The following is a 105,430-nucleotide window of genomic DNA, read 5'->3' on the forward strand; positions in this document are numbered from 1 at the left end:
CACCTTTGACTGTCTGACCTCAAAATCAATAGAATTCCTGGGATCTATCCTAGTATCATACACACCAAATTATATGAGCCTATAGGTTAAGTTAAGTTAAAGTTATCGTGTTAACAAGGACTTCAGAAGAATGAGATGAAAACATGTCACTGTGACCTTAACCTTTGACTTAAAAATCAATAGGCTTTCTGGGATCCATACTGGTATCATACACACCAAATTATATAAGCCTAGAGGTTATTAAACTAAAGTTATCGCATTTACAAGGACTTCAGAAAGGTAAGATAAAGAAGATGACATGTGTAGAAGGTACACTGAACAAGAAGATGATATGTGTAGAGGGTGCACTGAGTAAGAAGGTGACATGTGTAGAGGGTGCACTGAGTAAGAAGATGACATGTGTAGAAGGTACACTGAACAAGAAGATGATATGTGTAGAGGGTGCACTGAGTAAGAAGATGACATGTGTAGAAGGTACACTGAACAAGAAGATGACATGTGTAGAAGGTGCACTGAGTAAGAAGGTGACATGTGTAGAGGGTGCACTGAGTAAGAAGATGACATGTGTAGAAGGTACACTGAACAAGAAGATGATATGTGTAGAGGGTGCACTGAGTAAGAAGGTGACATGTGTAGAAGGTGCACTGAGCAAGAAGATGATATGTGTAGAAGGTGCACTGAACAAAAAGATGACATGTGTAGAAGGTGCACTGAACAAGAATATGACATGTGTAGAAGGTGCACTGAGTAAGAAGATGACCTGTGTAGAAGGTGCACTGAGCAAGAAGATGACATGTGTAGAAGGTACACTGAACAAGAATATGACATGTGTAGAAGGTGCACTGAGCAAGAAGATGATGTGTAGAGGGTGCACTGAGCAAAAAGATGGCATGTGTAGAGGGTGCACTGAGCAAGAAGGTGACATGTGTAGAGGGTGCACTGAACAAGAAGATGATATGTGTAGAGGGTGCACTGAACAAGAAGATGATATGTGTAGAAGGTGCACTGAACAAAAAGATGACATGTGTAGAGGGTGCACTGAGCAAGAAGGTGACACGTGCATGTAGAGGGTGCACTGAACAAGATGACATGTGTAGAAGGTACACTGAACAAGAAGATGACATGTGTAGAAGGAGCACTGAACAAGAAGATTATATGTGTAGAGATGGTGCACTGAGCAAGAAGATGACATGTGTAGAGAGGGTGCACTGAGCAAGAAGATGACATGTGTAGAAGGTACACTGAACAAGAAGATTATATGTGTAGAGATGGTGCACTGAGCAAGAAGATGACATGTGTAGAGGGTGCACTGAGCAAGAAGGTGACATGTGTAGAAGGTGCACTGAACAAGATGACATGTGTAGAAGGTACACTGAACAAGAAGATGATGTATGTAGAGGGTGCACTGAGCAAGAAGATGACATGTGTAGAAGGTGCACTGAGCAAGAAGGTGACATGTGTAGAAGGTGCACTGAGCAAGAACGTGACAGGTGTAGAAGGTACACTGAACAAGAAGATGATATGTGTAGAGGGTGCACTGAGCAAGAAGATGACATGTGTAGAAGGTACACTTAACAAGAAGATGACATGTGTAGAAGGTACACTTAACAAGAAGATGACATGTGTAGAGGGTGCACTGAACAAGAAGATGACATGTGTAGAGGGTGCACTGAACAAGAAGATGACATGTGTAGAAGGTGCACTGATATGGTGGGCCGTTCCCACCAAAACGCATGCCAAAACCATACGCGTGCAAGCCAGAACGTACGCATGGTTCTTTCATAATGTACGCGTGGATCTATCATAACGTACGTATGGTCTTGACAGAACGTACGTATGGACATTTTCTATTATACTTCTATGACATTCTTAACGTACGTATGGTTTTGGCATAACGTACGCGTGGTTCTGTCATTACGTACGCGTGGTTCCCGGTAAAATAATCAACTCATAGACCAAACCACGCGTACGTAATGACAGAACCACGTGTACGTTATGCCAAAACAACGCGTATGTAATGACGGAACCACGCGTACGTTATGCCATAACCATGCGTGCGTAATGACAGGACCACGCGTACGTAATTCATTACATTTCAGTACAACAGTCGTACAACCAATGAGAAAGCTTGTTGTATAATTGAACGTATGAAGCTGAATTCGATCCCGCAATTCTTTCAATTGCAACCTGCTGAGCATGCTTGCCCGTTTGGAACTGAGATTCAACGAAGCTGTTAGCAGGATGCCTTCGGATCCGCCCATGATTTTGACACGTGTCCTAGCCGTTTCCTTTCTATGTGCCCTTTTTCTTTTTGTAATAGCTTATATCTCATTTCTCAGCATAATACCCTTTTCACCTCTCATAAATACCCATATTAAAAGCTGATAGGTGACCCTTTTCCTTTGACAAGTGTCCCTTTCAGTTATTCGCAACAAGAGCCCCTTCTATTCCTTTGAAATGAGTGCCCCTTTTCCATTCTGATAAGTGTGCCTTTTCATTCTTGGGGAGGGCCCCTTTTCAAGTACAAACTACTTTTCCATCTTTGATAATAGTGCTTCATTAGCTCTTAAAATTGCCCCTTATCACAGTGGCGTAGCTACGGGGGGGGGGGGGGGGGGGGGGGGGCCTGGGGGCACGTGCCCCCCTGAGATTTGATGTGCCCCCCCAGGTGCCCCCTAAAAAAAATTGGCAGAGCAACAAAAAAGGGAGAAAGAAGAAAAGGGAAAAGGAGAAAGACAGAAGAGGAAAATAAGAGGAGGAAGACGAGTGAATAAAATAATGTGAGGGGAAGACTTGCAAAAAAATATATATTTCATGTTACTATATAAAATTTGATTGCGCTTTGCGCCAGAATTGCCTGGTCAATGAGATTCATATCTTGCTCAATAGGCTGATATGGAGTTTTTAAGTCAATATACAAAACATATTTTAGCTCGGACATCGAGCTTTCATTTTTTTCATTTACAAATTTAAGTGCTCTGTAAAATGTCTGTTTTATGGTCGACATATCAGCATTTTAAGCTCACGCTGCGTGGTCACATTGTTTGATTTGCCAAGTTCCTATTGTCTACGTGTATTCCATAATGTTCCATTAAACAAGTGTATTCAGAATGCCCAGATTCTAGGTCTAAATCTAAAATATGCGCGATAGCCGGCATGTTCTTTATTAAATTGTACTTAAATTATCCAGTTTCACATCAGAATATCAACAATTGTCTGCTCACGCTTCACGATCGCATTATTAATGATACCCAATTAACTATATCCTATCTATGATTTATAAAATATGAATAGAGTGTCCCGCTTTTAGGTCTAAAATCTAATTTTTCTTCCTTTCGCGCTCGCATCAATTGTTTGGTTACATACCTATCCCATTTATTGATACAAAAAGTGCTTAGAATGACCATTTTTAGGTCGGAATGTCAAAACAAAATTGCTCCTGCTTCGCGCTCCCATTATTGAAATATATACCGTCTTCGTGGGTAACTGTAAGCAGTCCTTTAAATAACAGGTCCCTTTTCGATAATGCTAGAACAGTTAATAGAAATGTCTGCTCGCGCTTGGCGTTCGCAGTAATCATCTAGTTACATACGTATCTTGTTCAGGATTATACATAACATTGCCCAGAATATTATATTTTCAGCACAAAATACATGAAAGTTATAAAAAAAATCGCCCGCGCTTCGCGCTCGCACTTTTTATAAGGCTTATGAGATTATTTCATGTTTATTCAATTCAATTCAATTCAATTTTATTCAACCATAAAAATGTGTATATACAAATCAAACAGTGTACATAGTTATGTAACAAATGGTAAAAAATATGGCTAGTACCATAAAAAAGCAAAATGCTTGTAGAGAATGGCCCTCAAAACAATAGCATTGACATAATTCACAATCAGAAACAGAAAACTAAGAAAAACACAAATTTTATCAGCAGATATATAAATGTATAAACATACACACATACACACACCCTCACACACACACACACACACACACAAACCCTAGTAATTTTATAGATTTTCCATTAAATACGTCCTACACATTTTTTTGAAACAGGATAGAGTTGAACAATTTTTTAGTGAAATTGGGAGTTGATTCCATTTTTTTATACCGACTAAAGCTAGTGAATTTAAAGAAGAAGTAAGTCTCACCTTTGGAACATGGAAATTATCTTTTTGTCTAGTAGCATAAGAATGCACATTTGAATTGAGTGAAAACATATTGCAATACTTCAATGGAAAAATATGATTTTTAACTGAGTACATAGAGATTAGAGTATTTAAAGTAATTAGTTCATGGAGAGGTAAAATATTCATCTTTTTGAAAAGGGGTTTACTAGCACTTTGCATATATGAGACTTTGCAATTAACCGGATTGATTTTTTTCTGTAGGATATATGGCTTTAGAAGACGTGACTTGTATGTATTACCCCAAATATAGTTACAATAATTCAGATGTGGCAAGATAAGGCTACTATAAAGAATATTTAAGACATTAGAAGGTAATATGAATTTCAATTTATATAAGATACCAACATATTTAGATAAAGATTAACAAATTTCTGATATGTGTATGCTCCAATCCATGAGCTCATTAAAAGTAACTCCAAGAAACTTTATATTCTTCAAATTAGAAATTACAAGATTATCAATTATAATATGTGGTAGGTCATGAGGCACTCTCTTGTTCCTTGATCTAAATATAATATAGTTTGTTTTGGCTATATTCAGAGCTAATTTATTTGCTTTGAACCATGTAGAGACTTTTGCTATTTCCCTGTTTACCGACAAGACAAGTGTTTTAATGTTACTGCTACTCATGAGTGCACAAGTATCGTCGGCAAACAGGGAAAACGTGAGAAGAGAAGAAGATTTGATAACATCATTGACATATATAAGGAACAAGAGAGGGCCCAAGACAGATCCTTGAGGGACACCACAGTTGAGATGCTGTATTGAGGATTTGACACCATTGACCATCACATATTGACTTCTGTTAGATAGATAATCTTCACACCATTTATGTTGTTTTATAAGAATAAAACCAAGAAGTGACTGATCGGGGAAAATATTGGTGAATATAATTTCGGGCCCCGTCCCCTATTGGCGAAAGTCGGATCCGCCCTTGTGACACACACCGGAAAAAATTGTGCCCCCCTGAAAAAGCAAGGACCCCCCAGTGCCCCCAAGGAAAAAAATCCTAGCTACGCCACTGCCTTGTCATCTCTTATGACTCGTGATGAGTGCCCCTTTTCACCTCTGATAAGTGACCTATTTTGACCTGTGCCCCTTTCCCCTTTCCCTCTCTAATTAATACCCTTATTCCTTCTGATAAATATATTACCTTTTCCTTTATCATGATACAATGTACTTGTAGTCGTGGCCACGCACACGGAGAGGGACAAACTACATGTAATACTCTGTACGCTGCTCTAGGTTTCACTCAAAATGAAATACTGTATTTCTTTGCAGCAAAGCATAGGGAGCTGTAACTCATAGCCCCTTCTCATAAGTGCAGGCGCGTAGCCAGGGGGGGGCGGTTGCCCCCAAAAAGAAAAAAAAAGAAGGGAAAAAGAGAGGAGAAAAGGAAAAGAGAAGGGAGGAAAGAGAAGAAAGGTAGCTTTGCAGGTTTTTCTTTTTCTTTTTTTTTCTCAAAAGAGAAACTCCTTCATTCTTGCTCTAAATTTATATATATATGAATTTTGCTTCCGCGATGCGCGCGGTTAAATGACAATATTGCAGTTCTCCTTTGTATCCCCTCACCCTTTCTCTAACCCTATGTTTCCACCTCAGCTATATGTGTTTCTTGCCAGTTAAAGTTCAAATGTATACATTAGGGCATGGAATTAGACATGTTTTATAGCTCCATGGAATTAGGGTAAGATTAGTCCGAAGTATATGAAGTTATCTTTTTTTTCAAATTGATCGCGCAACTTCTGGTCTGGTCGACTCCGGGCGGGTAAAATCTATATATCAATTTCTGCCGTCACCTCAATATAGGCAACTTCTCCCGCTTTACAGCTCATTACTAAACAACCATAATTTGGGGGCAAACAGGTACCTAATTAAAAAAGAGGTAGGTATAAAATTTGTGTCGTATTAAATAAAAAAAGTACAATAATTTTTTTTATCAAATTCTATTAAACTTCATTTATATAGTGAACTATTACAATTAGCCTCCCCCTCAAACAAAATTTATAAATGGAAGAGAGGAGCGCTAGCAAAAGTTTTTCGATGTACTGACCTGACAGCATGGCATTATAGGCCTACCTTCAAACAAAATTCATCAGTGCGAGTCAGTGGCGTAGCTAGGATTTTTTTCCTGGGGGGGCACTGGGGGGTCCTTGCTTTTTCAGGGGGGCACCTTTTCTTCCAGTGTGTGTGTATGTGTCACAAGGGCGGATCCGACCCCGGGGGGGGCACTCAGTATATAATGCATAGTGGGTATGTGCCGCGGAGGGGACCCCCATTTTTACACTCAAATTTCCGTTCCAAGGCATAGCATTTTTGTCTTTTTGAGAAAAAGAACAAAGAAAGCCGCTCCAAGGCATAGCATTTCCTTCTTATCGAGAAAAAAGAAGAAAGAAATCCGTTCCAAAGCTTCGCATATTTTTCGTTACGCCGTTCCGGTCGCATTGATCTGCTACAAGGAGCTGCAATTTTGGTGAAAAGCGGCCGTAGAGCGCTTTTCGACCATCGCCTAAGCGCGAGCGCACCCGGCGGAGGCCGCGCTAGCTGCGTCATGCACGATTGCCCGTTCCATAGGGATGCATACGCACTCACAGAGATACGGAGATCCATTCCGAGGACCCCCGTTTTCACAAACATTTGTAGTTCCGAAGCCCGTTCCGAGGACCCTCCTTTTTACAATAAGCCCGCTCCAAGGCCCCCGTTTTTTGCCTCGCCCGCGGCACACCCCTACCACTTTTTTGGTCGAGTGCCCCCCCCGGGGATCCGACTTTCGCATTTTTTTTCACATGGATCATCTACCATGAATGCTTTGAACTTGCTGAATATGATATCAGATAACGTGTACTTTAAAAAATATAAGATTGGATCTTAATGAGTTTTGGATTGGAAACGGATCCATTGTTCGGTTGGTCGCTGTTTGCGGCCCCTCAGTGCTGGAATTGTTTTTATCCTTGATACATTAGGTGTAGGCCCTACTTGATATATTTAATTCATCCATTATTATTTTGTATCATGCTCAATTTATTTTGCTTAATGTTTAAGCATGAAAATAACATTATTGATGTATTATCATATATAATATGTATATTCGTGTATTGATACGATTTAGACACCCGAAGTCCCACACACACAAAACAATACATTTTTGAGACCACATTGTAACTGTTATGTTCCCTTCAATATTAGAATTGTTCAAACATGTCTACATGCACTCTGCACAACACCCCGACACCTTCCCTCATGCTTGGTCCTTACAGGTGTCACCTACCCTTTTTTAAATGACCTCTAATTTAGATGAAATAGACCAAATAAATAACAGGAATGATATTCGAAATTGTAGTTATTATTCCTCCCAAGAATTTGTATCAGCTTTTGAATCAAATGATAAGTTATTTCAGCATGATGATATACTGTGCAATAATCTCAGTCTTGTACATTTTAATTCAAGAAGTATAAGGGCAATTCTCGCTACCCCAAATAGGAACAAAAATCTCATAATGCGCGAGACGAGATAATTTTCACTCCGTCGGGTCGTCATCACCACTTCCGGTTTAGAGTCATGCTCGCGCGAGGTTCGCGATATAGTCCAGGATAGGCCCCATAGACAAGGGGTCGAACCTTGTTTTTTTAGATATACAATGTTTTTTTATGGTTTCTTGTCAATTCGAGGGTGCTGATTCTGAATCTGAATGATGCCACTCTTGTAACCTTGAGCATTTTCCGCAAATAGGCAAAATCCAATATGGCCGCCAAAATATGCAAATTACCCATGAAAATCATAAAATTGCCAACACATTAGCTATAAAATGCATGTAGTTGTTGTGCAGAAGTGAAATACCAATTGGAAAAGCGATATTTGACAAAATATTTATTTTATTGATATTCAAAATGGCCGCCATAACCCCTGTATGCTTTATTATGTAGAATATGAATGGGGAAAATATTTTTTCAAACAAGAGCACTATTATTGCATGTGATTGTGACCTGCGAGTGGACTACTGTCTGAAAACATGACTATTAACAAAACTATGTCATTTGTATACTATCTAATGTGATAAATGCTGTATTATGATATTCAAAATGGCTGTCATAGACCCCTTATACTGTGTACAATATATAAAAGGGGACAAATAATTTTCACAACCTTTGAATTCGTTTGACTTTAAAATGCCAATAACTGCGAAATATTGGTGTAACACTGTCTGACAACAAGGATTTCTAACGAAACATATCATTTCCCTTGCAATTTCGGTAATTATGCTGCATGTTGACATTCAAAATGGCTGCCATAGGCCCTATCTGTATTATGAACAAAGCGAATGAAGAAACTAATTTTCACAAGAGTAAAAACAATAAAATGAATGTAATTGTAATCTATACGAGTGAAATATTGTCTAAACACATGATTTCTGGCGAAACATATCATTCCATTTTTCATGCATGAGATAAATGCTGTATTGTAAAATTCAAAATGGCCCCTATGGCAGTCAGTAGGCAGGTCCCCAAAAAGTGGCTTCTTTCATCCAAGTGATATTCATGACTTGAGAAGTTTTGCATATTTAATGAGCTTGATGCGAACCAAAACACCTCTTTTCATTCTGTCATTGCTGCTCTAATTGTGCATCGAATTTCATGATTCTGGTATCATTGTAAAGACGAAGAATCATTCTTTCAGGTCATGTGTTTGAATTCATTCAAAGATTTTGTAATATACGTTAAAATTGTGATCTAAAATATGCTACAAAATAATTATTTTCACCTGACAAAAACTGTTATTTTCACACTTTATTTTTGTTTGAGCCCAAATGATTTTTATATCATGATAAAGCTGAATATGTATGCTTTAAAATGGTATATGTTTCAAAATAAGAATTGGTTTAATCGGGTCAAGATCACACTTTTCATTGTCCAAGTACATAAAGCAGCTTGAAAACAAGAATACTGCACTCTGATTGGTCAAAGGGACCACACACTGGCAAATTCCAACGGTTCCACTGCCTGGGCTCATGGGAAGGTCAGACTTCCCATGTGGTAATCTCCTCAAACTACCCACGCCTGTTGCTCTGTGAACCTTATCCAGCCAATCAGAACTCTGGATTTCATGCAAGTACAAAATTTCAGAAATCTCGTCTTGTACCTTGGTGGGAAAAGTGTGATCTTGACCCGATTAAAAGGTGCCGCATATCAAGAGTGGCATTGTGAGAAAGTACAGAAGTTCAGCTTTATGGTGATATATATATCATTGAGGCTCAAAATAAAAAGTTTTGCACAATTTGCAGAAGAAAACAGAGGAAGAAACTTCAGTTTTGAGGCACATTTTCAGGCCAGAAATTCACTTTTTCTCAAACTATTGTATACAAAATAAATGACCAATGTGAAAGAATAACATTTACTCTATCTGATGGTGCAATGATATTTCATTTAACTAGAGGTTAAAACAGGTAAATTATTAGAGAAAGAAAATCTCACGAATCACGAGATTTTGCAAGGAGGAGGATTCAGCCACGAGATGATTTGGATGAATCTGGCCTTTTTGCTCATTAGCATAGGGACCTGCGGTCTGACTGATGGGCCCTTACAGTATTATCTACAATGTAAATGGGGACAAATACTTTTGAAAGAATTAGGATTTGCCTGACTATGAAATCCATATAATTTTGTTGTATAAGGAAAATATTGTTTGAAAACGTGATTTTTTTTTATGAAATATAACATTTCCTCTCCCATAGGTGATAAATACTGTATTTTGACTTTCAAAACGGCCGCACAAGCCCCTACAAATTCTGTAACATGCGTATAGGGAAACTAATCATCACCAGAATGAGAACCAAAAACGCACGTAACTATGTGATGTATAGGTAAAATTTGGTCTTGAACATGATTTCTGACTAAATACATCAGATAATGGTTGAGCAGGTAATAAAGGCCTTACTTTGAAATTCAAAATTGCTGCCATAGCCCAAAGTAGTATGTACATTGTAACTGGGGACAGATAATTTTGACAAAATTTTTACTATGAAAATGGCTTAATTTTGATGTAAGTGTTAAGTATTGTCTAAACCCAATGATTTCTAACGAAATATATCATAGCTTGTGTCATAAAGGTGATGAATGCAGCCTTTTAAAAATGAAAAATAGCCGCCATTGTCCCTTATCTTAAAATGTAAAATTTGAATGGGGAAAGATAATTTCCACAAAGAAACATATTGCAGCCATTTTGAAATTTAAATATAGCATTTATCACCTAAATAACATAAGAAATTATCTATTTGGTTACAAAATCATATTTTCAGATGATATTTCACTCATACATGCAACACCATTTAGTCAAGCAAAGCCAAATTCTGTTAAAATTATATGTTCCCATTCACAAAGTACATAATAGGCCTACCGTTAGGGCCTGTAGCGGCCATTTTGACTTTCAAAATACATTATTTATCACCTACCTGGCAGAATGAATGATATATCTTGTTAGGAATTATGTTTTCAGACAATATTTTACTCTTAAATCACAATTATATGCATGTTATGGTGCTGACTCATGTGAAAATTGGTTTCCCAGATCGATTGTACATAATACAGTCAATGTCTTTTGGCGACCATTTTGAAAGTCAAAATACAATATTTAACACAAATATGAAACCCGAATAATATATTTCGTTGCAAATTATATTTGAAGACAGTATTCCACTAATTTACCACCAAAAAATATGTTTTAGTGCTCACCTTGTGATTGTTTTTGTCCTCTCTCACATCGTAGATCATAATTATAGGGCCTTTGGCGGTCATATTAAATATCAAAATACAGGGTTTATCACATACATGGCATGTTAAATAATAAATTTCGTTAACAATAATGTTTTTAGTCAGTATTCCACTCGTTTATCTCAACAAAATGCATTTTAGTGCTCACTCTTGTGATTTTTTTGTGTCACCATTCACATTGTACATAATAGTGTTAGGGCTTTTGAAGGCCATTTTGAATATCAAAATACAGGATTTATCACATAACTGACATAACAAATGATATATATCGTTAGCAATCATGTTTACAGACATTGCTTCACTCATAGATCATAATTACTTGCATTTCAGTGCTCAATTTTGTAAAAATTAATTCTCCCCATTCATATTGTACAGGGGTCTATGATGGCGGCCATTTTGATATCAAGAAAATAAATATTTTGACAAAAATCATTTTTTCAGATATTATTTCACTCCGGCAGCACAATTGCATATACTTTAAAGCCAATGTGTGGACAATTTTATGATTTTCATGGGTAATTTGAATATTTTGGCGGCCATATTGGATTTTGCCAATTTGCAGAAAATGCTCAAGGTTACACGAGTGGCATCATTCAGATTCGGAATCAGCACCCTCGAATTGACAAGAAACCATAAAAAAACATTGTATATATAAAAAAACAAGGTTCGACCCCTTCTATCCTGGACTAATACTGAGTTTTCCACCACGCTGAAATCGATGCCAATCAGCGTAATATGTACAGAGTATAATACTTTTTATTACATTTGGTCAGTTTTGATTCCATTTGAATTATAAATAAAAATAAAAAATATATTTCACGTGAGAATAATTTTTATTCATGTTTTTATTTGGTTATAAAAAAATCAAACAAATAATGAATATCTTAAAATTTTGCATTTAGCGACCGGCCTGACATCACGATCGTATTCAACTAGACACTAAATATATTCAGCATTCATTTCGTTCAATTTTTCGTCGACCACAAAATGGATAAAAATCAGTTTCGGAACTTAAAAAAATCTTAACTGACAGATGAATACCATGCAATGGAAAGCGTCAGGCAGAATTAGTGACTTTAGCAGAAAAGGCTGTAAAACTGTTAGTGAAAGAGAGGGTTGTGATCACGAACTTTCCGAGCGAAAGCTATGTTGTGTTGTTGTGCATGACGGCACTGTTGATCTACATGTAAATGGCAAAACAGTGCGTTGGACTTCCGAACAGGAAGTTGTAATACCGAAAAAGCTATCCCATAATGCAATGCACGTTACAGGGATTTTCCCGGATCTCGGCGAAATCGCTATTTGGGGTAGCGAGAATTCCACAGGTTGATGGACATGAGCTTAAAAATTCAAATTCAATATTTTCTTGAATTTTTTAATACTTTAAGTCCTTCATGCTTGATAGTTTCAGGAACAAGAAATAAAAAGTTTATTTTCATATGTATACTTTGGAAAAAATGGTCAAAAGTTGTGTCTTCCATTCTGTACCAAAATACAAGAAAAATAGTGAAAAATGAAATATGCCTTATTACCATTTTGTTATTGCAACAACATACCACTTTATATATTTCTGAAGTTTAGAAGAGTCAAATTACCTAAAATACACAACAGCTTTTCAAGTAAATTTGTAGTACTCATTCAAAAGTGAATATTGCAACTTGCTCAGGTGATGTAACGTGAGTAACCGAAAAAAATGACTTTGTTTTCTGAGAGAAAAATTCTTCACAGTTAATTGGTGGGATTTTAAATTCTCTTCCTTTAAACAATCTTTGACACAGTGATGACTAACAAAATCATTAAAAAGTACAATTTTTTATAAAAATGATGAAGAAAAACTGTAACGTGAGTAACTTTGTAACGTGAGTAACCATCATGTAATGTGAGTAACCAGTAAAAATTATGCAGTTAGTTAACATTTTCTGTGGGATGTCAAGTTTTAAGTCTCATGGTGAGTTGTGAAGTTATTTTTGATTAATTAAAAGCAAAATGAGGGTACACCTCATTGATGTGACTCTTTGTTCATCAAAATATCAGTGGTCATACAATCACACAAAAAATTGAATATTAGTAGAAGTATTCACAATGCGAGAGTGCATTAGTAAGACTTGGTTTCAATTAACCAAACTTAAAAGAGTGTTCGAACAACACATTGAATGTCCTTACCTGTAACCCTATCTAGGCTGGGGTATTTTGGGAGTTAATATGGCCCAAGGGGGGGGGGGGCCTAGGCCCCCCTTGAGATCTCGGCCTTTGGCCGCCCGATCACGCCGAAAATTTGCACACAGGTTGTCTTGGACATAATCTACAATACTATCAGTAATTTATTTCATGCAAATTGGTATTAAGCAATTATGCTAATTTATGCATAATTAGTAAGCAAAATCATACTTTTCCCTCTTACTCCCTAATAAAGCTCCAATTGTTCCAATTTTTTGTATAAAATCTCTTTTTGATGTTCCTAGCAATGAATTTTACACACATTATTGAATTTTTAATGACATTTGTGTTGTTAACCATACATGGACAAAATGTAATGTGAGTAACCATAACGTGAGTAACCATATTATCTACACCCCAAGTAAAAACCATGTGTTCTTTATTTTTTTAATTATGTACAAAGTTTGTCTCCCTAACATACTTCTTTGAAATGGATATAATCAACTTTCATAAAAGCCTTGTATGAGGAGACTTTTCACTTATGTCGACTTTTCATTTTATGCATGTCCAAATCATGTAACGTGAGTAACCGACACATTCCAAAGATTTGCCAGGAGCATAATAAAATTTCCCAAGTTTTGTTTTTATACAAAGGATAGTCAGACTGTGTACTTTGTTGTGATAAAGAGATGTTTAGTTCCTATCAATAATAATGGAGTTACAGCTCCAAGTATGAGTCAAGGTGTCTCCAAATGTAACCACGTACGTGCATAGCGCCAACTTAATGTGTTCCGCCATCTTGCTTGTTGGTTGCCGATAAAATGCGCATTTTCAGATTTTTTTACGCTCAGTTATTATCCATGACTGAAACATTGACCAATCAAAAACTAAGATTCTACAAGAAATATGAATATTCATATACGAAAGTATAAACATAGATAATTCAGTTTTATGTGAAATTTGAACCCAATACTTCAAAATATGGTTAGTTTTATGTCTCTAAAATGACCCTTAAAACCAGAATTTTATTAGTAAAAAATAAAGGTTTTCCCAAGTTGCCATGGTAACGCGGTCTGAGATATAAAAGCTTAGCAAACACTTCATTTCAGTGATCGAGGATGTATTTGTTTACGGTATACGTCTACATAAATTATAACATTTTTTTCCAGACCATGGATGAACTTTCAAAAAGAGACATTTTAGGCAAGTTTTTACGATTTCCGGCAATTTTCTGACACAGGCACTTTGAAGAGGTAATTTTTACAGAATTAGAAGAAGACATCATGGATTTTCCTAATTATCAAGACGGATGTGCAACTTACTTGTAAACAAATCAAACAAAGTCTATGATACATTTTCGATAATGCAAAAAGAGACATTCAAGTCTCTGATTGAGAGCCGCAGATTGAACATTCGCACGGCGCAATGGTAGCGTTTTCGCCGAATTCGTCGGGGCGAAAACTCCAAGAGAGCCGTACCACTCACCAGTCCCGAACGCTGCGCTGTATGTTTGATGATTTATCTGGTGCCATTTCGTGCTTATAAATTTGTTTTTTCTACAATGCCACTATCTCATTAAAATTGTTTGTCATGATAACATTGGAAATATTATCGTTTAATGGCCCAAAGGATCGACTGTAATAAAGATACTTTGAAATATTGTCAGAGAGTGATTAGTTAGGTGATGTTTATGGTCAGAATTTAGTCATGGCTTCGGGTGAACTTACGCGAACGCGGTCACTTGCTCACGGGGCGAGTCGGCCTGGCCCTTTGGTGGAAGGCCGTTAGGCAACGTGCAGTGCAGCTAGAGCAGAGTTGGGGAGTTATAGGTATAAAAATACTTTGAAATAAGTAATCTGCAAATATTTTTGTCTTATCCCTTTGGATTACTTAGATAAGAAATTCAAATTCTCAAAGTTTAAATCAAATTTTAGACAGTGACAACAAAGAGTGGTGCTGTATGGGGGGGGGGGGGGGTGGGGTCTTGCATGCCCCCAATTCACGAACAAGAAAAAAAAGGAAAAGGTAAGAGAATCTTGCGAAATTGTTCAATTGGATTTTTGTAACCAAAAGTCAAAATTATGCTTATGTCGCTTGCTTGCAACTATATATTTTTATAAATTTTGCCTGATACGCCATATCGTAGTACCCTCAATTATTTTCACTTGTTACGCCACTGACATGACTGATATAACATCTACTAGTTTATGATAACATTATTTGGTTGCGGGATCAAAGCATCAGCTATATAGCTAAACATTTATACTTTATGCCTGTTCAACTTCCAATACAGGTTTAGGCCTGTATTTATGAGATGTTAAGATCTATGGGTGCCTTTATTATTTTCATTTTCAATTAAAACAATTATTAATTTAGTATTAACCTCGATGATACATTTTATTGTATTAAATCGTACAATTTCTGTTGTATTAAGCCCCTTATTAAGCCCTTTTAAAAACATGCTCAGTAGCAGACCCCCCCCCCATATATAAAGACAATAGAAGTGTATATAGAATTAATTGAACCCCCCCCCCTTATTGAGGACAAAATGAAAAAAAAAATACTCAAAATAATCGACCGCCCCCCCCCCCCCCCCTTTGACGAGGCAGCTGCCGGTGGCCTGATGTCTTCATTGACTTCTTTTTGCTTGTAAAAATAATATTAAAGAAATAGGGGCTACTCTAAGTGTCCCCTGTGAAAATTGATTTGGATCTGCAAGTGCATGAGGCTGCAGCCCCCTCCAACGTCATAGCTACCCCATATCTTTAGGTTCTAGCTCTCATATTTTTCAGCTCCCTGGTTTTTTGGAAGAAAAAAAAACGAGGCGAAAGAAAAGAGTGAAATAAATGAAATACGATTAATCAAAATTTGAGTTGTTTGAAAGAATTATACTTATCAGAGAAACTAAATTAAATTCTACAACCATGAAGAATAACAGCAATCTTGATAAATTCTGTTTTTTTTTCAAAATCAGAACCAATCAACCTTTTTCTGATTATTCTGTCACTTTCCATATTTTGGAGAAAAAAATAAAAGTGTTCATCGACGCCCTGTACTGCATGATGAAACTGTATCCCCACTCGGCCCTCGTAACCCCCCCCCCCTCTCTCCCTCTCCCCCACCCCCACCACAATGCCCCTTGCTCATTTCTCTTATCTCACCTTGACCTTAATTAATTAATCTTAACTATTTGGCGGTACAGTCAAACGTGACTGGTCGCCATCATAGTTTCATCCCCAACAAACAAGGAACAAACAATAACAATTCTGTTTTTCGACCCAACATCATTCCTTTCAATACGCGTAAGGCTATACGTGGGCATGCACAAACAACGTGGGTTAACAAAAACTGACCCGCGTTTGGACTAAAATTGTGATTAAAATAAAAATGTTATAAATATGAAAAAAATATGTGTATAATGAAGGATATCTGATAAACAGAAAAACATCAATCGCTAATTCATAACAAGTGGAATGCCTCTGGCCGTCTCACCTGCATCACGCGATTCAATATAGCAGCAGTGCTGATTTTGAAAACTACTATAACTCGCACAAGATGTTCAGTGATACTTGGTTACTCTTATTTCCACGTTTTATGAACTAGACCAATACACTTATAGAGATATGATGGCAATTCAACAAATACCCCCAACGTGGCCAAAGTTCTTTGACCTTACATGACCTTTGACCTTGATCATGTGACCTGAAACTCGCACAGGATGTTCAGTGATACTTGATTACTATTATGTCCAAGTTTTATGAACTAGACCAACACACTTTCAAATTTATGGCTGTAATTCAACAAAAAACCCAATTTGGCCAAAGTTCATTGACCCTAAATGACCTTTGACCTTGATCATGTGACCTGAAACTTGCACAGGATGTTCAGTAATACTTGATTACTATTATGTCCAAGTTTCATGAATCAGATCCATAAACTTTCAAAGTTATGATGGTAATTCAACAGATACCCCCAATTCGGCCAAAGTTCATTGACCCTAAATGACCTTTGACCTTGGTCATGTGACGTGAAACTCATGCAGGATGTTCAGTGATACTTGATTAACCTTATGTATAAGTTTCATGAACTAGGTCCATATATTTTCTAAGTTATGATGACATTTCAAAAACTTAACCTTAGGTTAAGATTTTGATGTTGATTCCCCCAACATGGTCTAAGTTCATTGACCCTAAATGACCTTTGACCTTGGTCATGTGACATGAAACTCAGGCAGGATGTTCAGTAATACTTGATTAACCTTATGGCCAAGTTTCATGAACTAGGTCCATATACTTTCTAAGTTATGCTGTCATTTCAAAAACTTAACCTCAGGTTAAGATTTGGTGTTGACGCCGCCGTCGCCGCCGCCGCCGCCGCCGCCGCCGCCGCCGCCGCCGCCGTCGCCGTCGGAAAAGCGGCGCCTATAGTCTCACTCTGCTATGCAGGTGAGACAAAAATGCTGGAAAAGATATGACATAGGTTTTTAACAACGGTAATCAAGGGGAATTAGTGTATGGGTGAATGGCGTTCGAGCTTTAGCCGAGCGTTAGCCGGAGAGGGCGCGGGCCAAATCTGCCTGAATCTGGCAATATGGCGTCGTCCATTAAGCTGACGTTAGCCAGCGGCGACTGCACGTACGTGTAACGTGAGTAACCGTGGAATAGCCCATAAGTAAAAATTTTGACTCTGTAGAAGCATTTTAAATTCCCTAAACACGTTTTCATTTTCAATTATTGGTGTTTCTGAAACTTGGCTGAGTTCACATTCCCCAGACATATACAATATACCTAATTATCGCATGTTACATGTTGATAGAAGAAGAGGCAGAGGAGGAGGTGTGGCAATGTATATCAACTCAAAACTAAAATACAAAGTAAGATCAGACATTTACATTAATGACATAGAAACTCTCTTTATTGAAGTAGAAAACAAATTTGGTAAAAATATGATAGTAGGAACATTATACAGACCCCCTAATAACAACATCGGCAATTTTATTGATAATTTTGATAAAGAACTTGAGAAGATATCACGTGAAAATAAACAAATCTATATAATGGGTGACTTCAATATTGATTTATCAGATATTTTATATAACAAACCATCTTATAATAACTCTAATAAAGTAAGGAATCATAATAGCAATAATAATGCAAACATATTTTTCAATATACTTTCCTAATATGCTTTTCATCCTTGCATCAACATACCTACTAGAATTACGTCCACGTCAGCAACATTGATCGATAATATATTTACAAATTCGTTTAACAATGATAACAATTGTGGAGTTTTTACTTATGATATTACGGATCATTTGCCAATATTTTTTATTTCTTCAGAATGTGAAGTTAGTGTAAACAAAAAAAAGAGTAGGAAAACATACAGGAAAGAAAATATAAATACTATTTCAGCTTTGATTGAAGATTTAACCAATGAGAATTGGGATGACGTTTTGGAAGAAAATGATGCAAATGTTGCTTATAAATTGTTTATTGATAAATTCACTCATTACTATGATAAAAATATACCACTTGTTCAAAGCAAGAAGCGTAAAAATGAAATCAGAAATCCATGGATTACTCGAGGAATTTTACAGTCTATCAAAAAACGTAATAAACTTTATAAATCATTCATTTCTAATAGATCTGAACATAATTTTATCAAGTATAAAAAGTATCGCAATACACTCACCGGCGTAACTCGATCTTCGAAAAAAATATATTATTCAAAAGAAATAAAAAACGCAGAAGGGAATTTGAATGCAACTTGGAATTTCATAAACAAATTAATAAACAAAAGTAAACCCCATGATAAAATTGAAAAACTTGAAGTTAAAAATGAATTATTTACTGAACCTTTTGAAATTGCTCAAGCGTTTAATCTTTTTTTCACGGGCATTGGTCCTGACCTGGCTTCAAAAATACAAAGTGATGGTAAGAATTTTACTGAGTATCCCTCCGAGCCCAACTCAAATACAATGTGTTTTATTCCAACAGATCAACATGAAATACTTAAGATAGTTGAAACCTTATCTAAAAAATCTAAAGGATATGACGGAATCAGCACAAAACTTTTAAAGCATGTAATATATAGCATTGTCTTTCCACTAGAACATATCTTTAACCTATCTCTCTCTACTGGCTGTTGTCCCAATTTATTAAAAATAGCAAAAGTAGTCCCGGTTTACAAAAAAGATGACCCGACTAAAGTTACAAATTATCGTCCTATATCACTTTTACCATGTTTGTCAAAAATATTGGAAAAAATTGTGTACAAACGATTGGATTCATTTTTGTCATTAAATTAAATTCTTACTCCCGCCCTATTCGGCTTTAGAAAAAAATTCTCAACCGATTTTGCAATAACTAAATTACTTGATAATGTTGTTAACTCTCTTTCAAAAAGAAGTCATATAATCGCTTTATTTATGGACCTGAGTAAAGCCTTCGACACCATTGGCCATCAAATTTTATTACATAAATTATATAATTACGGAATACGTGGAGTTGCCTGGTCATGGATTAAAAGTTATCTTTCAAATCGACAACAATTCGTCTCTATTAATGATATTAGATCTCCGTTGTCCTTTCTTAATTGTGGAGTGCCACAAGGTTCGATTTTGGGACCACTTCTGTTTTTAATATATATCAATGATATAGTAAATTCTTCTCAAATTCTTTCGTTTATTTTATATGCTGACGACACCAACATCTTATTATCTCACAGAAATGTAGATGAATTGATTTATATAATGAATCTGGAATTTAAAAAATTTTCTTCCTGGTTTAAATGTAACAAGTTATCGTTAAACATAAGTAAAACTCATTTTGTTCATTTTCAAACTACTCATAAGAATGACGATTTTCCCCAAGACATTATAATTGATAATGAGCCCATAGATAAGAAAGATTATGTTAAATTTCTTGGTATTACAATAGACAAACATTTATCATGGAACCAACACGTAAGCAATATATCCTCATCAATGGCTAAAGGAACTGGAATGTTATACAAATAAAAGTATTTTTTGCCAGAGCATTCCCTTTTAATGATATACAATGCATTGGTACTACCATATATTAATTATTGTAACATTATTTGGGGAAACTGTAGTAAAACTAACCTTGAACATTTACTTTTATTACAAAAGAAAAGTGTTAGGATCTGCACAAAATCAACATATCTTTCACACACTGATCCACTTTTTTATCGTCTAAAAACGTATTTGATATAGATACTATACAAATAGCTATTTTTATGTATAAATATCATTACAAACTGCTTCCTCCTGTGTTTACCGATTTCTTTTCATATAATAGCAACTTACATTCATACCCAACACGGACATGTCAGAATATTCACTTAGACAATCCTAGAACACTATTAGCACATAAAACACTAGACATCATGGGCCTGACATATGGAATACATTGCCAGATTCACTCAAACAGTTAAGATTCATTTCTCCCTTTAAAAAAGGTATTAAAACATTATTATTGAATAAATATTTACAGAGTTAATCTTAAAATTGCTCTTTCTCTTTATCTAATGAAACACATAATTTACAAAACAAGAAAATAAAAAACAACCAAGAATCAAAATAAAAAATACATTGTGAGGACCAAGCGCCCCCCTCCCCGTCATTTCGCACCTGCACCCTTACGTTAAGATATGTTGGATGAATAATAATTATTGTTTTCTGGGGTTGCCACGCAGTCAAGCTTAGCTTATAGTGGCAACCCCTGCAACCTTCTAAAAATCGATATGTATTAATAGAAAATACAATTATGTTCAATGTTTTGCTTGTCAGTTATACGTATATTATAATTGTATTTTCTTTGTTCATGTGTTTATGAAAAAGTGTTGCAGAAACCAATGAATGAAATGAAATGAAAAATTAGGGGACCGGGCCCGAAATAATCTTCACCTATATTTTCCCCGATCAGTCACTTCTTAGTTTTATTCTTATAAAACAACATAAACATGAAATAATCTCATAAGCCTCATGAAAAGCGCGAGCATTTTTTTTTTACTTTCATGTATTTTGTCCTGAAAATTTGATATTGTGGGAAATGTTATGTGTGATCCTGAACAAGATTCGTATGCAACTAGATGGTTACTGCGAACGCCAAGCGCGAGCAGAAATTTTTATTTACCGTTCTAGCATTATCGAAAAGGGACCTGTTAAGGACTGCTTACAGTTACCCACGAAGACGGTATATATGTCAATAATGCGAGCGCGAAGCGCGAGCAAATTTTTTTTAAATTCCAACCTAAAAAATGGTAATTCTAGGCACTTTTTGTATTAATAAATGGGATAGGTATGTAACTAAATGTGAGCGCGAAGCGCGAGAGGAAGAAAATTGAGATTTTAGACTTAAAAGCGGGACACTCTATTCATATTTTGTAAATCATAAATAGGATATAGTTAATTGGGTATCATTAATAATGCGATCGTGAAACGTGAGCAGACAATTATTGATATTCTGATGTGAAACTTGATAATTTAAGTACAATTTAAAAAAGAGCATGCTGGCTATCGCGCATGTTTTAGGTTTAGACCTAGAATCTGAGCATTCTGAATACATTTGTTTAATGGAACATTATGGAATACACGTAGAGAATAAGAACTTGGCAAATCAAACATTGTGACCACGCAGCATGAGCTTAAAATGCTGTAAACCATAAAACGGACATTTTACAGAGCACTTAAATTTGTAAATGAAAAAAAATTATGAAAGCACGATGTTCGAGCTAAAATATGTTTTGTATATTGACTTCAAAACTTGCACCATATCAGCCTATTGAGCAAGATATGAATCTCATCGAACAGGCAATTCTGGCGCCAAGCGCAAGCAAAAATTGTTTATAGTAACATTTTTTTTGGGAGTCTTCCCCTCACATAATTTCATTCACTCGTCTTCCTCCTCTTATTTTCCTCTTCTTTTTTTCTTCTGTCTTTCTTCTTCTTTTCCTTTATTTTTTGCTCTGCCAATTTTTTATCAGGGGGGGGCACACCAAATCTCAGGGGGGCATGTGCCCCCCAGGCCCCCCCCCCCCCCCGTAGCTACGCCACTGGTGCGAGTGCGAAGCGCGTGCGAAATATTTTTTGGACCTAAAACAAGCCCTTTATTTCAAGCTCTTTCAAGCTCTTTATTTCTTTAAATACCTTTAAAAAACATTTCTAAATAATCAATACCCCCTACATTAAAACATTCAACTAATTTGACTCTGTAGCGCGAAGTATTTGATATCTCATCAAATTTGAATCAAAAGAAGACGTCTCTTGCGTCTCTTATACCCTTATCAACTCGAATTAATTTGACTTGCTGTGATTAAAAACAAAACCTGGGGAGTGTTTCATCAACATTTTCATCCGACAAGTTGTCAGATCTGACATCTTTCTCTGATGTTGATTGGCTGAGAGGTACTGTTACTATGGTAACTGTCGGATAAAATGGGACTTGTCGGCTAAAACGTCCGACAAGTCCTTTCATGAAACGCCCCCCCGTTTTCAAAAGATGAGCGCCCTCAAAATGGGAAAAGATTGAGAAATTCAAAATCATTCCTCTTAACGCGCGAAGCGCGAAAGCTAAGACGTTTTATAAAAAGAAATTGAGAACAGAAGTGGTACATGTATAAAATGCCTACCTTAGTCACATCAGGTTTGATTGTAAAAAGCTTTAGCCACATTAATTTCTTTAACTCGCAAAACATAGTAGATGCGGGTATATGCAGGGAGGAAATATTTTTTCCCGCGAATGGCTTGAAGCTCTGAATTTTAGAAATTTCTTTGAAACTTTAACCTGCTCTAATTTTGATATTTCTATAAATAATACGAAGAAAAACGTAGCTCAAAATGTGAAAGGGATGATGCCCGGATGATCCAAGCTTGAAGAGGGACTTTTCCTTTCCCATGCAAGCGAAGCATGGAAACTTCTGTGAGTTATTTTGGAAGAAAAAAATTGTGTAATTTCGCTCATAAGATTAAGCGCTTCCTTTTGTATGATTGAGAAACTTCTGTGATATTCAAAATTTCAAATCAATGGCGCAAAACAGGACAGGAGATGGATGTGCAGCAATATAAATTTAGAATAAAATTTAATTGTACCAACGTTTGCATATAGCACGGCACGAATTCAATGCTCCCCCTTTGAGAAGATACTTTGCCAAAAAATTGCTTGCTGAAAAGCGGAAGAAATAGCATTTGGGGACTTCGGGATCGAGTGACGGTATAAAAGTTTACCCGCTCTGAACAGAAGAGCCGAAATTTTGTGTCAGTGCAATTTAAAAAATAGTTCTCATACTCTTTAGACCCATGTGTACTTTATAATTTCTGGCAAGAATGTGATTACCATGGCCGGGAAGGAGAAAAACGGAGTAGAAAAAAAGGTGTGAGAAACAAAGGGGAGAGGCAATTTTGATATTTTCACGCGCGGAGCACGGAAGCAAAATTTTGTATGAAGAGAGAGAAGAACATCTCGTTTAGGTCTTTATTCTTTTGACAAAAAGAAAGAAAAAAAAAACAATAAAGCTATACCCTTCTTCCCTTTTCTCCCTTCGCTTTTTCTTTTTCTCCCTTTTCCCCTTCTTATTTCTTTCTTTTTGGGGGCGTTTTTTATGGGGGGGGGGGGCGACCGCCCCCACCGCCCCCCTGGCTACGCGCCTAAATCCTCATATCAGTGATTTAAAAAAATGATATGATCGTGAGAGCGTGAAGCACGAGCTGATTTTTCCCTCTACAATGACAGGAAGCTCTTCAAAATTTCTGTCGGCAAATGCGTCACTCTTTTCCTCGATCCTTTCCTTTCTCTTCTTCTTTCCTTTTCCTTGGTTATAATATGGAATGGGCATGCATATATATGTATGCATGCATATATATATATATATATATATATATGTATGCATGCACATATGCAAGCGCACACTCGATCGGACAAATTGCTATACCCCGCATATAATTATATATAACGAGAAATTCGATTGGCCATTCCAATATCTGTGTTAAAAGATACGAACCGTTACGTACGTTATGACACAACCATACGTACGTTATGACACAACCACGCGTACGTTATGACAGAACCATACGTACGTTATGACAGAACCACGCGTACGTTATGACAGAACCACGCGTACGTTATGACAGAACCATACGTACGTTATGACAGAACCACGCGTACGTTATGACAGAACCATACGTACGTTATGACAGAACCACGCGTACGTTATGACAGAACCATACGTACGTTATGACAGAACCACGCGTACGTTATGACAGAACCATACGTACGTTATGACAGAACCACGCGTACGCAATGACAGAACCACGCGTACGTTATGACAGAACCACGCGTACGCAATGACAGAACCACGCGTACGTTATGACAGAACCACGCGTACGTTATGACAGAACCAAGCGTACGTTATGACAGAACCATACGTACGTTATGACAGAACCACGCGTTCGTTATGACAGAACCAAGCGTACGTTATGCCAAAACCATACGTACGTTAAGAATGTCATAGAAGTATAATAGAAAATGTCCATACGTACGTTCTGTCAAGACCATACGTACGTTGTGACAGATCCACGCGTACGTTATGAAAGAACCATGCGTACGTTCTGGCTTGCACGCGTATGGTTTTGGCATGCGTTTTGGCGGGAACGGCCCACCATACACTGAGCAAGAAGATGACATGTGTAGAGGGTGCACTGAAGAAGAAGATGACATGTGCATAGGGTGCACTGAACAAGAAGATGATATGTGCATAGGGTGCACTGAACAAGAAGATGATATGTGTAGAGGGTGCACTGAACAAGAAGATGACATGTGTAGAGGGTGCACTGAACAAGAAGATGATATGTGTAGAAGGTGCACTGAACAAGACGATGATATGTGTAGAAGGTGCACTGAGCAAGAAGATGACATGTGTAGAGGGTGCACTGAGCAAGAAGATGATATGTGTAGAGGGTGCACTGAACAAGAAGATGACATGTGTAGAAGGTACACTGAACAAGAAGATGACATGTGTAGAAGGTACACTGAACAAGAAGATGACATATGTAGAAGGAGCACTGAGCAAGATGAAATGTGTAGAAGGTGCACTGAGCAAGAAGATGACATACATGTATGTAGAGGGTGTACTGAGCAAGAAGATGACATGTGTAGAGACGTCAAATTCAAACCTTACATCTAATGAAATCAAACTACGGAACTGTGCTTGGCATCTCTTATTTTCTTGCCCCAGATCAATTGGTGCCATCTTTGGTGAATGGTACCAAATATTTGAGGCACACTTTGGTCGCAATGCATCAAGCACAGGCAGTCTGTGTAGCTGATACATAGTGAGACTATCCTGACTTGAATTTGCGATTACAAAAGCGCCCTCTGCACTAACAAATAGTACATGATATGAAAACCTCCTTTGCAAGAGATATCATACAGCACAATAATTTTGGATGGGAAAGTGATAAGGTGTGACACGTTAATCCTGGTTCTGGGGTGGTATTCTGAGATCCATTTTATCTAAGTTAAAATAAAGTATTTTATCTCCATTGAAATCAGTGAGATAAAATACCCTTAAAATCTCTCCGAATTGGTATTCTGAGAACAATTTTATTCTTCATTTTATCTCTGTAAGACACACCTATTTTTTAATCAATATCCAATTAGAAACGTGCTTTTATAGCTCTCTCATATCACTCAACCAATGGAAATCCTTTCCGCTAGGAGGTGTGGCAAAGAAGTGAGATTGCATCAATTTATTGACTTCAAATACACTTGCAATATACGCTTGCGCGTCTTTCAGAGATTTCTTTTTAACAAAAATGACAATACTCTCATCTTTTTTTCGAAGTCTATTTCACATCTTTTCAAGCATCATTTCAAAGACATATTAGTCAAGAAAAGTCTTATGAAATACTTCCTAATTGTACAGGAATAACTTTAAGGTGTTGTTCTCAATGAATATATAATTTTTCTTCATCTTCATGTCAACATTTGGAGTTAATTCATGTAGAAATATTAACGAAATCAACGTCGCGGAGATAAAATAGCCCCTACTCTCTTTTAAGTTTCTTTTATTTTTTCTTCAAAGTAACTTGGGCGCAAGCACATCATCCGCGTTGCAATGTCCAGATACGCGATGGGTATGTCTACGCACATTACGTCAAACCTCCGTTTGGAGAAAGACCGCAGTTCAGATTGCAAACTGCGGTTCTTTACCCCAATTTTCATTTGAAAATCTCAGTAACATTTCCAAGCCCCGATAAACCCTTCTTGGCCAGGTAATCCCCGTTGTCTCAATTTCACCTCCACAGGCCAGTAAATGAGCGTTGAGCCAAGGACGAAATGATAAACAACAGCTGTGCTATTACGTAAGACTTCTCTGCCTGTAGTAGGACCTTCCGAATGAAATTATTGTATTCGATATTTAATCACGTTTTAAAAGGCATATTGTATTCAGAAATCCAATGTTAGTCCATTTTCAATTTAGAACGAAGAAAATCGACCTCGAAATAAGGAAAGTAAGTAAAAAAAATGGCGGCATGCTTTGCGCTCAGGCTGTTGTGTTATCTTCGGACCGAGGTCAAGAAACAGGTGTTTTGATACTTGAACTTGGGGCAGTGGGTTTGTTGTACTTGGAGAAGAGAATTGATTGAGGGAAATTGGGGTATAGTGTTCTCAAATGGAGGTTTTCGTCATGCAGCCACTGCTCTGTTGCGTATTATCATAGATACGCAAGATAAAATTTATACGCAAGATAGAATTTTATCTGAAAGATAAAATGTCATCTCAGAATACCAATTTCATTTTAAGAGATAAAATAAAATATTTTAAAGATAAAATGACCTCAGAATACTGCCCCTGGTTTTTAAAATATAGTTCGGGAATCAATTCTATTACATCTTTATGATATATGCAAAGCATCTTAATTTCAAAGAACATAAAATTCCTTGCAGTTTTCATAGTTTCTGTGTGTTGTTCAAATTTCTAACATCCATAAGCTGTCAGAACAACAGATTCCATTAACACTGGTAGATTCAATAACAAAACTATTCTGACTCTGCCTACTTTGAACCAACTTACCTGGCATTATATGGGTTTGATTTTCCAATGGTAAAGCTGTATTCCAGAATAAGATTTCTGAAACAAAGATAAAAGTAAGACAATACTATTCACAAAATATGATTTCGGAAATATCAGATGGACTGAAAGAGATTGTAGCATGCGTTTACAGAGAATTTTTTATCACAAAACTGTCTCAGGTTTGCACCTACACTACATTTTACACCACTGACACTTGACAAGACTCACCATTTCTCTTGTATTTAACTTATATGAATTACAAGAAATTTAAATTCCTTTTCCTTGTTAAACTGCACAATACCTCAGTGCACCTATAATCATTCATTCCAAAGTTTCCTGGTGGTCAAAATGGGACTATGATATACATATGACTAAACACAACAGAAATAGTGAGTGTGAGTAATCACTGGCTCTCTCAATTGCATGTCATGTGTGTTGTACATATAACTATTATGTGAAAATAAGCAAACCTTTGAAATGTCCATCTTTCTTTAAAATTTACAGTATTATGCTTGGTTGATTTTTCTCTATTTATTCAAATCCAATTATTGCTGGGATGATCTTGATAATGCCATTACATACCTACACTTCAGAATTTTCCCCTCTGAATCAATGATGCCTCTGATACTGAAATAAAGAAAAGATAATCAAAGCGAATAACATTTTAAATAAAAACATACTTGATGAATCAATAGAATACACAAATATCTGCCTTTGACTCTGCAATGAAAAAGAGCGCAGAGTTGGTCAGATAAAAAGCAATCAGGCAATTTGACACCATGGTCACCAGCAGCTGGATATCATTACAGTTAACCCCAAATATACCTTGTAAATCTTATGACATGTTACACATGCTCATACACAATATTCATGTATTTTGTTCCTAAATGAGCTTACTTTACCCCCAATGACCTTGTCTTGACCCTCATGTCTCCTGGATAAGGACTGCTGAAGATGAACTTATCAAAGTCGGTAATAAAAAAAAATACACACATTAAAAAAAAAGAAAAAACACAAAAAATGAATTTTCTTTACATTTTTCATGTACATGTAATTTGCCATTTAATGAAAGTTTGTTGAACTTTTCGACTTTTCCGGTCACAACTTTTTAATGGGAGGTCAAAGGTATTTGTTCAGTACAATAAGACAAACAATTTGATGTCTCACTAGACATAAATGGGACATTTTCACAAATTGACCCCTCACATGGTCAAGATAACCATTTGAAATTTGATACTAAGTTGAAATTGTCCCTTGTGATGTCATCGAACTTTAACCCTTTGCGTGCGAGCCTGCGAAACCGGATACCTCTCCCTGCGGCGGAGCCATTTTTGTACATTGCTGGTATTTCGATCTGTGGCGGTGTTTTCCTAATTTATTGCTACTTGCGCCAAACTGAAGTATTTTCAGGATTTTTAGTAAGTGTAAAGATGAAAGATCAGACATTTTTCTTTCTAGAACTAAAGGTCTCGCTTCTCAAATCAACAGAATAGTTAATAAATTTACGAGGAAAAAGTCGTGTTATTTTGTCAAATCTTCGCTTTTTCCCAAGTCAATAGGCACTGTGTACAAAAATGCGTAAGGGCAATCAGCACGCGCGGACAAGTCGGGTTCGATCGATACCGCTTTGTTGTCTGCTCTGGTGCTTTTTTCATTGCCTATTGTCACGCTACTCATGAATGGTCTCTTTACCCCCTTGTATACAGATCATTTGCAAAGTGTATAATTACGACGATAATCCGTTTTTGGGTGAAATCACAGCATACCAAATACCTTTATTTTCCAGAATGAATAAAAAAAAGGGTGAATATTCCCTTGCAAGTACGATGATGATGCTGCGCAACCAGTGGCGTACCTAGGATTTTCCACAGGGGGGGGGGGGCAAAACCGTCCGCCAAAAAATTTAACAAGTAAAAAAAAAAAAAGTTATCAATCACAAATAAAGGATTTCGTACCAGAACAAAAATTGACAAGCAAAAAAAAGGTCTTCAAGCTCGTCAGGGGGGGGGGGGGAGGGGGGGGGGGCAATAGAGGTCTTCAAGCTCGTCGGGGGGGGGGGGGGGGGCAAAAAAAGGTCTTTCAAGCTCAACGAAAGTCCGAAACTATGCTTCTGGGCTTCAAGACGGTGGCCTCAATGTTTCACTAAAAATCGCCTTTGGTTTCTTCTTTTCATGAATTATAGTTTGTAATAAAAAAAAAATTGTTCCTGAAGATTGCATACCAGTCTTCGATTTGTTTTCCTGTTGCAATTTCAAGGAGCGAAGGGGGTAAATGTGACTCAAATAGTCTGAAATCATACCTCCCAACGCTCTCCTTGTCTCGTTCTACGTTTCATGTTTCTATCTCCCTTTTCCCTCCAAAATAACCATGCTACCGATTACTGTTCGTCACAATGAGAGAAAGTAAATTATTTTTATCTATTGAAATTGTAGCATCTAAATTTAATATAGATGCTTTGAATTTAAAAGTGTTTTATTTTGTTCTTTCATTTTATTCATTTTTTTAACCGTTCTGGATTTTTTCACAACCGAAAATAAAAGTAATAAATAAACCATGATAGATTTGTATCCCGTCTTGTCTCTATCTTTTTAATCGTTCAATTAAATACAGATGCGTTGGAGTCGGTAGGAGGCGTCAGTCCACCCCCCCCCCCCTCCCCCATATAGCAAATGTATACAAAAACGCGAAGTCCATAAATTTGTGATTTTTAGGGGCTGGATCACTCCCTCCCACATTCAGCTCAACCCCTCCATTATCAAAACGCTCAGCGGCCCCTGTTATTTATACATCTTTTTCAAATATTTGGGTGTTGATGCTCACCAGGGTAAGCGCCCAAAAAGTATGTTTGCCGTAAAAAAATAAAAGGTCAACCTGTCTTTTTTTCTTTATATGGATCCTTTTCTGCTACGCTATTCGCCAGAAAAACAAAAGACAAAAAAAGAAAAGAAACAGGCGAAAAAATTAAAATTTTTAAGGGGAGGGGGTAGGTGCAAGATTGAGAGGGGTTTGTCGGGACATGTCAAACAAACATGGTTTTTTTAGGTGGATGCCTCAACGTAAATTCTCATTCTATTTCCTCAATTTCCGGCGAGAAAACTTTTAGTTCATTGTTAGTTTTAGCATTTGAACTGATTATGCTTTTGTCGAATTTTCAGTGCAAAAATTTTCACATGGGAGAGAAAGAGAATGAGATAAAGAGCTTCCAAAACCTAACATGACAAATTCATTCTATAAAATGGCGCGAATTACAAATTGAGGTGGGGGACGTTATCTATATTGATAAAGTGGGTAGATATCTTTCGCAAAAGACAATACGATGATGATCATCATCGTATAAAAATGCACAACTAAACTATTTTTTGTGAACTTGGGGCTTAGGGTTATGGCAAGACAGAGGCCTCAATTTTTCACTAAAAGTAATATTCTTTTTTAGATTTTTTCATAAATTATATGTCTCATTTAGTTCGATTTTCCACGCAGCTATTATAATAATAAAATATTTCTGTTCCTGAGGTTTGCGCACCGGTATTCGATTTGTAATATCCTGAAATTATTTCAAAGAGTTAAACGAATAGAAGTGAGTAAAATTGTAAGTCTGAAATCATACCTCCCAGCTCTCTTCTTGTCACTTTCTACGTTTCTTTCTTTATCATACTATTCCCTCAAAAAGAGCCATGATAGCAATTACTGAAAGTAAGAGAAAGTATTTTTTCTTGAATAAATTATAGCATCCGTAATCACAAGTGATTTTTTTATTTCTTTCGTTTTGTTCGATTATCTCCTTCGTTTTGTTCTATTGTCTCCTTGATTTCACAACCGAAAACAAATTAATAGATAAATCATTTTAAAAAAAACATTCACAATAGTTAGAATTCATTTTTGTCTCTATCGTTTTGATTGTTCAATCTAATAGTACAGAGGCGGCGGAGTTGGTAGGAAGTTTCAGTCCTCACCCCTTTCAGCAAACATGTTTAAAAAATCCGAAGTCTATATAAATATGTGATTTTTTTGGCCGGTTCACTCCCTCCCACATTCAGCTCAACCCCTCCATTATCAAAAACGCTCAGTGGCCCCTGTTTTTTATTTTAAAAATCAGATATTTTGGTTTTGATGCTAACCAGGGTAAGCCCCCCAAATGTTTGTTTCCAGTAACGGAAACAATTTTTTTCCTCTATGAATCTTTTCTACCACGCTATTCGCTGGTAAAAAAAAAAAGAAATTGGCGAAAAAGTAGGAAAATCAATAAAATTTGGGTCGGTATCAATTTTTTTTTTTTTTTTTTTTTTTTTTTTTTGGGGGGGGGGGGTGTAGGCCACACATGAATAAAAGTTTGTAGGATTGAGAGGGTTCTATCGGGTGACACGCCAGACAAACGTGTTTTCTCTGTAGGGGTGGCTTAACGTAATTTCTCATCCTGTATCATTCCATTTCCTACATTTCGCGCGAGGAAACTTTTGGTTCATTATTGGTTTTATCATTTGAAGTGATTATGTTTCCGTCAACTTTTCAATGCAAAAGTTTTCATCTGTGAGAGAAAAGGAAATAAGATGAAGAGCTTCTAAAACCTAACCTATTATAAATACATTCTGTGAAATGACATTAATTAACAAATTGTGATTTTTTTTAGCCGCTTCACCCCCTGCACCATAAAAACATTGCTGTCCCTGATAACATCTTTTTCCAAATATTTTGGTTTATATGCTAACCATGGTAAGCGCCCCAAATGCGATGTGTTTTTTTGGTCGTAACGGGGAAATAAAGTGGCCAGGACGATCTTTATTTTCATCTTTTCTATCGCGTTACTCGCAATTAAAAACAGAAAATCGGAGAGAGGAGACAAACAAGCAATATTAGAGTGTAGGTCAGAACATTTCCATCGGGGGGGGGGGGGGGGGTGGCAAGGTCAAACAAGAATAATGATAAAAAGTCATCAGTTTGGCAAGGGTCTGAGGACCGAGTTGCGAATAACAAACGTTGTGGGATTTTTTAAAAGTAATCTAACCAAAAAATAAAGTCATGTTGTTATTCGTTTAAGTAGATATTCATGGAATTTTAGCAAAAGCGCACTTGTCTATTCCCCCTTTTATCTCTGTCTCTCATTCTCTCTCGTTCTCCGTGACATCTGAACATATTTTTAAAAATAATTTCCCTAAATGATTCTTCGTTCATCCTTATATGCATCATCACCCAGGGGAAGCGTTTTTATGCAATATTAATCACTGACGGATGTCATAAGCCCCTGTGTTATCGGTAAATGAGACATTTTTTGGGGGATAGGTATGTTGGTCGAAAAAAAAGGATTCATAAAAGCTTTTTGTATTGCTAAGTACGAAAAGATTCAATGGGTCATCCTGCCGATAAACACTAATCTTCCTTTTGTTCGGGGCGTTGACCATCTGTATCCTGCTCTTTTCGGAAGGAATTTGTTTGAGTGGCCGCCCAGACATTCTTTTGTTTGGGTAGTGCCGATATCATGAACTACATGGACGTTTCCCTTTTGAAAAGAGTAGAAGATGAATGGTGTGCTTAACTGCTTTCTTTTCTATTTTTTTTCAGAATAGTAGACAAAAATAATGAGAAGAGGGATGATAGGGAGGGAAAAAGTTCAAAAGTGCACCGAGATCAGCTTAAAGTAGACATTACAAGCTTTTTGTTTTTCTGAAAATACAATCGATCGATGAAACCAAGGAGATATCAATCTATCTAGAGTGATATCTTCTTGATTAAACAAATAAGACGAAAATGGAGAATAAACGCGTAGCTTATTACGTGATGATCTTGCAGAAAAGATGTTAGCGTATATCTATCAGAACAACGATATGGATCAAATCACGTGATCAGAACAAATCACGTGATCAGGCCTTGTACGCGCGTACGTGCTCGTCACAAAATTTATCCTCCCCGTCAGACTCCAACGAAAAACTCGGGTAAAGTTGAAATGATTTCCTATTTTTGGGATTTTTCCCCATGTAGCTGTATATTTTTTTCAATCTGTTATCGAAATAGGTTTATAAAGGATATAGTGGCGGAGGTTTTAGTACATAACAATTACGAAAAAGCTGAAAAACTTCATTGAATTAAACCACACATATCTCGGCTTCTGTAGAAGCCCGTCGTAGCTAAGTGAACGACTCGCTGGGCTTCTGTGGAAGCCCGTCGCTGGAAGCCCGTCGCACGCAAAGGGTTAAATACGGAAGTGAAAAATCAAACTTGGCCCAGATGGTCGAAGTAAATGACACATGCTGCCTGAGTAATATAAACTGAATGAAAAAGTACAGACGGATGGACAGATGAACAACTCAAATACATTATGTCCGTCATCAGTTTACATTGAGCAGATGCGAAAACAATATTTAAAACTTTAAACCCTAATGAGTGGGGGAGGGGCAAATTGACCCCCCTCCCTAACAAGTTACTTTCAAATCTTGCACATTTTTGAGACAGAATTTGTGATGTCCGGTTTCGCAGTTCCGATATCGTGAAATATTATGTAAAGACATTTATCAGACCCCAAAATAGGTTTAACTGCTACCTGTGTGTAAAGGCTTCAAAATATGTGTAATTCTGAGTCATTCCAATTACTTACTTATTTTCAGAATCTGTAACCATACTCCTGATGTGAGTCCTGAGAACATAAATACCACCAAAGACTGCACACATTCTAAAAGAAAATAAACAAAATAATAAATGTTCAGAACACAAATACCATTACCACCAAAGACTGCACACATTCTAAAAGAAAATTAAAAAAAAAGACAATTGTTCAGAACATAAATAAAACCGAAGAATGCACACATTCTAAAAGAAAATTTAAAAAAAAGATAATCGTTCAGAACGCAAATACCACCGAACACTGCACACATTCTAAATGAAAATTTGAAAAAAAAGATTTTTGTTCAGAACACAAATACCACCAAAGACTGCACACATTCTAAATGAGAATAAATAAAAAAGATAATTGATCAAGAATTTTGTTGCATTTTTTAAAGACTGGCATATTTTGAAATAAATAAGTCAGAGGGTGGAGGGAGTCTGAATAGAATCTTGGCTTAGTATTTAAAATAATCCCGCAAATTATTCATTTAGCTAAAAGTTAAATTTGTACTGATTTTCTACATTTTGGAGCAAACAACAAAGTGGTGTACATATATACCTTCTGATGCAAGTATGAACCAAGAGTCATTTTAGGATTAAGTTATCTTATTTTTTTTTCCTTTCTAATTTTTTTCCCAATATTTAAACAGATAATTGCTTTTAATTTGCATTAAAATAAAAATCAAAACAAAATTATCAGAAAAACAATCATATATCAATAATGTCTTTAAAACAGATTCAATATACTGTACAAATGATCTATGAGCATGAGTTCATTATACAATTTATCTGAACTCAAGTTTTTTGGGTTTTTTTGGTTTTCCTACTCTACGTATGCTCTCGATGCTCTCTTTGATGCTCATTTTTTTACCTTATACTATGATTATTGGATATACTATTACATAATAATGTTAAGGTAATAGACTGGATCAGTTTGTGATGGTATGTACATCTGGATACACCATGCATTTTTTGCGATATTATTGGTGGTGATTTTTTTACCTGATTGCTAAGAAAGCATGAATGCTTGTAAGCAAGCAACCAGAGGACCGACGGCTTAAGGTCCTCTCCGAAGGACCTGGTACTGAGGATTAATGCCTTACCAAAGGGCACTAGCGCACCAAGTGAGAATCGAACCCAGGTCACCGGAATACGAGTCCCCCGCTCTACCGACTGAGCTATCGCGCCTCCTTTTACGAACTTTTCTGAAGTTCATTCTGCCTGAAATATGTACTTGGATACTCTGGTCCCACTAGCTTACTTTTGAGTGAGTATATTCTCTCTACCAGCCCACTTGATTCTGTTCCACTACACTGTTCTACTATTCATGCCTGGATTATGATCTGGAGAAGAATCCTATTGTGATGAGATTGACTTGCCTATTGTACATGGATTAATCTTATTGCTGGTTCATTCATATACTGATTTGACTTGCTACAAGACTTGCTTCAAGAGATTTCACATGTATAACACTCGCTTAGCAAAGAAGATGGCTGCCCAATCTCAGGAAACCCATGATATATGTGAACAAATCAGTGATGAGGTTAGAGAATACTTCAAGAGCAAATAATTCAGGGACTTGTTTAAAGTATCGTTCGCTGAAGCTATGACAAGGGAGATACAAGCTCTTCGTGAACGACTGGAACATACAGAGAGCAAGGTAATGGATCTAGAAACTGAGCTGCAGACACAGGCTTCCATCTTGACTTCACTACAGAAAGAGAAAGTTTCTACAACAGATGCCATCAAGTCACTGAAAGCCAAGTTGAATGAAGAAGAACAATATTCAAGGAGAAACTGCCTCCGACTGTACGGAATCCCAGAAAGCGATCATGAAGACACCGACGCAGTGATGGTAAATCTCGCAAACAAAGATCTCGGTGTCAATGTGACTTTGGGTGATATTGACCGTTTCAGTTTCAGTTTAGTTTATTTCACTTCCATTTTCTGATAATAAACATAACAAACATATATATACATATGTATAAATGTACAAAACAGAATAAGTGTCATAAGAATACTTCAATAATCAATTAACAAATTCGTAGGAAATAGATGAAATGTATACAATTTTTTGTTCAAGATACATTTTGATGATTAGACAAATTATAGATTACAGTTAGCATGTGTTAATGAAAATGAGGGACTTATTAAAAAGCGAAGCTTGTAATTGTAAGCCCCTTAGGATAAATTTGTAGTAATCTTTATCGTATGTAATTAAAAGTAAAGTAAGACAATCTAGACCATATATGAAGAACGGCAAAATAGGTTTGAATAACAAGGAAAGAAAGGGGGGGGCAGTAACTACATAGGTTAGAGGGATAAGGGAATATTAAATAACTGGGGGGAAAAAACAAAACAAAAAGAAACGATATGTGCCCAGCAGAAAAGGAAAGGGGAGGAGAAAGAGAAATAGGGTCGAGAGGCAAGTATCGTGGAAAAGATAAAGCAGTTCATGTGTTTCATACATTGTACTCATTAAGAAATGAAAGTTTTAGGTGTTTTTTGAAGGTGTTTATATTTCTATATTGTTTAAGGCTTTGGTGAATACCATTCCAGTATTTGGGACCTGTGTAAATGATGTTTTTTTTTGTGCGAGTGTGGTTCTAGTCAGAGGGGGGTGATATTGATGTTGTATAGCTTGTCTTGTGGGGTATGTATGGATGTCAGTGTTTTTGGTAAAGAGTGAAGTAATTGCGGTGGGTAATTCGTTTTTTGATAGCGTTCACATCGTGTTGGTGCTCCTCGTCGTCCAGTGGATAAGGAGAAGCCTCCACGACCTACAGGTATCATCGTCAAGTTTTCATCTTACCGAGTTCGCAACTTAGTCATCAAGAATCGCAAACAACTTAAAGGAAAACACATAGGAATTGAGGAAGACTTGACAGCAACAAATAGAATCTTGCTTCAAAAAGCAAAGGATGAAATGAACAACAACAGTAATGTGACTGCTGCTTGGTCCACGGATGGCAAGATTACTGTTCTGGTGAAAGCAACGTATGGAAGATCTGTGAAGAAAAGAATAAACTCTGTCGATGATCTAAAGAAAATAGGATAATGTCATCATTTAGAACTGCACAGGCTGATGCAACATTATACAAGTATCTTTATGCTCACATTATAGAACAATGAACAATAAAAAATGTTATATGACGTATGAGCATGTACAATGTATTACATAAGTCTAGTTGTTATCCATTTGTACTACCAATTCATTTTATATTTTGCACACTATTTTTTTGCATTGTAATTACTAGAGTATTGTTGTATTATGTCATGTACTTGTCTTTTATGTAATAGGCAAATATCTACTACTTGTAATAATTGCTTTCTTTGTAATAGAAACTCAAGGCAATATGAATCTTTAGCTTCTTTAAATAATGAAGAATTTCTTCCTGATAACAAAATTTAAACTCCTGACGAATTTCAAGAATGTACAAAGCATTTTGATAATTGTTCTACTGTTACTTTATTTCATTTTAACTGCCGCAGTATAAAACGCAATTTCGATAATTTTGTTAACTGTATTCAAACGTTATATAGACCTATGTCAATTATCGGTGTCACTGAAACTTGGCTCAAGAGTGACGATGATGATACAATTTTTTCTCTTCCACAATATTCTTTCTTAAAAAATACTAGACATGGGAAAAGAGGTGGTGGAGTAGGAATATATATTCATAATAAAATAAAATTCAAAAGAAGAACAGACTTGGAAGTATTTACTGATGCTGTTGAGACAGTTTCAGTTGAAATATATAATAAAGTAAAAAATATTATAGTTCTTGTTATGTATAGACCACCTCACCATGGTGTACAATCTTTTATTAATGATATACAAGCACCTCTAAATAGTGTTATGGGTGAGAGGAAGGAAGCTATCATTATGGGTGACTTCAATGTTGATCTGTTGAAACTGGATGTTATATCCTATGTTAATGATTTCATTGATAACTTTATATCATTTTGTTATATACCACAAATATTTAATCCCACACGTATTACTTCACATTCTGCAACTACCTTAGATAATTTTTTTTGGTAATAATCCAGAAAAGGTAGAAATGAGTGGTATTATCACAACAGATGTGAGTGATCATCTCACTCCTTTTATTATAATTTCATCTCAAATGTATTATTCAACATGAGATTTCAGTGATGTCAACATAGATAATTTTTGTCTTAAATTGATGTCTGTTAAGTGAAATTTCTTAGATCATATTGATGATGTAAATCAAAAGTATGAAAGTTTTATTGAAATATACATTAAATAATATAATGATTGTTTCACAGAGAAAAGAATGAAAATAAAGAAACATAAAAATATTAAACCGTGGATTACTATAGATATTAAAAAAATGAGTAGACATGAACATATATTATACAAAAAATACCTTAAAAATCCCACAATCTATCGCAAAACCACTAACATTAATTTTAGAAATAGATTGAATAATACAATACGCGATACAAAACGTAATTATTATGACAATAAGTTATATCAATGATCTGCAATATGTTTTCTTACTCTAAAAAATTGCTCCCAAAATATTTTAATGAATACTTTGAATATAACATCAACATAAATAAATATTGCACAAGAAATGCCAATAAAATGTATGTACCTTTTTACCATTATAATTTTTCAAGAACAACTGTCAGTTTTAAAGGCCCAGTCTTGGAATCTCTTGCCAGATGACCTCAAAGAAAGTCAAACTACTTGTTCTTTTAGGAGAAAATATAAATTGTATTTACATAAGTTTGAATATGAATAATTTAATTTTTAATTTATTGCCTTTTATGTTGTTTTATGTTGTTAGCTTTGTGTTTGTAATGTGTTATTTTGTATTATTTTTTTAAGTGGGGTAAATTCAGGGATTTACCTTGACAGGCCAATGGCCTTTTGTTTATCCCCCACATCCTCCTCACTTCATCTTTACCATTTCTTTTATAATGTTATGTATAATGTATGTTGTATATTATATTGATTTGTAAACTTGATCTTTTGATGTTTTTAAAGAGATGTGAATAAAATTGAATTGAATTGAAGTTTAATAATGATCTGTTCAAACTATTACATATGTAAATATCCCTCAACCATTTTCTTATAATGTGAATAACCATGTTACCAAGGGATTAATTTTCTATATGAGAAATCAGTATTGTTTTGACTCGCATTCATTCAATTTAGTAAGCTCAAGAGTCAACCTAATATAATGCAATTAATGCAAAGTGTTTGGTATGGTAAAACAACTGTAGCCCATATACACACATGTAGTACAGGTACATGTATACAAAGTTACAAAGAGGGAGGGAGAGCAAGTGAGTGAAAACAAGTTTGAAAAGATTTGAAATGAATTTTATGTGCTCATGAACTGAAATACATGTGACTAAGTGCATCCAATCATTTGACCGGGATCTTAGAATGATTTGTAAAGAATAGAATACCTGCAAAAGCACTGTGGAAGTTCACCACTGCCATATAGGGTCCATAAGAAAGCAGTATTTCCATAGCGACCTAATGAACTCAGAAAATATTTCATAGCTTGAAGTGCCTGAAAATACATCAAAATAGAAAGCAAAAGATCATCCAAATTCATGACGCAATAGGTTTGCACTCCTTTCAAAACTCTGAAAGGACGTTTCACAGTTGATTGACAGGAAAAGTCACCTAATCTATGTGATGCCAAGGGTTTTTTTTGTTGTTTTTTTTGCAAACTGGTGTTTCAATCAGCATTTTAATTAGAAATATAGAGTGGAAGTGATTGTGATCATTATTATTATATATCATCATCATTATATTTATGAAAATATCAATATAGAAAATATCTGATAATTAAATTGTTACCTTATGAGTGGGAGTGTCTGCACAAGTCATTGCAATGGAATGAATAACAAAGTGTTGAAGAGTTGCACTCAACTTGCGGGAGTGAAGAAAATCTGCAAATGGCTTGTCTGCGTATTCTGCATTGTGAGGTCAATAATAAAAATACCAAGTTTCATAATTTCTTTGAGTCTACCAATTTTGTGTTGTTTTGTTTATTAAAATGATTACTAGTGATTAATATTGATAGATATGCTGGTAATTCACTCTTGATCCAATACCATCCATTTGTATGAAATGTACACAAAATACCCAGAGAAGCAGTTAACCCATCCTTCATTTAGGGCATCAAGTATGTTTTCAATATATAGCAAAAGTCACATGGTTATTCCGTGTCCTGATCAGTGATATTTGACATTTCATCATTTACATATTAAGTATAGAGCTTCTGCCATCCAAAGCCAGAGATGAAGAGGCAAGGAAGAGATTGGTGAGAGCAAGAAGCTGTGCTGGTCCTGTAGTTATGTAAGCATGAAAACACAGAGAGTCTAGTTACTTGTCTCAGATCCACTCTTTAATAAGCACACATACATGTACTGTAGGCTATGAAGAAAAGTTCCACATACGTACCAATTGCTAACAGTAAATTCAAGTTTATTGTTTGGCTAAGAAACAGGCAAATCTATTAAGATTGTATTCCACTACTTGAAACCTCTGGACTTTGCAAGTTTTATTGTATATTATTTGTCTATTAGGGATCCTTGGAAGATAGAGGAAGGCCACGTTGGACACATTCTGATCTTCACCAAAATAAGAAAAATACATGAACCTCTAAATCAAATAATCACCATTGGTAAAGGTGATGGGTTATCTATCACTTTCAAGGCAAGCTGGATGAAGCTATATTTTTCAAGCAAAGCTGAGGAAAGATAACGAGTGCATCCAGCTTGCCGAGGATAGTTTGTATTGTCACCTGAAATCAAAATGTGAATATATGCTTTATATTCCACATAAGAAACCACTATAAACGAAGAAACCAATATCCATATGTCTCTACAAGAAGAATTTTTATTTAAAAAAAATCAAGGTTTCCTGTACCAAAAAAAAAATATCGAGGCAATAATGCTTTTTATAATTCAAGTGTGCATGTCAAGTGTGCTCAATATGAACATGATTGATGTACATGTAGAAATAAGAGCAAGTTGAACAAAAACTTGACCTTTGGCCCCATCATCCTCATGAACACACATGTGGTATTACCCAAGGATCATATGTCCCAAGTATGAATATAATTGATCCAGAAATAAGGAATTGAGAGCAAATTGAACAAAAACTTGACCTTTGACCCCCTCATCCTCATGGACATACATGTGGTATTACCAAAAGATCATACGTCCCAAGTATGAACATAACTGATGCAGAAATAAATGAGAGCAAGTTGAACAAAAACTAGCATTTTTGTAACAGACTAAAGGCCACCGCACACCTTACGACCCGACCAGTCGCCGACTGGCTTGCGACTGGGTGAGGGGAGATGTGACGTCACAGCTCTTGTCAGCTTCGAGTCGCAGACCGGTCAGAGACAAGTCGCAAGGAAAATCGTAAGGATTTGACATGTCGAATCCTTATGACTGGATCGCAAGCTCAATCCAACTTCCAGCCAATCAGACAGCAGAGTTGCACGACGCGTATATGATAAACAACGCGCTTACGCAGTAGTAAGCGCACTTCCTCAGTTGCAAAGCCAAAAAGCAAAAAGCGCATGCGTGAGTCGCAGATCGGATCGCAAGGTGTGCGGTGTCGAGGCTTATGACTACCTTGCGATTCATCTCCCCTCACCCAGTTGCAAGCCAGTCGGTGACTGGTCGGGTCGTAAGGTGTGCGGTGGCCTTTACATACCAACAGGAAAAGTGATTACTAGTACTAGGTCTCCGCCAAACTTAGTTCAGGTGAAATTCTCTTTGAAATTCTGGTAAATTTGAATTCAATAATCTGGATACCAGCCCTCAAAAATCAGATTGAAATTTCTTTATAAATACACTTTACAAAATAAAACTTACCTTTATACTCATCTTGCCTATTCTCATAATCAAGACAAAATTCTATGAGTTTCATCAGCATTCTTTTCTCCAGCACAGAGACATAACGACTACTAAAAACATCTGCCCGCGAGCAAGGTACCTGGAAATATTAACAAGTTATTTTTAAGGCTCAATCAATATATACAGAGGCAAAAATATATATCTAAAATAATCTTCTGTCTGGTTACAAAATAAAAAAATTCTGGAGCAACATTGATATGTATTAGGAGGTCATAAACCCAACTTTCATATACGTATGACACCACTAGGCCTAGGAGTAAACATCAATTGATCGAATGGTTCGAATGGCGTGCCGCCAATCGCCAATCGATTAGCAAAATTTACACTAATCGAATGTTCGGCAGATCCCGATTATGACGTTGGGATAACTCGAATACTCAAGTAATAATAACAAAATGACAAGAAAACAATGATGACAACGGTTTTTGAATACTTGATACAGGTTTAAAAATGATGTTACCGAGGTAATTTTTTCAAAAATTATCAATGATTGTATCACATTCACATTTACACACCAACACGAAAGAGCTCCGAAAATGTTAATCCCACTCGACCTTGCCCTCGATACACAAAATAAGTCATTGTCTGCATGCTCAAAACAGGAAGTAAACACACAACCAGCTCACTTGAGCTGATTGGACCTTCGGCTTCGATAGCCAATGAAACTTTTGGGGAAACAAAGAAGAAGCAACGTGGTTCCCTTGTCTGGAAAGGTCACTTCAGAAATAAATTGACTTTTCCCCCATCTGTGAGTGTGAGGGAGAGATAGAAAGATAGGGGGTGGGAGCCGGAGAATTCCTTTCATGTTTCAAAACAATGCAACCTTTTTTATACCCCCCCCCCCCCACACAATCAAAACTACATTCCAACACGCGCCCGCCTTCACCGGTACTTTCTCGACTAGTCTCCAAAATTATACCCAGTTATACATGTAGGTTCAAATGATAAACATTTGTAAGTTTGAAAGGTATTTCAAATGAAATATTTTGCAAAATATTTTTTTGAAATGTGTAGCATCGTGGGCAGTGCCACAAGTGGGGGTGGGGACATGGTGTGGGTAAGGGATGAAATTTTTCAAGTGAAATGCTCCACCTGCGTGTCAGTCTCAAAGAATACTTCATGAATGAGTTGTTTAATAAGGCCCGTATTCTGAACTCCGGTTTAAATTAAACCCTGGTTTAAAGTTGTGGTTTAAGTATGGAGAGCCAATTGGGGCACAAATCATTAACAGTACACATCCACTTTATTAACTCATTTGACACTCAAATTGTTTATAATTGTCTGGGAATGATAACTGAAGGACTTTCTTCATTATGAAAGCAAAAGGAAGCAAAATAGTATACATAAGAAATACAAACAGAATTTTTGAACTTTTGGCTCCCCATAATTTAGCCCAGAGTTAGACCATGGTCTAAGTTAAACCCGACTTCAGAATACGGGCCTTTAGAAGAGTCTTTGGGCTTTGGACTCGGCTGATCTGGGCTGATTCATTCATATGCAGGGGTGTGGCACTTGGAGGGATGCATGCATAATACCAGGGTACCAGCATTGATTTAGGAAAGATTTTCATTGGAATAATAAACTGAAAGAATTAATCTCATTTCATGTAGTTTCTTTTGATATAAAATCATGGAGAAGGGGGAAAAGGGTCTACTTTCATTTATGATAAACATGTGACTTTGATGGAGATTTCTTTATTCGGGGGTCACCATAAAGTAGGTCAACTATTGTGACTTAAAAGACGTGATTCCCGACGAAGAATCAAATCATTCGATTGTTTTTTTCAGGAAATAATCGAATGGTAAAAATGACAATCGTCCCAGACCTACCCTTCATTATTTCACGGCATGTACGTTGATCAACCCACTGACGGTTCGGCTAGTAGCCCACGGCACTAGCGCATGACTTTCATGGGCCGATCGATGGCCAGCGTATCCGGTCATTGATCAGCCCATTGAACTTGAATTAAGTTAAGTCCTTTCATTATAGTATCAAATTCAACGTGTGGTGAGCTTGTTGTGTGTAATTTGGTGATTGAGGACACATTTTGTGATGTTGGCCGGGGAATGGACGACATGATCACTTGTTTATGTTTTGCCTCATCCAAGCCACTTGTGGTTTTGTTCCCACTCTTTCTGTAATGTATACTTCATTTCATAAAAAGTTGCTATAAATTCTTTCGCAACCAGAGGCTGAATTGTGGAATCTTTTACAAATCAAAAATATAAACATTTCATAAACATCATAAATAATTACATAATTACACAATGCAAAATTTAAATACTAATATGATATCCAAAAACAAACGATGAGTACAGGATATCATGCATTAAAAGAAAACAAATTAAGCACAGAGACTTACCTTATACCTTAGAGAGAGTGACAGAGAGAAAGGGACAGGGACAGAGAGTGACAGTTACAGAGAGAGAGAGAGAGAGAGAGAGAGAGAAACATGGACAGAGGGGGAGAGAGGGGGGGGGCTGAAAGTGAAGCCTATATATCAAGTTAGTACATTTAGTATTGGGGGTAAAAAAAAAGGAAAAAATAGTTTACACATGTGACAGACCAAATCATGACAACAAGTCTTGGTTTGATAGTACATATTTCATCACATTTTATTCACTTTATGGAGTGAGTGCACTTCAACATTTCCGCGGCAACGACTGTTAACTTGGTGTGATGTTTTGACAATAAATTTATCATAACCATGATCAAATGTGAATTGCATGATGTTCTTTCCAATTTCAGTTTTGGTGAAGTTGTATTCATTTTATTATGCATGGTTTCCCTTAGTGTTGGTGAGGGTGTTGTGCTTTTATTTCAGGAAATGTCATTGACACTTGTTCATTTTAAAACGTACCTTAACTTTAAGTCTAAAAATGAACAAGTCTCAAGTAAACAAAGGTGTGAAAAGGATCATGAGTAATTTTTTTTAAATCTCCTTTGAAACAAAGGCTTGAGTTTGTCCTTTTTAATCCACAGAAAGGTTCCACCTGTAATGCAATGTTTCGCAGCAAACTTACACACATACAGAGTTGATACACTTTACAATTTGTCATGATACAATATTTTCAATATGCATGTGATGACCACCTAAACTGCCATTTGACCACCTGAAGTTCAGTCCAGGGTGCCTGGCTGACTTCCAAAAATTTAAGTTAATCGAGAGGCCTGAGTTGGATCCAAATTGATGAGAAAAAATATCACACATAATTTTTTCTAGATGGTAATTTGAAGTGGTATTCTATGCTGATATAATGATGTTGAGGAAAGTTTGTGGAATATGAGTTCTGACGATGTTCGAGATTGATAATTCATTTTTAATTTTATACATAAGTTCAGAGCATGCGATCAAAATAAATACGAAAGTCTCAAGCTCTAATGATTATTAGATATCAAATAATTATGATTTAATAAGATTTTTATGGCCATAGTAAAAATATTGGCAATGTCAGTAAAGTTATATTATGTTTATTAATACTATCATTATTTTTATTTTTATTCCATCTCTGGACGTCTACGTCTCCGAGAAAAGAAGCACAATGCGCATGCGCGATTGATGACGTATGACATATTTTCCATTCATGAATCATGGAGCTATTAACACAGATTCAGAGCTCAGGAAATATTACGAATACAGGAAAAATTATCTAATGGAATTGTTTACATTTTGTCATGTAAAATGGTATTATATGGTAATATTATGATCGTCAGAAGGGTTTCTGCATATTGACATATTGTTCGAGAATCAATCCTTACATATTTTTTTTAGACAAATGCACTCCATAGAGAATATGGTGCACTCACTCATGTCGATGTGATGTCCGTCATTAAAAATGGAAACAAAATACAAATGTTTCACATCAAACTCTAAATTCATAATAATGATTATCACATGCAAATTATTGTTAAATTATTATGTTTAAATAATGTTCTATGGTTATGATATTAATATTGTTCATGAAAGCAAGACCTGTTTATGTTATGTTGATCGCGTCAATTTTCTGGTTTGATTTAGAGTACTGCGCATGCACGATCAATGACGATGAACTCCATTCATGAATTCATTGTGCAAATTATCTGAGCACGAACAGACGATTAAGACTCGAACTAACATCAAAATAAACTTCAAATTAATGGCGAATTGGCATCATAATTACACAATCGGTTTCATTTGGGGGGGAATATAAATCAAGTAAAAGTGAAGTATGACATTACTGTTTATTTTCATGATTGTGTGTACTAAACAAAATGGCCGTATTTCTTTCCTTCACACTGCCATTTTTTTTTCGATGCACCTATTTTGCACAATCTGCACCGGCGCTTAACGATATCGATGCAACTCAGCTGTAGTTTACCGGGGTATGCCATTTTAAAACAAGGAGAAAAAGTTTTATTTTATGAGAGTGAGCAAATACATATTACCTCCATCTTCTTTTACAAAACCTAATGATGAAACATACCTGTTCAACTCTGCCATTGATATTTGTAAGGATTCGAGTGACAGCTTTAAACTCTGCATAGCGACTTATTCTCGATGAAACAAGAAGCTCCACCATGGCACCTCTACAAAACATCAACTGAAATATGAACAAATAAGAGGCTGTAACAATGTTTGTCATACACACCTGTCCATTCCCTGTTTATTTAGGTCAAGACCAGGCTTAATTATCAGAACTAGTGTGGCGATAAACAGTTAAATCTCAAACTGGTTTTAACATGTTAGAGTCTCTCTGCACTCTGCACAAATGTTGGTTGTCGGTTGGTTTATATGGAACTGTACTTCTTTGTGTTTTTATTCTTTCTTTTTCCTTTTTCTTGAGATTTAGAAATTAAATTTTAATTTTTATACTCTGGTTGTTGATTTGGAGATAACGAAATAACAGTATTTTGCACCTTATTATTTGTCATTATCATCATCATATTCAATTGCAAACCTTAAATCAACTACATGGGACTAGAGATAAAAGATAAGCATGCACTACTGTTCAATTTTTCTTGCTTGAAAGAGTGAAAACCAAGCCCTATACAGAAAGCTACAACAATTTCATAGTGGTTTCTACAAGTCTTTCATAAAGCATTGATAACTCGTACCTGGTCCCTCTGAAAAGACCTCAAACCAACAGTCCTTTGGCATACTTAATATCAACCATGATGATCTCTTTGCAATTCTATATATTAACTCAAGAAAAGCATCAAAGATATTGTGAGCTTTAAACATAATTGAAATATAAGTTCAACATACATGTACATGTAGTAGGGTATGTTTCTAGACAGAAATGCATACATACTAACCTTAGGAGAAAGGTCAATGTTAAATTTCCTCCAATCCCTCATGATTTCTTCCCATGTCCACTCTTTTTGTACCTTTTGAGTAGCTGTTGTAGTTAGTTGATCTTCACTAGAAGTTTGAGGTTGGGTAGGAGGAGACTCATTCTTTGATGTTTGATCATCAGAGCTGTCTTTATTAACTTCATGAGATGTCTTTGGTTCTTCATCCTGTACTGAACACTCCTCTACTGTACTCATCAATGATGAAGCTGAATGAGGGGCATCGGAATCCACGGAATTGGAATTCACAGATGTGTCACAACTTGAATCAGGCCCACAAGAACTTTCAACCGTTTCCCTGTAATTCATTGATACACGATTGATTCCTCTATTGTAGATGTCTTCGATTTGAGATAAAAATAAACATTGTATTGTATATGCAGCTATAAGCTGAATTTGTTCAATTTACATAATTATCAGCAGCAATTTTATAATAAATTTTTGGAAGCCATCTTGGATTTTTGGACATACCTGAACCAGAACATCCATATAACTTGACCAAATGTGCCTAATCCTTAAAACTATTAAATAGCAAACCAAATTAAGACTGCATAAGATTTAAGAAATAGATGAATTGTGGATTTTAAATAAGTGCTTGGTACCGCAAAATCATAAAATAGCCTTAAAAACGGACATAATGAAGCTTTTTGACATGCACTCATCGGAGTAAAATCGCATGAATGACTAAAACGCTAGAGCAAAACAATAAAATAGAACCAAAATTAGACAATGGAGACTAAATGGCAAGCCATGATTGGCCTTCAAGGTAAACAAGTTAGGCTTAATACCAGCCGCAAATTGAAGCGAAGCAACTAAAATAACTCAAGGGTTCTTACAAACTCCTTCTGGTAGCACAGAATCTGGTCTGCTTGCTGGATATTATATAAGCTGCCTCGAGCATGCACAAATGAATGACACTCCTTGCTCGGCTGAGCACCTTAAACCAAAATGAACAGTTTTGTTCAGTGCATGCTTGGTTGCTCAGCAAGTGGTAAGCAACAGCCAATTTACTACCACCATTCGTCGCAGTACTAGCGGTGTGTTTTCTGCATGCGTGTGGAGGCTGTGAACGCGCACTAATTCAACAATTTCGGATAGAGGCGGACACAATTGTGGATTTTTACGCTACGGCGGCCATTTTGAACACAATCTTGGATTTTCCAGGTACCCTGAAGTGCTTTTGTTTACACTTACCTGTACCAAAAAACAATTTTACACGCTTAGACCATGGAATATGCACCAAACTAAGATATCTAGGGTGAATAATAAATGAATTATGTCAATTTTTTAGTGAATGGCGGCCATATTTGACGCCATCTTGAAAATAACCACTTTCCCAGATGCAGATTTTTGTAGATTTTAATATGTTATTCCCAAGGTCAAATAGTACCAAGAACCATTGAAAAACCTTTTGTTGCAATTTGTTTGGGGTAAGAGTATTTTTGGTTGTATATTGACCTGACTAAATTTGCTTGAAGAAATGTTACCTCATGTAAGATTATTTTTCAAATATAATTGATCAAACAGTGGGGTAAAATGAAAACGAAACATGCTTACTGATCCTTGACATGAATTTCTTCCTCTATATTGGTAGCAGTCATATGATATGAAGGGCAAGGTAAAATCCTAAGTTCCTCTTCTACTTCAATGTTTTCATTTGAGTTAACAGGAGCAATGTCTGCAGACTAAACATATAGAAATTTGTAAATCATACATCATGAACATTTCTCACAATCATCATCATATGGTCAGCAATTCTCTACTCTTCAATAAAACTTTGTAAATTTACTGTGTAAATATTAAATCTATTAACTTGCAGTTATAAAAATGCTACATTTTGTAAATGCATGTCAGACCAAAAAATTGTTTTAAAAAGGTGATTTCTTGTAATTCAATGTCTTTTTTTTACAAGAATTTGTGAATGTACTTTAATTCTACTCATTGACATCAATTGATTTGTTATTTATGATTCAAATGTTGTCATCAACAATTTATATTGAAAAAAATAAAATACATCTAGGAAAATATTTCTTACATGCATATTGAAATTTTGACATTAGATTTATATTAAAGGCCACAGACCCCAAATTACAATATTTTTACCTTAATTTCTTGATTTAGTAGAATTCTGATTTTCTGTGCCAGCAAATTAGCATAATCATTAAATTTACAATTTTTCAAGAAAAAATTGACAATACAATTTCCAGATTATAATAATAATAATAATGATATACAGTTCTTGTATAGCGCACATCACATTATGAATAATGTCTATGCGCTTCCAAAGGACTTGGATATTATTACACCAGCTGAAGCTTGGCAGCCGTAATTACTAAGATTACAGTGCACACGCATTTCAAGGAATAAATTCCTGCCAGGTACCCATTCACCTCACCTGGGTTGAGTGCAGCACAATGTGGATGAATTACTTGCTGAAGGAAACTATGCCATGGCTGGGATTTGAACCCCTGACCCTCTGTTTCAAAGTCCGGTGACTAATCCACTGGGCCAAAACGCTCCACTGCCATTGACAATATGCATGTCAATTTTCTACATGATCACAGGGTCAATGGCAATGATCATAAGGGGAAGGAACCTCCCCCGCCCCCGATTCCTTAAATGTGTCTCAAACTCAACTTCTAGAACTTTTTTTATTCTGTATTAATGCGTGATATTTTAAAACTGTTTGAATATCATATTCGATATGCTGGAGTTACATGTACTCTACTTCCAATCTGATTCTACTACTGCTACTACATGTACTTCTGCTGCTGCTGATGTTATTAATGCTACTACATGTACTATATTATTCGGCATTAATACATCAAGAATGTCTCTTAGAACTTTTATAGTATTACCCAGGTCAATGGATCCCAGAATGCCTACACACAATGAATGCACTTTCTCCACTCACAAGGGATCATTACAACAAGAATTCCAAGACTCAACTGCGAGATATACTTTCGCATCCTACCATGTACCCATTTAACACCTACATGTAGCTGTCAAAGTGTGATTCAATGCTTTGCTAAATGATGCAAGGAAAAGAAGTTGAAAGTCAGAACTGCTATTACAATGCTTCCACACTCCTTCTCCTTTTCCTGCTGATGCTACTACTACACGTACATTTCACTACTACAGAGGCCGTTGCTAAAATCATTATTACAATAACAATAATAATAATTAGAATACTGTACAAGTTATTTTCGCATACAGAATTTTTTTGCGAATCGCAGGGGTCACAGGTTGTAAATTTCGCGGGTTGTTAAATTAACGATCGGAAGATGTACAAAACACTTTCACAACATTGCAAAGAAGCAAAACTACATATAGTGCAAATCAAGGGCAATCCATGCTCCTCAAAGCCTCCATGCTGATGTGTCTTTTGAATATAAATATGTCCCTGTAAAAAAAAGTTACAAAGTGTGGAAAAAAGTGGCTTGAATTTCACTTTTTTGTACCTTTATATCTGCACAGTTTGATCCATAATCCATAGGGTTAAGCAATCTTTTGAATTTGTGTCTTGTTAGATTCATTTTTCAAAAAGTTGGGAAAAGTGCAAAAATGTTGAATTTTGTGAACAAAATCTTGCACCTTAACAGCTCTGGTCATGGGACTTACAGGGTTCCCACAGAAATTTGAAAAACAGAATTCCATGACTTTTCCATGACTAAATTGCTGCTTTCCATGACTTTCTTTCTGGCACGGTTTACAAAATCAGACACATTATGATGGCCTCCATAACCTCACACCCCCCCCTCCCCCCCCCCCCCCCCGGACCTCCCCTCACAGCCATCCATTCCACCCACTACCTTACTCATATATCATTGGTATATGGTCTGTTTCTGACCAGGGTACAGTACGATTTTCGTTTCACCAACATCAAGATTCAAAATTGTCTTGAAAACAAACTCATGTAATTTCTTGAACTGACAGATTTCCATGAACTACTTCCAAATTTTCAGAGCATAGCATGCAGATCTTGTCACAAAAGTAAACTATACAATAGATGTAAATGTCAAATTTCCAGGCATATTGAAATTAGGATCCTGAATTCACCTTTACTACAAAACTTCCACATAAAAGTCGTGGAATTCTGTTTTAAAATTTCTGGGGGAACCCTGAATTATATGAAGATGAAACACTTTACATATGTCACACATGAGCCAATTATTCCAAAAGAGTGACATTTAAGTTTTACAATAAGGTGACATGAAAATAAAGGCTAACAAAGACATCCTCATCCTAAAATTCTCAACATAGTGCTGCATTTCACTCTACATTACAAAAAATGAGGCCATTTGTGATACAACTTGAGGACACCAGCTAAATTAACAAGTGTATTTCTCTATATGCTCCAAAAATAATGAGGATATCTTGAAAATTGGACATTTGATGCCTACTTTGGTATTTCATTAAACTTCATTTTCAAATAACTTTTCCAGAGAGGACACATTATTTGACGCTAAAATAGCAATTGAAACATGGTGTAACTAAGAGATTCAGAACCTTTTGAATGTATTGTGTTCTGATAGCCATGCTGGTAGTGCCTGATCAGTTGTGACTTGATATGTCAACAAATTGCCATGAATGTTGAGTCCCCGGAGTTTTGTAGAATTTGGGATGTCAGAAAACTGGGAAAAATGGAAATTATGAACACCAATTATAATAGCAGAGTAAGATAATTAAGTATGAGAGAACTTTGCGAGACACGACAAAACAGAAAGCTGCCATAGCCATGAGGTAAATGCAATTCCATGACTTTTCACAAATTTTCCAAATTCCCTGACTTTTCCCTGACTTTCCAGGACCACAAATTTTTCCAGGATTTTCCAGGATTTTCCATGACCGTGGGAACCCTGACTTATGAATATTAATGAGTATGCATATAGCTACGTGTGTAAAGAGTCAATGGATGACAATTATAACAAATTATTTCCTGGAAAAAACATTGTAATATTCCAGTGAGTGAATATGTTGGGAAATAGTTTAGGCTCTGATTTTGTTTGAGAAATAAAACACAAAGTGAAATTCTAGCTAACTTTTGGAATCACTAACTGTACTTTCTAAACCTTGTTTTTTTGTATACAGAGGTGCATATTTTTTTCTTCACTAAACAGGGTGTTTGCAATAGCAAAGCTTTGCTAGCCGATCACAATTTGAGAATCAGCTTATGTATACAGTAATAAAAAAGAAAGGTCATATTTATCCAGGGTAGCGACTTCAGCTCCCAAAAATGTTCTACATGTACAAACGGGCCTGATTAACATATTATTATTATTTTGTGATAATTATCATGAATGTAGTCATACATGTACCTTATTCTTTTTTATCCAATCCAGAATACCTTTAAGATGAAAGGAAGCCCATTCTCCACTGTAATAGTCATTTCTGCAAAATGTTTGAGATAAGAAGTATAATTTAAAAGATTAAATAGCAGTGCAGATTTTGAAAACAACTACAAATTTGCACCTAACCCAGAAATTGATCTTAGTCGTAAATATAATGAAACTCAAAGCCTATTTCTGGGTGCTCAAGCACTTCAGTGAGCTCTCATTTGTATATTTCTTAGATGACTGATGCTGACATTTTAATGAGAATTTTATAGATATATTTTCAACTAAGCCTGAGTCGAATCGATTATAAAATTGGTGTTCGATCGATGTCATCGAGCGCCGGTGCAGATTTTGCAAAACCGGTGCATCGAAGATTCGTTTGGTTCACACAATCATCAAATCAATCAGTAATGTGCAACTTGACTACTACATACTTGATTTATATTCCCCCAAAATAAAACCGACTGTGCAATTATGATGCCTATTCACCATTAATTTAAAGTTTATTTTGATGATTTTGATCATAGTTCGAGTCTTACTCGTCTGCTCGTGCCGAGATAATTTATGCACGATGAATTCATGAATGGAAGTCATCGCCATCGATCGTGCATGCGCAGTACTGTGCTTTAATCAAACCAGAAAATTGCCGGGAAATTGACGCGATCAACATAAAATATACCTTGCATTCATGAACAATATTAATACTTAATAATGACCATAGAATAATATTTAATCGTACTATTTAACAATAATTTGCATATGATAATCATTAATATGCATTTAGAGCTTGATGTGAAACGTTGTATTTCTTTTCAATTTTCAATGACGGACATCACATGATGATCGACTTGAGTGAGTCTGAGTGCACTTGTCTAAAAAAAAATTATCACGTCAGGATTCTCGAACATTGTCAACATGCAGAAACTCTTTTCAAGATCGTAATATCACCATATAATAATATTTTACATGACAAAACAGAGAAAATTGCGTTTGATTTTTTTTTTCCATCAATTAGAAGCTAGTTTGTGACAACTTTCGGCTCTGATTTCATGAATGCAAAATATGTCATACGTCATCTAACGCGCAAGCGCAGTGTGCTTCTTTTCTCGGAGACGTCTTGATGGAATAAAAATAAAAATAATGACAGTTTTAATACTTCCATATGAACATAACATACTTTGCTGACATCGTCAATATTCTTAGTATGGCCATAAAATCTTATTAAATCGTAATTATTTAACATCCAATAATAATTTATATGAATTCAGAGCTCCATCCGAGACATTTGTATTTATTTCGATCGCATGCTCTTGTGTCTACAATTTAAAAAAATGGATTATCATATCAGGATTAATTCTTGAACATCGTCATAACTCATATTCCACAATCTTTCCTCACAATCGTTATATCAGCATTAAATACCAATTAAAATGACCATCCAGAGAAAATTACGTATTATAATTATTATCATCAATTTGGAGCTCATTTTGGATCCAACTACACGATCTCAGGCAAGTTACAGTGCTCTCCGCTGGGTGCACTTGTTTGCTGGCTGGCAAGCACGCCTGTCGTTTCGGGAGAGTGAGTGTACGGTACGGGGCTGTGGACGGGGCGGCTAGGTGTGTGCGAGTCTGGACTGCGAATGCTAGTTGACCGAAAATCATTCAGATCGACTCTGCGTGATTCATGTCTTTAATATTGTTTCATTTTAAACTTCTATGTTGTCATCTGCAAATATAATTGTTGGAGATATTTTGGGAAGAATTCTGCTTTGGTCCCAGGCCTTTTTTTATGTTTTGTGATCATGGAAAATACAAATGAACTTTGTCCGTCGTCAGTGCTAGTGCAGTGCGTGCATAGCGCATCGACGCGACTGCCGGAGCAAAATAAAATTGACTTGATTTTCCCGGCCTTCAACAGTCGATGCATCGATGTTCGATCGAATTAAAGCTGTCGAACACCGGTTTTCAAAATAATCGATATGACTCAGGCTTATTTTCAACCCTTGAGTGCAAAGTTGGAGGCACAGTACACTTTTAGAAGGTTTGTATTCTGAATTATGCAAGAAGATACATGTACGTGTAGTGCAAGTTTGAACCGATCATCAAACCAATATTTTGCTAACTTACCTGTCTAAATGCAGTACTTTATGACCATTTCTTGCTAAAGCTGCAGCTATGATGCTTTCTTGCACACCTGTATATAATCATGAACAAACACAGCCATTATGAAACAATACTCATCCAGATGAATTTGTACTATCATGGTCAGCATGACATCACAGTGCTGTGGAAGTATGCTTGATTTTTTTTTTACACTGTCAGTCCTCAATAGCTATATTAGACAGGTCAATTTACGACCAAAAATACCCTTACCCAGAACAAATTGCAACAAATGATTTTTCAACGGTTTTTTGTACTATTTGACCTCAGGAATAACATACTAAAAACCTACCAAAATCTGCATCCGAGAAAGTGGTTATTTTCAAGATGGCATCCAAGATGGCTGCCATTCACTGAAAATGGATACATGTACAACTGACTTTATTATCCACCCTAGAATCCTATTTCGGTTCAAAATCCATGGTCCAGGGGTAAAAAAATGTTGATAAAGGCTAAGGTGAATTATAACCCCTCCAGTGTACCTGGCAAATCCAAGATGGCGCCCAAAATGGATGCCGTAGACTGAAAATCCACAATTCATCTAACTGGCTTAAATTTGGTTCTTATTCAATGGTTTTTTTCTGGTGACCACAACACACAACTTCTATGGCTTGATCTTTCTGTGCGCGATGGCATGTAATGAACCCTTGGTGCATTGGAGCAAGTTACAAGGACAGCCAGTGGTCTGGTGTGTCCAAAAATCCAAGATGGCTTCCAAAAATGGAGTTTAAAATGGCTGTTGATAATTAAAATGGATATAGTTCATTTCATATCCGTAGACTGAAAATCCAAAATTCATCTTACTGGCTTAAATTTGGTTCTTATTCAATGGTTTTTAGGGTGAAGTAGTAAATTGGATCAAGTTACAAGGATTGCCAGTGGTCTCCAAAAATGGAGTCTAAAATTGCACTGCTACTTAAAACAAGGCAAGCGCCAAGCGTTGTCTCGCCTGCATATTGCAGTCATGAAGAGACTGCATGTCAAAACTATGCTATATGACTTCTGAGGCTGTCAGCAGTTTAGGGGGTGAATTGTGGTTCTGACAGTTTACATATATGCATTAATGGTATAGGCCTACTTTATCCCTAGAAAATCAGATAACACTAACAATGCTGTCAATACTATGAAGCTATAACATTTAAGAAACTTTGACAGCTTTTCTATTGCACCATTGGCAAATTTGTGTGAATATTATAAATGGTGCCAAGAACTATAGCTCATTAAATAAATAACAACAGTTTTTAAAGAATAAACACGTAAAATACAAAATCTGGTTCAGGTATAGAGAGTACTGAGTTCTGAAGTAAAATGTAAGTGTTAAAAAGTATAAAATTATAAAGTTCATGTCATTAGAGGAACAAAGTAGTGTGAAAGTTCATTGACCTTTGACCTTAATCAAATTCAACTCACATTCGAACCTGACCTGCACCTTCAAGAGATGGACCTCTGTTACGAGTTTGGCGATCCTACCTCGAAGCTATAGAAAGTTATTGTGTGTACAACACAGCACATTGCCAGTCATGGAAAGTTCATTGACCTTTGACCTTAATCAAATTCAACTCACATTCGAACTTGACCTGCACCTTCAAGAGATGGACCTCTTGTATGAATTTGGCAATCCTACCTCGAAAATATAAAAAGTTATTATGTGTACAACACAGCAGTGCCAGGCATGGAAAGTTCATTGACCTTTGACCTTAATCAAATTCAACTCACATTCGAACTTGACCTGCACCTTCAAAAGATGGACCTCTTGTATCAATTTGGCAATCCTACCTCAAAGATATAGAAAGTTATTGTGTGTACAGCACAGCACAGTGCCAGTCATGGAAAGTTCATTGACCTTTGACCTTTGATCTTATTCAAATTCGGCTCACATTTGAACTTGACCTGCACCTTCAAGAGATGGACCTCTGGTATGAATTTGGTGATCCCACCTTGAAGACATAGAAAGTTATTACGTGTACAACATAGCACAGTGCCAGTCATGGAAAGTTCATTGACCTTTGACCTTATTCAAATTTGACTCATATTCGAACTTGACCTGTGCCTTCAGGAGATGGACCTCTGGTATGAATTTGGTGATCCCACCTCGAAGCTATAGAAAGTTATTGGGTGTACAACACAATTGTTGACGACGACGCCGCCGACGCCAGAAATAGTGATACCTATGTCTCGCTCCGCTATGCAGGCGAGACAAAAACGACATAGTTTGTTAAATATCCAGAAATATGATTTTTGTGTCTATGCCATGATTAAATGGGTCAAATAATACATTAGGACAAGTTACAAGGAAAATCAGTGGTCTGGTATGTGCAAAAATCCGCGATGGGTTCCAAAAATTGATTCTGAAATGGCTGATAATACTTAAAGCGGACATAACTCATTTCCTTTTGGCCTGGGAGATGTGACTTTAATGTCTAAACCACTGGTTTCAAGGGTCAAATATTACATAAGGATAAGTAACAAGGACAGTCAGTGATCTGATATGTCCAAAAATCGAAGATGGCTTCCAAAAATTAATCTTAAAAATGGGCTGCTTATTCTTAAAGCGGACATAGCTCATTTCATATTGGCCTGAGAGATGTGACTTTAATGTCTAAAGCACTGGTTTCAAGGGTCAAATATTAAATTAGGATAAGTTTTTGACGAAAATATGTCTATGGATGCACATGTAAAGAAAATATTCAATTCAATTTCAATTCAATTATTTATTCAACCATCAAAAGGATAAAAACAGTACAATATACAGTATTAACAAAGTATCAGAAAAACACAAACAAATAGATGGTTCGGAGACCCCGGAGAAGCAATGCTTATAAAAGGGGTCACCACGATACATTAATACATTACAAATGACAAAATTAAAGAGTAAAAATCCTAGATCAAAATTAAAAGAAACACTCCTGCAGCCAAAAAAAAAAAAAAAAAAAAAAAAAAAAAAAGAGGTAAAAGGGGGGGGGGGGGTGAAGCACTAATGTAAGATGTGAGATCACATGCATTCGATCAATAAACGGAAAATAACATTTTCCTGCATAAAGATCTAAATCTTGATAAAGTAGAACTATTTTTTATATCATTTGGAATTACATTCCATAGTTTGGGGAAGTAAGTCTTAAATGAATTAAAAGCAATGGATGTTCGAACGTGTGGAGGGCGTAGGCATTTGCTGTGACGGGTATTGTAAGAATAGATTTGAGAATTTGAAACAAAAATGTCACTGAAGAGAGGTGGTAAGATTTTGGCATTAAGCTTATACATAAAAACTAGTGAATTTAATGATATCAGATCTTTTAAAGTTAATAAATTTGATTGTAAAAGCAAAGGCTTTGTATGACTATTAAAAGGAGCATTTGAGATAAGTCTTATTGCTTTCTTTTGTAAATTGTCAATTTATCCAAGTGTGTTTTGAATGTATGACCCCATACAATGTTACAGTAATTTAAGTGAGGAAGTATGATACTGTTATAAAGAGTAATTAAAATTGAATGGGGAACAAAATGTCTAATTTTAGAAATAACTCCAATAGATCTTGAAACTTTGGTACAGATTGAATTGAGATGTGGTTTCCAAGAGAGGTGTTCATTAAAAATTACTCCTAAAAATTGAAAATGTTTTACTTGTTTTATATTATGTACACCAAGAAAAATATTTAGAGAATGAGGAGGGTCCCTCCTGCCTCGAGTTCGAAAAATGATATACTTTGTTTTGTCTAAATTTAAAAACAGTTTGTTGCAAACGAACCAATCATTTAATTTTCTTAATTCATTGTTTGCTGATGAGACAAGATTATTTATTTTTTTATGAGATAATGTGACTGTTGTGTCATCAGCAAACAATGAAAAGTTTAGAATTGGGGAGCTATTAATTATATCATTAATGTAAACAAGAAACAGGAGGGGGCCAAACACAGGGCCCTGAGGAATTCCACAAGATATGTCTCTGTGTTGAGATTTGACACCATCAATCACCACATGTTGGTTTCTATTAAATAAATAATTAAGAAACCACTGAAGGGGAATTCCTCGAACTCCATAATATTCTAATTTTTTTAACAATATGTGGTGATCAATGGTGTCAAAAGCCTTAGACAGATCCATAAAGACACCAAGGCAAAAATTACCATCATCTATTTCTTTTGAAATTATGTTAAATAAATTTAGGACACCAAGGTCAGTAGAAAAGTTCTTCCTAAATCCAAATTGTTGTGGTATTAAAACATGATTAACTGTTAGAAATTTGTACAACCTGGTATATACTAACTTTTCTAATAACTTGGAAAAGAATGGTAATAAAGCAATTGGACGGTAGTTTACAATGTCATGTCGATCACCCCTTTTAAAGATGGGAACAACTAAAGCAGTCTTAAGCTTATCTGGCACTATTCCTTGTGATAAAGATTCATTTAAGATATAACAAAGAGGGTTTACAATGGAATGAATACACTTCTTTATAACACGACCAGCAAAAGAGTCAGGACCTGGTGAAGCAGATGTTTTCATGGACGACAGAACATTAATTATTTCAGTATTAGAAGTGGGATATAAGAATAAAGAAGAAGGTACAGGGTTTGATAAATAGTCAGTGAAATGAGAGACGGGATTGGGAATCTTTTCTTGCGTAGTTTTACCAACATTAACAAAATACTTGTTAAAAGCTTCACTGATTGATGTTTTACTAAAAATCTTTTCTTGGTTAAAATACATATGAGATGGAAGTGAGTCTTTCTTTTTACCTAATATTTTATTTATTTCAGACCAGGTTTTTTTCATATCGCCTTTTGTTTTGCTAAATAGGTTTTCATAAAAGATTTTTTTACACTGACGAATAGTACAGGTTAATGTATTTTTATACTCAATATACTTATTTCGACTTTGAGAGTCTCTTTTTTTGATATAGCAACAATAAAGTCTATGTTTTCTTTTGATAGATTTCATGATACCATGAGTAATCCAAGGTTTATTATACTTTTTTAGTTTTATTTTGGTTAAAGGAAAACATTCAGAGTATAGGGAAGTGAGTTTGTGAATAAATAGGTCATATGAGACATAAACATCAATGTTATGTCAATCAGTATATTATAATATTCATAATGTTAACAGCATTATTAAACTAATTATTTATAATCACGTAATAAATTTTAATATTCTTGAAATAATATTTTTTATCTATAAATTGTTCTTCAAAACGGCATTGCTTATCGGAAGTACGTAATACATAAGCGGTTCAAGGGTCGACGCCATTGTATTTGTGTTGTTTACATGTGGATCGAGGGGTCTACGCGACATCAATCTGGTAAGAAACCTTCATTTTGTATCATTTTTACCAAAGATTTTTTGAAACCTTCCTACGCATTAGGTGTAGAAATTAATAAAATACAAATATTTTACGTGACTATTTCATCAAAAGATGGATTTCCTAGGGAAATCCATCTTTATTTACCTGGTTCTCTTACATGTCTAAGAAGGCCTGTTCAAGATGTCAATGATGAAGTATAGGCCTATGGGGCTATGACAGGATTTAAAAAGTCATCATCATTGCGTCCTCAAGACTAGTTGTTGAGCCGCTCGCCTTCGCATCGCGCCACCAACCGTCAGAATGAACCTGGCGAGAACGTTCTATGGGAGGGGGTTCAAGGCTCCGTGATCAAATGACAATATCAAAATCAAAATGTGATCACGGAGTCCTCAAGGCTAGCCCGCCCGCGAAATTATTTTTCCCACCGAGTTCTGGACAAACATATGAATATTCATGACTTGCGTCTTCGGATTAAGAGTACGCATGCGCGTGGACTTTGCCTCGACCAGTGCCGGTCGTAAGCATTCACGTTGCTCAGAATGAATTAGCATCGTCAAATTACCGGTACCCTTACATAGTTACATAGGCCTTATAGGCTTAGATATATCAGGGTGCGACATAAGCGCTTGCCCGATTGCCCGGGGCAAGTAAAAGTTAGAGTCGGGCAAGTGTTTTGAAGTAAAGACAAAAACTACTTGCCCGAATCGGGCAAGCAAAATTCTCACTGTGAAATGACATTTTACAAAGTTTCCCCATACTACACACTCAAAAATACAGAAGAGAAAGAGAGAAAAACAAAGTTAACAACTTCCCTCAATTCAAATTGCAAGCCAGTTTGCGACATTTTTTGGGATCTACACACAAAAACACACACACACAGAGTCAGCATACATACATGTGGCTGGTGCGCCAAGCCTCCAGCCTGTGTGGCAGGCATGCATGGATCTCCATGCTGCTGTGCACACCGGTACTATCCCCGATCAAACTTCGAATCAAAGTGAACAAGCTCACATGAAAAATAGTTTTTCCAACAAAATAATCACAAAATCGGCGGGAAATTGTTATACTTATATGGACTCTCAGATTACTGATTTGGTGATCGGAGGAGCAAGTTCTTGAGTTTTCATAACTAGTTTCAGCCGTTGTTTTGAGTGTTGTGATCGGTGTAGTGGGAAGAAAGATGCGTGCAAGTCCACGATGCCGCGATGATTCATTTGATTCTTAAGTTTGTCAATGTTTCTCTGTGAAATTTATTTATTTCTAAAACGTTTATTTTTCCAACAATTTTTAAAATATATTTTAAATAAATAGCAAGATTTTTGTTAAATGATTGCATTTTTTGTTCTGTTTCAAATTTGAGCTTTTTTCCTCTTTCGTTCTTTGTATTCTTCCTTAATCCTTACTTAATTGCTACCTTCCTTTCTTTTCTTTTTTTTTCTTTTTTTTTCTATCCTTTCTTCTATCTTTCCCGCTTGCCTTTTTTGTTCCATCTATCTTTTCAAATTTTCCTAGCTTTCTTTCCTGATCTTTTTTTCTCTCTCTCTGTTCATTTTTCTTTGTTTCCTTTGTTTTCTTACATGTACTCTCCTTCTTTCTTTAAATTTCTTCATTTTTTCTTCCTCTAATTTTTCTTTGCTTCCTTCTCCCTTCCTCTCCTTTTTCTTTTTGTTCTTTCTTTCTTTCTTTCTTTCTTTCTTTTCCTTCTTCCATTATTTTCTTTTTTCTAATTCTCTCTTCACTTCATTCTTTCCTTCCACTAAAGTTTCATCCTTTCTTTCATTCTTTGTTTTTTTTCTTTCCTTCTCTTTTTCCTTATTCTTTCTTTCCTTTTTTTGCTATTTCCTTCCTTCCTTCCTGTTTTTCCCCTTTCTTTCTTTGTTTTTTCTTTCTTTCTTTAAAAAAATGCAGGAAATCTTTTTTCTTCATTCTTTCTTCCCTTTTACTTTCTTTTCCCCCTTTTTTAAAATTTCTTTCCATTCTTTCTTTCACCCATTAATTCATTTTTCCTTCCTTTCATGTTCTTTTCTTTCCCTTTTTCTTTATTAATTTCAAAGAATGAAGGAAGCCTGTTTTCTTTCCTTTATTCTTTTCTTTCTTCTCCATTCATCTCTTTTCTTTCCTTTTTTCTTTCTCTCCTTCATCCTTTCTTTCACATATTCATTCACCTTCCCTCTTTCTTTCTTTCTTTTTTTCTTTCTTTCTTTCTTTCTTTCTTTCTTTGTCTCTTTCTATCTTTCTTTCTTTCTTCCTTCCTTTCCTTCTTTCTTCTTTAGTTTTTTTCAGGGATTCCCTTTTTTATTTTGTGTCACGGTCATATATACAAAAGCACATGAAAATATATATGAGAGAGAAAATTAATCAAATGGTGTATTGACGCCAATTTCGGTCATAGGAGGTAAAATAACTTTGAAAAAAAAATATTACAAGGTACAATAATAGTTCACGTTAAAAAGAGAGGAAAGGGGCAATGGTATATAAAATCGTAGTACTTTTTTTTGAAGCGGTAAAACATTATTTTGAAGGATTTTTTTCGGGCAAGTGAAATGTATTTTCGGGCAAGTATTTTCCAACTATTTAGAAATTCACTTGCCCGACTGGGCAAGTGCTTCTAAAAAGTTATGTAGCACCCTGTATATATATATATATATATATATATATATATATCCAATTCTTAAAAACTTATCAAAATCAAACTAGCTGCCATTAATGGCAAGACATGTGCTAGGCTAGGGCTAGCTTAGGCTGGCGCATTAACTTTACCTCAAACCTGGACCTGTCTATAATGCCTAATACTAATAGTAATAGCCGACTAATGCCATGGTTAACTTCGAACTGGTCAATTCCAAATTCCGTAACTTTACGTTTGATTTTATTTACCATGGTTTAATATGTCTAGTCCGTATACAGAACCAGTCCTAGATCTAAAAAAAATATCTTAGTTCTAGTCTAGTCTCTAGATCTAGACTTTGATCTACGCTGTATCAGCATGGAACAACTGGTGTACCAAAGGGGGGGGCAGACTGCCCCCTGACGATTTACAACTGATCCAGGGGACGTGCCCCCCCCCCCTTTGAGAAGCCAAATTAATAATTTTTAATGTCAAAATGCAACAAAAAAAGACTTATGTCCCCTCTTTTGAACGTGAAGATCTTTTTTTTTTTGCTTGTCAAATTTTTTTCAGCTAAGAAATCCTTAATTTGGGGTTAAGACGGGGATCAAGATCACTGATGTTAGTTTGTGCCTGACGTTAGAATACGTTCCATGCACTGAAGTGGCGTAGCTAGGATTTTTTTCCTGGGGGGGGGCACTGGGGGGGTCCTTGCTTTTTCAGGGGGAGGGGGCACCGGCCATTTTTTCCGGTGTGTGTGTATGTGTCACAAGGGCGGATCGTACTTTCGCCAAGAGGGGAAGGGGCCCGAAATTATCTTCACCTATATTTTCCCCAATCAGTCACTTCTTAGTTTTATTCTTATAAAACAACATAAACATGAAATAATCTCATTAGTCTTATAAAAAGTGTGAGCGCGAAGCGCGAGCAATTTTTTAATAAATATTATGGGCAATGGTATGTGTGATCCTGAACAAGATTCGTATGTAACTAGATGGTTACTGCAAACGCCAAGCACGAGCAGAAATTTGTATTAACTGTTCTAGCGTTATCGAAAAAGTACTGTACTAAACAATAATTGATGCAAGCACGATTCAAAATCTGTGATTTTCGAACATAAAATGTATTATGTTTTATTATTAAAGAAGGTATATTTCTTTTTTAAAAAGGGCATATTTCATTTTGAAAAAAAAAATCCTACAGGGAATTATTTTTTATTTTTATTTTATTTTTTTTTTTTTTGGGGGGGGGGGCGAGAGAGCACAAAGCGCAAGCTAAAATTTTCAAATGCTGAAACTGAAAATGAGTCATTTTTAGGACTCTTGTCAGTTTTCATGTTTTTTCTGCTTACAACCACTTTTAAATTTCAATTCTCATTTCTTGTATCTTCTACACTTATTTTACCTTAAAAAACAGAATAAAGAATACTAACAAAATAAAGTTATATTCAAAAGGATATAAAATAAACAGGATGCACCCCATACCCTTAGTTGGGAGAGGGTAAATCTTAATTATTTCTTTAAACAGTTAATCAATCATTACTTATTAATACTTATTGATAATATTAATAATTATTAATTATTCAAATATTATTTTTTTATTAATTATTATTTCTTGAAACCATATTGACACAAAAACAAATATGTTGTTTATTTCCTTGAAACTGTAGAGCAATGAAATTCACTGTTGAACGATATATGATTAAAAAGAAGTAAACATTTTTTCCCCTTTGTTTTGTCAATCTGACCCAAAACAAATATACAATTTAGAAAAGAGAAGAAGAAGTTCCACCACCAAGAATAAACTTAAACAGGGGGGGGGGAGGGAAAGGAAAAGATGGAGTAAATGTGATATTATTTTTTAAACAATCTATCGCAAAATTAGCTTTTCCTATAGAAAGAGGGGGACAAATTTTGTTCACTCGCTCGCTTCAATCGCTTTCTTCTTTTTTGACAGAAATTTTGCTCTATATGCCATGCTTGGCCCCTCTAAGTTTCTGGCTCATCATGCCATTGACATAACCCATTTGGATATGACAAAATTGAAGACTGTGTTCAAGTTTACCAAATCTTTTCAGAATATCATTAAGACTTAAAACATTCTTGTTGGCCAAAGAAAATAATACAAGGAAAATCCTAATGGAATAGAAATCAACCTTGTTATCGTTCTTTAGAGTTAGCTATGTTTAAAGTATGAAAATTGTTGTCAAAATTGCAGTCAGATGTCAAATTTATTCTTGTCATCAAAGCACTATTATCTTGATCATGATCATTATTATTTACTGTCATTATCATCATTAGTCATGATTACAACACATTACCAATACATAATGCTATTTTTCATGTACAGTATTCTTTGTTTGAAAATTCTTGATAATGGTGACAATTACAATTGATGACACTGCTAGTACACTTACTACTGCTGCTGCTAATGTTACTGGTGACTGGTAGTATTGACCATTAGAGTCATTAAATATAAAAAAACAATTGAAACATTTATTATTACTTATTTAAAACAAAGGAAAGTAAAAAATACAAAATGCCTTGAAAGGCCTTGAAATTGCCTTAAAATTTCAAGGCTCAGAATCCTCAAGGCCAATGCCCTCTCAAGGCCAAGGCTTAAATGTTTAAGGCCAAGGCTTAAATGTTTAAGGCCAAGGCTTTCAAAAAGTAGGCCTTAAGGCCAAGGCCGAGCATCAAGGCACTACAACACTGATTAGTACTAGGCATTAGACAGGTCCAGATTTGAGGTAAAGTTGAAGGAAACCAAAACCCAAGAAGAGAAGCAATCTTTACTGGAAAGAGTAAAATGAGAGGAACAATTTAAAAAAAGTTTCATCAAAATCGGTTATGAAATAAGCAAGTTATGGACGATTAAAAAGTCTTGTTGTACTTAATATGTGGATCCTCAAATTGGCAAACGTGCTTCAAAATGGCTGATTTTGTGGACAACTCTCCATTTGTTTTGTACACATATTTTCAGATTTTCCCCTTTATTTTATTTCACATTATCCAGGCCTCTACAATTTTTTTTTTCGTCACTTGCCCTGTTGGGCCTGTTCGATGGAGTTGGCAAAGAGATCCTGCAGGTCACGACTTGATATGTTTGCAGTGTTAATGCGTGGGCAAGCTTTCTGCTTTGAGCGATGTATGCGCTTGGGCTGAAGGCGCACCCTGCCGGCAACCAGTGAATGGTCTGTGTCACAATCCGCACTGTGGTAACTTCGGGTAACTTGGACACTGTTCAAGGATGAGTTTCATGTGATGACAAGGTCTAGCTGGTGCCAGTGATGAGATCTGGGATGTCTCCAGGATACCTTGTGGCATGGTTTTGTGGAAAAAAATGTGTTGGTAATGCAGAGGTTGTGGTAAGAGCAGACTTCCAACAACCTTTGACCATTTTCATTCAGTTTACCAATGCCGAAGTGTCCGATGCATTTGGGCCAGGAGTCACGATCCGCTCCCACCGTGCATTGAAGTCTCCTAGTAGGAATAGGTGCTCGTTGGCAGGGAGGTTAGCAATGACAGAGTCCAGATGCTCATAGAACTGGTCCTTTGTCTCTGCAGAACTGCAGAGCGTTGGGGCATAACAGCTTAGGATGTTCACTAGACCGGAGGCAGTTGATAGGCAAAGTGAAAGGATGCGTTCTGTGCCTCTATTTGGTGGTTCAATCAAGGAGAGTAGGGAGTTCCTCACTGCGAATCCAACGCCATGCTGTCGCCGTTCCTGTGGCCGTTCCTGTGGCTCTCTCCCCTGCCAAAATATGGTGTAGTCCTCTTCTCTGATACTCCCCTCTGAGGGGAGTCTTGTCTCTTGAAGTGCCGCAATGTCGATGTTGAGCCTCTTTAGCTCACGGTCGATGATCGCTGTCTTGCGTGTGTCATCGACCTCTTGAAGATTGTCTGAGATGCCAGGACACATAGTCCTGACGTTCCAGCTTGCCAAACGCAAGGCTGGGGTTTTCTTTAGATTTTGTTTATTGCTTGGTGCAGTAGTTTCAGTCCGCTTGTCGAGTCAAGTCTCTAAGCTCCAAGCACCCGATGGAGCAGGCGGCCTGTGGCGGGTCAGCACCTAACTAACTGGGGGCTGCCCAGCTTGGGGTGGGCGGTAGCTGACCAGTGGAACACGAAGATCCCTCCCACCGACGGAAGCAACCCGTAGCGCCTGAATCCTACGCCAATCGGAAAAGGCTTATAACTCGTGACTGCTGCTTCCCGTGTTGTTTCTGCCATTTTTGACGGTGGCACTGAAGTGTCCTCTCCAGAGCGCAAGCCTGGGCTCTTTCTATGGAGATCCTGGGTAGCCCAATCGTCAGAATCCCCCTCTCGGCCTCACTGATGTAGTCCAAAGGAGAGCAGAACAATACATTTGGCACCAATTTGGCTGCAGGAGCTGCCGGAAGAGTGTCGAGACGAACACCAGACCGCCTGCGGGGCTCCACTCCGGTTTTCAATGAGGTTAACTCCCTAGCTATTTTCCCATAGCTGGATGTCCGTCACCCTGGACAGGGGCCCAGACAGGGGCCCATACCGGGAACTGTCAGCCGGAGCCAGCTGAGCCCGGGACTCGTAAGGCAGGGTCGTCACGCCCTGAAGCAGTGAACTAGGTCACTACCCACTACCTCAGATTATGGAGAAAATTATAATTGTTATAATTGTCTCCTGTAATTATGGAGACAATTGTAACCATTATTACAATAATAATAAATATCATAAAATAATTATAATGATAATAATGAAAGTAATTGTAATTGTAATAATTACTGAGACAGTAATATTGATCATAAGTCATCAATAATGATTATTATTATAAAAATTATTATAATCATAATTATAAAAATATTCATAATTATAATTAAATTATATAATTATTGAGACAATAATAATTATTATTTCAATAATAATTATTATGAAATAATTATTACAATAATTACTATGATAGTAATTATAATTGTAATAATTATTTAGAAAATAATATTAATGAAACAAAAATAATTGGGACAAGAATGAAACAATGAGACAATAATAATATCAACAATTTTATTGAGACCACAATAACAAGACAATAATGAGATAATAGACAATTGAAATCAATCTGTTATTTTTTTCTAGAAATCCTAAGATTATTATTTTAATTCTCTTTCTTTGATTACAAATTATATTCATTGAAAACTTAATTTCTAATGTTCAAGCAAAGAAAATCAATATCAAGTCATGTTTACCCTGTGCACAAACCTACCACAGGGCAATTACCCCCGAAATAGGGTTAGGTTAGGTGTAGATTTTTGGATAGGGGTACAGTGTAGTTGTCTGGGGGGGGGGTTAATTGTCCAGAATGGGGGGGGGGGTGGGGAATTGTCCGGGGGAGGGGGGTGGGGGGTTATTGTCCAGGAGTAGTTGTCCTTGAACCAAAGAAATCATATGCCAATATGTCAAATCAATCTGAGTACTTACAGATTTGAATAAAAAGCTTGTACAATTCCCCATATATAAATGTGCCATGCCCAAAACAAAGAGAATAATATTAATAAGATTTCGCAATCTTCTAGTTCTAAATCTAAATTCTAATGAGTACCGTAAGGGCACTAGTATTCAACCCGTTTGGAGAGTTTCCTCAAATACAACCAAAAAATTACACGGGGGCGGCGGGCGAATTCGCCCCGGAAAGTCCAAAAAGAGCCCCGGAAAAGGGCTAAAAACATTCACACGAGGGCGACTGCAAAACTCATAATCGCCCCCGTCAACTAGGCTTGGGAGCCAGCGCCGGGTAATCGAGTCTACCCGATTCTCAATGCCAGAGTCGGGGAGTCGACCCTGATCTCTGGAGACTCGAGTACCAAGCGGCGGCGGTTCTGAGATAAAGGGACTCGAGTCTTTGCCATGCTCTCTCATTCATGGACGAAAATCGGCCCCAGCGCCGACTCCAAGCACTGTGATAAAATAAATGTAGAATTTGGAGCCGAGGAGTCATATCAAGGAGCTTCCAAAGCTCCTTGGTCATATACTTCGAGCAGAACGTTTCTCTGCTTGTGTGCTTTAGGCTCAGTGTGACTGCATGTGGTATGGGGATGCATCGTGTGCATTGTGTGTAGTGTGTATTTCTGTGTGTGTGACTGTAAAATGCCAGTAGAGACCACGTGCGCATGTGTTGAGCGACACTTGTGATTGTATCATGAACTGGGATTTGTGTGTGGATTGTGTGAGAAGTTTGGTGAAGGTGTAAGATTTTGGGCGACTTGATAGATGATTGCTCCCCCCCTCCCATTTATCTAGCCCCATGTCGAGCTGCAGCCACCCATCTTCATCCTTCCCCCCAAAGCTTGTCTCTCCTCATTCCTTCTTTTCTTCCAAACTTTATTTCCCTATTATTCTTGTTAATTTCTCCTTTTACAAGTTGTAATTCACTACGAACTTCATTATAATTTTAATGAAGTGTTTATCACCTCTTGTTTGTTTTTAAATATTTTTATATCTCTGTTCAAAACAAGAGTCTCGTCTATCCCTTAAAAAAAAATCACGCTTTGATTTTTTTTCTTTCATTCTAGTCTTAAATGGGAGTCTTGCCTTATTGGAATATTGGCAAGAAGTTAATAAAAAAATGATGTTATTGTTCTGTCAGTAATAAAAGTAGAGATTCAACTATGGATATTTTTCAGTCATATTTCATTTAATCTTCGTTATTTTAATCCAAACATTCATTTTTTTTTCAATGATGTATTTCACCTTTGGCCAGTTCGCCATTTTCTTAAGTGACTGAAAACGTAGACTAGCCCCTTAATTCAGGGACATCAACCCTCGGCAATTTGTTTACATAACTTTCTTTGTCTCCGTCATGTATTGCCAAGGAGCTTCCAACAGCTCCTTGGTATTGCACAATCTTGAGAAGCACATGTTTGGAAATCTGATATTCTTGTGGTGGTGGTGGTGGGGGGGGGGGGGGGTACGAGATTGCCGCCCTTTTCATTCTGTTTTGGTTTGGCTGCCACATGGCCTCTCTCACTGTGTGGAGAAATTAGGTCAGGTAAAATTTGCAAAGACGTGGATAAGTTCATTTCAATTAGAGGCTGTGCAAGGCTAGGCATTCATGATGGATGATGGAAATTGCGAGTTTTGGTTCTGGTAGGCCTTTTTGTCATGAATCTGTGTAACTGATACGAACGCTTAACAATTCAATGACCTTTATGACTTATATCATTATTTTGTATGAATAATTTTAAGTCTTTTTTAAAAAGTGTCATTTAAATAACTTTCAGTCAAATATGTACGAAGGATATTTGTTCAACTTCATAACATTTGCAGGTACCTATATTGTATGATAAAATAAATTACCTCAGAATTGTACAAATTCAGAACTTTCTTTTTCTTTTACATTGTCTTTAGACACGAATACAGATCTTTCTAGATTAATTTGACAAATGGGCTATAACACTAAATAGTAAACACGCAAAGCTCACGTCAACCAAGTATCAAACATTCAAACTTGGATTAATTCATGGAGGTTCTACCTCCATGATTTAATCTGAATGAATCAACTCAGATATCGTTCAAGCATCAAAATCCATCTATCATCACAACACTAAAATCATAAACAATCACTTCGAAGAAACAATGCGAAGGTCAAACCAGGGAAGTGTTATATTTCCCTGGTATATACTAGTTACCGTGTATATATATACACACACACACACAAACTCAAAAAAGCCGCGAAATAGCTCCAGAAATTGTAGCCCTGGAAAGTAGAAATTGTAGCCCTGGAAAGTGGAAAAAGAGCCCTGGAAAATGAAAAAGTAGCCCTGGAAAATTTTTAAGTTTCTCCAAAAAGAGCCCTGGAAAGAAAAAAAGTAATTTTTTGGTTGCTCAAATATATAAAAATATAGAATTTACCTGAATTTCAGACCCGTCTTATTTTCAAGAGCAAATGCTGGTTATTCTTTTTCCGTTATTTTTTTCTTCAACCAGTTGACTGTGTGCGCGGGCGATCAAATTATACGGCGACGGATTTTGGTACTAGTATTCAACCCGTCGGCACTAGTATTCAACCTAGCGATGAAAGATGGCCCTGTCTCTCAATCTGCCCTTGTCCCATCCGACTATGGACTAGACCATTTGAGATGAGACCAAACAGGGAATTAATCAAAGCCAGAGACTTACATAGATCTAGATCTAATTTAGCAATCTAAACCCTTTTGAGATTTGCTATCAATCCTCACTAGGTTGAATACTAGTACCATTCAGTGCAAAAGGCCATAGACAGATTGACAAAGAAAATATCGACAACAGATTACCCTGGAAATAACAAAGGTATGAAATTAAGATAAATTCCCTATTTCTAAATATTTTGGGGAATATGTCAAAATCTTTGAATTATGCCGGGTTGAATACTAGTACCCATACGGTAATGTCTACAAAAACTTAAAAGCCCTGTTTTTTCATCACAAAGATGTAGGTATACATGTGCGAATACGGGCGCATCGCGAGCGCTGGTTTTGGCTGCACGGTTTTCGCGCGGGTTTCGCTGCAAGTGGCATCGCCTCTGTCTGGGAGGCTCATCGAAAATGGGGTTTCATGCGCATGCGCACATAGTTGATGCAATCTCGTGCCTTGATACAGACAGTTGAAAATGTGCTCTTTCTGTACATATAAGTTTCAATGTGGATACTCGCCTGTGAAGTGTGGATATCGGAGCTTGAAAGTTCATCAAATTTTTGGATGCGCAAATGATCGAAATTTTTTAATGGTAAGTAGAACTACGCTCCAATTATGTATCTGAATTGTTATAGAATATATTCAAATCAACAAAAAAATTAAAATTAAAAGATTCTATCGTTGAGCTGTCCAGATATAAGAGAAGCGAGCTACCCTTGTCACAGCCGGTCTCTCGGCAGTCGAGCTGCCCGATGCGGTGGGCTCCCGTCCGTCTTTCGGCAGTCGAGCTACCGGTACCCGATGCGGAGGGCTTGGTGACGGGAGCGGTCGATAGTGAGTCGTTCATGCTGGATTGAACTGGATCTAAATTGTTTACTTGATAATATTGTGCCTTTTTCTGAAAATGTCTGTCATTATACCGTAGATTGTTATTCTGATATTGATTTAAATATATACATTTTGTCACAAAAACATTCTTTCCTCCTAAGGTTATAGAGTCAACATGTTTTACTTTGATTGTTCAATCATGTTTTATCATTTGGAAACTGGATTCTTTTGGAAGTGGAATATTAATGTTGACTTATTAAATTAAAATGCAAAATCTATAGTGTTTCTTTTTTTTCTTTTGTAGAAAAAAAATATATTTTGAAACTTTTCAATCATGTTTCATTATTTTGAGACTGAATTTGCTTTTGAAAGGGGAATATCATAAATGTTGACTTTTTAATTAAAATGCAAAAATTGTTAATTTTTCAGTTTCTTTTTTTATATATTTTTAAAAGTTTCTTTTTTAAATTATTGTATTGTTTATTTTTTCATTTTTGGGGGGTCATATTTCATTATTAGGAGACTGGATTTGCTTTTGAAAGGAGAATATCTTAAATGTTGATTTTTTTTATTAAAATGCACGAACTAGATGTTGTTTATTTTTTTGTTGTAATTTTTTTCACTCTTGTAAGAAAATACATGAAAACTCAGAGGAAAGAATATTTCATTTCCAGATGGGTCTAAGTCATGTATTTATGTTTTCTTTATTATTAATTTTACTATTTATTTTTTTATTCACTTTTCTTTTTTTAGGGGCGCAGGTGGGGGTTGTGTTTTGAATTGGAAAATGGGGATGGGATTGGTACAAGTTTTTGTGTCACTTTTGTTTCTCTTGTTTTTAGTGCTTGTTTGGAGCTTTGATGTCTGTTTTGTTGTTGTTTAGAGCTTTGTTATATATTTTTCCTGGTTGTTTTTTGTTTTGTTTTGAAAGAAATAGACCACTCTTTTCCTTTTCTTTTGGCTTCGACTAATAATTTGAATTTATGTATTTTTCTTTAAAAAGAGAGCTCAAACAGGGCCTTAGTAATACAATGTATGTATACAAATATAAGACATTGACAACTGAATATATTAAAACTTAATTTTCGTCCTTCTTGATACTTGAAATAAATTGCATACAATTCTACATACATATTTTACACTCAGCTGCTCATTCCTTCTAAAAAAATGTAATCACATGTCCATTGTCTCTCAAATCAAAAGCTACATATTATACATGTATAACAAATTGTTGAAACAATAGAATACATAAGGAATTGGTGAAACAATCAAAATCATCAGAAAAAAGCACACATATTTTTATTTGGTCATACAAAGTACAAAAGAAAATGTTTTATATGTAAAAAAGGACCCCGTACATACACATATACAAAATTACAATACTAAGTTGAAAAAGAGCTTGTAATTTATATCAGAAAAACAAAGAAATACATTAGAAATTACAATAACAATACTTTAGACAAATTCATTTAGGAAATTATCTACATGATGCTGTCTTGATGCCAACTAAATTATATGAATTATCTATCATAATCACCTTCATTTGGCAAAAAAAGAGGCGAGTAATTGTGATTTTGTGTTATTTGCATAATTAATTAGAATTAATTAGAAGAAATTATTTTACACATAATAAGAACAAGTGGAATGCCTCTGGCCGTCTCACCTGCATCACGCGATTCAATATAGCAGCAGTGCTGATTTTGAAAACTACTATAACTCGCACAAGATGTTCAGTGATACTTGGTTACTCTTATTTCCACGTTTTATGAACTAGACCAATACACTTATAGAGATATGATGGCAATTCAACAAATACCCCCAACGTGGCCAAAGTTCTTTGACCTTACATGACCTTTGACCTTGATCATGTGACCTGAAACTCGCACAGGATGTTCAGTGATACTTGATTACTCTTATGTCCAAGTTTTATGAACTAGACCAACACACTTTCAAATTTATGGCTGTAATTCAACAAATACCCCAATTTGGCCAAAGTTCATTGACCCTAAATGACCTTTGACCTTGATCATGTGACCTGAAACTTGCACAGGATGTTCAGTAATACTTGATTACTATTATGTCCAAGTTTCATGAATCAGATCCATAAACTTTTAAAGTTATGATGGTAATTCAACAGATACCCCCAATTCGGCCAAAGTTCATTGACCCTAAATGACCTTTGACCTTGGTCATGTGACGTGAAACTCATGCAAGATGTTCAGTGATACTTGATTAACCTTATGTATAAGTTTCATGAACTAGGTCCATATATTTTCTAAGTTATGATGACATTTCAAAAACTTAACCTTAGGTTAAGATTTTGATGTTGATTCCCCCAACATGGTCTAAGTTCATTGACCCTAAATGACCTTTGACCTTGGTCATGTGACATGAAACTCAGGCAGGATGTTCAGTAATACTTGATTAACCTTATGGCCAAGTTTCATGAACTAGGTCCATATACTTTCTAAGTTATGCTGTCATTTCAAAAACTTAACCTCAGGTTAAGATTTGGTGTTGACGCCGCCGCCGTCGCCGTCGGAAAAGCGGCGCCTATAGTCTCACTCTGCTATGCAGGTGAGACAAAAATTACAAGATGAATTGATATACCGTATGGGTACTAGTATTCAACCCGGCATAATTCAAAGATTTTGACATATTCCCCAAAATATTTAGAAATAGGGAATTTATCTTAATTTCATACCTTTGTTATTTCCAGGGTAATCTGTTGTCGATATTTTCTTTGTCAATCTGTCGACTGTATGCGCGGAGGATCGAATTATGCGGCGATGGCCTTTTGCACTGAATGGTACTAGTATTCAACCTAGTGAGGATTGATAGCAAATCTCAAAAGGGTTTAGATTGCTAAATTAGATCTAGATCTATGTAAGTCTCTGGCTTTGATTAATTCCCTGTTTGGTCTCATCTCAAATGGTCTAGTCCATAGTCGGATGGGACAAGGGCAGATTGAGAGACAGGGCCATCTTTCATCGCTAGGTTGAATACTAGTGCCGACGGGTTGAATACTAGTACCAAAATCCGTCGCCGTATAATTCGATCGCCCGCGCACACAGTCAACTGGTTGAAGAAAAAAATATTAAAAAAAGAAAAACTAGCATTTGCTCTTGGAAATAAGACGGGTCTGAAATTCAGGTAAATTCTATATTTCTATATATTTGAGGAAACTCTCCAAACAGGTTGAATACTAGTGCCCTTACGGTACATCAATTGAGCATTCTCTCAAAAGGACTCAAAAACAAAGAAGTTAGAACCTGTTGAAGACTTGGGTTCAAAATGGTCACAAAATGGTCACAAAAATGGGTTCTGTACTCCATTGACTTTACATTAAGACAATGACCACAAATTTGGATGAATATGCGCAACTTAAACTGGAATAACTTTCTAATTTCTTGATGAAAATTAAAGTTCTTGGTATAATTTTAAAGGTCTTTTTAAGAGCTTTCAAGTGATACCAAATTAATTCATATTTGATGATTTTCATTTTTTTTGTCACATACCTAAAACAAAAAAGATGACAATAACTCGACTTCTAGATATCGGAATTTGAAAATTCAAACAGTTTTGTGAATCGTAGATATTGAGCCTCAATTGTGAGCCTACATGCTGGAACAGCCTTTCCTAATTTTCACCTGAAGTGCCTACTCTAAAATGTTAGTTCACTATACGTGGGCTGTACGTACATGACGTACGGGCCGCGGGCCTAGCCTCCATCCAAGCTCTTCTACTATACCGGTAGTATTGGTCAGTTGGTGAGTGGAGCCAACGGCAACGTAGTTGGTCGTAGTTCAGCGGAACAACCAAAATACAGAGACTGAAGCTTTTGGTCTACTGTGGCCTGTGCATTTTTGTGCCTGGAATCAAACTAAGAAAGTAAGATGATAAGATCTTACCAGTTCCGATGACAATATCATCATACTCTGAGGGTAATTCGTCCATAGCGATCCCCATCCCCGAAAGTGCCAAACTCAGTCAACGTAATTGGCTAGCTGCATGATATGCATGCTCTAACTGAATTCGGCTGCACTGGTCATCAACGCAACTCGAATATATATAGCAGCGCGGCGCGCGGCCTGGCGAACCTGAAGCTAGCGCTCAGATCCGGCGCGGCCAGTGCTTCCACTTTTCAAAAAAGAACTTCCTGTAATTTACTCTGAAAGCTAGTTCCTGGAATTTTTTTTTTTTAATTATGTTTTTATTGTTTTCATAAATAATCAATTACAGGAAATCACAATATTTACACAATTAGACATGATCGTAAACAAACAAACAAAAATAAAACAACAAAATTGATAAAGAAAAAAGAAAAAAGAAAAAAAAAAAAAAAAAAAAAAAAAAAAAGTGACAAGTAACATCATCCAGAACAAACTAAAACAATTAGAGTCTGAACACATACGTACAATCATTATATCAGGTAATGAGCCGTGGCAAAATATTAACCTGTACTTACGGGGTATAAAAAAAAAATGCAACGTGTTTTACAAGTGAACTTCTTCAAAGCTCAAATCTCCATTTTTTAAAATGTAAAGCGAGCTTGTTTCTTTTTTTGGCCATATAGTATTCAGTTTCCCTTTGAGATTTGATGAAATTCTTAAAGAATTCAACATTTGGAGTATCACCTCTAAATTTACAAATATATATGTAATATTTCACAAACAATAAAATGTAAGTTACAAACTTATCAGTTATTATACCGAACAGTTTTTCAAAATTCGTAAGATTAATAACATTGCTTTTACGTTCTAACGAATTTGTAACATATTTCCAAAGTGGAGTCACTTTTTCACATTCGCAAAATAAGTGTACAATCGTTTCTTCTTCCTTGTCACAAAATACACAGTTGGGAGATTCCTTTCTATTGATTTTGAATAAAAAATTATTCAATGCTATTGTTTTATGAAATATTTTAAAATAAAAAGAACGCAATCTAGTGTCAATAGTACAAGTGAAATTGACATTATGAACCTTCTCCCAAATGGTTTCTTCAGGAACAGTAATTTGACTATTCCAATAATCATACCTCTTCTCAGGGATCTGAGGTACATTCATTATCTTATAAGCATACTTAGGTACTTTTTTAATAACAAGTAACGAGGAAACTAAGGAATCATGAATGTTTACACTATATAAAAAAGGAACGTCTAACCAGTCCTCTGGAATGTGTTTGATCAAAAAATTATATTTTCTTCGATCTGATCTAGGAATGTCAAAGTCTAAAATCAATTCTTCAAACAATTTATGGTTTGGTAAGGGTGGGTTCAATAGATCTGAAATGCTTGAGATATTCTTGTTATCCCATGATTCATAATAAAAATACCTTTTGGATTTAGAGTGAATGAGTCTATTAAACCACAAAATCTGACAAGTACCAATTTCAGAGAATTTAGCGTGATATGATTCTAGAGTAGCATATTCACGATAGACATACCAAGTTCGCAATGAATCAGCTATTTGAGAGTTTTCCAAAGATTTTAAAATTGATTCTGGGGCAAACGCTTTCCATAAAATCTTGTTATCCTTATGAAATTTTTCCAAAGCCAGCACTTCAATGGACGTCCATGCTGAAACATATTTATCATTAAGTAAAAGTTTCACCCAAGACATTTTCTGAGCAAGAGAAAAAACCCAAGGATCAATCATTTTTAGGCCACATTGAATATAATCACTATACATATATTTTCTTTTGACTCTATCTTTTCCACCATTCCAAATAAACTTGAAAAAAAGACTATTTAATTCATTAAAATATTTTTGGGGTGTTTTTATACTTAACACAGAGAACAGATAAATTAGTTGAGGCAAGACTAAAGACTTGATCACACAAATTTTACCAATAAGATAAAAGATTTCTCATCCGCCAACAATTTATGGTCTGTGTCATTTGCTTAAGTTTGTCTTTATAATTAAGATCAAATATCAAACTCAAATCCAATGAAAAATTTATCCCTAAAGACTTAAATGTAGAGTTTCTCCAAGTAATTCCTTGATTACTCATGGGGAAGTCTTGGCACCCTTTCTTTGACCCAATCCAAATTGCTTCAGTCTTAGATAAATTCAACTTGCATCCAGAATATTTCCCAAATTGGTACAAAACATCAAACAATGAATCAAATGACTTTCTGGACCCATCTATAAAACAAACAGAATCATCTGCAAATAAAGAAATTTTAACTTCATGGTCTTGTATCTTCATTCCATTCAAATTATCGTTTTGTCTTATTGATAATGCCAAAATCTCAATAACAAACAAAAATAAATATGGAGAAATAGGGCAGCCTTGAAAAATACCTCGTTGCATCGAAATGCGATTAGTCAAAAAGCCATTATTTAGTACATAAGAAGTACGTTCCTTATAAAGAGTCTTTATCCAAGATAAGAAGTTGTCCCCAAAGTTGAACTGTTTTAAAGTCTGAAAAAGGAAATTATGATTTACACTGTCAAAAGCCTTTTCAATATCAAGTAGTAGTATAGCTCCTGGTATATTATTTGCTTCAGTATACTCTATGATATCAAATATTAAACGTACATTATGACTTATGTTTCTACCTCTTAAAAAAGCAGATTGATCAGTATGAATAAGACAATTAATAAAACGTTTAATACGTTCTGCCAGACATTTTGCCAATATTTTATAATCAACCGTCAAAAGCGTAATAGGCCGGTAGTTTTTAATCAAAAGTTCATCCCTGTTTTTTTTTCGGAAGGAGGGTTATAATACCATTTCTTTGTGATAATGACATCATCCCACTTCGTAGAGAAAAATTAAAAGAATCTAATAGCATATCACATATATCCGGCCAAAACTCTACGTAAAATTCAATAGGAAGACCATCAAAGCCTAGTTCCTGGAATTTTACAAAATATTCTGGAATTTTCCGAATCCAAGCTACGCTGTAAAAAAAACCTAATATTACAGAAAAAGAAAGAAGATTTTGTAAAAAGCAATAACAGAATCATTCTGTAAATTCACAAAACAAGATTTTTTTTCTTCTGCAATTTAACAGAACAGATCTGTTGAAAAAGGGGAAAAGGGTGTTTTAATAACGGAAATTTGTAAGGTTCCATACACCAAATACCAATTTTCTGTAAGATTACGCAATCTGGTAAGATTACAGGTGTTCTCGAGACTCTGCTGCAGGAATACATAACGTTATAACAATTTTTTTTAAAAGATCTTAGAAATGCTTTAATTAAAAAAAAAAAACGTTTCTTAAGAACATCTGAATAACATTAATCAAACATTATCCCCGATATGTTAAACATTAAATAAACGTTATTGATATGAAGCATACATAATGTTTTGATGGCCTGACAAGAAAACATTAAAGAAATTTTTCATAAATATTATTAAAACATCTTATCAAAATGTCCAATCTTGATGTTTAAATGATATGAGAGAACATTCTTAAGAAAACAAAAATATTTTTATAACTTTTTTTTATAATGTTACATGATTAATGTAAAAATAACATTTTAAAACGTTCTTAGGATGTTATGGCAATAATATCTAAAAAGTCATGAAAATATGTTTTCGAAATATTTCAACAGAACATTTTTGAAAATGTTTTTTCTGATGTTCTCTAAAAATGTTTTCAAAATGTATTAGAAACATAATAATTTCGACGTTTTTGTGATATCATTTTACCATTTTAAGAGAAACACACAAACATTTTACTGCCATCATAATATATCTTGGATGTAAAAATAGCCTTCAAAAACGTTGTTAGAATATTATGACAGTAATAATAAACGTTCCTGAAATGATATGAAACTATGGTTTTACTATATATATTTTAACAAAACATTTTTGGAAAATGTTTTTCAAATGTTTTCAAAAATGCTTTAAAAGTATATTAGAAACATCCTTATTTTTACGTTTTTGTGATATAATATTAACATTTTTTTGAGAAACAAAATAGCATTTTACTAACATGAATGTTTTACATTGGATAATATCTTTCTAAAAACGCTGGTAAAAAGTATTTTGACAATATCTTCTTGATAGGTTATGAAATTATATTTATATAATAACTAAACGTTTTGGAAAATGATCATTTAGTTCCTAATATTTTTCAAAAACGTTACTGAATTGTATTTTAGACATATTTCCCAATGTTTTTTATAGGGATACTTAGGGAGTATGCTGAACGAAGTCATATCATGACTCTGTATTCAGTTCCAAAATCTTTCTCCTCTTTAGGTTGGCTGGATAATGTCCTTCTCCAATACTTGTCCAGTCCGTTCTCGAAGCTGTAGTCCTGGGTGCATTAACTAATTCATTACTGAGACTATTCCATGGTTTTCTCATTCTCATGTAAATAGATGACATGATTTTTAAATTTTTGATGAAAAAATAACATTCTAAAAGTATTGTAAGGGTATTATGACAATACTATCAACCCTTATAGAAACGTAATTAAGATAGGGCCTATATGTTTTTATAATAGTTTAACAAAACATTTTTGAAAAAAATGCCTAAAATATTTCAAAATATATCAGAAACATCCTTATTTTCGTGTCTTTATAATACAATATCAACTTTTAAAAAACTTTTTTTCTATCTTTATAAAGTTATACATGGGATCTAAAAATATTTTTAAATGTTGTTATAATATCATAGCAAAAAACATAAAACGTTCGTGAAATGTTATGAACACTAAAAAGGAGGAGAAATGTTTTTCATATGTTTTTATGATATAAGATTATTTCAGAAAAAAATGCATTTTACTAACATCGTTCTTGTATACATTATGTAAAAAACATTACATGTATGTTGGTAGAATATTATGACAATAACATAAAACATTCTCGAAATTTCATTATTTTAACAAAACATTTTTTTAGAAATGTTTTTATAATGTTGCCAAAATGTTTTTGAAAATGCATACCTATACTCTGACTTTTTGAAAAATATAATTTTAACATTTTTGCAGAAACAACTATTTACTAACATCTTTATAAAGTTATGCATTGGGTCTTACAATAACATCAATCGTTCTCGAAAAAATATGAAAATATGTCATTAAAAAAATAAGTAGACATCTAAAAATAATAGTTTTGCAATGTTTTTCCAAAGTGCTAATAAAATATACAACAAACATCCTTATTTTGATTTTTTTTTTTATAATATCATACTTACATATTTTCAGAAACAAAATATTTTACTAACATTACGATAAAAACATTTGATATAAGAAAATACCATGTCAAAACATTAGTAAAGCGTAATGATAATAGCTTTAAAGGTTGTAGAAGTTATGAAATTATGTTCTCAAAATATTTATGCTAAATAATCTTGAAAAATTGTTTTCCCAAACCGTTGATAAAAATTATTTCTAAACACATTGTGTAAAATGTTTTGATAATATCATGATAATAAATTTTCAGAAACAATACATTTTAAAAATGTTTTCAGAATATTACATGAATAACATTAAACATTCTAGAAAGGTCATGAGAATTTAAAAGACATGATATTGAACACCATTTTAAATCATTTTTTTTACGTTTTCAAAACCCAATATACATATAAACAAGAGTTCATGTTAAATAAAACCATTTTCACATTTTCATGATATTTTTTTTTCATAAATCAACGAAACATCTTAATAACACCTTTACAATGTTAATAATTTGCTTTCAACGTTATCAAAATGTAGGCCGAATGACGTCAACATCAAATGTTCTAGAAAAGTAACCACACAATATTTTTTGAAATATTCCAATTAAGCTACTTATTCTAACATTTTGTTTAATGTTTTCAAAAATTGTAATAGAATTTATTGAGAGGTTTATTGTTTTGATGTTTTCACAACATCATATTAACATTTTTCAAGAAAATATTGATTACCTGATGAAAACAAAATGTTTTGAAAAAAAATATTTCCATATGATTAAAATTACATCAAACGTTCTAGAAAGGAATGAAATATTTTGACAATATTATTAGGAAATATTGCCTGGGGAAAAAAAGGTTGGAAATGATTATGTCGAGAAAATCAATCTTTTATGTTTTTATGACATCATGATAACGTTCTTTTATAATTGCAATTCATTTTATTTGTACATGGCCCAACCTGCAAAATCTGGTTGCAATATAGTTTCACGTGAATATTGTAGCGAACCCGTTCGCTACGGTTTTTGGTTATAATGCAGTAAACGTAGATGGCGCTATAGCTTTTGGTGCGTTAGAACCACTGAACTAGAGATAGTTCAGTGGTTAGAACTCAATGATCGACTTACGCAACGCAGTGCGTAAGGCATGCAGCTCTCGGAGACTATAAATAGCGGAGTATCGCAATGATTTCGTCACTTCGACGCTGGCAAAGATCAAAGTCGGACGAAGAACTCCCTGCGCTCCTCTCCAACTGGGCTGAATCAAGAAAAGGTTTGGAAATGAACATTGCTCGCTTTATTTCTACTACTGCAAATACAATTCTGGATAATTGGTGACGGTGTTAATGGTGATAACATGTAAGAGATGCTGGATGTACACTCTAAATTACAGGGATTTAAAATAAGTCTAGATGGATTGTAGTTAGGGACCAATCGATTTCTGGATTTTGTTTTAATCCTAAAGACTTAAATTTAAATCTCAAATGATTTAAATTCAAATTAAATTTAAATCTTTCGAGATTTAAAAAAGGAATCTGAAGGATTCAATTAAATCCGGAATTCGATTGGTCCCTAACTACAGTCCATGTGGACTAATTTTAAATCCCTGTAATTTAGAGTGTATAATTAAATTATGACCGTTGTCATACACCAAATGTAATCATCGTCTCCAACCTGTGTGATCTATGGAATCTGATTGACTTCTACAGTATAAGCCTTCCCATAGAGATTCTACAGCCCCAATAGAAATCCTCTGTTCAGACTGCCCCTCAACACTCCACCCCCATATATTTTGGGAAAATGGAACACGCCCGGGTCTCTACATAACGCCATATATACAGATATAAGGAAACCGCTCGCATTAAGAATGGCTAGTAATTCATCAACAGATGAAGGAGATAGAGGCAAGGGACAGGCCGGCCCCCCAGCATCCAGGACCCGTTCTAAGACAGAGGGCCGCCACAATATCTAGTGAAAATAGTAATTGAAACGATACAACGTTGGATTGTTTGGTTGGTTGAGTTTAGTGTGGAGGTGGCGCTATATCCATCGATATCCGATGATTTCCGCCAGGGAGCTCACAGGCCTAATTCATTTCCCAGGGACTCGTGTGTTAAAGTGGCACTTAAAAAGAATTCATAAAAAATAAGGAGGAAATTCGAGGGTTGAATGTTTACTACCAGTGGATAGGATAAATGTCTGACATTCCATATCTGACCAGAAAAGGGTACCTCGACAGGCTCATTTTGAAAATAAATCAGCATTTACGAAGACTACACCTGACGGGACCAAATTCATCACTTGAGAGAGTAAATGACCCTAATTCTTCCGCCAGTAAAAATATAGTTCCATAGTGGTGAAATATGTTTCCAATTTGGAAAAAGTAAACTGCAGTAGGTATTCTCCCTAGAATCAGTGTTAGGTTGTCAGTCATATTCATTCATTTTTGTCAACTTTATCAGCAATATCAAATTAAAAAATTGAGCAATGGGTTGGCTCGAATGAATATCTTTTGCCTGCCAGTTGTGATTAGGCCCGTGCGACCCCAGGCTAAGCGAGAGGGATTCCACCCTCCCCTGTGGTTGCACGGGCCTAATCACAACTGGCAGGCAAAATATTACATTATTATTTTAATCTGCATTTACCAAGACGGAATTGATGTAGTATTCATTCATCTTTCCTGCAAAAACCTTTTATAATACATTTATATTTCACCTCTGGTTGTATGTTAAAAATGTGCCTGCCTTTCTCTGTGTTTTCCCATGAACTCTGCCATTCATTTTTATAAAAAATTGACCTTTCACTAAGTATTCTTGTTTATTTTTGTTAATGTTAACATCAATGTTATTTGGAATCGAGTTCGTTCCTGGGTTGTTTTAAAAACAATTACGTTTGGGAAAAGGTTTGGTTATCTGCACATGATTTAGAAGTCATGAATATTCATGAGAACCGCGAATGATCAAAATTTCAGATATAGCAATTAACGTTATTATGTTTATATACTTGTTTCACCATCAAACGTTTCACAAAAATATGTAGCTTGATTACTATATCATTTTCATAAAAATAGATTTGTCATATTGGAAAGTCGTCACATAAATAGGAATCAATGGCAGAACTCTTGTGGACAGGTGTAGGTTATTAAAATAATGATATGTTTGAGTTTAGGATATGAATAGGATAGGATAAGATAATATGGGTATATAGGATAGCGTTGTAAAGATGAACTTCACATTGAAACCAAATATTTTGAAAACATTCACTTCAAACATCAGTAGCTAGGTATTTGCGACATTTTCTTAACATTTTTTTAAATACTTTTTTAGAACATGTTTAAAAAAAAAGGTTTTGAATTATATTAAAATGCATGGTTTCAGAAATTATTAAAAAAGTTTTCAGAACATTAACTTCAAGTATCAGAAAGATATCATTGCAACATTTTATTAACATTATTAAAATACATTGGGAAAATATATGTAATTTTTTTTATGTTGCAGCTGAACGTTAGGAAAATGTTTTATAGCAATGAGAAAACCATGTATTTTCATATGATTTTAAAATTTCCCTAAAACATTCGATGTTTGACCAAACATTTTCATGGCATTTTGTCAATGATTTTGTGTTAGCTGGGATGTTCTCCAGTCTCCCATAAGATATAATTCTCTTCTATAAACACACACACACAAATGAAATATAGCTCACATTGCCGAAATTGAGCCAAAAAATTTCAGGGGGCAAAACATGACGTAACGGGCAAATTTGTAAAGATCGAGTTGCGAGCGAGCTTAGCGAGCGGGCGAGCAAACATTTTGAAATTTTAATTTAAAAAGATCAAATTTTGTGATAGATTTTGACAGAATATTGAGAAAATAATATCATTCCCGAAGCAAAACTTCCTGGGAATTCCTTGATTCCAGGAAGAGTGGGAGCACTGCGGGATCCGGCGGCCGTATCCGCGTACGATGATACGGTATATCCGACTCATGTAAAGGACATGAGTGACATGAAGCACATGTAAAGGTGAACTTGAGGTCATTTACACGCATGAAAAGTTGATGATCGAGCGAGTTTAATAGGACTTTAAACAAACGTTTAATTTATAATTTTGTATCAAATTATATATCATGTGATTCAAAATAATCTACACCAATGTAACATTTTACATCATGTCCTGATAAATTCCTCTCACAACTACCCTCTGTGCCATACCCCTTCGACCAGCTGCTCATAGGATTCCCCTTCACCAACAATCTCCACTACATGCCTCTGCCAGAGCTGTGTTACTTCGATTCACACTTGGAGTATGAAATATATGATTAGACGGCCGACCAGCAACTGCATTAAAAGTTATAAAACAGGGTGATGCTGACTTTTATCGACAAAGAAGTTCTTTTAATTCCTCGGGAACAACCACTGTGTCATGAACAAGTACGGGTAGACCCAATGTCCTGTTCCATGTACTATCAACCCACTATATCAGCTATCTTCTGAAGATGTAATGGCAGTAGGTGCATGTATAATTTTTCTCTGACGACACTGACATTTCTGTTCTACCAATGTTCTAATTTTGGGTATACGGGGGGTATACAAGTATTTTGCATACCGATGGAAAAGTAATTGACATTAATGACTTTAAAGGTATGGCATTGAAGTTTGGAGAAAAATGCTAGCTTTGCACAGATAATTCCCAGCAGGTTGTGATACCATGTTGTGTCAATTCGGCAAAGGAAAGTTTTCCACTCTAAACTTGCTGCTCGAATAAGATCTTAATATGTAGATCCCGATGCAGAAGAAGTGGACTGGATCAATTATAGGTGTGATACTTTTCACATTTCTTAACTAATATATCAAATGTATTGGTCTCTCTGAAATAATTTAGCACTACTTCACATTATTTAGCAAGAAGACAGATGCTTTAAAGATTATGAGCCTGCCCCCAACTGACAAGTCAACAAAAGAGCAAGATTATGTACTCTTCCTCGGGAACTTTACCTGTCTGACTCTGTCCTTGATTATATGTTTTTACAGAAAACTAAAAAAAAAAAAGGGGGGGGGGGAAACACTGTGCAATTTTACTTCATGTAGGAAAATGGGTGACATGATACCAAGCTTATGTTACATGTTTTGATTGTAGTCTTGTCACATTGCCCGAGGTCGGGGGTTCAAACCCCGGCCGCGTCAGACCAAAAGACGTAAAAAGATGGGAGTTGCTGCTACTCCCTGTTTGGCGTTCAACGATTAAAGGAGAATGAAACCCTTGAAACCAGCTGAATCCATATCAAAGAGAAAACTCAAAGAAACATATTGTTGAAAGTTTTAGGAAGATTGAATGAATAATAAGAAAGTTATGAGCATTCGAATATTGAGATCACTAGTGCCATGTAGATCCTTCCAACGGCAATGCGACCAAGATCTGTGATATCACACACGTACAACTCCCTCATTACTTTAGTACTTATTTCACTTATATTCTCACTTTTATAGAGTCTATCACAAGGTGAGGTGTTCTCTTTATGAGATGACAAGTACAGAGGTTTCACAACATTATATAATTGATGAATCGTTTGTCATATGATTAGAATGAGCAAAAAGAGATGTTTTGGGGTATATTTTCAGTGTCCAAATGGGAGAGTTGTACGTGTGTGACATCACAGATCTTGGTCGCATTGCCAATGGGAGGATCTCCATAGCATTAGTGATCTCGACATTCAAATGCTCATAACTCTTTTATTGCTTCTCCTATTTTACTCAAAGTTTTGTTGATCTTATTCTTTGATTTTTCTGCTTTCACAAAAGCTAACTTGCTCCAAGAGTTTCATTCTCCTTTAAAGGGATAGAGCCTCGTCGATCTGGCGCTGCACAGCGGCCGCCGCGGGAACCACGATCAATTAGGCAAAGCAAATTTTCGGAGTATTTCATTTCATGTCTATTTCGAACAATAAATTATGGATTTATCCTTGACCTGCCATTAACATAACTGTACTTTAGGTGACCTTGTCATGTATTTAATCTCTTGTAACTTTATGATTTGCAGTTTTCTTGTCACAAGCTTAAATTAGTTACCAAACACGATAGGTTTATTCTATAAAGTGTCACATTCGTCATAGATAGGCCTATGTGAAAAGTGGGCGTGGTTCGTGACGTCAAAAAATAGAAATTGCCAAAGGGTGAGGAGGTAGAACCCGACACATCCTTATATATACGCACCCTGAACCAAAAATGAGATACTAGTATTCCACATTATATTTGTATTAATTACATTTGTGGCCCATTTTTACCTTTTATAACCTTAGAATTACCTGTAATTTCCCTGGAAAAAGTTTTAAATCATTAGTGATTCATATAATGTGGATTAATTATTTAATTCGATATCAAATATGATGGCCCGAATCCACAATGACGGTTTCATTTAAAACCATGGTTTTAAATGAAACCACCTTAATAATGAATTCGGGCCATGGTTTTTTAAAAACCATGGGTTCTAAATTTACCCATGGTTTTAAATGAAACCACCTTTGTGAATTCGGGCCAATTTGATCACCTCCTAGAATTAATTCACAATCTTTATAAGAGTATATAATTCATGATATTCAGTAAGACACTTTCTTCAGAAGAAAGTTTCTCTCTATTTTTTTTTAGTTCGTGCATATACATTTACTAACGTTACATCAATACCTTTTTTTTTGCTTGCAATATTAACAATGTCCATTAGGATTAATTCATTCTACTTTGAAACAGAAACACCTCGAGAGCTGCCACTCGAGAGCAGTGGCGCACATTGCGTCCGCCAATAAAATTGACAAGCAAAAAAAAAAAAAAAGGTCTACAACCACAAATAAAGGATTTCGTAACAGAAACGAGCGGGGCCATGGATCAGTTGTGACTCGTCAGGGGGGCAGGGATACGTCCCTTGCATGGGTTAAGGGGGCAGTCTGTCCCCTCTGCCCCGCCCGTAGGTACGCTACTGCCCGAGAGTGATCCGCTCCCCTGTGAATCATGCTACTGATACAAAATATAGACACTGCATATAAAGTATATGTAGAGCGTGGAACCCCTATCATGATAACTATATTAGGCATGAACAATTGAAGTCTCATGATCGCACAGCCGCAGTAAAGCAATCCTATTCAAAAAATGTTAAAACTTGACTGATTTGACGACACCATACAGTAAAAGACGGTGCATAAGAGCCAGAATCAGCTACTGATCTCAGCCGTCTAGCTCATCATGTGATCACTGGGACTTTGATCTACGCCATAGTCTATAGAGAATGTATTTGATGTGTACACTCGACTCTCTAACAGTTAGATCTACAGGAGTACGAACGTACGAGGAGCTAGTACTACTACTACTTTTACTAGTAGTAGGAAATGTTGCCAGTTTCGTGACTGCTGTTTGTCGGCGTTTCGTTTGGCTTCGACTCGTACGATAGATCAGGTTCAGAGACAAAAGTGAAATTTCATCAAATTTGCCGTTGAGGCCCTGGCCTTGCCTTGGCTTTGTAAGGCTTTGTTTCATGGACATGCACATTCATGGCCGGCTAAGGAGTGAGGTAGGCCGGACGTGGTTAGCAATAGCAGGATTAATACAGGTGGAGGAAGCACCGGGAGTTTGGAACAGCCCCAGGGCCCAGGCGCAGCTCAGGCAGGCCCCAGGCCCCAGCCCAGGCGGGCATAAAGACTAGTATGGCAGAGGCTGTTCGGCCGAAGGCCAAGGGCAAGGCCAAGAGGAGGACAGGGGGAAAAGTGAGTGGTCAAACTTAACTTCGAACAGTTAATTTAAGTTATAAAATAGCTCTATTATTTCAAGCATCGCGATTGGTCAATACGCGTCACATGACATCCAACTTTTTTTGTGCACTACACGCCACGGTAGTGCAAAAGGTGTGCAACGAAAATTGACATTGCACCCCGGGGGGGCCACTTCCATTCACGAGTGGATACCATGCGCGACCATGGGGTCTCGAAAAGCACCCTAAACACGTAATTTCCATATTCTGAAAATGCACCCCTTAACAAGTATTGGCGCGTGAAACCCTACTCTTAACAAGTATTGGAACAAACAAAACGATACTCTTGGCAAATATTCCCTGAAATGAACCCCTAAACAAGTACAGGAATGTTTTATTGTTACGGGTCCTTCGGTCGTCGGCTTTACCTCATTTGGTTTAGTACGACCCCACTTTCTACACCTTCTTCTTCTGTGTTGAATTCCTCCGTTCACGGGAGAACTGCAAGCCTTTAGTTGCAGTACAGCATGGTAAAAATAATGAGCTATTAGTCACTGTTAGTTTGCAGCCGCTTGATCAACAAGGCGCTGTCTTGAGAAATGTATATCAAACACAAATTGAAGAGTAATAGGATGAAAGTCAGGAAACTGATACGAGACATTGCCAATGACACCAAGGAGGATAAGTCTGGTTCTTGCAACATGAAGATAGGAGTCTGTATTTGAAAAGCTTGAGAGCACTTTAATGGCATCCTCTTGAAAATGATTCAGAAGATTATTTCTAAGATGGGTATAGGTTATGCATTCACTAACAAAGTGAAAGACAGTTTCCGCAGGTGCATGGCAAGCAGGACAACTTGGGTCGGAAACTAGTCTGGAGATCTTGCACAGTCGACTTTGGGTGAGATAGGTGCTGGTAAGAAGCTGAGCTTTCATATTGATGGCTATCCGGAGATGTGCAGGGTGAATGACGGACGGGAATACATGATAGGGAAGCACCAAGTCAATATGGAACAGAAGAAGGGACGACTTAAGGGAGGTTTCTTCGGAGAGGGATGCAAGGACTTTACTTTCCACTGCATTTGTTACTCTCTTCTTCCATGTCAGATACGAGCAACCTTGCTGCAGGAGATCCGGTAGAGATGGAAGATTGTACTTCTCTAGAAGAACCTTGAGGACTTTAATGGTAGGAATAGTAGGCTCCTGGCAGACAACACTCGAAAAGATCCTGTGCTCAATTCTATCCTGTGGTAGAGAGATAATCTTTCCCAAAAGACGCAGATGTAGGAGATTAATTGAGTCAGATAGAAGGGGAATCCCTGTAAGCAAAGGAACAGCCTCCTGTGCAGTTGTCCTTGGAAGACCAAGTAGACCACCTCGCGCAAATCGGACTCTAAACACGAAGTGTTGGGGCAAAATGGACATCCTTTATAAAACATTTTAATTTTGTTTTATCATTCCCGCAAATTCGACCCTAAACACCTAATTTTCCTAGCGAAATAGACACCCTTTTTTCATTATTTTTGTGTTTTTGACACCCTTATCACGTTACGTACGTAACGTGCCCTATCGTGAAAAGGACATCCTTTTTACGTGTTTTTTTGGTCGCGCATGGTATCCACTCGTCAATGTAAGTGGCCCCCCCCCCGGGCATTGCACGCTCGAGCAAACCAGTGCGGTAGAAGTCCAACAAAACTGTACTGTAACTTTTTTAAAAAATGTTTCTGTGTTGCTATTTTATAAAACAAATAATGCACTTGCTCTGTCGTGCGTAAAAGTAAATGCAGAGAAAGCTCGGTTTCTTCAGATGGAGCACACTGGGCACTCGCCGCAAGCGGCTCGTGCACAGTGCGACTCCTATCTAAAGAAACCTCGCGTGCTCTGCATTTCCACTAACGCACTCGGCTGCATGCATTATTTGTATAATTAGTAGATCCTTAACTACCGGTAATAATGCAATGTCTATGACTGTGAGTATGATTGAATGATGATACTCACTCTTTCCCATATTAATATTCATGATATTTTGTGACTTAGTTAAGCAGACCAGTGCGGTAGAAGTTCCGGGAGAAGTCCGACAAAACTGTACTGTAACTTTTAAGAATTTTACTTACTTGGATTTACTTGGATGTTGAGATGTAAAGCAATAATATGCTTATTAGACAGGAATAACCGTCGTTTCTGGGGATTTATTCAACAATTTCTGACATTTTACTATAATCCCCATTCACCGACGGTAATGTGTTAGTGCAAGCATGTGTAATCTGGCCAGACAATTCGGAGGGTGGGTTTTGTCCAGATTTTTCATTTCTTTTAGATTCTAAATGACATTATATTATCTTGAATGAAGTCCCACTATTTTCTTTAGACTCTAATCTTTCTATTGATACGATGTAAAATCGATAAAATATCGAAAATATACCTTACCGATGAGTTATTCCCTGGGTTATTCCTTATTTTTTAATTTTCTGCCGAAGAGGAAAATATGGCAGCCGTCAACGAGTTGTGCTTTTATCAAGGCTTTCCGATTTAATTGTCGATATCTTGGCCAATCAATGCGCACGCACATCTACATGTACAAGCGCAAAACAGCGGCACAAATCGCGATATGTAGCGACTGGTAAATACGTCTGTAAGGATGATGACGTCATCCAAGATGGCAACTTACGTTGACCAACGAAAGGATCGAAGATGAAGATGTTTCGATCATCATATGAAAGGAATTAGCGGTAACTGCGGTCTAAGTTACAATATTTCTGAATTTTAAACATTTTTTTGTAAATATGGATGTGATTTCTTTTTCATAATGTGACATTTTATGCACAAAAAAAAGATCGGAAAATCGGTATTCAGCCGAATGTTAGATCTAATGTTAATGCTAACACGTTGTCTGTACGTACGGGCCTCCAAGCTCTTCAGTCTATGTATTGGTGAGTGAGCCAACGCAGTTCAGCGGAACAACCAAAATACAGAGACTGAAGCTTTTGGTCTATATGCTTATGTGCCCCTCGTTGAGTTTCTTATCTTTGGTAAGGTCTGTACTTCAGAGGATGGTTGTGCCAAAAATTTTCAAGTCTGGATTTGAACTGATTTACACTAGTTGCACTTACAACTGACTCAGGCAGGGAATTCCAATTATTTCAGCTCCTTAATGAGAATGAATTTTGGCGAATGGCAGATCTGCATCCCTGCTTCCTTACTTGCAATGTCCTCTTGTACGAGAGTCATGGATTCGTTCACTCACACTACTACGAGGTTAGTATACTAACCTTGTACACCGGACTGTGTTTGACCCTAGATTTCGAAGTAGTCGGCAAACATCGCTTCATTGCTGAAGTAATATTTGCCGAAACTCCTTCTCATTATGCACCGGGGCTCTTTTCGGTAAGTAGCAATACATGACAAAATTATACATACAATACAAAAAGAGCAAATTTCGCTTACCTCGGCCTAGCAGGTGACTTCGTTTGTCTCTTCTACGGAAATACAAGGAAGTCCGTTGGTGGCGCTAATAAATTTCACAACCTTGATTCAGCTCCTCGGTAATTTTTAACTGTGTCTAAATTCTTTGAATGCGCAATTCTTATGATTATAAATTATGGGCACCAATAAATAAAATACCTTCAAAAACATAATTTAAGATTACTATTGGCGATGATAACACTTTTTTGCAATTAATTCAAAACGATGACTAATAAAAAAAAATTGAAAAAAATACACATGCCTGGAACGAAACCAGTACAAGCTTTAACGAACGTCAATAATACGGTATACCAAAGTCTATACAATGAAAAGATTGGACACTTCACGGACTTCGCGTAATGCCTTGCGTCGATTTGTGTGTAAAATAGTGTAGGTGCCTAGTCTTTTCCTTGTCGTGTCTTTGATATGAATATAAATCGCGCGCCCTCTTTAGGCGAAAATTGATATCTACGCTGACCAATTTTTATCTCCGTGAAATCTTCACTAAAGATCAAGAAAATATACATATTTTAAAAAAGAAACTTCAAGGAGAAGTCACGGAAGGATCTAAATGATTCGGTAAGTGTCATAGCAGAATGTGAAATACCAGATTATGCGTGATATTTCATGTGGGCAAAAGCCCAAATATCTTTTGGATTTGTCGTGTGTGTCGTGTGCATATGACCAATATTCCTTCGCACGCGAGATGATATGAACCCATGGGTGGGATTCGTTCAAAGAACAGATCAGCATCAACATTGTCTATCCCTCTCATAATCTTGAAGATCTGGATAACTTCTGCCCTTTGTCTTCTGTATGCCAGGGTTTGAAGTCCAAGGGCTTTCAACCTGTCGGCTCCTCAGCTCAGCTCCTCACCCAAACATACCCCACCCAGAAGCGTATCTCAAAAATTGGCAAATCCCAAACTGCCTCCTGCCTGCTATGCAAAGATGGTGATGAAGACACCCTTCACTTTATCTCCTCTTGTAGCCATCTACATTCTCAGCGAGTCACCTTTATGGCAAATGCCAACAAGATGCTGCCTGATTTGGGGATGAGTGCCAATCTCCACATAGATGACCCCCTAGCATTTGCCCTGCTAATTCTTCTCCCAAACCAAGACCTCTCTGCAAACACTGTAAAATCTTTTACGACACTTGCCCTCAATTTCTTGCTGAAAATCCATATGTTTAGATCTTCTACACTTGAATCCTAGTCCTCTCTGCTGAATACATCTACCTTCTCTGACTGACCTCTCTTACAATACATACTAAGCTACATATAGTGCAGGATCTCTCTGCTGATCTCCGAAGCTAACGGAGGAAGAAGAAGAAGAAGAAGAAGTTGCCTTGTTGCCCTTTGCTGAACTTTCTCAAGTAGGTCTTCATCCTTCTTATGTTTGGGAAACCAGACTGAGTTACAGTACTCTAATGTGGGTCTGACAATAGTTTTATAGAGCTTGAGCCAACACCTCTCATTCAGACTTGAAAAAGACCTCTTAATGATTCCAAGTTTGATATTGGCTCTCTTGACAACGTCAGCTACATGGTCAGCAAAAGATAGAGATGGGTCAAATAATTACTATTCCCAGGTCCTTTTCATTTTTGTCTCGCCCACCAGAGGTGAAGGCGAGACTTATGGATCCAAATGTCGTCCGTCCGTCACAAACCTGTAATGACACATAACTCCACAACCGTAAGTCGCTTTTCAACCAAACTTGGATGGTAGATAGACTAGGGGGATGTGCATGTTATGATGCGATTAGAGGTCACATGGTAAGGTCAAAGGTCATTTTCAGGTCAACGTTAAAGTTTACATGCAAGACTCTCTTATGACACCTAACTCCGCAACCGTAAGTCACTTTTCAACCAAACTTGGATGTTAGAGAGAGACTTGGGAGACGTGCATGTTATGCTGCAGTCAGAGGTCACATGGTAAGGTCAAAGGTCATTTCAGGTCAACATTAAAGTTTACATGCAAAACTCTCTTATGACACCTAACTCCGCAACCGTAAGTCACTTTTCAACCAAACTTAAATGGTAGATGGACTGAGGCGACCTGCATGTTATGCTACAGTTGGAGGTCACATGGGAAGGTCAAAGGTCATTTTCAGGTCAACATTAAAGTTATCATGCAAGGCTCTTATGACAAGTGTTATTCCATCCCAGTCATTTTACAATGAAGTTTCGATATAATTATCTTGCGTGCCCTCGCAAATCACAATATTTCTGGTTATTTTCATAAGTGGGCGAGACACAAAATTGCTTTTGCCTTGTTATGTGAGGGGATTATATTCTCTCCATCCTCGCTAGAAATGGTGTAGTTAAACTCTGTCTTCTGTCTCCCATAATGCATTGTATTGCACTTATACACATTAAACTGAAGTTGCTATTTCGTTGCCCAGTCTGAGATTTCATGTAGGTCCTTTTGGAGATATCTGGCATCACTTGAATTATCCACGATTCTGTAAACCTTTGTGTCATCAGCAAACAGCTTAACTCTTGATGCGACAAATTCGGGCAAGTCATTAATGAAACACACAAAAAGAATTGGTCCGAGGACATTGCCCTGAGGAATCCCACTAGTTACTGGTTGTGACATCGATTTCCGTGAATTAACAATAACTCTCTGACATCTTCCAGACAGGTACGCCTCTATCCATCTATGGGCATTTCCTGTTATTCCATATGCTGCTAACTTGCTGAGAAGGTGTTCATGTGGGACTGTATCAAAAGCTTTACGATAGTCTAAGTAAATACAGTCTATACTATGGCCATTATCAATAGCACAAGACCAGTCCTCTAAAACTTCTAGGAGTTGTGTTACACATGACCTTGCAGATCTGAAACCGTGCTGATAATTTTCTTCCAGGTGTTGAATCAATTCCTTCCGCACTAGCTTCTCCATGATCTTGCAAACCAAAGAGGTAAGGCTTACTGGTCTATAGTTTGCAGGGTCACTACGCTTTCCTTTCTTGAAGATAGGTATGACAAATGCCTCTTTCCATACTTTTGGTAAAGCACCCTCCTCCATGAGCTTAGTAAAAATTATCTGAAGTGGCTTGGCTAACTCATTATGCAGTTCTCTTAATACTCTTCAATGAATCCCATCCGGACCTGCAGATTTATTAATGTCAATGCTTGAAAGCAGATTGGAAATATCCTCTGTATCAAACTCAATATTGGTCAGCAATTTATCAGTTTTACTTGTCACATCCGGTATGTTTGTCATATCTTCGTTGGTGAAAACTTTGCCAAAAAAGGTATTCAGAGTGTCGGCTTTCTCCTGATCAGTCTTTGCCCATGTACCATTCTCCCTTAACAGATCTGAAATACCTCCTTTAGCTTTAGTATGGCTCTTGACATATCTCCAGAAACTCTTAACATTAGTTTTGATTTCAAAGGTCAAAGGTCAATGAACTTTCCATGACTTGCACTGTGGTATGTTGTACACCCAATAACTTTCTATAGCTTTGAGGTGGGATCACTAAATTCATACCATAGGTCCATCTCGGGAAGGCACAGGTCAAGTTCGAATATGAGTCGAAATATGAATAAGGTCAAAGGTCAAAGGTCAATGAACTTTCCATGACTGGCACTGTGCTATGTTGTACACATAATCACTTTCTATATCTTCGAGGTGGGATCACCAAATTCATACCAGAGGTCCATCTCCTGAAGGCACAGTTCAAGTTCGAATATGAGTCGAAATGTGAATAAGGTCAAAGGTCAAAGGTCAGTGAACTTTCCATGACTGGCACTGTGCTGTGATGTACACACACTAACTTTCTATAGCTTCGAGTTGGGATCGCCAAATTCATACCAGAGGTCCATCTGAAGGCACAGGTCAAGTTCGAATATTAGTCGAATGTGAATAAAGTCAAAGGTCAATGAACTTTCCATGACTGGCAATGTGCTGTGTTGTACACACAATAACTTTCTATAGCTTCCAGGTGAGATCGCCAAATTCATAACAGAGGTCCATCTCTTGAAAGTGCAGGTCAAGTTCAAATGTGAGCCGAATTTGAATAAGGTCAAAGGTCAATGAACTTTCCATGATTGGCACTGTGCTGTGCTGTACACACAATAACTTTCTATGTCTTCGAGGTAGGATTGCCAAATTCATACAAGAGGTTCATCTTTTGAAGGTGCAGGTCAAGTTCGAATGTGAGTTGAATTTGATTAAGGTCAAAGGTCAATGAACTTTCCATGACTGGCACTGTGCTGTGTTGTACACATAATAACTTTTTATATCTTCGAGGTAGGATTGCCAAATTCATACAAGAGGTCCATCTCCTGAAAGTGCAGGTCAAGTTCAAATGTGAGCCGAATTTGAATAAGGTCAAAGGTCAATGAACTTTCCATGACTGGCACTGTGCTGTGTTGTACACACAATAACTTTCTATGTCTTCGAGGTAGGATTGCCAAATTCATACAAGAGGTTCATCTTTTGAAGGTGCAGGTCAAGTTCGAATGTGAGTTGAATTTGATTAAGGTCAAAGGTCAATGAACTTTCCATGACTGGCACTGTGCTGTGTTGTACACATAATAACTTTTTATATCTTCGAGGTAGGATTGCCAAATTCATACAAGAGGTCCATCTCTCGAAGGTGCAGGTCAAGTTCAAATGTGAGTTGAATTTGATTAAGGTCAAAGGTCAATGAACTTTCCATGACTGGCACTGTGCTATTTTGTACACACAATAACTTTCTATAGCTTCGAGGTGGGATCGCCAAACTCGTAACAGAGGTCCATCTCTTGAAGGTGCAGGTCAGGTTCGAATGTGAGTTGAATTTGATTAAGGTCAAAGGTCAATGAACTTTCACACTACTTTGTTCCTCTAGTGACATGAACTTTATCATTTTATACTTTTTAACACTAATATTTTACTTCAGAACTCAGTACTCTCTATACCTGAACCAGATTTTGTATTTTACTTGTTTATTCTTTAAAAACTGTTTTTTTTTATTTAATGAGCTATAGTTCTTGGCACCATTTATAATATTCACACAAATTTGCCAATGGTACAATAGAAAAGCTGTCAAAGTTTCTTAAATACCTTTCAGATTTGACATGCAGTCTCTTCATGACTGCAAGATGCAGGCGAGACAACGCTTGGCGTTTGCCTTGTATATAAACATGATCACTCTTCCCAGTTGGTGAGTCGTAAGCTATGTGTGAGAGTAACTCTTCCTCGTTTGTAAGCACTAGATCAAGCACGCTGGGTATGGCTCCCTGTCTAAATCGTGTCGGTTGTTGAATATGTTGAAAAAGATACAAGTCGTCATGTCTTCATTGCTCGTCGTTGCACAATTCAAGTCCCAGTTTATGTCTTTGTAATTGAAATCACCAACAACTAGCAAATAATCATGAGGTACTAAGCATGCCTTTTCCATGAGGTTACACAGTTTACAATTGTTCTCACTATTACTGGATGGTGACCGATATACACATCCAAACAGCAATTTTTCCTTATTAAGCTCCACCATTACCCAAACAGACTCTTGGAAATGAGAAGATTCCACATCCACTAAGCAGCTACTGAGCTAGTAATGCCATTCTTTGTATAAACTGCAACTCCACGCTGTGTATGTGAAAACTTTGCGAGTAAAAATAATTGATAACCATGCAACTCTAGTTCCATTTCCTGAATGTCAGACTGCACATATTTTGGGTATATTTAAGTAAGAGCAATGATATCAGGCTTCTCCTTTGTAATTCTTGCTTTAAGTTCATCACGTTTGTTTAAAACTGAGTCACAGTTCGTGTATAGAACGGTAACAGCTCCAGTATTTGATTTACACAAGTCATTATATCTACGTTGTGCAGAAGGTGCTTTACTATGTGCAGGAGGTGGTTCAACAGTTGATGCATCGTGTTGTGCTTCAAAATTATCTAAAACCGGTGCATTCTCAGCGTAACAATGTGAACGGGTGCTTGTGCTACTATTTAGAAGAATATAAGAGTGCTGACTATCTCTTGTGGTCACGAAAGCTCCTCTGGAACTTTCCTAACTGCACATCATCATCATTAGTTTCTTCAACTGTCCTCGCACTTCCAGCTCTTGTTCTACCTTCCGAGTTACCATGATCTCTCTTCATCTTACAGGCACCACCTTCATTCTGGTGAATTTGGTCCATTTTGGTTTGTTCAGACTCCTCTCCATGTTTGTTACCTGATGGATGATCTTGCTTTAACACTTTCTTACGAACAATTCGACCATTCCGAATGGTCAAATCAGCTTCTCCATTCTGTTGTCTCTCCAAAAGTTCAGATCTAAGCTTTTTATACATTTCTCTTTCTGTCTTGGTACGATCCCTGGCAAAATTGACTCTCTTGCTTCTCTCATCATGATCTGGTTGGTACTTCCTTAAGAACTCGTCTCTTGATGTCTGGGAATCCAACACAACTTTCAATGGTCGCGCACTTTCAGATCTTTTCCCAAGACGATACAATGACCTTATCTCGTAAGATCTAGCTCTCATTATTTTACTGATCAACGAGTTTATCTTCCCGGAATCATCATCATTCCTCATTTGTTTCTGTGTAACCCAGGGAGCTCCCAGGAGTCCACCGTGCGTTTAGACATAGTCACAGGACTAGGGTAGATTGTGGTCTCAATAACTTGGAAAGAAAATTGTGAAAACAGAAATTAGGCACTTACCACGATTATATGGATGAAGGTCTATCGTGTGGCAGTATCCTGACATCGAGGCACAGATTGTAACCTCAAAAAAATGAAAAGCTCTCTCCTTCTACCCCAGTCTCAATCGGCCATTTTGTTATGAATTTTGAAAGAATTAGGAGAGGTATTGCGACAGAACTTTTCGTTTTTTTGAGGTTCCAGTCTGTGCCTCCAGGGAGCTCCGGCCCGCGTCGCGAGCCGGAGCTCCCTGGGTTAGTTTTTGTGTTGCTATTTTATAAAACAAGTAATGCACTTGCTCTGTCGTGTGTAACTAAAAGTAAATGCAGAGAAAGCTTGGTTTCTTTAGATGGTGCACACTGGGCACTTGCCGCCAGCAGATCGTGCACAGTGCGGCACCTATCTAAAGAAACCTTGCGCGCTCTGCATTTCCACTAACCCACTCGGCTGTATGCATTATTTGTATAATCTTCAACTATATATTTTACTTTTCACTATTAGTTCTGTATAATGGGGTGACCATAATTTGCGCACATTAAAAAAATTATCATGAAGTCAAATTCGCTTGACTGAATTATAAAGTAGGTCAAGGGTTTCGCTCGTATCGCGATCTGAAAATTCCATGGCGATTGACTAGTGCGCGCTCGGCTGAAAAAGTGTCAGAAACATGTGTGACCTTAATTTGTGCACGATCGTTTAGCAAAGCTTTAGAAACGAAATCAAGCTGGTAAGGGTAAGATAATTGTATCAGATGGAAGTTAAAATGCCATATATTCGGTTAGTATCACATTTAACTTATTTGGAGACCTCTGCTTGCAAACTGGCAATTTCTTGATGCTTTTTGAGAAGTTCGGATTTTCTCGGAGCGGACACAAAAGGTAAAAAAATTTGCCGATGTTTTGCCATTTTCACAAATTGAGACCTTCCCTTCCAGAGAGTTACTATATACTAAGTAATTTTATGTTGCTTTTTCTGTTGGTGATGTTAGTTTTTCAAGATATTGATTTGATATTGAGATATTCAACCGTGCACAAAATTAGGTAACGCGCAAATTAAGGTCACACCACCATAATTTAAGTCACATGGATTGGAAAGGAAGACGACCTTCAGGTTATACATGAAATTATTTAGTTCATATATATATATGTTTGATTATGCCAAATAATGATAATACCGGTAATAATAATGATGATAATAATAATAGATCTAATTCATATCCATGATGGCCAAATTTATAATTTTTTTTATTCCACCTTAGTTCATCTTCTCATTTTTTATTATTTGAGACACTGCATCTTCATGATCTTGTTCATGATTGCAAAAGCTGCTCAGAATGTTCAATTATCAGGTCTGAATAGATGAAATATATCCAAAAATTTGAGTTCCCACTTTCTACTCTCATTATTAATTTAGGCCCTAAAGGCCTATGAGGAACATCTTTCAAGATCGTAAGCTAAGTTGTTCCTAAAACTTATAAGTGGGGACTACAATGATGATAATAAAAAAAATTGGGGAAAATGTGGATGAAAATATTTTTTCCATCCCCAAAATTGTTAATGCTTCCACTGCCAATTAGGATTAAAAGAATCTCCAAATGATCCTACTCTCATTAGCATCAACCAGAGAAAAACAGATCATCCAGCCTACCCAGCGTTTACCGTCATGCTTTGCTGCAGTACATACAAAAAGATACAATCAATATTATTCAAGATACATACGTGTAGAAATTAACATACTTTGTTTTATAGAACGTTTCAATCTAACTGCTTCATGAACAATTTCATTTTTTGCATTATAAAAATTTTAAATGTCATGAATGTACTTGTGTAGATGTACCCTGCTACATGTACATAATAAATCCAGGTGGGTGTTTAAGACGCACTTAAATGCCGATGCGTACATGATATGCAACGCAAGATCTTGTTGGTAGATACGCAGTAGTGCGCGTCCTCATGACCAATGCAGTCAAGCCTTTCATACCGTACGCAACTCTGTATTTAAGTGTGACTCTAAGTCATACTTAAATCTTTATGAAATAACCCCAGAAGTTTGTGCTTTGTATGTATGTTTATTTTTTTTGTTCAGATCATGGAATGTTATGTAAGGCACAAAAATTGGTAAATGAAATCCCATTTCATGTAGTTCTATCTTAATGTTAGCCAAGAATGTGATAAAGAGCAAAATCGCAGTTTGGGCAATTGTCCTAAAAAAATTATCGTAAATATGGGTCTGTGTTTATTTTATTTATTAACCCCTTCAGGCTTTAGCCAGTATTTTGATATTTGACATCAATAAATATAAATTGTTGTTTCTTGTCTTTGTTCAGAATAAAAAAGCTAAATCAAGTGATTCTCCGCTTGAAGGGGAATCATCTGCAAAGTTGGAGTCGGAGGAAAAACCAATTGAGGAGAATCAAGAGGAAAGTACTGATTCCATCTCAGGTTCTTTACAGGAGAGAGGTGAAAGAGACCAAAGTCTAACAACTAGTGAAGATCCTTTGAATACTGAATCTTTGAAGAAAGAAAATATTTCTTGTTTTCGAGTGTTGGGAGATGATAAACAGACTGGAGATGAAGTGGAGGAAACTAACCAAGAAAGAAAAAGAGATGAGAAAGAGGATAGTGAACCTGAAGACTTATATTCAGATGCTGCAGAATCGCTTGAGAAAGATTTGAAACATGGTGAGGCAACTGCCACAGCTTCGATGGTTTCTTCTGATTTTAAACACAGTGAGGCAATTACAACAGCTTCGGTGGTTTCCTCTGTAATTGAGTGTCATGAAGAAGGTGCTTGTGCTGCTGAGAAAGATGCTTCTTCAGGGATTCAACATTCAAACAGGAATCAAGATAGTACTGTGCAAGGGACATCACGCAATGAAGAAGTTCTCAGGAAACCTAATCAATCTGATACAGTGGCTACTGAAACGGAAGAGATGATGGACGAGAGCAAAGGGATGTGTGCATCCCAAGGAGATGATAGTGTAGAAGAATTTGACTTCTTGCCATTTCCCTCTAGAGAAGCTTCCATTGATGAGTCTCTGCAGGAAACTACATCTAAAGGTATGTGCTATGGAGAAATATGGAGGTTTTCTTGTCTGCAACTTGTCAGGTGAGATAATGCTCTATGGCATGTAATCCAATCTGCAATAGGGATTTCAATCCTGATGGTTCGTGCTTTATTACAATTCCTAGGACGGTTCAGGGATCAATACATTATGACCGTATCCCAGCAAGAAAAAATAACCCATCTACATGTACATGTACATGTAAATGATTCCCTCATAATTGTTTGTCAAAATTTTCTATTGCATGTGATTGGTATACATGTATTGCGCTTTGCATGCATCTTATCCCAAGAGCACAAATGTGAAATCATGTCATTTGCAGCTAAACTGCTTCTTTTTAGGTGATCTGTCTGTTGACAGATCACCTCTTGTGTTTCTACGAATTTTCTTTTTTATTTATTTCTTTATTAATTTCTTTATTTATTTATTTTTATTTTTCCACCCTTTTCTTGTTCCACCAAAATCAGAAAAAGTGCTCCATCAATTTTCATCAAAATATTATCAATCATGCACAGTTATCATGCGATGTGTACGAAACAAGTTCAACGTCAAATGGTCATCGTGACGTCGTCTACGCGCCATTTTGTAAAATCACATTATTAACAATATCTTCATCATCAACCTTAAAAAATGAACAATATTAACATGAAATTAACTTCAGATCATGGGTCAACTGTCCATGTCATCAAATGTCATTAACACGTCACGACGCGCATGTACGCGCGCGTCAAAATTTTAAAAAGCTCAAAATCACTTTTTGATCAAAGTAGAGTACGAATCAGGTCATTTGAAGCATTTCAAGAATTTGCGCGCTCACACGTTTTCGCGCGCGTTCAAGCGCGTAACGTCGTTATGCAATGTAGAATCGCCGTTTCTTTTACGTCAATGCATTTATTATGAAATTCTGATTAATGTGATACCTTGATCAACCTTTTACGACCAGTAGTAAAGGAATTAACTTCCATCAAAGTTTGAATCACGCGCGCACGCGCGCGTTCACAATAGGCCAAATATGTGCAAAAACATGCCTTTACAAAATTCAATATAACTCTTCAGATAGTCCGTTGACCCCTAAATTTTCTTTTATATTCGGATAGAGTATGAATTGTAGATGTGATTTCATGTCACATTTGACCCTAAATTTTATCATGACGTCATCAAAATGGCGTCGGAACTAAAATTTTCCATTTTTGTTTTATGACGTTTTAATAATTTTGCAAATATGACTATAAATCCGTAATTGTTGGTAATTTTTCGCCCAGATTTCGACATATTGTAGCTGTGCTTATTATACTCTTACTAAATATTTTCTAAAATTTTCATTTATATTAATTATTCATCCTCAAAACTGAGAATTTATAGAGGCATATCTCAATGCCAATTTTCACTGTCATAAGTCAATTTAAGATAATATTCATTCTTTGAACGAAGAGAGTATGAGAAGTTTTGTTGTCTAATGGATAGCACACCTGCCTTGCCATGCGAGGGTCCTTGGTTCGAAACTCACTTGACAATGTTTTTTTTTTTTTTTTTTTTTTTTTGCTCATGTATTTGTGTGTAACCTCTATTAAAACTGATTTTTCTCAAAACTTCATTCTACATTAATGGATTCCAGCAACATTATTTTCACTATTTCGTGTAGTCACTTGCGAAATCACATTTGGCATCTCTAATAAAACAAGATCTTTTACACAACCTAATTTGTTGTCTTCAGCTGTATTTAATATGTTCTTCCGTTAATAAAAGTCTGTTTATTATCATGATGATCATATTGATCTGCACTGACATGGTTATAATGATCGAAAATTAGATCGTGATCATGAGAATGACAGACAGATCACCCAATTCGTCCTCAAGACGAATTAAAATTCTAGTTCTTATTGTATGCATGATGAGTAAAGAACAGAATTAATCACACCAAAATCCAAACACAATTGAATGTGTTGCAGATTTATTGCATGGACAGAAGCACTATAGTGCACATGAAAAACGAAAGATTTAAAAGCTGGTTTCAATATTCAACAAAGTATCGAAAGTGCATTGGAGATTGTTCAGAGATCCAAGAAAAGAGATACAATTATGAATTTCAATAAGTACACGTAGCCTACTGTGTAGCATTCCATATTGATTATTTTGACTTCGTTTGGATAATTAAATCTACTGGCTGCTGCACAATCTATTTTTACTAAAGACAGTTCCTTTGCCGGAGGGAAGTGAAGGTCGCATTAGGGCCCCATTGCATTGCCATCCAACATTGGTAACTTGCATTAAATCCATACTAAGTAATTATGCAACGGGGCCTGTTACAACTGATAATATCGCAGCAACTCATAATGTCACACCAAGGCATTATGTGGCAGTCAACGCATAATGTCGTTCTTTTTTAATGCATAACATCACAAATGTTTGGTTTATTGTGTCACTGTGTATAAGTAATGTGCTTTGTAAAACATAATACCCAAAATTTGATTGAAAATGGCAGCCAACTTCACGATCTCTAAAAAGCAAAAAAAAAAAAAAAAATTGCTGAATCTTAAGAGCTACATGTACCAGGGACTCCGCCCCACGACCCCACCAACATGGCACTTTCATACTAATAGAAGGGTTCCAGGGGCATGACCCCAATAGATCTACACCCAAGAATATAAATTAAAAAAAGAAAAGAAAGAAAAGGACCGGAAAAGGGTAAAATATAATGTGATTGATTTTCTGAATATCATGTCAGAATTTATGACTAAGTAGACTGTAATAAAAAGGTGAAAAAAATTGTGGCGCTTCACTTCCTCGGGAGTTTTTCTAATATACTTTTTCCATGTATGCCATGCTGTGCTCCTTCTACATGTATTACTATTTTAAAAACTCATCTCGCTGGACCACATAGAACTTCGCACAAATGCTCGCGTACATAATGGAACATTATCCTGGAACAGTATCACCAGGAAATTTTTGGCTCTTCCCACCCCCCTGCCATCGACCCCTGTTACATGTACGTCCCTGCTTAAAAGTGTGTGTGTCTTGGGCAGACGCGGGTGCAGGGGAGAAGGCCCAGTAGGCCTATAGAATTCATAATCAGGAGGAGGGGATGGAAATGTATTTTTACTTTTTCAGCGAGTGAAATCATCAAGCACCTCTCGTGGCAAAAGCCCTTTCTTGGTCGCTATGGTCCCTTCCTTTTATTTATCTACAAAGACCTGAACAAATATTGTCCCTGATGAGTTTAATGGCCTTATACGTGTATCTACTGCATCATGAAATTATGAAAATTGATACATTTAGAATTTTATGCCTCATTTAAACTCATTGGCCTTATCTGTCATCACATGAGAGGCAGTATTATACTTATCCCGGTTCCCTTTAAGAGAAAAAGCTCTTGGTTTTTTTTTTTTGGGGGGGCCCTACGATTCAGTTTAACCCCATTGCATACGCCTCCCTCTTATTGTGAGTTTTAGAAACGGAAAAGATTTTAACAAGTAAGGTGATTATGAATAACATATATTTATTAATTGATAATTATAATTTCTACTCTTATCCTACATTAAAGTAATGGAATATGCATTATTCATACCAATGTGTGCATGTGTTGGAAACCCAAACATTGAAATATATTTCTTGAGATAACTGATCAACTTTAAGCTTTATTCATGTACATGTATGCATATTGGAGTGATATCTTAGTTTTGATTTAATAATAAGGACGTTCCACAGTTACAATGTATGTTTGTGTGCATCATGTTCTGTGCATATTTTACATTCTGCACGCTGACGTCACACTGGATGAACAAATTATTATTATATTAGTAATTATTCAGCTGTAGGTATGACACGATTATTCTCATTTTCTGTACTCAAACTGTAGATCTGATGTGTTCTTTTATGAAGCTAATAAACTGAAATTATTCCATGGACCATTTTTAAAATACCTCTACAATTTCAAAATACTTTCCTTTGCAGTGCTGCAAAGT

General features: G+C 36.2%; 3 protein-coding genes across 3 annotated transcripts; 2 read left to right on the top strand and 1 right to left on the bottom strand.

The window, feature by feature from the left end:
* Window positions 1-23,745: 23,745 nt before the first annotated feature.
* On the bottom strand, window positions 23,746-61,148 carry LOC129256619 (rab proteins geranylgeranyltransferase component A 1-like). The gene is made up of 13 exons (XM_064097812.1): window positions 60,756-61,148; window positions 54,530-54,596; window positions 52,383-52,455; window positions 48,622-48,749; window positions 47,029-47,362; window positions 46,197-46,313; window positions 41,692-41,812; window positions 39,656-39,771; window positions 39,256-39,362; window positions 33,800-33,874; window positions 27,796-27,840; window positions 27,214-27,270; window positions 23,746-26,528 (listed from the first exon to the last, which is right to left on the bottom strand). Exons 1-13 carry the CDS (start codon window positions 60,799-60,801, stop codon window positions 26,498-26,500), a joined length of 1,317 nt encoding a protein of 438 aa, XP_063953882.1. The 5' UTR covers window positions 60,802-61,148; the 3' UTR covers window positions 23,746-26,497.
* LOC129283295 (uncharacterized) lies at window positions 34,448-39,810 on the top strand. The gene is made up of 2 exons (XM_064097813.1): window positions 34,448-35,662; window positions 36,530-39,810. Exons 1-2 carry the CDS (start codon window positions 35,414-35,416, stop codon window positions 36,863-36,865), a joined length of 585 nt encoding a protein of 194 aa, XP_063953883.1. The 5' UTR covers window positions 34,448-35,413; the 3' UTR covers window positions 36,866-39,810.
* Window positions 61,149-87,818: 26,670 nt separating the features above from the next.
* Window positions 87,819-104,209, top strand: LOC135153711 (general transcription factor IIF subunit 1-like). The gene is made up of 2 exons (XM_064097814.1): window positions 87,819-88,317; window positions 100,731-104,209. The coding sequence occupies exons 1-2, from the start codon at window positions 88,258-88,260 to the stop codon at window positions 101,514-101,516; spliced, it is 846 nt and encodes a 281-aa protein (XP_063953884.1). The 5' UTR covers window positions 87,819-88,257; the 3' UTR covers window positions 101,517-104,209.
* Window positions 104,210-105,430: the final 1,221 nt, after the last annotated feature.

Source organism: Lytechinus pictus, chromosome 3, assembly GCF_037042905.1.
Source record: "Lytechinus pictus isolate F3 Inbred chromosome 3, Lp3.0, whole genome shotgun sequence".
In the NCBI taxonomy this organism is placed as follows: Eukaryota; Metazoa; Echinodermata; class Echinoidea; order Temnopleuroida; family Toxopneustidae; genus Lytechinus; species Lytechinus pictus.

Coding starts and splice junctions, on each gene's coding strand:
- LOC129283295 (XM_064097813.1), top strand. CDS start 35,414: ATGACAAGGGAGATACAAGCTCTTCGTGAACGACTGGAACATACAGAG. Junction 35,663..36,529: donor AAGACACCGACGCAGTGATG/GTAAATCTCGCA, acceptor GTTTTTTGATAG/CGTTCACATCGTGTTGGTGC.
- LOC129256619 (XM_064097812.1), bottom strand. CDS start 60,801: ATGCATGCCTGCCACACAGGCTGGAGGCTTGGCGCACCAGCCACAT. Junction 52,456..54,529: donor AAAGTACTGCATTTAGACAG/GTAAGTTAGCAA, acceptor AACATTTTGCAG/AAATGACTATTACAGTGGAG. Junction 27,271..27,795: donor GGGAAAATTCTGAAGTGTAG/GTATGTAATGGC, acceptor TCTTTGTTTCAG/AAATCTTATTCTGGAATACA.
- LOC135153711 (XM_064097814.1), top strand. CDS start 88,258: ATGGCAGAGGCTGTTCGGCCGAAGGCCAAGGGCAAGGCCAAGAGGAGG. Junction 88,318..100,730: donor AGAGGAGGACAGGGGGAAAA/GTGAGTGGTCAA, acceptor GTCTTTGTTCAG/AATAAAAAAGCTAAATCAAG.